This window comes from Muntiacus reevesi, chromosome 5, assembly GCF_963930625.1.
Source record: "Muntiacus reevesi chromosome 5, mMunRee1.1, whole genome shotgun sequence".
Taxonomy (NCBI): domain Eukaryota; kingdom Metazoa; phylum Chordata; class Mammalia; order Artiodactyla; family Cervidae; genus Muntiacus; species Muntiacus reevesi.
Genome location: NC_089253.1, coordinates 120,523,716 through 120,667,894, shown reverse-complemented (window position 1 = coordinate 120,667,894; position 144,179 = coordinate 120,523,716). Strand labels below are relative to the sequence as shown.

At 38.9% G+C, this 144,179-nt stretch overlaps 6 protein-coding genes across 6 annotated transcripts in view; 3 read left to right on the top strand and 3 right to left on the bottom strand.

Moving 5' to 3' along the window:
- F13B (coagulation factor XIII B chain) overlaps nt 1-3,481 on the bottom strand; it is a 19,786-nt gene extending 16,305 nt beyond the window's left edge. The window contains exons 1-2 of the mRNA XM_065937285.1: nt 3,418-3,481; nt 567-767 (exon numbers count right to left, since the gene is read on the bottom strand). Of these exons, the coding sequence (XP_065793357.1) occupies nt 567-767; nt 3,418-3,481 (265 nt within the window). The remainder of the gene's footprint in view (nt 1-566; nt 768-3,417) is intronic.
- Nucleotides 3,482-18,155: 14,674 nt separating this feature from the next.
- On the bottom strand, nt 18,156-26,739 carry LOC136169423 (complement factor H-related protein 2-like). The gene is made up of 7 exons (XM_065937180.1): nt 26,666-26,739; nt 24,049-24,176; nt 23,435-23,629; nt 22,914-23,081; nt 22,345-22,353; nt 18,785-18,967; nt 18,156-18,352 (listed from the first exon to the last, which is right to left on the bottom strand). Exons 1-7 carry the CDS (start codon nt 26,737-26,739, stop codon nt 18,156-18,158), a joined length of 954 nt encoding a protein of 317 aa, XP_065793252.1.
- A 7,037-nt stretch (nt 26,740-33,776) lies between these two features.
- LOC136169422 (complement factor H-related protein 1-like) lies at nt 33,777-55,805 on the bottom strand. Its single transcript, XM_065937179.1, has 8 exons — nt 55,736-55,805; nt 45,620-45,808; nt 45,030-45,206; nt 41,348-41,440; nt 40,382-40,558; nt 38,248-38,421; nt 34,432-34,614; nt 33,777-33,985 (listed from the first exon to the last, which is right to left on the bottom strand). The coding sequence occupies exons 1-8, from the start codon at nt 55,803-55,805 to the stop codon at nt 33,777-33,779; spliced, it is 1,272 nt and encodes a 423-aa protein (XP_065793251.1).
- A 776-nt stretch (nt 55,806-56,581) lies between these two features.
- Nucleotides 56,582-86,834, top strand: LOC136169421 (membrane cofactor protein-like). Its single transcript, XM_065937178.1, has 7 exons — nt 56,582-56,624; nt 65,037-65,222; nt 65,560-65,659; nt 75,727-75,812; nt 77,112-77,309; nt 79,653-79,835; nt 86,755-86,834. Exons 1-7 carry the CDS (start codon nt 56,582-56,584, stop codon nt 86,832-86,834), a joined length of 876 nt encoding a protein of 291 aa, XP_065793250.1.
- Nucleotides 86,835-93,089: 6,255 nt separating this feature from the next.
- On the top strand, nt 93,090-109,739 carry LOC136169845 (uncharacterized). The gene is made up of 2 exons (XM_065938005.1): nt 93,090-93,402; nt 109,073-109,739. The coding sequence occupies exons 1-2, from the start codon at nt 93,134-93,136 to the stop codon at nt 109,143-109,145; spliced, it is 342 nt and encodes a 113-aa protein (XP_065794077.1). The 5' UTR covers nt 93,090-93,133; the 3' UTR covers nt 109,146-109,739.
- Nucleotides 109,740-127,621: 17,882 nt separating this feature from the next.
- LOC136169482 (membrane cofactor protein-like) overlaps nt 127,622-144,179 on the top strand; it is a 39,270-nt gene continuing 22,712 nt past the window's right edge. The window contains exons 1-3 of the mRNA XM_065937251.1: nt 127,622-127,784; nt 132,738-132,926; nt 133,268-133,370. Coding sequence (XP_065793323.1) covers nt 127,742-127,784; nt 132,738-132,926; nt 133,268-133,370 — 335 coding nt within the window. The 5' untranslated portion in view covers nt 127,622-127,741. The remainder of the gene's footprint in view (nt 127,785-132,737; nt 132,927-133,267; nt 133,371-144,179) is intronic.

Sequence of the window (144,179 nt, the reverse complement as noted above, 5' to 3'; positions counted from 1 at the left end):
TTAAGAACAGATAAGGAGGCTTCCCTGGTGGCCCAGCTGTAAAGAATTCACCTGCCAGTGCAAGAAACATGGCTTTGATCCCTGATTCAGGAAGATCCCACACACTGAGGAGCAGCTGAGCCCATGAGCCACCACTTGGGCTTGTGGCCTGGAGCCCGGGAGCCTCAACAGCGGAGCCCACGTGCCAAGAGTAGGGAAGCCCGTGAGCCCAGAGCCTGGGCTCTGAGACAAGAGAGGCCACCTCGAGGAGAACCCCACGCTCCGCAACTAGAGCGTGGCTCCTGCTCACAGCAGCTAGAGAAAGTCCACACAGCAACGAAGACCCAGCACAGCCAAGAATAAAAACATAGATAAAACTGCTTTTAGAAAGATAAGGAAGATGACATTTTCATGAAAAACACGACTTATAGAATTTCAGAATATGCTTTCATTTTGTAAAAAAGACCGAGGGCCGATAGTTTTGTCCCTGCCTACCGAAAGGTTCAGACACCTGCCCTCTGGGGCCCCTAGTTTTACCAGCTAGTCTGTTTGTGAGTTATCCCATGAGACTGGCCCCACCGACTTACTGAAGCACTGTGGCTCGGGAGACCAGCCTGCCGCCGTACACGTGGTCCGCGCCTCGCGTTTGCCCGTTGCAGTCGTGTAACCAACCAAGCAGGAAAATGACAGGGTTTGGTTTATGCTCATTGGAAAGTAATAACTTTCAAAAGTATAGTAATACTGGGCAATCCTTCCATTCTCCACACTAGGAAAACCACAGGGCTTCTCTGAAATGAGTAAACAATAAGCTGCAAACTGAAAAATACATTTAAAACCATACAATTTGTGATCAAGTGACAATACATTTTACTTTTTTTATTTTATTTATTTTATTTTATTTATTTATTTTTATTTATTTATTTATTTTTTTCAGTGGGTTTTGTCATACATTGATGTGAATCAGCCATAGAGTTACACGAATTCCCCATCCCGGTCTCCCATCCCACCTCCCTCTCCACCTGATTCCCCCGGATCCTCCCAGCCCAACAGGCCCGAGCACCTGACTCATGCCTCCCACCTGGGCTGGTGGTCTGTTTCACCATAGATAATATACATGCTGTTCTTTCGAAACATCCCACCCTCCCCTTCTCCCACAGAGTTCAAAAGTCTGTTCTGTACTTCTGCGTCTCTTCTTCTGCCCTGCATATAGGGCCATCGTTACCATCTTTCTAAATTCCGTATATATGTGTTAGTATACTGTAATGTTCTTTATCTTTCTGGCTCACCTCACTCTGTATAATGGGCTCCAGTTTCATCCATCTCATTAGAACTGATTCAAATGAATTCTTTTTAACGGCTGAGTAATATTCCATGGTGTATATGTACCACAGCTTCCTTATCCATTCGTCTGCTGATGGGCATCTAGGTTGCTTCCATGTCCTGGCTATTATAAACAGTGCTGCGATGAACATTGGGGTGCATGTGTCTCTTTCAGATCTGGATTCCTCCGTGTGTATGCCCAGAAGTGGTATTGCTGGGTCATATGGCAGTTCTATTTCCAGTTTTTTAAGAAATCTCCACACTGTTTTCCATAGTGGCTGTACTAGTTTGCATTCCCACCAACAGTGTAAGAGGGTTGCCTTTTCTCCACACCCTCTCCAGCATTTATTGCTTGTAGACTTTTGGATAGCAGCCATCCTGACTGGCGTGTAATGGTACCTCATTGTGGTTTTGATTTGCATTTCTCTGATAATGAGTGATGTTGAGCATCTTTTCATGTGTTTGTTAGCCATCTGTATGTCTTCTTTGGAGAAATGTCTGTTTAGTTCTTTGGCCCATGAAGCTCAATTCCAGAAAAATAAATGACCCAATCAAAAAATTGGCCAAAGAACTAGACAATACATTTTAAAATTGAAAGTGTTTGCAGGCACTTTAGCCAGTACTTACTTTCTATTACTTAACGTTTTAAGGTACTTTTGTGACAATACTTTTCAATCAGAATTAATATGCTAGCAACCCCAACTCCCAATCGTCAGAATTAGTGTGGGTAGGCCACTTCCTCAGAGAAGCTTCCCCTAACTTTGTCAAGCAGCATGCTCTAATAGAAATAGAACACAGCTGACATTTCTTTGTGTGAAAGAAGATTATAACCACACAATAATTAGAAAATTACCTAGAATATTGCAATGTCTCATGGTATAGCTAATAGACAATTATATCAGCTGTTTTTTCCCCTATTTAGACAGAAAAATAAAAGGAAACTATTCATATAAAAATTATCTTATTGTAGAATTAAATGCATCAAATCAGATGAATTCTATTTCATAATTTTAATTGCAAAACCTCTTTTGGCAGAAAATTTGTAGTAAGCTATTCAAGTAAAAGCAGTTATAGATAATCTGTAGGCTATTTTAGTCAGCAAATTCCCTCCGGTGTTTGAAAAGAGCATTGTGGCTGTGGTTTCCTACTCTGCATATTCCTCTTGCTGACACTAGGTGACCTGCCTGGTCTCCCATCCCTGCAGCCCGAGAACACCGTGAACTACTCCTAAGGGGCCCACCCTTGTGCACTGCCCGCCTCACTCACACTCACTCACGACGTGAGTCAGACGGGGCAGGATGATTTGTAATAGGCAGTCCACAGGCAGCCCTCTCTGGACAGTCCTGAGTAAGCCCTGCCGTCCTGAGTGTTACCAAACCCCGCTTTCATTCTCAGACATGTCCTTGTTTACATATTCAATTGTATGGTCCTACTAATTATTTATACTACCTAATGTATTCAATCAAGGGCTTCCCAGGTGGTGCAGTGATTAAAAAAAAATCCACTTGCCAGTGCAGGAGATGCAAGCGATGTGGGTTCAATCCCTGTGTCGGGAAGATCCCCTCAAGGAGGAAATGACAATCCCCTCCTGTATCTTTCAACCAAAGAACAAATTAGGATAAAAATCAAGGCATCAAGAATCAAAAATCTTGCTTATGATTTGTGGTTTGTTCTTTTTCAAATTTCCCACATTAAGCTCTCACTGTAAGGACAGAGAACTAAAATTATACAAGCTTAGCAGTATTAGGAGTGGATTCTAGTCTAAAACTAGAATTAAGGTTAACTTAACTTCAAATGATGATACTTTTAGCCTAAAATATCCTTTAAGATATTTATATCCTGATCTCTTATGCCCTCAAAACTAGACGTGCTAAAGGTTTTCTTTTTTCTTTTTTTTTGGTCTTGTTTTGGATTTCTAAGTTATGTTACTTTAGGAATAGTTTAGTAGTTTTTCCCAAAGCAAAAAGTTTGTCTAAATATTATAACAAATTATAAGAATCTTTTTTATAAAACTGGTACATAAAAATGAAAGACTATATTCAAAATTTCAAAAGAAATAATGTTAGAATTTCCCTTTATAATTTTTAGAGAATAAAGAATATTAAAAATTAGTTTTACCTTCTGCATGGAGTTCTCCTGAGATGATTAATATGATAATCAAAGCCAAGCCTTTTGACCTCATCTTCTGTGGTGTGTTTTATAAAGGTTTTAACCATTCAAAAGTACTTAGGGACTCCTCATTAAGTACATAAAACTTCTCATGGAAAAAAAGTTAATTATTTACAACATCTAAGTCCCTTTGTAACAACCTTTATAATTGATTTAAAATAGATTAGGATAATACTAAAAATACCGAACTATGTTAATGGACAGTAGTTTTCATGCCACAGACCAATTGGAACATGATCACCAATAAGGGCAACAGTAAGAAAAGAAAAATAATTAACCCAGGCTGCATAGAAAGCAGGCTAAGTTTTCTACTTTAATTTCCGATTGTAAGTCCATGGACTAAAGTTCACCGGTCGCCATTGATTTCTTCACCACCATTGATCAATTGACGGATTGAACTTAGGTCTGTGAGTTACTGGATCCCTGACATGAAAATAGTGTTGCCTAGACTGAGCTGCTAAAGGGAAAAGTGGCCTTGTTTTGAGCAGTGATAGAATTTTACTATTGCTTGTAAAGGCTCATGTTGAGAGAGTTTGTATGCTGTGGCAGGTGATGAGACAAGCAGTGTGCTGAATTGTCATTTACGAGAAATGCTTTGAGAGTCCGGTGTATACCAGGACATGCTTTAGTCTTGCGTTTGTAGTGTCAGCTACAAGCTGGCACTTGCCATGGCCATTTGCCCTCTGCCTCCACAGGGATTCAATCCTGTGCTGCTGCAGCGGCTGACTTGCAACACCCCTGGGAGGGAACTCAGGGTGGAGAGCAGAAATGAGGCACTCTGTGCTCTGGAAAAACTGGCAGAACACGTCTTCAGATAGTTAGATATTTTCAGGAGCTGATTTTATGAGCCCAGTTCTTATATCTCCTCATATCTAGAAGTACACTGAAATCCTTCATGGTGACATCTGCTCCTCGTGACTAACAGAAATCTTCTGCAAAAAATACAGGCTTGATTACATGTACTCTCCCTTCACCAAAAATCACATATATACTCACCTTCCTCGCTACCTGTTCGAAGCAGCTTCTCGGAACTGTCTGAGATGCTGTCTCCTGGGCTGTAGTCCTCATTTTGCCCAAATAAAACTTAACTTGCAACCCCCACATTGTGCATTTTTTAAAGTCAGCAGTAACAGTAAAAAAAAACAGATTCTTATGACTGCCCTCATGGAGTTTACATTCTAAAGGGCTTTAGTTTAAACTACAAAATAATACTGTGAGGTGGGAAGTCCTATTATTTCAATTTTGGAAATTTTAAGTAAAATACGGTAGGAAAGTGCATGAACCGTTAGTACACAGATCAACGGATTCTCCCTAACTGAACATACATGTGAACCTGCACCCAGAACAAGAGACAGGATACACCATCCCTCTGATTCCCTCCCACCCCAGGTCACTGGCAAGGTCCATTCCCAGGATAAACACAATTTTGACTTCTAACAGCATAGGTCAGTTTTGCCTGGTTTTATTTTGTGATGGCTGTTGTGCATGTGTGCTCAGTCATGTCTGACTCTTTGCAACTCCATGGACTGTAGCCCGCCAGGCCCATCTGTCCATGGGATTTTCCAGGCAAGAATACTGGAAATGGGTTGCCATTTCTTACTCCAGGGAATCTTCTCAACCCAAGGATAGAAACCTCATCTCTTGTGTCTCCTGTGTTGAGCAGGCAGATTCTTAATTAATTGCACCACCTGAGAAGCCCTCAGTTTTATTCTACGTATATGAAATCCTAGAGTATTTTTTTAAATATGTGGCTTCTTTCACTTAACATTCTGCTTGTGAGATTCACCCTGGTATGGGGCTATAGTGAATAACTCCTTCCCTGAGTAGTTTTCCACTTTGCTAATGTGGCACAGATTACCTACCCATCCTACTCTTCCTGTACATTTGAGTGACTTCCAATTAAGGTATAAAGATGGCCTCTGCTTATTTTGATTATTTTTTTAATTTGAAAAGTTTCAAACATAACCTCTCCCACTAGATTCTACCATCAAAATTTTACTAAACTTATAAAATCATCTATCCACCTGTCCGTTTTTGACACATTGAAAAGTAAATGGTATTTGTGTGTGCTCCTCTAAAAAATAAAGCAAATATATCATTAATTCTACTCAGCATTATTGCAGATTATTTTTTGACATGAAATTTACAAAGAAATGTAGAAATTTTAGGTGTACATTCTGAGTCTTGGGCAAGGCAAATACTGTGTGCCTCAAACCCTGAAATAAAGAGCATCTCAAAATGTGGAGGATGGAGGTTGTTGAAGAGTGAACATCTGCACGCTGACAGCAAGGCTATGAATCAGGGTGGAGTTTGACTTGAAAGCCTCCTGCGTGTGAGGAAAGCAGATGGCTTCTGCATGTCCAGTAGGTCATCACCTATTTTAGAGCAGAGAGGACACGCGTGGAATTGAGAGGGCTTGTAGGAAAGTGGCCATGGAACAGAGGTAGCCTCAGGGAAAGTAACAGTAGAAGGAAGACACAGAGCAACCTATATCTTTAATAACATCGCTAACATAAATGTAAAAGTCATGGGACTATTCTCTGAATGTACCTCGATAAAGATCAATCACGACTACTGACAACAGGAAGAGCCTGTTTCTAATACTCCTACAATGCTCGACAGGTTGAAGCTTAATGATGCTTTGGCAAAGGAAAGGCAAAGTTTAGATCAAATTTTGTTTTGTTCTCATTTAGGTGCGTGTGTGTGGGTGCTGAGTGGCTTCAGTCATGTCTGACTCTTTGTGACCCCAAAGACTATAGAATCTGTCCATGGGATTCTCCAGGCAAGAATACTGGAGTGGGTTGCATGCTCTCCTCCAGAGGATCTTTCCCACCCAGGGCTCAAACCCATGTCTCTTATGCCTCTTCATTTAGGTGAAGTGAAATGAAGTCGCTCAGTCGTGTCCGACTCTTTGGACCCCATGGACTGTAGCCTACTAGGCTCCTCGGTCCATGGGATTTTCCAGGCAAGAGTACTGGATTGGGTTGCCATTTCCTTCTCGAATCTTCATTTAGATAATTGGAACTAAACCACAACTATCCTAAATATAAAAGTTATCTGTAGCAATGATAGAATATTATTCACAGAATAAAACTCTGCCCTCTAAGACTTGTTTCTGAAGTAGGCTTTTGCAAAATTGGAGGAAAAAAAAAAGGGTCCATAATTTATGTGAGATGCAGAAGCACTATTTTGGTTAGGCCCCCATAAGTATTTCTAGAAATAAGCAGGTTTTTGGACTATTTTCTTCTTCCTTTACATAGGCTGAAATATTTTACACATAGCAACAAATATATATACCATCAAATAAAAATTATAAATAAATAAATATTTATCTGCACTATTTTTACCTCTGAAAAAGAAGTCATAAGTAAAGTATTTTCATAGGAGTTTTCCTTCTTGGTTGAAAGCAGAACTACAGTAGATTATCATTCTTTCTTGACTGAGTGAACAATATAAAAATTAAAATAAAGCCTGTTAGCAAGTCTAGCTACTAGCAACAAACAACCCAAAAGGCAGTATTTTCTTAATAAGTAAAGATTTTTAAATGTCTTAGTCTTTCATTGCTATAAACAAAAATTAGATGCTATATAGACAATAAAACTTCAAAAAAAAATCACTTGCTTACTGAGAAAAATTCAGCAATTTTCAGTACAGGATACACAATGTCAATTTCTTCCTCTCAAGCATAAAGTCAAAAAATGGTATGGACAATAAATTATATTCAGTTCAGTTCAGTTGCTCAGTCATGTTGGACTCTATGCAACCCCATGGACTGCAGCATGCCAGGCTTCCCTGTCCATTACCAAACCCCAGAGCTTGCTCAAACTCATGTCCATCGAGTTGGTGATGCCATCCAACCATCTCATCCTCTGTTTTCCCCTTCTCCTGCCTTCAATCTTTCCCAGCATCAGCATCTTTTCCAATGAGTCAATTCTTCCTATCAGGTGGCCAAAGTACTGGAGTTTCAGCTTCAGCATTAGTCCTTCCAATGAGTATTCAGGACTGATTTCCTTCAGGATGAACTGGTTGAATCTCCTTTCAGTCCAAGGGACTCTCAAGAGTCTTCTCCAAAACCACAGTTCAAAAGTCTCAATTGTTCAGTGCTCAGCTTTCTTTATGGTCCAATTCTCACATCCAAACATGACTACCGGAAAAACCATAGCTTTGACTAGATGGGCCTTTGTTGGCAAAGTAATGTCTCTGCTTTTTAATATGCTATCTAGGTTGGTCATAACTTTCCTTCCAAGGAGCAAGTGTCTTTTAATTCCATGGCTGCAGTCACTATCTGCAGTGATTTTGGAGCCCCCCAAAATAAAGTCTATCACTGTTTTCATTGTTTCCCCATCTATTTGCCATGAAGTGATGGGACCAGATGCCATGATCTTTGTTTTCTGAATGTTGAGCTTTAAGCCAGCTTTTTCACTCTCCTCTTTGACTCTCATCGAGAGGCTCTTTAGTTTCTATTCACCTTCTGCAGTAAGGGTGGTGTCATCTGCATATCTGAGATTATTGATATTCCTCCCAGAGGTCTTGATTCCAGCTTGTGCTTCATTTAGTCCAGAATTTCACATGATGTACTCTACATATAAGTTAAATAAGTAGGGTGACAATATACAGCCTTGACGTACTCCTTTCCCAATTTTGAACCAGTCTGTTGTTCCACATTCAGTTCTAACTGCTGCTTCTTGAGCTGCATACAGATTTCTCAAGAGCCAGATAAGGTGGTCTGGTATTCCCATCTCTTGAAGAATTTTCCACAGTGTGATCCACACAGCCAAAAGCTTTTGTGTAGTCAATAAAGCAGAAGTAGATGTTTTTCTGGAACTCTCTTGCTTTTTCAGCGATCCAGTGGATGTTGGCAATTTGATCTCTGGTTCCTCTGCCTTTCCTAAATCCAGCTTAAACATCTGCAATTACATGGTTCATATACTGTTGAAGCCTGGCTTGGGGACTTTTGAGCATTACTTTGCTAGTGTGTGAGATGAGTGCAACTGTGCAGTAGTTTGAGCATTCTTTGGCATTGCCTTTCTTTGGGCTTGGGATGAAAACTGATCTTTTCCAGTCCTGTGGCCTCTGCTGTTTTCCAAATTTGCTGGCGTATTGAGGGCAGCACTTAAACAACATCATGTTTAGGATTTGAAATAAGTCAGCTGGAATTCCATCACCTCCACTAGCTTTGTTCATAGTGATGCTTCCTAAGGCCCACTTGACCTCGATTCAGGATGCATAGATAGAAATTTCCAAGAATGTAAGAGTATGGGTTTTATTTGCAAAAATCATAGGTTGTAACATTATGTATGTATATATTTAAAACTAAATTAAGAATGTCACTCTATTGTTATCATGGCATCTGATAACTGAAATTTTGGGTTAATTACAAGTAACAAGAGAGTGAATTTGAAATTTACCTAACTTCACCAGTAATAAACTCACCCAACATAGAAGTAGATTGGAAATAATACATTATAGTCTTTCATTAATATAGTGTAATCTTTCTTCTGGGCTTCCCTGGTGGCTCAGTGGTAAAGAATCCACCTGCCAATGCAGGAGACCTGGGTTCAATTCCAGGATCGGGAAGTCCCATGGAGAAGGGAAAGGCTACCCACTCCAGTATTCTTTCCTGAAGAATTTCATGGACAGAGGAGCCTGGCAGGCTACAGTCCAAGGGGCCACAAAGAGTCTGTCACAACTGAGTGACTAACACACTCGAGATACACCTGCAAACTGCATCTCAAGTCTAACCACTCCTCATAGCCTCCACTGCTGTGGTCAAACATGGTCAAACCTGGTCATCTCTAACCCAGACTAGGGTTTCCCAGGCATCACACTGGTAAAGAATTTGACTGCCAGTGCAGGAGACTCAAGAAACCCAGGTTTGATCCCTGGGCCGGGAAGATCCCCTAGAGGAGGAAATGGCAACCCACTCCAGTACGCTTGCCTGGAAAATTCCACAGACAGAGGAGTCTGGTGGGCTACAGTCCATGGTGTGGCAAAGAGTCAGACAAGACTGAGCACATAACACACACACACACACACACACACACACACACACACACACAACTCAAACTAATGAGACAGCCTCCCATCTGGTCTCTCTGCTTCCCTCGCTTCATAAATTAAAAAGGTAAGCCCTTAAATAATATGATTTGTTAAAATTAAGTTTTGAAATGCAATTTGAATTTTTATAAAACACTTATTTTCTTCTCTCAGGACGTTCTGGGTCTAGTACAGAGGAGTAGAAAGAATCTAGTACAGAGGCGTAGAAAGAATCACAGCACGCCACATCAGGAGGAATATACGAGCTGCCCAGGAGAAGGGGAGGGAAAATTGAATCATCTGGAAGGCAGACAGCCTCCTGGCGGGAGCGCCCCTAGACTGACCCTGCACCCACCAGCCAGGACACACCAGGAACCCGCCTCTGACTGAACTGCAAAGTGGTATCTGGAACCAAGAACACAGACAAGAAAATAAGACAAAAAAGAGGTTGGAGGAGGAAGAAAGGAATCCAACAATATTAAAAATGACAGTGATGGCTAATAGCTGAATATTTTGTGTCAGGCACTGTCAGAGTCTTGTATCTTAGGTCACCTCATGCAGTCAGCACTTAAGTTGTTTATTATGGCTGTGATTGGAGGTATCCTGAACTGCAGAAACTTTAGTTCCGGTTCTGTTTATTTAAAAGTGTAACAATTTTACTTCATTTCTAAAGCTTTGGGTTTTTCAAAAATAGCTTTTGGAGATTTTGGACCCTGACATTCAGGAATCAAGGTAAAACTTCATTTTTTGTCTCATCTTGAGAAGGTTGTGATGAGAAGTTTGATGATGGTGACAATTTACATATTTGCTGAGATATACATATATACATGCCATGTTATCTTTTACACATTGACTTGGGGATAGAACTGGATTAATTTACCCTGATTCTAGATCCTAATTTAGTCTGTAATTATCATTTATGAAAGAATCTGGACTTAAAATTGTCCAGTGAATCTCATGCACACGTTTTGATTCCAAATGTAGTCTTTGAATAATTTTTTACAAATATATCTGGTGAAAGACACTCCAGTAATTCTGATTCATTATTAGCTGCACAGCTATTATTCATTAAAAAAAAATCTGGACTTAGAAAATATCCTTGACTTTGTATAATGTTCAAAGTTGAAGAATAGTTTGGGGTAAGAATAAGTTTACTGTTCACTTCATTAACATTATCTATGAAGTCAAAGGAAGTTTCAGTTATGACTTTCTCATTACAATGAAAATCTTTCAAAAGATTGAGTGAGTAAGTGAGTGAGTGAAGTAGCTCAGTCGCGTCTGACTCTTTGTGACCCGGTGGACTGTAGCCTACCAGGCTCCTCTGTCCATGGGATTCTCCAGGCAAGAATACTGGAGTGGGTTGCCATTTCCTTCTCCAGGGGATCTTCCCGACCCAGGAATAGAACCCAGGTCTCCCACATTGCAGGCAGATGCTTTAACCTCTAAGCCACTAGGGAAGCCTAATTCAAAAGATTGGGGACATGTAATTTAGCAGATTTGAATTATAAACTTTACTTAGGTGTATGTTTGGGGGCTGCAAAGGTGTTTAATTTTTAGTTTGTCTATTTTCTTTTCTAAGGCATGACAAAATGTAGTACTATTCTTTTCTTCCTTAAGTAAAAGTGCTAGTCACTCAGTCATGTCCCAACTCTGTGACCTCATGGACTGTAGCCAGCCAGGCTCTTCTGTCCGTGGGATTCTTCAGGTAAGAGCTGGAGCCTGCTGCCATTCACTTCCCCAGCAGATCTTTCCCACCTTCAGCGATTGCTCCCTCCCACCTCCCCGCCAAGGATGGAACTTCTGTCTCTAGCAATGCAGGCAGATTCTTTACTGTCTGGAGCTTCCCTGATAGCTCAGTTGTTAAAGAATCGTCCTGCAATGCAGGAGACCCCCTGGAGAAGGGATAGGCTACCCACTCCAGCATTCTTGGGCTTCCCTGGTGGCTCAGCTGGTAAAGAATCTGCCTGCAGTGTGGGAAACCTGGGTTTGATCCCTGGGTTGGGAAGATCCCCTGCAGTAGGGGAAGGCCACCTACTCCAGTATCCTGCCCTGGAGAATTCCATAGACTGTAGAGTCCATGGGGTCGCAGAGAGTTGGTCACGACTGAGCGACTTTCACTTCATTTCTTTACTGTCGAAGCCACCGGGAAAGTTTTAATTGACTAACCCAGAAGAAGAGCACATCTGCAAAAAAGATGCTCAAAGTGCTCCTAGAAGTGGCTGAGGGACAGGACGGGCGGGGACGCCGCCTTCTTCTCCGCCCTAGGACGTCTCGGCCCCGCCCGCGGCCTCGGCCCTGGCGGGCTTCGCTCCCAGCAGCAGCGCCCCGGGTGCCAGGTCGCCACCGAGGCCTCCGGGTTCGCCCGGATGCTCCAAGCGGCCTCCGAAGGAACGCGCACCGCGTCCCCTCGAGCAACTGTGGGGATCGAGAGAGAATCCGCCCCTTCTCTCGGATCGCCGCGTCCCAGGAAGAGAGCCTGGCCAAGAGACTCTCAAACTGCTAGGAGGAGCTAATGGCGCAGGGGCCTCGCCCAGTTAAAAATTCCCGCCGCCACCAGTGGGCGCGCCCGGTACCGCCCACCTTCGCGCGGAGCCAATCAACGAGCAGCAGCGCCAGCCAATGAGGGGGCGGCACGTTACTTAAACTTGGCGCGTTGCTCTCCCTGAGGCGGCAGCGAGGGCCTGGGGTCTCGGCGGCCTCTGAGGGCTGGGGCTCAGGCTCGGACTTCGCCTTTCGGTTTTGAGAACAGGTTGGTTGAAGGGAAGAGAGCCACAGCACTTCCACCGTGAATGCAGCTGTCTTGGCTGTTGCCAATACGGCCATTCCCCTCCCTTAACATACTCGCCCGAGATCCCTCCGCCACTTCCTGGGCCCAAAAGGGAGAAAACGAGGAAAATTAAATGTACAGTTAGTGTGAACGTGCTGGTGTCAGTGCAGCGGCTCAGTAATTTACCTGCTGGGTCTTACCTTGGGATTCTGGGAGCAAAACCAGTTAAACAAGCGAAACCCGAGATTCCCAGTAACTCGTAAGTGGTGGTCTTGACGGGCATGGCCCTCGACAGATAACTTCTCGGTTTTCAGTTTAATTGTAGGTATCTGATAGTAATGATTGTAGCTTACATGTTACTCTCTGCCAGGGGTTGTGTTAAGCCCTGCGCATGTTTATCTCCAGCTTCCCTTCCACCCTGGGGGAAGGGACCGTTATTCGTGATTCACAGAAGAGCGAGGCCGGCGTCCAGCCAGCTGGGAGTGGCGAGGCCAGGAGGGGCACCGGCGGTTCGGCTCCTCTTGCAGTCCCCGCTGCCCCGCGCTGCCTCTAAAGACAAAAAATAACCTGTGGATGTGCCTACAGTTACACAGAATACATGAAAAGAAAACTCCCTGGATGGAAAACCAAAATGAGGAAAGTGAGACAGGAAATTGTATTCAGTGACACCCAATTTGACCTGATGTTGAAACCTGTTAGCTTAACAACGCTTACCCCAAAATTTTTATATAGATGCTTTTGAATCCTTTAGAACTGATTCACAATGAGAAGACTCCATGCTAAGTCGTTTCAGTCTTGTCCGACTCTTTGTGACCCCATGGACCACAGCCTGCCAGGCTCCTCTGTCCATGGGATTCTCTAGGTGAGAACACTGGAGTGGGTTGCCACTTCCTTCTCCAGGGAATCTTCCCAACCCAGGGATCTAACCTGTGTCACCTGCTTTGGCAGGTGGATTCTTTACCACTAGTGCCACCTGGACAATACTTACTCAAAAATGTCTATAAAGGTATTTTTGAATCCCTTAAGATTGATTCTTGATGAGAACACTACTCTATAATTTATAAGCAAAATGTTAATGTGAACAATGATAACTTTCTAATACACTAAATTTATGTTTATTATTTAATAATGCAATGTTATTCATCAAATTAACATTGCAAATATAATCCCTCTTAAACTCAAGTCACTGAAATGTTTGTTTCAACTCTTTTTAACATGATAGAAACCAACCAGCTACTTGTGGCCTGTGGTTTACTTTAAACCCTTTCTATGATGGACGAGGTGGTATTGTCCTCTCTGGAGTAGATGTATTTGCTGAGTCTGGAGGCTGTACCTCCCCATGAACAATAGAATGCTTCCTCTAGAACCAAAGAATCGTGGTGGTTTTCAAAATGTGTCTAAAAAGTCTTAGCCATTCCTCTTTTCATTCAAGAGGGAAGACAATTTGTGTCTTTGGGTGGTGTGGACTTAGGGATTCACAATGGCAGAAGTGACATGGTATCACTTCCTAGATTAGGTTATAAAAGCCTGCAGCTTAAATCCTGCCTGTGTTCTCACTCTTTCTTCTTATTTTTTCCTTGGGAGTAACCAGCTACCCATCACCAGATAGCCCTGTGGAGAGAGGCCATGTGGGGAGAATTTGGGCCCAGAAGTGAGCTTGGAGGTGAAGTCTGCTCCAGGACAGTCCCTGGACTCCTCACTGCCATAAACTTTGACCTCAGCTCCAGGGGAGATCTTGAGCCAGAGCCAGCAACTCAGCCCCTAGACTCCTGACCTAGGGACCTGTCAGGTAGTAAATGTCTGTTATTCTAAGTGGCTACAATTGGTCTAATTTGTTACACAGCAGTGGAGAATTATGTGTCCCACACAGCACTGCAAATAGTGATAGTTTTACTCCATCTTTTCCAATTTGGATGCCCTTATTATGTTGATAAATGTTCCCTCTATAACCACGTTGTTGAGTTGTTTTTTTTAATCATAAATAGTTCCCTACAGACTAAAGAAATTTTTAATGAATTTTATTTGTGCCTGGCATTCTGAACTATTAGGACAATTATAAAACAGTCTTGCTTTTTCTACTTTTGCTTCTGCAAACTTGCTATATGTAAAATAAATTAGGCCCCACAGCTTTCCTACTTCTTAATGTGCTCAGTCACTCAGCTGTGTCCAGCTCTTTTGCAACCCCATGAACTGTGGCCCACCGGGCTTCTCTTTCCATGGGATTTTCCAGGCAAGAGTACTGGAGTGGGTTGCCATTTACTTCTTAATAACCTTAGTCTGTGCAGTTGTACCTGTAGGTTAGGAGATAAGGCTGAGTGTTCTGATACTTTGGTCTTAAGGTTGGCTCTGCCAGCCAAAACTGGCTGCCAGCCCCAGTTTTAGGGGCTTTCCCAAAGTCACCTTGTTAACATAGCAATATACACAGTTATCACTCTCAGCACTTAGTAAAAATCATATGATCATTGCAGTAGTTGCAGAAAAAGCATTTAACAAAATTCCACATCCATTTATGTTATGCTCATTTTTGGAACTGTGAAGCACGAACCTTGTAGGGAGACTAAATGTATGAGAAATATAGTTTGGTCATCTGAATGTCAAATTATACATACATTTTTATAAATCACAATTTCACAGAAGGAAACTCTTCCAAATTCATTTTAAGAGTCCAACATTACTCTGATACTAAAGCCAGATAATGACACCACAAGAAAAGAAAATTGCAGGCCAATATCCCTGGTGAATAAAAATACAACAATATTCAGTAATATATTAGCAAACAATTCATTAACACATTAAAGGATCATAGGCTGTGATCAGGCAGCTTTTATTCCAGGGATGTAAAAATGGTTCAACATTCACTAACCACTGTGATATAACACATTAACACAATGAAGGATAAAAATCATAAGATCATTGCAATAGTTGCAGAAAAAGCATTTAACAAAATTCCACATCCATTTATGTTAATGCTATCAATTAAGTGGGTATACAGGGAATGGCCATACATGGCATAACTAATATAGCATTTAATGATGAAAAGCTGAAAGTTTTTTTGTCTGTCATCAGGAAGGACAAGGATACCCACTAAAAGAGTTCCTGGACCCCATTCCACTGTGATTGTGTGCCTGTGTGAAGCCTTTCTAACACCAGTAAGCAGTTCCCAAATGCCAGCAGGGTGTCCAAGAAATCAATTTAATTGTGACACTCTCCGGAGATAAAATCAGATTCCACAGGTAAAGGGCTCAGTCCCATAAGATCACCCTATACTTCAGACACTAGTTATAACCCAGTTTGTTACCGGTGCTTCTAACCAACTGCTACAAACTGGAGGTTCCACAGCCTCTTCCAACTCAGGATGCCAGTCAGGGTCCAGGTTGTCACATGTACTTCTGACTGACTGGCTATAAATCAGAGGTTCCCATTTTCCGCTTCTTGGGTTTGATTAATTTACTAAAATGGCTCACTCACTGGATTATCAGCTTGTTACAAAGGACATTTAAAGACTACAAATCACAAACCAGGTGAAGAGATCAAAACCACAGTGAGATGTCACCTTACACCTGCCAAAAAGGCTGTTGTTAAAAAGACAAAGTTAACAAGTGCCAGCAGGGGTATGATGGAGAAGGAAATGGCAACTGACTCTGGTATTCTTGCCTGGAGAATCCCATAGACAGAGGAGCCTGGCGGGCTGCTGTCCATGGGGTCGCACAGAGTTGGACACGACTGAAGCAACTTAGCATGCATGTATGCATTGGGGAAGGAAATGGTAACCCATTCCAGTATTCTTGCCAGGAGACTCCCAGGGACAGGGAAGCTTGGTGGGCTGCCGTCTATGTGGTTGCACAGAGTTGGACACAACTGAAGTGACTCAGCAGCAGGGGTATGAAAAGAGAAACCTCAAGCCCTTTTGGTAGAATGTAAACTGGTTCACTGGTTGGACTTTAGCATTTGGCATTATGCTAAATGAAATGTCAGAGAAAGACAAAGAACATATGATCTTACTTACATGTAGAACCAAAAACAAAACCATAAAAATAAATAAATAAACCAACCAAAAACTGACCTTAAGGATACCAAAGACTGATTAGTGGTTGTCAGAGTCTGGAGGTGGAATATGGAGTTGGGCAAAATGGGTGAAGAAAAAGTAAAAACTTTCAGTTGTGGGGAAAAAAAGTCATTGGGATGTAACATACAGCAGGTAACCACAGCTAATAATGTGTTAAAAATAGCATATTTTAAAGTTGCTTAGATAGTAGATCTTAAAATTTCTTATCACAAGAAAAAATTTTTTATAACAATGTATAGTGATAGATATTTAAACAAAAGAGTAACAAAGTATTACCTTAAAATATTTTTACTTTATTTATATCTTTATTTTAATCTTTCAGTGTTCATGTTTTTGTAGAAATTTGAAATGTTTCTAAGCAACTGATTTTTTAATTGGAATACAATTGCTTTACAGTGTTGTGTTGATTTCTGCTGTACAACAAGGTAAAACTGCCATATGTTTACATATGTCCCCTCCCTCCCCCCAGCCCGCTTCATCCCACCCATCTCGACTGGCGCAGAGCGCCAGCTGGAGCTTCCCGTGCTATTCAGCAGGTTCCCACTAGCTCCCTGTTTTACCCATGGTAGTGTATATATGTCAATCCTCACCTCCCGATTTAGTCTACCTTCCCCTTCCCCCACTGTGTACACATGTTTGTTCACAACTGTGTCTCTATTCCTGCCCTGCAAGGAGGTTCATCTGTACCATTTTTCCTAGATTCCACCTATATGCATTAGTATATGATGTTTTTTCTCTTTCTGACTTACTTCACTGTGCATGACAGACTCAAGCAACTGACAAAGGATTCATCTCCAAAATATACAAATAGTTCATGCAACTCAATATAAAAATAACAAACAACCCAATCAAAAAATGGGCAGAAGACCTAAACAGACCTTTCTTCAAAGAAGACATACATGAAAGAGGCACATGAAAAGATGCTAAACATCACTAATTATTAGAGAAATGCAAATCAAAACTGCCATGATGTATCACTTCACACCAGTCAGAGTGGCCATCATGAAAAAAACTACAGACAATAAATGCTGGAGAGGGTGTGGAGAAAAGGGAACCCTCTTGCTCTATTGTTAGGATGTAAATTGATGTAAATTTACAAGGATGTAAATTGATATATCCTTGTGGAGAACACTATGGAGGGTTATTTAAAAGGTAAAAATAGAACTACCATATGACCCAGCAATTCCACTGCTGGGATATCCCTGAGAAAACCAGGGATTTAAACATTTATAACTTAAAATGACACATGTACTCCAATGTTCTTTGCAGCACTATTTACAATAAGCCAGACATGAAAGCAACCTAGATGTGTATCAATGGATAAATGGATAAAGAAGATGTGGTACAAAAACAGTGGAATATTACACAGTCATAAAAAGAAATGAAATCTAATTACCAATTTAATAAACTAGATCTAATGACTAATATGGGTATGACACACAGGTTTTTACATGTTTGTGAAGTGATATTTTGAGGATGGAGATAAGCATTTTTTATGAAATAAAGTCTCAGAAAACTTCAGAAGTTATGGAGAATATTTTAGAAAGTTAGAGTGGTGGATGGAAGGAGGCACTGAAGTTGTTACATCTAATTTCTTCCCAAATTTCTTCTTTCTTCTTTATGTTCTATAAATAGGACATGTAGCATTTTGATTTTCCAAGTGTTAATGAAGTGCTTTTAAGAAGTGATTAGCTGATCACCTGGATTATAATTGCACCATCCACATAATATTTAACACAAATTCTGATTTACTTGATGAAATGAGAATTGGATTAATAATGAAAAGTTCAGTTTTGTGACTGCATTTTCACCAGTGTTTCATTCACAATGAGGATACGCCAATTTTCCTTTCTGACAGGTTGTTCGAAATGTATGATTTGGTGTCCTTGGGCTATATCCACGTTTACACGTAAATTCAATAGTGTCATCTGTTCTAGTATAAATTTTTTTATCATTTTTCCATTTTAACTGTATGTTGTGTTGTTTCATCATTTCTTCTGAAATTACACATGGATCTGAAGTTAAAAAGAAACATAGAACATTAAGTAGTATACAAATATTTCCTTCAGGATTTTAGACTTCCAAGTTGAATCTTCTACACTGGTCCAGGATTTCATTCTCAAAATCTTTTCCAAGCCAGTTCACTGAAAATCCATCATGTAGATTCCAATTAATGATATAAAAGTGAGGTACTACATTTAATTTATTAAGGGTTATAATGAAGGATTCATGAAGTCAATATCACATTGAGTTTATATCAATAATCTTTCATTGCTATGATTCCTTGAACAATAATTTTTCAGACTTTATTTTCTCATATATTATTATCTTTTAGTCACACATTCAATAGAATTGTTGTTTATCCATAAAATTTCTATTCTAAACAGCAAAATATTATACCAATTACACTGATTTTCCCAGGACCCATGAGAAGATGGAAATATTACCTAAGCACTTTGGTGGTTCTGACCACTCTCCATTCCGACACACTATGTATCTGTCTCCCTGAAGTACATAGTAGGCCTGGCACTGGTACTCAACAGCCGATCCCGGAGGATACTGTGGTAATGGGAATGAGGTAGTGTCTCCGTTGTCTATTGGAGGAGGAGGCCCACATCTTCCTTGAGAGTCTAAAAACATAATTCGACTTATTGAGAGATCAAAGAAAAACAGAGGTTAAAAAAAACAAATAAAAATATACCACGATATGTGACATCAAGATTTATGATTTCTGATGACAGAAATGATTCGTTTAAGGAATTTTAATCACTTAAACTGAGAGTCAAATTTTAAGGCCTTCCTTTCACCCCATGTGAAAGCATACATTAGACATTAACAAACATGTCTGCTTTGTGATATTCTGGTACTTAAAAATGTTTTCCTTAATGAATGTATGCTAGAAAGATGGATTGCTACCATAAACAAAGGAAGTTTCTTGATCTTATATATTAAGCATACTGCAGTGGGTTTTGAATCTTTAGTAACTTTTAAAATTGATTTTCATTTTTTTCCCAAGAGAAACATCAACTTCTTAAATAAAATTCAAGGAATTACAAATGTGTATAATGTGAAGGGAATTTCAGGCTTTCTGTCTGGACAAAATGAGAAGGGAACATTTCTACTTATTTCTTCTGCTACATATTCCCTCTGTTAACTAAAAATACTGAACAGAATTATAAAAACCAACATAAGAGGTTGTGAAGAGTGTAGAAAATAAGTAATTGGCCTCCAACTAATAAAAATAAATGAAAAAAAAAAAGAAGTAGATTGTTTTGAGACCTTGGGATTGAAAGAGTTAGGCTGCACTGGTTGGTGGAGCTTTCACTTTGCTTTGTATGTATCAGGACCGGGCACTGAGATTGCAACCCAGAAATGATCTCACATTCAGGCAAAATTAACAAACAAAAAGGTCACAGGAAGGTTCTGCTTTCTTTAGGCACAGGCCCAGGAAAGGATCAACCTAGCAAGACAGAAACATTTTTTTTTCACAGTACTTAGTCTAGAAAAACACCACAGAGTAAACCTAAGACCAACCTCTTCACTTTGATCAACAGGGGCCAGTTGGTGAGGCTAGACTTTTCACCCACACTGGAAGGGAACAAGATGGTCGTCCTTGTGTTTGGACTGTACCCTGGGGGTTTCATGGTCTCCTGGAACCTGGATCTTGCATCTGCCGTAAAGGTACTTTTGTGGATAGATGCTAAATTTTTATTATTGAAAGTGGAATACCAGGAGGAGCATCTTATCCTTTATCTTGCTGACATCATTCTCACCTCTGTGCTATTTTTGTTTGTATTTCATAATTGTTCTCTTCTTTCTGTTTGGAATTTCTTGTTTCTAATAATTTTGTATATTCTCTATTTTATTAATCTCTGCTTAGCAGATTGCTTCTGCTTCCTTTCTTCAATTCATAATTCAATCACATTACAATTTTTTGGACACCTATATGTTTGGTTTGCAAATGCTCATTTTTAAAAAAATTTATTCTATATCGGAGCATAGTTGAGTAAAAATGCTGTTCCAGTTTCAGGTGTTCAGTAATACATATCCGTGTATCACTTCCTGGAAATTTTCTTTTTAGTGCAGTATAGTTGATTTGCAATGTTGTGTTAATTTCAGGTGGAAAGCAAAGTGAATCTCTTATACATATATCTACTCTTTTTTAGATTCATTTCCACAATCACCCAATAAAGGTGATCTTTTAAAATTGTTAAAATCACCTCTATTCAGATTTGAGTTACATACAATAAAATGCACGTGTCAGCCAACGATGTGACAATGTGTAATGTGACAGAGCCAACTAGAGGCAGTTTGCTTCTCCGCTTACTATTCCGCCGTTCCATTTCTACCCACCCTTGCCCCGCAACTCTCCCCCGCTTGGAAGCCCATGTTTTCCGTCCCTGTGGAGCAGTGCTGCCTCCCTACAACTTTGCTTATGGATTCATACAGCATGCGTTCTCTTACATCTGGCTGCTTGTTGTCACCAAATTTCAGGCCCCATCTGCTCTGTGGTGTCTTGCATCATTAGCTCACTCCTTTTCACTGTGGAGCAGGGTAGCTTTATATAAACATAAGTATGTTTATCCATTTTATCCTCTGTTGACTGTCTTTTGAAGTGTTTCCAGTTTGTGGCAGTTATAATTGAGCTATTTATGAACATCTGAACTCAAATCTTTGAGTAAACATGTATTCACTATTTCCTGATGTATATTTAAAAGTGAAATTGCTGGACTGTCTGATATATGCATGATTAAATCTATAGGAAACTGCCATACTGATATTCAGGGTGATTGTACCATCTTACATTCCCACCAGCAATATATAAGAGTTCCAGTCGAATCCTTATGAACAAACAGGATAATTGGATTTTTTTTAAACTGAGGTACAATTGGTTTTCAATACTGTGTTAGTCTCAGGTGTATAGCATAGTGATGCAGTACTTTTATAGATTATACTCCCTTATAGTTTAAGACAGAGACTGTAATTCCCTCTGCTATACCATATACGCTTGTGGCATATCTGTTCTCTATAATACATGGTAGTTTGTACCCTTAATCCCATACCTCTAACTTGCCCCTCCCTATTTCCTTCCGTCTTTTGGTAACTATGAATTTTTTTTTCTATATCTGTGAGTCTGTTTCTGTTTTGCATATACAATCAGTTGTATTATTTTTTAGATTCCATGTATAAATGGTGTCATAGAATATTCGTCTTTCTGTGTTGAGTGCATTTCACTGAGGATAATATTCTCTGGGTCTATCCATGTTGTTACAGATGGTGCTACTTCATTCCTTTTTGTGGCTGTGTAGTATTCCATTGTATATACACAATGGAAAACACCTGAGTTGGTTGCCAGGGGAGCCAACATGTGATGAGAAGGTTGAAAGTTTCAATCCCACAACCCTGGCCTCCAGGGAGGGAAGAGAGGCTGCAGATCGCATCAACTGCTGATGGGTTAATCAGTTTGCCCCATCATAGAACCTCCATAAGAAAAAAAGGATGGGATTCTGAGAGATTCCTGGTTGGTGAGCATGTGGGTGCTGGAAGAGGGGCTATTATGAGGGCCTGGAATTTCCACGCCTTCCACACACCTCACCCTGTGCATCTCTTCCATCTGAGTGTTCCTCAGTTATGTTCTTTATATTCTTTAAGCTGGGAATCTGGGAAATCAAATGCTTCTTTCAGTTCTGTGAACCACTCTAGCAAATTAATTGAACCTGAAGAAGAGGTCCTGGGAACCTCTAATACATAGCTAGTAGACAAAAGCACAGATGATAAGCTAGACTTATGACTGACTTGTGAGGTGGGGGGGTGGGAAGAAGAAGTCTTGGGGGCCTGAGCTCTTACCTGTGGGAACTGACAGTATTTCCAACTAGACAGTTTCAGGGAATTGCTTGGTGGTATGGAAAACATGCATCATCATAATAGGAAAGATCATTAAACAACTGGAATGACCTATTTCAACAGAATTATAAATAAGCTTATCCTAAGTTGAATTAAAAGCCACGTGTGGTAACTGAAATATTCAATTTGGCAAATTTGGTTTTGACATTGAAAAAGGCTAGTTTTCTTTTCCTTTGTTTCCTCCGTATGTATCATTCACTTACTTGCCAAAGGACCTTGTCAGAGTCAACTGGCTGTCTTTTAAAGTTCCATAAGAGAACCATATTTTGACTTGCTTCTTTTGATGCCTTGTTATATTATGTGAAGCTATTAGGATTTACATTAAAATGCTGTATATTCAAAAGCAGCACAATATGTATTACCAAGATTTGTTGATTCTGATAAAAATCATTCACTGAAGAAACTATATAATGTGAGAATTACAGTTTTTCACCGTGTTCTTGGCTAGTGTTTGCTATTATTACCTACATTTAATGTAGGTAAGTAGATAAAATGATTTTCTAGTGATGACCCAGGTATTTGCAGCTCTACTTAGGCAGAGTTTTAACCTTGAACTGAAAAGGTGACGATAGTAGAAACAGAAATATCACCTGTACTTAATATTGTTATTTCTTTATAAAATATAAATGAATACCAGACCCGAGAGCACAGTGTGTTACTCACAGACACGACGGCATTCAGGAGGGGAGGACCAGCCTCTTTCTCCACATGTAATATTGCTCTGACCATTTGGGAGACTGTAGCCACTATCACAGACAATGTGAACGATGTCACCTTCCCGGTGTGTTTGTCCTGAAGACGTAGATTGACCATTTTCCACCCAAGGAAAAAAGCACTGTCCTAAAAGGCAAAAGATGACTGGTACTCATCTTGCAATGAAAGAATATGACATTTTGCAAAGTTCCAAAGAGAAATCGAGTACAAAAAATTTGCTTCTTAAAAATTAGGCCATGCATGTAAAAAATTAGTATGTCATGTCATTAATTCCAACTTGTATAATGAAAACATTTTTCATTTGTGAAGTTACTTTCCACAGACATCTTTTCACAATGACTGTCATAGGTCATCTTTGCTGGCTCCCCTGGTCTCCACTGCTACGACTGTGCAGACCCTGCGATTCTTTCAGGCACAGCGTCTCCACCCACTGGACACACTGATAATTCATCCTGGTGATGAGGCGGGTGCTTACTCACTGAGGCACTTTGGTGCTGGGGACCATCCTCCCTCTGTACAGTTTATTCGAGTCCAGAGTGATTGTGAAGGAGTCACAAAGCTGTGATCACAGGTGTAGTAGAAATATTTCCCTACATCAGCTGGGAAGATTTTTTTATATTTATTTTCATTATATATGCTTCCATGTTTTATTTCTGGAAAATCACACATTCTTCCTTAAAAAAAAAAAGTTATCCTACATTAGTGAATAGTTCTATGTATATTAATAATCCCATTGATGAATTTATTATTATTCTTAGCTTAATTATCCCACTTGTAGTAGTGATAGAGATCTGGGACAGTCTATAACTAATAGGGTGTAAAGGTCCTGGAGAAATACAGAATGTTTATGTTCTTTGGAAGTGTTTCTAATATTGACATTATATAGGGGAAAAGAGGAGAGAGACAATATAAGTTATTTTCTTTTTCCTTAGAGTATGAGGTAATTTCCCTATAAGTTGACTCTCCATCATGATGACACAATACAGGCAATTTCTACAAGTCACCTATTAAAATATAAAGACACATGAAAGTAGATAAAACATGAAGCTACACTTAAGAGGGAAGCTGAGTGTTCAGATCTGTTTCAACTTACCTTGCCCATGAGCACAGCAAACCCACAGGGTGAGGATGACATTGAGTAGTAACAGCTTGTTAGACATTCTCAAAGGCACATATTCCAGTTGTGTTGTTTGATCGTTTAGCAGCTCATCAAGTGTGACTCTGAATTTAAGGAGATATCTATCAATGTGATGCTAGTTAAGTGAGGTCACTTAGTATCAAAGTTCAAAGAGCTTTGCCAAATCCCTGAATTCCCGGTAGTGGTTTCAAAACACTTGAATTCATTCCCTGATATATACTTGTCTGTTGGGAAAAACAGAAGGGAACACCAGAGGACAAGATGGTTGGATGGTATCACCAACTCAATGGATATGAGTTTGAGTAAGCTCCGGGAATTGGTGAAGAACAGGGAAGTCTGGTGTGCTGCAGTCCATGGAGTCACAAAGAGTCGGACACAACTGAGTGACTGAACAACAACAAATGTACTTGTATGAGCTTGTTTCTTTTTAAGGAGAGTACTAGACTGGCCTCCAAAGTGATATAAAACACTAATTTTTAAATTAAACACGTCTCAAAAGCACCAGTTCTTTCTCAGCCAGATGAGTAACCGAGTCCATGTCACTAGCACTTTCTCATGGCCCTTACTTACCTTCTCCAGCTTTGCGTGGGGTAGGGATTTATAAAACTTGATGTGTATTTGAACCTCACTCCACCCTCTATATTTTCTTGTGCTTAGGGAAGCACCAGTTTTTTTGGAACTCACTTGGAATCACACTAATAAGTACAGGAGTTTCAGTGTATTCTTGGCATTAAGTATTTAATGTGCTTTGCATGTGTGCTCCCTTGAGTCTGACTCTTTGTGACCCCACAGACTGTAGCTTACCAGGCTTCTCTGTCCGTGGGATTTCCCAGGCAAAGATACTGGAGTGGGTTGCGAAACATTTCCTTTTCCATAATGTACTTTGAGGCACCTTTTAATTTTAAAACATATTTAGATGCACACAGTGATAATCCTCTTTTTATAAGAATATAACTCAAGAATCTTCATCTGTTCTTTCACTAACTTATTAATTGCTTTTATTCTTTATTTTGTTTATATGTGTGTATTTATATAACGAATTATATTTGTCATCATTTAAAGTGCAATTCTTTAATAGAAGAGAATTTCTATTATCAAGAAATTCTATTATCTAATTACCAAGCAGATAATTAACATGGAAAATATAATACTAGTATAAAGGAGAAGAAAATAGATCAGTCACCAATGTGAGAGAGTTAATGCACTAAAATTATTTATTATTTCCTTACATAATATTACTATAGTAGTTTCAAAATACTGAATTATTTATTAATGTAATTAAGACTTCCAGAATAGAAAAATAGCTTATAGCAACTAACCCTTCTATAAAGAAATATTATAAACTAATACAAACTACAGCAATGAGTACTTGACAGACTGAAAGAAAGCAGAAAATGGTAAGTGTCCAACCCTTGAAAAAAATGGAACCAAACTGAGACCTATATTTATCCACTTTTGGGGAAGTTCCCCAAATCTTCATATTTCTCCTTAAGTTATCTACAAAATCCACATGAGGATTTATGGGGTGAAACTCCAAAATCAGATAAAACAAAATAAAAAGAGAATTCCCATATAATAATGAAGAGTGTTTTATAATAATAAATAGTCCAGATGATGTTGAATTCACTAAGGCAAAAGAAAAAAGCCATTACGATGGTAAGTGGTAAGGGCAGAGTAAAACATAATTATAGCATGATGTAATGTTTACAAATTAAGGATTCCACAAAAAAAAAAAAGGCTATTAGACCTATTATATTAAAAAATTCATATAAAAACAAAAATTGAAAAATATTAAAAGCCACACTGACTTTTATAAATACTTTGAAAACTTTATGAAGAAATGCATTTGAGAAAATGTTTGAAGAGTGCTACGCCGCAAATTGTAAAACAAAACTGAGAAAAATGTTAAAATGCAAATGAAGGAAGAAGTAGATGATAAACCTGGAATAGAACATTTAGTATCACCAAGATGTCAATTTTCCTCAATTAATTTATGTTTTGAACATGACCCTAGTAAGATTCTTCAATTTGTCCTCCGAAAGTTAATGATATGATTTAAAAATGCATGTGCCAATGGCCAGATCAATCTTGAAAATAAAAGAAGATTCATAATACCAGATATGTAGATTTATAATTAAGATATTGTGTTTATCACAGTGTGCTAGTTGGCTAATGATAGTGAAATTGATCAGTAGAAAAAAGAGAGTTCAGAAATACACACCCACCCAGAGATTACATTTTGTGCACCAATGTAATTCAGCAGGGAAGAGAAGTTTTCCCCAGAAAGGGTGAGGTGACAGTTGTCTTTTGGTTAGTAAACAAAATAGAACCCTTTAAAAAATATTTCTTATTGAAGTATAGTTGATTTACAGTGTTGTGTTTATTTCTGTTGTATAGTAGAATAGTTCAGTTATGCATATATTCTTTTTCACATTCATTTCCGTTGTGGTTTATCTCACAACACTGAATGCAGTTCCCTGCGCCATACAGTACAGTTTTGTTGTTTATCTTTCATACATGTAATAGCTCGTGTCTGCTAATCCCACTCTCCCCATTCTTCCTTCCCCCACACCGTTGGCGACCACGAGTCTGTTCTCCGTGTCTGTGAGTTCGTTTCTGTTCCATAAGTAGGTTCCTTTGTGTCATAGCTTAGACTCCACATGTAAGTGATGTCATATGGTATTTGTCTTTCTCTATTTGCATAATTTGTATTGAGAGTCCTTTTGATGTGAAACTCAAAAAACCAGAAAACTTAATTAATTTATTTATTTTCTTTTTCCTTAGGAGAGTATAAGGTAATTTTCCTGTAAATTTACTCTCCATCATGATGATATGATATAGACAATTTCTACAGAGGAACATGAAAGTAGATAAACATTAAGTTACACTTAGGAGGGGAACTGAATGTTCAGATCTGTTTCAACTTTTTCCATGAGCACAGGAAAATCTCACAGGGGGAGGAAGACATTGAGTAGTAACAGTGTGTTAGATATTCCCAATGGCATGTTCATATAAATGTTCAAGTTGCGTTGTTTGGTTGTTTAGCGGCTCATCAAGTGTGACTGAATTTAAGGGGATTTCTGTCAATATGATGCTAGTTAAGTGAGGCCACTTAGTAAATACCAAAGTTCAGAGAGCTTTAAAAACCCCTGATTTCCTAGTAGTGGTTTCACAACAGTTTCTTGAATTCATTCCCTGATATGTACTTTTACAAGTTTGTGGTTTTTTTTTTTTTAAGACAGTAACAGACTGGCTCCAAAAGTGATATAAAAATCTAATCTCTAACTTTAACACTTCTCAAAAATCATTGACGTTCTCTCTCAGCCAGGCGAAGCATATATGAATAGCTGATTCCATGTCACTATCACTTTCTCCTGTCCTTTCAGCCAACTTGGCTTGTGGGGGTCTATGGAAACCAACATGTCTTTGGACCTTACTCCGCCACGTATCCTTTCCTGTGCTTGGAAAGTGAAAGTCACTCAGTCGTGTCTGACTCTTTGAGACCCCATGGACCGTAGCCCACCAGCCTCTGTCCATGGGATTCTCCAGGCAAGAATGCTGGAGTGGATTGCCATTTCTTCCCCAAGGAGATCTTCCTGACCCGGGATTCAAGCTCAGGTCTCTCACATTGCAGGCAGATTCTTTGCTGTCTGAGCCACCAGGGAAGCCGGTGCTTAGGAAAGCACCAACTTTTTAAAAAACTCACTTGAGACAACAGTAGTGAGTACAAGAGTTTCAGCATATTATTGACATTAAATATTCTTTAATGTGCTTTGAGGCACCTTTTAATTAATTAATTAATTAATTAATTAATTTTCATTTATTTTTATTAGTTGGAGGCTAATTACTTTACAATATTGTAGTGGTTTTTGCCATATATTGACATGAATCAGCCATGGATTTACATGTGTTCCCCATCCCGATCCCCCCTCCCACCTCCCTCCCCACCCCATCCCTCTGGGTCTTCCCAGTGCACCAGGCCCGACCACTTGTCTCATGCATCCAGCCTGGGCTGGTGATCTGTTTCACACTTGATAATATACATGTTTCAATGCTATTCTCTCAGAACATCCCACCCTCACCTTCTCCCACAGAGTCCAAAAGTCTGTTCTGTACATCTGTGTCTCTTTTTCTGTTTTGCATGTTGGGTTATTGTTACCATCTTTTAAAATTCCATATATATGTGTTATTATACTGTATTGGTGTTTATCTTTCTGGCTTACTTCACTCTGTATAATGGGCTCCAGTTTCATCCATCTCGTTAGAACTGATTCAAATGAATTCTTTTTAATGGCTGAGTAATATTCCATGGTGTATATGTACCACAGCTTCCTTATCCATTTGTCTGCTGATGGGCATCTAGGTTGCTTCCATGTCCTGGCAATTATAAACAGTGCTGCGATGAACATTGGGGTATACGTGTCTCTTTCAGATCTGGTTTCCTCGGCGTGTATGTCCAGGAGTGGGATTGCTGGGTCATATGGCAGTTCTATTTCCAGCTTTTTAAAGAATCTCCACATTGTTCTCCATAGCGGATGTACTAGTTTTCATTCCCACCAACAGTGTAAGAGGGTTCCCTTTGCTCCACACCCTCTCCAGCATTTATTGCTTGTAGACTTTTGGATAGCAGCCATCCTGACTGGCGTGTAATGGTACCTCATTGTGTTTTTGATTTGCATTTCTCTGATAATGAGTGATGTTGAGCATCTTTTCATGTGTTTGTTAGTCATCTGTATGTCTTCTTTGGAGAAATGTCTGTTTAGTTCTTTGGCCCATTTTTTGATTGGGTCGTTTATTTTTCTGGATTTGAGCTGCAGCAGTTGCTTGTATATTTTTGAGATTAATCCTTTGTCTGTTTCTTCGTTTGCTATTATTTTCTCCCATTCTGAAGGCTGTCTTTTCACCTTGCGTATAGTTTCCTTTGTTGTGCAAAAGCTTTTAAGTTTAATTAGGTCCCATTTGTTTACTTTTGCTTTTATTGCCAATATTCTGGGAGGTGGGTCATAGAGGGTCCTCCTGTGATTATATTCAGATGCACACAAAGATACCCTGGAGATGGGCATGGCAACCCACTCCAGTATTCTTGCCTGGAGAATCCCCATGGACAGCGGTGCCTGGTGGGCTACAGTCCATGGGGTCGCACAGAGTCGGACACGACTGGGCGACTATGCACAGCACAGCAGAAGAGTGTGTCACTCCCATTTCCGCTGGATTCCTGGTACTGTTAATCTTGCCCAAGGAGGCACAGCAGCATATATCAGATGCTGGCTTAGAGCAGAGGGAACATGGCCACAACCTGCCTAAGGACTGACACCTTGGAAACTCACTGAAACTGAGTTTTCCAACGGCTCAGCCACTATTCTATCAATCGAACTGCTTCAGGTTGCTGGGCCTATATATTCATTGCTGCTGCTGCTAAGTCACTTCAGTCGTGTCTGACTCTGTGCGATCCCATAGACGGCAGCCCACCAGGCTCCCCCGTCCCTGGGATTCTCCAGGCAAGAACACTGGAGGGGGTTACCATTTCCTTCTCCAATGTGTGAAAGTGAAAAGTGAAAGTGAAGTTGCTCAGTTGTGTCCAACTCCCAGCAACCCCTTGGACTGCAGCCCACCAGGCTCCTCCATTCATGGGATTTTCCAGGCAAGAGTACTGGAGTGGGCTGCCATTGCCTTCTCCAATATTCACTCCAAATTCGAAAATTCACTAGGCTACTGCTGCATTTCTTTTGCTGTGACATGAGTTCCTCGATCAGAAGCATTGCCCTGTGGATCACCGCCGTGTGGAGGGAAAGCTGCATTGTGCAGGGAAAGCATATCCATGACTGAAGTGTCAGAGGAATCACCTGCCGCTGGGGGCGGGGCCTCACCCTGGGATTGTGCCACACCAGAGACTTAGCTGGTCTCTGCTGCCAGCAGATAGGACACTCAGCAGTGGCCCAGGGGATAGGCTTTGTGGAGTGGAAGTCATATATCTGAGCCCATAAATAACTTCCGTTCTGATCACCGTGGCCCGTTTGTACGTGAACCCACCAGGACGTGACAGCAGTGGCTGGGGACAATCTGACTGCATCCACCAAACATCATCTTACCCACTTGACTTTTAAATGTGCCTCTGCTGAAATCAGTCTTTGGTGAGGATCACCTTTTTTGCTCATCAGAGAGATCTATCCACATACATCTTTCCATCTCCTTGTGGCCAATTTTCCAACCATTTTCATTCCAATTCTTGGACCCCATTCTTTCCAACTTTAACTGCAGACATCCTAGTGTGTTTGAAAACATAATTTTCACTGTAATCCAGCTACTGGTAGAATGAAACTCTGGGTTTCCTTTTCAGTGATCTCAGCTCAGTGGGTACAGGAGACAAGGATTTTATTCAAGGGTCAGCAGGGAAATTTTAAGGGCATTTGTGCAGCATCTGAACTGTTTGAATTCCCGAGCTCATCTCATTTTTTCTTCACTTTGTCTCTTGCAATGAGGATCAACCAGTTCACCCAATCCTACTCATTAGTTTCACAAAAATGCTCTAAGATATCAAATACTTGTCTCCTATAAATACAATTGGAGGTATCAACTGTTGATATTTTATGTATCTTTATCGTCACAGCACGCCGTGGACTATTACTGTCATCTTCCTCTGGGCAGTGGATGCATTACTGCTGTTAGAAATGTCATATTTGAGGAGACTTCCCTGGTAGTTCACTGGTTAAGATTTTGCCTTCCAACCCCGGGGGTGTGAGTTTGAGCCTCAGTTGAGGAGCTAAGATCCCACATACCTTGTGACCAAAAAACCAAAACGTAAAACAGAAGAAATTTGTAGAAAACTCCATAAAGACTTTAAAAATGGTCCACATCAAGAAAATATACATTAAAAAAAATCAGATTTGAGAATTAATTCTAGAAATTCCAGAGCCAATTTTGAAAAGTTATCCTAAAGGTTTTCTTCCTTTAGGATCTCTCATTACCAAAGTCTATATAAAGAATTAAGAGTTCTTTTTAGAGGAATAGAAGCATATTCTAAATTAGTATAATACACACACACACACACACACACACACAGAGGGACAAGCATACATGGAGAGGTTAAGATTTGTTTTAAGGAATTGACTCATGTGATTGTGAGACTGGCAAGTCTGAAACCTGCAGGGCAGGTAGCGGCCTGGAAACCTAGAAAGGGTGTGTGTGTCGCAGTTTTGAATTTGAAGGCTGTCTGAAGGTAGAGTTCCTTCTTTCTGGAAGGAGCTCAGTGTTTTCTCTTAAAACCTTCAACAGATTGGATGGACACCCACCTTATGGAAGGTACTTTGCTTTGTTCAAAGTCTGTGATTAAATTGTAATCATATCTTTAAGATGCCTTCAGAGCAACATCTAGGTTGATAATTTGACCAAGCACTTGAGTACTGTAGTCTAGCCAAGCTGACACAAAATTAACCACCACACAAAATATTTAAGATGAACTTGGATATTAGGTTCAGGAGATTCGCAAACCAGCTATAGAAGGTCCACCTGATTTCCTCTTGCTGCTGTAGTAAAATACACGTGATAAGATGTAAACTGAAGGATGAACTGTCAAGCCAAAAGAAACCAGCATGAGGTGATTTGACATTTCCCAGCCTATCCACAGAGTGTACTCACCAATGAAGCCCAGAGTGAAGCTGGCCAGTCCTTGGCTTAAAAGCTTAGGCACATGACTTGAGATCCAAAAAACTGTCTCAGCCTAAGCCAGAAATAGAGATGCTATTATCCAGGAAGGATCTGTGATGTGCCTGCATAGCTGAGAACTTGCACCTGTTACTGCACAAGAGACTGACAAAGTTTTGACAATGTTATCCTACTAGAAATGCTTCCAGCCTGAACTGAAAGTAACAGGCATCGTACAAATAAAGGAAGAACGTCTTCCAAGATAGAGCCCTGCACCCAGAGGTCTGGGCCAACCGGGCCTCTTCCAATTGAGAAAGTAGGCGCACCTGTCTGGTGGTCCAAAAAGCTAGGGCTGCCCCCCAGTGGCCCAAAGGCAGAACATCAACTTCACTGCTGAGTGTTCTCTGTTCTTGGAACCTAATGACAATTCTCCTAATGGGTTTTGAGTCTGTGATGTGTTACCCTTTAGTCAAAATTTTTCTGTTTGTCCATTCTTGAATGGTAATATCTATCCCATGTCTGTTTTAATTTTGGAAACACATTACTTATTTTCTGGGTTCACAGAGTCACACATGAATAGAAATTTTGCCCAAGGGCGGACCTGTAACTGAGTCTCACTCATAACTTGCTTAGAAGATATTTAAGTAAAATCTGGGCCTTAGCGTTGATGCTGGAATGGATTAAAACTTTGAGGGCTGTTGGAAATGGGTGAATATATCTTACATATGGGAAGGGTAGGGATTTGTGTGCCACAATGTGAACTGTTATGTCATGATTTTTAGAAATGAAAATGTTTATATCAACTGATTGAAGCTAACTATGCTGTTTGTAATATATGAACATGAAAACCACATTTTAGACTTTTGTGGTTTAATGTTTCAAAAACTCTATACCAGCAAAATCATGAAAATGTTATTAGCTCTGAAGATCATTACAAGAGCGGGCTCTAGAATTCCCAACACTTGTTATCTTACTTTGTGTGTGTGCTCAGTTGCTCAGTCATGTCTGACTCTTTGGGACCCCATGGGCTGTAGCCCGCCAGGCTCTCTGTCCATTAAATTTCCCAGGCAAGAATACTGGAGTGGGTTGTCCTTTCCTACTCCAGACCATCTTCCCGACCCAGAGATTGAACCCTTATCTCCTGCATCTCTGCATTGCAGGTAGATTCTTAACCACTGAGTTACCAAGGAATATATACCCTTACTTTGTATTTGTCTTTATGATAAAATAACATATTCTATGTTTCAAAGGTGATACACATTAAAGACAGAAAAATTCAAGAATGCATGTATGCAAAAAGGAGTTAAACACCACATTTTACCCCATTATCTCTAAATTCAACTATAGTTATTCTAAATATTCTATTACACTTCTTGCCAATATTTTTTTATAAAAACACATTCAGTGTTTAAAGCATAGTGTGTTTATGTGCATGTGTGTTTATACTAGATGTCAAATGTTTTTAATCACTTGTCATGTTATAATCATTATGTACCCAATTGGATTCTAATTCCTCTTTCTTTGAATTATTGTGTGTTAGATATGCATATTGTAAATGGTCATGTATTTCATCACTTTTTGGTATATTTATCTTTTGGTAGATAAGCAAAAGTAAGAAATATCTACTTACATCTTGTTACTATCATATGTATGACATAGGTTGCTGTTTACATGTTTGGAAATGATATTATTTTGAAGATACCAACAAGGATTCTTCTCCTTTTTCTTCTGAAAGAATCTCAGAAAACCTCAGAAGTTATGGAGAAATCTTTGAGAAAGTTAGGAAACTGATCAATAGAAGAGGCACTAAAGTGATTGCATTAATTTACTCAGGTATTTTATCAACAGGACACAAAGCACTTGGTTTGCCAAGTTTAATGAGGTGCTTTAAAGAAGTGATTCATTAGTCTTCCTGATTATAATTTCATCATCCCCATAACATCTGATTTATGAATCAAAATGATTTAAACAATACTTGATAAAATAAACTGAGAATTGGATTAATAATGAAAAACTCTCAATACATGTACATACAACCGCATTTAACCAGTGTTTTGTTCACAATGAGGATACACCACTTTTCCTTCCTGACAAGCTGTTCGAAATGTATGATCTGGTGTCACTGGATGATATCCACTTTTACATATAAATTCAATACGATCCTGTGTTTTAGAGTAAAGTTTTTTTGAAGTTGTCCATTTTAACTGTATGTTATATTTTTCCATCATTTCTTCTGAAATTTCACAGGCCTCTGAAGATAAAAATATAAACATAAAACATTATATAGTGAGCAAATATTTTCCACAGAATTTCAAGCTTTCAAGTAGAATCTTCTACTCTAGTCCAAAAATTCCTTCTCAAAACCTTTTCCAGACCAACTTATTGAAAATCTATTATGCAGGTTTCATCATTTTAAATGTAAGAATGAGGTACTATATTTAATGGAATAATTAAAAATGTTATAATCATAGACTTACAATGTCAATTACCTTATGAAAGATTTCATTAAGGAACCTCTTGTTGCTATTGTTCCTGACCAGAAAATTTTCATACTTTATTTCCACACACAGTAATATTTGGTAATCAAGCATGCAACAGAATGGTTTGTTAATCCATGAAAGCTCTGTTATAAACAGCTAAGCCTCATGCTCAGTACAAGGATTTTCCCAGGATCCACGAGAAGACTGAAGCATTTGCCTAAGCACTTTGGTGGTTCAGACCACTCTCCATTCTGACACACACTGTTTCTGTTTCCCTGAAGTTCATAGTAGGCCTGGCACTGATACTCCACAATTGACCTCAGAGGATATAGAGGTGTGAGGAGTGAGGTAATGTCCCCATTGTCTGTTGGTAGAGGAGGCCCACACTTTCCTTGAGAGTCTAAAAAATATGTTATTTGATTTATTGAAAAACTACCACGCCCCACAGTTTAAAATAAAGGGAAAAAAATGTAGCCTACTATGTAATATCAAGCCTTGTGACTTCTGATGACAGAAATCATTTATTGAAGAAAATCCAATCACTTAACAGGAAAGGCACATTTTTATGCTTTACTTTTGCCCCACTTGAAAGCACACATAATACATTCACAAATATGTCTTCTGTGCAGGGTTCTGGTATTAAAATATGTTTTCTTAGTGAATATAGGCAGATGGATACTGAAGAGAAATAAAACATTTCTTTCATCCTTATGTGCAACATACTGCAGTGTCTTGAATCTCTAGTCATTTTAATTGATTTTCAAATTTGTTACAAAAGAAACATTAGCTCTGTCGACTCCTTAAATAAAATTCAAATAATTACAGATTTGAATAGTGGACTTCCTTTCTTGGACAAGCTGAGATGCTTATTACATCTGTGAAGTATTCCTTCTGCTAATTAAAAATCTTGACATATTGTAAAAACCAACACAGGAGATTGTGAAAGATGTAGAGAAGATGTCAATCTGATTAGACCTTGGGATTCAAGAAATTGCACTGCAGACAGTGTCTTGGGTTTTAATTTGCTTTCTGTGTATCTAGGTCAAGTCACTGACACGACAACCTAGAAATGATAATAAGTTCAAGCAAAAAAAAAAAAAAAAAATCTCAAGAAATACTTGATCTTTTTCATCAGAGACCCAGGAAAGTGGTGTGTGTATGCCTGCTAAGTCACTTCAGTCGTATCCAGCTCTGTGATCCCGTGGACTGTAGCCCGCCAGGCTCCTCTGTCCTCGGGATTCTCCAGGGAAGAGTACTGGAGTGGGTTGCCACTCCTTCCTCCAGGGGATCTTCCTCCAGGGATCAATCCTACATCTATCTCCTGCAGCTCCTACACTGTAGGCGGATTCTTTACTGCTGAGACATTGGGGAAGCCCAGAAAGGGAGCAGGCTAGCAAGACAAAGGATTTTTATAATACTTACTTACTCTAGAAATACACCATAATGGAAACCTAAGACTAACTCTTTCCCTGCCTTGATCAGTAGGGGCCAAGTGAGGAGCCCAGACTTCCACTCACATGGTTGGGAAGCAAGATCCCTCTGCCCTTTCTCCATGAGTCAGTGGAGGCCAGGTGGGAACCTTGGGCTTGCACCCTGCACGGCAGTAATGGAGGCCTGATAAAGATTCCAATAAAATCTAGGGTCTCAAAAAACATAACATCCCAAAAGCCTAGAATGCAAATCATTCATAATACCAAGGGCCTCAAAGAAAGCCTCAAAAGAAAAAAAAAATCCACAGAAGACAACACTGAGATGACATAGATACTGAAATAATTGGTAAATGCTTTTTCTTAATGGAATTGAATTTATAGAACTAAAAAAATAGACTAATATAATTTTAAAAATACATCAGATAGGCTCAATAATACACTGCAGATGACAGAAGTATAAATAAGCTTAACTACAGACTAACTTTGAATAGAGACTGAAAAAAAAAAATGGACAGAGCTTCAGGCACCCATAGGAAGATAGTAAAAGACTGGAGGCCCCAAAGGTAAAAAGAAAGGGGATTGAGATGAAAAAATAACTAAAATGACAGAATATTTCCCAAATAGGGCACAAGGCACAAATCTATATATTAAAACATCTGAAGAATTCCAAACAGTATAAACCCATAGAAATTAATGTCAAGATACATCAAAACTAAATTGCTGGAAACCAAAGGAAAAAACCTCAAAAGCAGCTAGATAGATATTATGCAATACTTATATGGAAAAAGGATCCAAACATCAGTAGGGTTCTCATCCATGACAATAGAGCCAGGAAAAATTGACATCATTTTTCCAATCCTGGAAGAAAAATATTATCAACCCCAAATTCTATATCCAGTGATACCATCCTATAGGATTAAAGGGAGGAAGAAAGACATTCCCAGACAAAGGGAAACAGAATTTGTCCCAGCAGACCTACTTAAAGGATTGCTAAGGGAATTCTTAAGATAGAAAGAAAAATAGAAAAGGGATTGAGACTTTAGGAAGGAAGGAAAAATAATAGAATTGATTTTTTTAAATTCAGGGGTAAATATAATAAGACTGTCTTTCCCCTAATGATTTTATTAGATCATGGTCATGCAAAATTATGTCATTTGATATGGTGCTCAGTGTATGTTGAGGGAATACTTAGAATTTATGTTAAGAATGTGGGGAGGATAAATAAATCTAAAGGGAAGTAAGGTTTCCCCTTTTCACCTGAGGTGATAGAATGTCAGCAACAGTAGGGAGTGATAAACTACCTATGTGTACCTTAATACCTAGAGCAACTACTAAGAAAGCCCTGCAGACAAAGCATATACTTGAAAGCAATGCAGATGTATCACAGCTAAATTATTTTATAGTGCTCAAAACCCCACAGTGAAGAAAAGCAAATGGAGATGAGAAACAGAGAAAACACACACAAAATGAATAATAAAATGGCAGACACTGCCCCTAAGAGGAGTTACTTTAAATGTAAATGGTCTGAATACTTCAGTCTAAAGACTGAGATGGGAGGTGAACACAAAACCTGTATGTGCTGAGCTGTGTGCTGTTTTATTTATTTATTTTTTAAATTTATTTTTATTTATTTATGTATTTATTTTTTGTATGCTGTTTTAAACATGAAAACATATGCAAGTAGAATTTGCTAAAAACTCACACCAGGCAAAAATTAACTTGATAAACTAGAAGAAGACTCTTGAGAGTCCCTTGGACAGCAAGGAGATTAAACCAGTCAATCTTAAGGAAAATCAACCCTGAATATTCATTGGAAGGACTGATGCTGAAGCTAAAGCTCCCATACTTTGGCCACCTGATGGGAAGAGCTGACTCACTGGAAAGGACTGTAAGGCTGGGAAAGATTGAGGACAGGAGGAGAAGGGAGGCGACAGAAGATAAGATGGTTGGATGACATCACCGACTCAACAGAGATGAGTTTGAGCAAACTCTGGGAGATAGTGAAGGACGGAATCCTGGTGTACTGCAGTCCATGGGGTCGCAAAGAGTCGGACATGACTTAGGGACTGAACAACAACAATTTCTTGTTTAGATTCCCTTCCTTTCTGAACTCTAAACACTGAAGCATCCCAAGACCAAGTTTCAGACACTTATTTTTTTTTTTTTATGTGTACAGTAATTCCCTGAATGAGTTCAACTCATTCATACCTTTAAATATCACCCATATGTGAAGATGCCCAAAAGACACCACATTCTGTTACTAGGACCCAGTTGCCTATTCCATGTCTCAAAGTGAAATTCCTTGGGCTGTCAAATGTACTGATGGTATCTTTAATACATTTATTCTTCAAGAAATAACTGTCTTAATATTTAAGACAGGAAATGTTCCATGATTCCAACCATTCAAATCTGGTCAACAATTTCATAAAATATATATGTGAGATATTTATTAATTCCACAAAAGAACTGGATGTTAAGCACCATCATTTTCTTTTCATCAAAAACTTATTCCCTAAGAACTTCTTCAATATCTATTTATATCAGCATGTTTTATTCCTAATACTTTCTCTTAAATCGAGGAGCGGGTAGACAAGATACTCTACCTTTGCACTGAGGTGGTTTTGTCCAAGTTCCATTTAAACATGTCACATCTACGTCCCCTAAAATGTGATAAGTCCCGATGCATTCATAACGTACTCTCTCACCATTTAGATACCTAGGTCTGTCATTTCGTATAACTGCATTTTCCACTCTGGGTGGATTCACACAGGAAACATCTGAAAAAAAGAAAAAAAGTATTTCTAATATAATGATCCTAATGAACAATAAGCCAATGAGTGAATGTCAAATATATTCCATGGTTGCTTAAATTCAATAGGTAATCTGTCATGAAAAACTGCTAAATTCAATAAGTTTACATATAAGATTAAGGAAAAGGAGATAAAGCAATATTTTTCAGTGCAAATTAAGCTTTTTTACCTTAAATCTCTGCCCCAGCCTTCACTAGCAGGTTAATAGATGATTTCAGGCCAGTGAAAATGAGAGCTTTTCTGGACAACTCTTTCTGAGTTTAGTAAAATCAGTATTATAAATTATAAAAATTCACAATGAATTTATAAACCATAAGAAAGTCATAATAATAAGATCATATTGATTTGATTTAAATCATCAGGATTTGGTTTACAGTCATTCTGTTTATTAACTGTAACTTAAGACACCTAGAAAAATAAACACAGTAGATACTTCTTTAGAAACTTGATCAAGAATTAGCACGCTTTGAAGAATACCATTGTTGAAGAAGATGATTAATTAAAAGATCCAAACATATCTGGGAAACAAAACTGTTCTTTGATGATATTTTTTGGAAAATGCTTAAGAACACCATAGTGAGTGATGGGTCATCCCTCAGTGAGATTCAGGGGATGTAAGATATGAAAGGCTGTAGCCTTTACTCCTAAACTGAAATGTGCACAGAATCCCTTGGGATTCCTTAAAACCGTGCCAGAGTTGCCGCCCCAGAGGTTTTGATTCAACAGGTCTGAGTGAGCCTGTGACTCTGCTTGCATATCTAAGAGTTTTCCAGAACATGCTGAGATTGCTGTGCCAGGGATGTGCTTTTAGAATTATTGGGTTACAACGCTAAACGCTGAGAACACAATCCCATCTCTTTTTATGTTGAGACAAACTTTTTTGACCTGTATGCGGGTCAAGGAGCAACAGTTGAAACTTGACATGGAACAATTGTCTGGTTCAAAATTGGGAAGGGTGTACGACAAGGCTGTATATCATCACCCTGCTTGTTTAACTTTTATGCAGAGTACATCATGTGAAATGCTAGGCTGGCTGAATCACAAGCTGGAATCAAGATTTATGGGAATAATATCAACAACCTCAGATATGCAGATGATACCACTCTAATGGCTGAGAGTAAAGAGGAAATAAAGAGTCGAGAGTGAAACAGAAGAGTGAAAAAGCTGGCTTGAAACTCAGTGTTCAAAAAACTAAGATTGTGGCATCCAGTGCCATCCCTTCATGGCAAATAGAAGGGGAAAAAGTGGAAGAAGTGACTGATTTTATTTCCTTGGGCTCCAAAATCAATGTGGATGGTGAGTGCAGCCATGAAATTAACAGACGCTTGCTCCTTGGGAGGAAAGCTGTATCAAACCTAGACAGCGTATTAAAAAGTAGAGACATCACTTGGCCTACAGAGGGCAGTATAGTCAAAGCTATGTTTTTTCCAGTAGTCATGTATGGATGGGTGAGCTACATCATAAAGAAGGCCAAGTGCTGAAGAATTGATGGTTTCAAGCTGTGGTGCTGTTGAGAGTCCCTTGGACTGCAAGGAGATCAAACCAGTCAGCTGTAAAGGAAATCAGCCCTGAATATTCATTGGAAGGACTGATGCTGAAGCTGAACCTCTAATACTTTGGCCACCTGATGCCAAGGGCCAACTCACTGGAAAAGACCCTGATGCTGGGAAAGAGTATTGAAGGCAGGAGAAGGAGGTGACAGAGAATGAGATGGACTCAATGGACGTGAGTCTGAGCAAACTCTGGGAGATAGTGAGGGACAGGGAAGCCTGGTGTGCTGTAGTCCATGGAGTTGCAAAGAGTCAGACACGACTTATCGACTGAACAACAATAAGAACAACAAATAATCTATGATCATTTAATGATGGTGAATATTATATTACTTAAGATACTTTAATAATAAAATTTAAGAATTTTACCAAAGTACCTTTGCACACTGGCCTTCCTATCCATTTGCTCTTAACACACTGTATAGTGTTGGATCCATTCAGCTGATAATATGGTCGACATTTAAAAGCCACTTGTTCTCCTGATCTATATGATTTCTTCATCTGGCCTATGAATACAGCATCATCAAAGCTGGGCAAGTTAAAACAATCTGTGCCTGAAAAAAAGGAATATATATTAGTTTAGTCCATCTTTAAAAATACATAGTGGCCAATGATTATATTCCAGAAAAATAGATAGGTACATGTCAAACCAGTGAATATTGTACAAATTTCTCTTATAACTTAAAACAAACATCAGACATCTTGACCTTGTCACATGGAGTGTCTCTATATTCATCAGAAGTACAACATGGGAATGGTGATATTCAAAGAGATAGGGCTGCATGTGATGCTTGAGAGCATACTTTTCACATTTAAATTCTTTTTCTCCATTGCAGGCCACCTACGTTATAAATGTGTTTCTGTTTCTTCTATTGAAACCTGTTACCTTGAATTATGTCACACGTCTTAGAAATTATATATTATAAAGAAATGATTGATAAATTAACAGTAAATTGTGTAGTGATAAGACTGATGAGCAGAGGTCAACTGTGATACAGTCGTGTGGAACAAAGACCAGAAATCTGAGAATGTTTATCAGAGGATGTTCAAACTGCACCCAAGTTGATGTGAAAATGAGATAATTTAGCTCCTGTTTTCAAACTTTTGTTATTACTAGGATTGTTAATTCTCTACTAGAATTTAGAACTTTGACAAGATGCCTTGTAAAGTTCTAGAATTACTGCTTAATTTCATATTTGTACCATTTATGCTCTTAATTAAAGATATTTGTCAGCATTAGAATAAAATGAAATGCACTATACTTATGCATTTTGGTGTACGGGACCATTTTCCTCCTAAACATCTTATAGATGCAAATCCATAAATCCTAAATCCTTTGTTACAGGTGTATGTGACTTTTTCTCCGTATTGATAACTGTCTTTCTTGTGACGTACAACACCATTCTGAATTGAAGGTGGAAGTCCACAGGGAAGTCCTAGGAATAAATGAAAGAAAGATTTTATGTTTCACTAACTCTGAAATTTAACTTATGTACTGCCTGTCATATTTGATATTTTAACTGAAAGTAATAAATGATTTTACAGGAGCTTTCATGATATCACAGAGAAGTGCACACATGTGTCCTAATATCACCATTCTGATGTGTGTCCAGCTGCCCACATAAGCGAGAACTTGAAGCCAAAAGTACCAATATATGAAAGAGACTGTCTGTGCTCTCTAACCAATCATGAGTAATTAAAGGAAAGCACACTGAGATTTCATCATCTTAGAAGAAGTGCTATATATTGTAAGATATTAGAAGCGACATTGTAGGAAGGACAAAGGACATTTTTTGGGAAAAACTCGGTGACAATGGAAACACTGCAACTTCTATGAATAGTCGGACTCTGAATACGTTTACTGATATGAATAGGAAGGTTTAATTTTGTTGTACATCCAGCGTCAACACACAAAAAAATTGCCAAAATTAAAAGTGATTCCATATGGAACCAATGCAATTAAGAAAAAGAATGATTTGAACATGCAAAAGTTAATTAAATGCATTAATATAAAAATTATATATAAGTGCCATAATGTATACAAAATGTGATATACTGAGTAAAGGAGTCGGTCTCATGACTTTGTTGCCAATTCATTAGTTTAAAAAAGTGAAATTAACACACATTGAAGAATAACACAGTTGAAGGAAGAAGATGACCAAAAGATCCAAAGAGAAAATCTGACAAAATAACAGAAAAATAAATGTATAATTTACAAAACTACTCTTTAATGATATTTTGGGCAAATGCTTAAGGACACCGCAGTGAGTGATATGTATAATTCCTCAGTGAGATTGAGGGGATGTAAGGTACAGAGGCAGTAGCCATGGCTCCTAGGCTGAAATGTGCACAAAATCCCTTGGGAATCATTAGGACAGTGTCAGGATTGCAGCCCCAGAGTTTTCCTTTGAACAGTTTTTTACATTTTCAACATTTTCAGTGCTCTCTGAAAACAATTTTAAATGAACTGGCATTTACATGTACTGGCATTACAGTGGAAATTAAGAATATATTCTACATTTTGTGAAAAGAGATATGCCTAGAGCTAATTTTGTTAAAACATTAGCATGAAAGCGTTGTTAATGACTTTGAAAAATACTCAACTGAACATATTTAAAATATAGGAGTTGATGAGGTTTGAATTCGCAAAATCATCCATCACCCTATGCAAGATTATGAAAATAACCGTTGTTTCCCAAAGTTCCTTCAAATTACAAACAAGACTCCCCCAAACATGTTCAAGTCAAACTCTAGCTTTTCTGTGACATATTTTCTATTCACATTTTCATGAGCATATTCACATGACCTCATAAGCAATATTCAGGGCCTTTCACACTGTGGTACTCAGAACATAGAAAACAATTCATTTTATTTCCCCCTTAGGTGAACATGTTAATTTTTTCATTAAGATATTATTTATAGGTATCTCACCTTACAGGCTATTTCTTTCTACCAGGAGAGTCAATCAAAAATGAAAGTAGATAAAATTACATTTAGGAGGAAGGCTGAGTGCTTGAATCAATTTCATCTTACCCTGCCCTTAAGCAGTGGAAAACCACAAGGTGAGAAGGACATTGATTAGTAACAGCATGCTAGATTTTCTTGATGGTACAGTCACACAAATATTCCAGTTGCACCGTTTGAGGTTTAAAATCTGCCTCATTTGCAGTTCCCAAATGTGACTCCGAAATTAAGTGTATTACAGTGAAGCTGGTTAATGTGTCATTTAGTAAATATCAAAGTTCAATGTTTTACACTATCCCTAAATGTTTTCTGTTGGTAGTTTCATGGTAAGTTATTTTTTTCATCACCTGACAAGTATATCCATAGCTTTATGTTGGATCAGGTATGAACTGTCTCCAGAAGTAATATAAAATACTAATTTTCAATAAAACATCTCAAGATAGTAGGTGAAGTTCTTTCTGCCTGTTGAATCATCTGTATTTTCATGGGCTATGGAAACTGATAAATTTTTAAAAATTACAGTAGATCCTAATATGTACTACACAGGTTATGGGGTATTAAACGTGGCGATAGTGTTAAAGAATCCACCTGCCAGTGCCAGAGACGTGGGTTTGATCCCTGGATTGGGAAGATCCCTTGAAGAAAGGCATGGCAGCCCACCCCAGTATTCCTGCCTCAAGAATCCCATGGACTGAGGGCTACAGTCCACGGAGTCGCAAAGAGTCAGACACAACTGAAGTGACCGATCACGCACAGTGTAATGATTTGACTTATATATATAGAGAGAGAGATAGATGATATGTTTACAACAGTAAGTTTAGTGAATATCCATCATTTCATTATTTGACATCCATTACTGTATAATTATTATGTTCTTCTGTTTGTGTTATAGTCCTTGATTTTTGTGTTCCTTATAGTCTCATGTTTGTGTTGCGTTTATAGCAGCAATCTCTTCCTCTAGTCCTTACAGATTTGTCTTGGGATGAGAAGTTCAGTCTGTCACCGATAGGATTTTGAGGCTTTCCCAGACCTCTTTAAGGATACACCTGGCCACAGATCTCAGTTCCTCTTGGGAGAGATTTTTGAAGCTTGTATGCTTCTTTCAACCCAGCAAAGCCAGTCTCTGTGCGGACAGCTTCCTGGCTGCTTCCCTGGGGCAGCGCTGAATACTGCTTCTCTGCTTTCTCACAGTCCCACGGGGGCAGACTGGCTTCTGGATGTCTCTCAGATCAAAGGCTTGGATCGCCACCGTGAGGACCTACGCGGGGAGCGGGCCCTGGGGCAGGGGCGTGTGGACATGATGCTGCGCCCATGGTGAGCAGGACCCACCAGCAAGGTGTCTGCAACGCCTAGAGGGCGGGCTTCCTGCTAGTGTCCCCAGCATGGTCAGGAGGATCCACGTCCCTCAGGGAGTTCTAGCTCTGGACGCTGTACAGCGGGCCTCTCCCCACCCCTCAGCCATGCAGGTGACCCCAGTGTCCTGGACAAGGGGAGAGAGAAGGGCGCCTTCTCATCAGTGCTGGACGCTGAGGAAGCCACCCTTGGCCAGATGCTCTTACTCCCCCCAGGTAACCTCCTGTGCTGAGGGGTCTCTCCTGGCACTAAGCTGTCCCACTTTAGGGGACGGTGACGCACATGAAGTGAGGCTGTTCCTCTCACCCTCTGTGATGCGCCAGGTCCTGAATATTTGCTGTAATTTCTCTGCTAGACTCCTTGCCTCCCACAAAGATACTGTCATTCATGGGTGACGGTCAAAAGTCTGTGTCTGTATCGGGAGAGACAGTAAAACTCCTATTCTGCCATCTTTCTAACTTCACTCTGTCATTACAGATTTCTTCTTTGTGGTTGTTTACATTTTCTTGACTAATGTCCATCAATAGGCACATTTATTTTGTTATACACTTATCTAGGAATCTGTACACTCACACACGGTTGTTAAAGAATAAAATTAAATAGGTCCTTTGACAAAATAAGGGGCTGATCTAAACATTTTGCAGTGGATGATACAGCTGAGTCTTAGAAACTTATGAACACACTGGGGCCTCAGCCCAATTTACTCACCGACGCGGACGCATATTGGGGGAGGGTACCAGCCCTTCTCCGTGCAAGTCATTGTGTTCTGATTATTGTGAAGACTATAGCCATCATGGCAGCGGACTCTTACAGTTTTACCTTGTAAATACTTTTCTTGGGAATTTGTGTAATATCCATTTTCCAAATAATTGAAAGAACATTGTCCTAAGGATCATAAAAACAATAGAATAGAAAAATAACATTTGGTAAAAGAGCACAGTAAAAATTAACTTTATAGTATTTACCTGACAATGCATTAGTATTCTAAAATAACATGTAACTTAATAAAAATGAAAGTTACTACCACATTTGTTTAAAAGGAAAAAAAAATGAATACTCCATGTCATTTATTTTTAGTTTTTATAATTAAAATATGTATAGATGATGTAGATATTCTTGTAAGGTCTCTGTTCTCCTGTGATTTCCATGAAAGGAAGACCTATTTGGATCTTTTTACTCAGAGAACTTGTCCCTCAGCCTTCCTGTTGTATATAAGACCTAATTGTACTCACTTACTAGTGGGTACTAGTGTCTCTTCACACTTTGAAAGATTTATATACATAAAGAGGTTTACTTACTGAGACAGGGCACTTCTGGAGACCATCCTTTCAAGGTGCAAGTCATGTAGTCCCAGGAACTTTGTGAAGGAGTCACAAAATACCGTTTACAGCGGTAGGAAAACTGTTGGCCCACACTTGCTGGAAAGTATCCTTTAAATGCATAATATAACCTTCCATGTTTTATTACTGGAAAATCACAAGATTTCACTTGAAATGGAAAAAAAGTACAAATATTATTTTATCTTAATAATCAAATTAAAATGGTTTCATCTATTAATTAAATTCTCTTACTAGCATAATTACACTCATTGCACTAGGGTTTCTAGGACAAGAAAATTTATAAAAACTTCAGATGACTAATATACGTAAGGAGATCCACGCTAATGTAGCTGCTATTCCATGGTCTGGGTTCTCCTTGCCTGCCTCTGGGAGGTCCAGCATTTCCAGTTTCCTGGGATTACAAAGAACGAAGTAGCAGTTATGAATGGCTGTGCCAGCACTTCTCACAGGTCACTTCCCAGCTACATGTGGAGTGAGCAACTCCCAGTTTCTTCATGGAAGAGTCACACCACACATCTAGACCCTCATCTTCTTCAGCTGCTGCCCGAGGAATTGGCTTCTAGCGAACTCGTCCCTGAGAGCTGATGAAGCCGAGCTTGCTCGGTGCCTGGGGACTCCAGAGAGCTGCATCATGGGTTTGGAGAGCACAAGGTTTGAAGGAGCGCGCATGCATTTGCACAGCTCCTCTTCCTGGCTCAGTGCAGAGTGGATGAAATGATAACCTCCAGTTCCCAGGTTTACCAACTATTCTGGCTTCTGGCTCACCTCTCTTAGGACACTAATGGGAGTTGGCATACTCCAGACCCCTGAAAGGTGCTAAAAACAAAGACAGTGGTTTGGATGAGCATAGAGGTTAGAGAGACACCCAGAATCTCTGGCTAGGCTGATTCATGAAAGGGTTCTACTTCTGAGGCAGGTCTGTGAAGACTAGGAAAAGTGGACGTTTAATATAATGCACAGATATCAACACAGAAAGTCAAGAAAAATGATAAAATGAGAAATATGTTCAAATCAGAAGAATAAGACATCCATTATTTTTGCTTCTAACCCAACAACAGAAATTAGACATCCATCCACAGAGAAACCTGCCTTGGATGGAGGTGTCTGACTCAACACCCTATGCCAAGGGACCCAGAAGGGGTCTCGCCCACACATGCATGACGTAAAGGCAGACAGACCTCTGTCCCGACTGTGGTGTCTGCAGTGGCTCATGAACCAGCTTTTACCCTCTCAGCCACAGTCCAAGAGCCCCTGTAAACACTATCTTAGAAAATCAAGCATGGAGCTAAGTCCTTATGTGAAAGTCCAGTTTTTCACAGGAGAAGCTCTGTCTACCTCACTCACACACCTTCCCACCTTATAGCCAGCTCCCTGTGGGTTCAGCTGCCATTGGAGGTAAGAGCAAGCTTTGACAGATCACCAGTGAGTATGCACAGAAATCTGGCTCAAATCTGTCGGACAGGAGGAGAACACAAGTTTAAGGTGAAGTGCTACTTTTGGGGAAACAAAAGATAGGCTGTCAGACCTTTTCTTGTGTATTGTAGGATATAGACAAGGTGTAGAAACACAGAAATTTTGGGAAAAGAGGGATAATAAGTGTCAGAAGGTGCCCCATAGAAGATCTGAGATAGTTTGAGAGTCATTAGAAAGGCTGACTATGCTTTATTGACTATGCCAAAGCCTTTGACTGTGTGGATCACAACAAACTGTGGCAAATTCTTAAAGAGGTGGGAATACCAGACCACCTGACCTACCTCCTGAGAAATCTGTATGCAGGTCAGGAAGCAATAGTTAGAACTGGACATGAAACAATGGACTGGTTCCAAATAGGGAAAGGAGTACGTCAAGGCTGTATATTGTCACCCTGCTTATTTAACTATATGCAGAGTACATCATGAGAAACACTGGGCTGGATGAAGCACAAGCTGGAATCAAGATTGCCGGGAGAAATATCAATAACCTCAGATATGCAGATGACACCACCCTTATGGCAGAAAATGAAGAAGAACTAAAGAGCCTCTCAATGAAAGTGAAAGAGGAGAGTGAAAAAGTTGGCTTAAAGCTCAACATTCAGAAAACTGAGATCATGGTGTCTGGTTCCATCACTTCATGGCCAATAGATGAGGAACCAATGGAAACAGTGATAGATTTTATTTTGGGGGGCTCCAACATCACTGCAGATAGTGACTGCAGTCATGAAATTAAAAGACACTTGTTCCTTGGAAGAAAAGTTATGACCAACCTAGACAGCATATTAAAAAACAGAGACATTACTTTGCCAACAAAGGTCCATCTAGTCAAAGCTATGATTTTTCCAGTAGTCATGTATGGATGTGAGAGTTTGACTCTAAAGAAAGCTGAGCGCTGAAGAATTGATGCTTTTGAACTGTGGTGTTGGAGAAGACTCTTGAGAGTCCCTTGGACTGCAAAGATATCCAACCAGTCCATCCTAAAGGAGATCAGTCCTGGGTGTTTGTTGGAAGGATTGATGCTGAAGCTGAAACTCCAATACTTTGGCCACCTGATGCGAAGAGCTGGCTCATTTGAAAAGACCCTGATACTGGGAAAGATTGAGGGCAGGAGGAGAAGGGGACGACAGAGGATGAGATGGTTGGATGGCATCACTGACTCGATGGACATAAGTTGGAGTAAACTCCGGGAGTTGGTGTTGGACAGGGAGGCCTGGCATGCTGCAGCTCATGGGGTTGCAAAGAGTCGGACATGACTGAGTGACTAAACTGAACTGAACTAAACTGAAGTGACTTAGCATGCATGCACGCACATATCCACCCAAAGACTGGAGATCTGTGATTTACCCAATGAATATTTCAAAACAGCTATTTTAAAAAAAACTCCATGTGCTACAAGAAAATAGAGTAAGACAGTCAAACAAAAGCAGGAAAACAATAAATGAACAAAATGAGCAGTTTAATAAAAATAAATAAATCATATAAAAACCCCAGAAATTGTGGTACTGAAGGATCCAAGGATGAAATGAAAAAGCTTTAGAGAGCATCAACTACAGAATGAAGCAAGCAGAAGAAGAATCTGAGAGATAGATGACATATTGAAGTTATCCAGTCAGAGGAGAATAAAAAGAAAATAAAACAACAACAATAAAAAAAAAAAAGAATGAAAAAAGTCTATATGATCTAGGGAGCAGCAGCAACAGAACTAACTTGTGAACTATTGAGTTTTCAGAAAGAGAAAAGGGGAGATGAAGGTGAAAGCTAATTTAAAGAAGTAATGACTGAGAACTTCCCAAATCAGGGGTGTGATTTGGATATCGAAGTTCATGAAGTTTATATGTGACTAAACAAAATCAACATTAAAATGCATCTACAATACATACTATAATGAAGCTTCAAAAATTAAAGAAAAACAGAGAAGTCTTAAAGGCAGCATGAAGAAAAAAACAAAAACATCAAAACAAAACAAAAAAGCTTGAAACTTACAAAGAAACACTCCTGTCTCTAAGCATATTTCCAAGCAGAATCATAACAAGCCAGGAGAAAGTGGGATGATATATTCCAAGTGCTGAAAGAGAAAACTGCCAACCAAGAATACTGTCATTCAGAAATGAATGGAAGATAAAGACTTCTCCAGACCAACAAATACTGAGGGAACTGAATACCTCTAGACCTGCCTTACTAGAAACCCTTAAAAGAGTTATTCAAGGTAAAATGAAAGCATGCCAATTAATATCATGAAAACACACAGTACACTGTGTAAATATAAGTGTACAGTTGCATGCAGGATACTCTAACACTGTAACATGTTGTAATGTTAGAATTTTTTTCCCCTTCACTGTGGTTTCTATATTGGGAATAAACTACTAATTTAATCTCATTCCTTTTGGTTACCATTCTAGTGTATGTTTCCAACACTGTTGGAGATTTGGAATAATTATTCTTTACCCTTAGATTTTGCAGTTTTCAGCATATGTCACTAACAGGTGTGATTTCATGATGAGAATGCATCATGAACAACAAGATGATTAATCTATTTCTGTAATTTTGAGTTTCAATTAAGAAAAAGATATGACTTTCTATTTCTGTTGGATGAGGAAGTAGTTCTTATAAGAAGTCTACAATTGTGAAGCACTTATTTATTATGAAAAATAACTAATCACAAATATTCAGAACATTTATCTCTAAGGCTACTTTTAGAAAGAGTTCACTTGTTAATGAGAAGACTAGTTTTCAACTGGAATATCAGGCAAGGATTTGTCAAAGTTCCAAATTTCTCTTTCATGCTTGCCTATTCCTTCTCCTCCGCTATCTCTCTTACTTAGAAATATGCCTTTAATGTTTTCTCTGACTGATTAATAGACCGTCTCCCATATCCCTGAGAACCAGAGATAAACTGAGTAACACATCTGTCTGCCCTTCAGCAAGCAGTCTGGTAATGCAGCCATTCTTATAGGTGACCTGGGACCTACGGTGCTTTTAACTGTTACCCTTAGGACTGGACAGGAAGCTTTGTTGTGTTGTAAACATTGTGTATGAAGGAAATTGACAAATTGATTTAAATAATATGCAAAACCCAACATGCAACATATTCTGAAATCAATAATGCACATTAATGCATATTATAGTCACACCTAGTGTTTAATGAGATACCATAAAACTCATTAGAAGATATATTCACAAGAAAGAAAGAGGAGGACTGTATTAGTTAAAAAAAAAAAAAAGAAGAAAAGCATCATAATGAAGAACTTATAAATTTCAAGATAGAAGTGATTTAAATTTTTTTTTAAAAATTTAACAATTTCCAATGCTCTCTGAAAACAATTTTAAAGTTTTGGCATTGCAGCAGGAAAGAATATACTATGGATTTTGTTAAAAGAGATATGCCTGTTACCTGTAGCTAATTTTGTTAAAACATTGATTTGGCAGTGATGTTAATGACTTTTAGTAGCTTTACTAACATATAATTGAAATACAGTCAACTGAACATACTCAAAATTTAGTATTTGATGAAGTGTGAATCTGCAAAACTAACACCACATGTAAGATTGTGAAGATATACATTGTTCTCCAAATTTCTTGTATTACAAATAAGAATCCCCTACACATTTTTGAGTTATACTCTAAAGCTTTTCTGTGACATATTTTCTGTTCACATTTTCATGAGCATATTCACATGGAATATGAAGTGTGAATCTGCAAAACTAACACCACATGTAAGATTGTGAAGATATACATTGTTCTCCAAATTTCTTGTATTACAAATAAGAATCCCCTACACATTTTTGAGTTATACTCTAAAGCTTTTCTGTGACATATTTTCTGTTCACATTTTCATGAGCATATTCACATGGCCTCACAAATCAAGATTCAGTGGCTCTGCATACGGTGGTACTCAGAGGGTGTAGAAGATAATTTATCTTATTTCCCCCTCAGGTGAATATGTGATCATTTTTTCATTAAGGTATTCTTTATGGTTATCACATCCTGCAGACTACTTCTACCAGTTGATTCTATCAAAAATCACACATGAAAGTAGGAACGAAGTAGGAGGAAGGGTGAGTGTTCATACCTGTTTCAACTTACCTTGCCCATGAGCACAGGAGAACCACAAGGAGAGAGCGACATTGATTAGCAAAAACATGTTAGATTTTCTGATGATACATTCACACGAGTGCCCCAGTGGTAGTCTTGAAGGTTTGAAATCTATTTCCTTTACAGTTAGCAAACATGACTTCGAATTTAAGTGCCTTACAATGAAGCTAGTTAATTAGTGCCATTTAATAAATATCAAAGTTCAGTGTTTTACGATATCCATAAATGATTCCTGTTGGTAGTGTCACAATAAGCTATTGTGTTCAACACCTGTTATGTCTGTGTACAACTTTTTGTGGGACTAGGTGTGTACTGGCTTCAAAGTAACATAAAATATTAATTTTTATTAAAACACTTCTAGAGAATAGGTGAAGTTTCTCCCAGTCTTTGAATTATCTGTATTTTCACATGCCTGGGGAAGTGAGAAGATTTTTTTAAAGTTATATTAGGTCTTAATATGAAGTACACAAGTTATAGTGAATTATTTGTATTTATATGCTACTTATGTATAGGTATTTTGTGGTTATTATTTTTTCCAGCTCTTTTGACATACAGTTGACATGCAGCACTGCATAAGTTTCAAGTGTGCAAAGCATAATTAGTTTCTGTTTTGTTTTACATTTTTACTTATTTTAATTGAAGGATAATTACCTTACAATATTGTGATGGTGTTTGCCATGTATCAGTGTGAGTCGGCCGTAGGTAGACACGTGTCCCCTCCATCCTGAGCTCCCCTCCCACCTGCCTCCCCACGCTACCCCCCAGGTTGTCACAGAGCACTGGCTTTGGGTGCCCGGCTCTGTGCATCAAACTCGCACTGGTTACCTGTTTTACATACAGTAATGCATATATTTCAGTGCTCTTCTCTCAAGTCGTCCCACCCTCGCCTTCCCCCACTGAGTCCAGACATCTGTTCTTTACATCTGTGTCTCCTTTGCTGTCCTGTATGTAGGATCGTTGCTGCCATCTTTCTAGATTCCATAAACAGAGCATAACGATTTAATTTTTTTATATGTATCTAGAAATGATGACAAGTTTCGTGAATATCTGTCATCTCATAGGGGCTTCCCAGATAACTCAGGTGGTAAAGAATCCGCCTGCAATGCAGGAGACCCTGGTTCAATTCCTGGGGTGGGAAGATCCACTGGAGAAGGGATAGGTTACTCACACCAGTATTCTTGGGCTTCCCTTGTGGCTCAGCTGGTAAAGAATCCACCTGCAATGCGGGAGACCTGGGTTCAATCCCTGGGTTGGGAAGATTTCCTGGAGAAGGGAAAGGCTCCCCACTCCAGTGTTCTGGCCTGGAGAATTCCTGGACTATCTAGTCCATGGGGTCACAAAGAGTCGGACACGACTGAGTGACTGTCACTTTCAGACCATCTCATATAACTACAAAATTAAAGATAGAAAAGTATTTTTTTGTGTGAAGAGAACTCTTAGGTCTTACTATTCTACTAAATTTCATACATAAGATACAGCAATATTAACCATATTTACCACATCCTTGGTTCTAATTTATCTCACACCTGGAAGTTGTTACCTTTTGACTGCCTTCATCCAATTCCCCCATCCCCAGCCCTAACCTTGATAACCACATATCAGATCTCTTTTTCAATGTGCTTGTTGTTGTATGTACAATTGGCCAAGAACACTGTTACTTCCTGTTACCCAGTGTAGTGATTCCATGTTTATGTTCATTTCAAAATAATCACCACAATAAGTCTAATTATCATCTATTGACATTTTAAAAATTACATAATTGTTGATTATATTCTTTACATTGACTATTTCATGCTCCTGACTCATTTATTGTGTACTGGCAGTTTTTCCTCCTTAACTTCCCTCACCAGAGGACCGGGAGTGCATGTCCATAGAAAGACACATACAGAATGGTTCACGGCAGCTTTATTCATAAATGGCAAAAATACAGATTGTTCCCATGAACATTCGGAGACTGGACAAAGCATTTGTAGCATTTTCATACAATGGAGTAATATTCATTAATTTAGAAACCAAAATGAAGTACAGCTATTGACAGCAATTTCACAAAATCTCACAGCTCTCGTGCTAAACCAAAATATCGAACACACTCACTAGGTTAATCAATTTATTATTGATATAAATTTTAAAATGTGGAAAACCTGACCATAGGGTAGTTACCTGTGGAGATAAGGCATAGTACAGAATGGGAAGAGACAAAAGGAAATCTTATGTTGTGCTGGAAATTTGCTCTCTTTAGATCTAGGTAGTAGTTATATGGGTATATATATATGTGTGTGATTAAAAGACATCAATCAGAATACTTAAGGTTACTTTCAGTTTAAGTATTTAACTATTAATATGTTTGCTTTAGCTTTAAAAATACCATTTTTCTGAAGAATAAAGTTAAAAGTTACTGTTTTACTTCAAATGTTCATTTTTCATTGAACTCAAACTTTCACCCTAAAAAAATAATAATGTAATTATGGAATAGGGAGTGACTTCAAAAGGCATGAAGGAACATTTGGGATGATGAAAATATTCTACATCTTGATAATATGGTGGTTATATAACTATATGTATCTTATCTTTAAGATGCCTTCGCACAAACATCTGATAATTTCACCAAGCATCTGAGTACTACTGTCTAGCCAAGTTGACACAAAATTAACTACCACACAAAATATCCAAGTTCATCTTGGATATTTAGTTCAGAAGAGTCCCAACCCAACTATGAAAGATCCACCTGATTTCTTCTTGCTTCTTGTACTAAAATACATTCAATGCAATGAAAATTGAAGAATGAACTGTCAAAGAAAAAGGAACCAATGTGAGATGAATTGAAATGAATCAGCATATCCGCATACTATACTCACCAATCAAGCCCATGGTGAGGCTGAACAGTCCTTTGTTTACAAGGTTAGGCATGTGAATCAAGATCCAATCAGTTGTCTCAGCCTAAGCCAGAAGTAGAGATGCTGTTATCCAGGGAAGACGTGTAATGTACACACACGACTAAGAGCTGGCATGTATTAGTGCACAAGAGACTGACAAAGGTTTTGAGAAGGTTATTCTAGCAGAAATGCTTCCAGCTAGGACTGAAAGGAGCAGGCATCATACAGGTAAAGGAGGAATGTCTCCAAAGAGCGCCCTGCATGCGTAGGCAGGGCCAACAGGGCCTCCTTCCCCTGAGAAAATAGTCTCACCTCCCCTGGTGGTTCATAAAGCTGAGTCTGCCGGCATAGGGGCTGACATGGAGCATGACTTTCACAGAGGAGTGTTCTCTGTTCCCAGAATCTAATGAGATTTCTCTTGGTGGGTTTTGAATTTGTTTAAGACTTGTGACCCCTTTCTTATCTCTTCTGCATTTATGAATGGTAATTTCTATCCTATGTCTGTATTAACATTGTACTTTGGAAGCACATTACTTGTTTTCTGGTTCACAGGGTCACATGTGACTACAGATTTTGCCTAGGGATGGTCCAGAAACTAAGTCTCACTCATAACTTATTTAGAAGACATTTAAGTAAAATTGGGGCCTTCCAGTTGATGCCGTAAAAGTGAAAACTTTGGAGGACGTTGGGATTGGGTGAATCTATTTGACACATGGGAAAATAGGAATCTGAGGGATTGCAATGTGAACTCTTATGTGTCAAATAGGGTCCCTTTCGGCCAGGACCTAAAAGTGTTACCTTATTTGGAATTAGGGTGTCCACCAGATGTAATCAAGTTAAGATGATGTCATTATGGTGACCTCCAATCAAATGTGACTGACATCTTTGTAAGAAGAAGAAAATACAAATAAAGACAAAGACAATCGGGGAGATATTTTTGTGACCAGAGAGGCAGAGATTAGAATGATGCAGCTGCAAGCCAAAAAAACCAAAGATAGATGCCCACTCCTAGAAGCTACAGAGCAGGAAAGAAAATTCTACCAATTCTTAGGGAGAGCATGAAATAAAAAGAACGAATGGAAGCAAAAGGAAGCACATGCTATTGTTAGTCTTCGGGTGACCCCAATCCTGTTCATAAGTGCTCCATCCAAAATTCCTCATCTAATCCTTGTTGTTCAGTTACTCAGTCACGTCTGACTCTTTGCAAGCCCATGGACTGCAGTATGCCAGCTTTCCCTGTCCTTCATGATCTCCCAGAGTTTTCTTAAATTCCTGCCATTGAGTCGGTGATGTCATCCAACCATCTCATCTTCTGTCATCCCCTTCTTCTCCTGCCCTCAATATTTCCTAGCATCAGGGCCTTTTCCTTGAGTAGGCTATCCCATTAGGTGGCCACCGTATTGAAGCTTCAGCTTCAGCATCAGTCCTTGTAATGAATATTCAGGATGGATTTCGTTTGGGATTGAATGGTTTGATCTCCTTGCAGTCCAAGGAACTCTCAAGAGTCTTCTCCAGAATCTTTGTCCTTACCTTTTTCATGCATGTAAATTGCACCTTCAATAAAACTTAGTTGCTCAAGGACAGAGGCTCCATAGAGTTGAGGTCTCTTATGCTAATGATCCATGTAAATAATTTACCTTCCCAGGAGTCCTTTTCTGGGAGCAGAGGGGAAACTAATCGACTAGCATTTGGGAGAGCAATGGCCATACCTTTCCTAATTCTGAAATCTATCGGGCCACTAGAGGCTTCAGCAGCCACGGAAACAGTCAACCACGTAAACCTCAGCTATTGTCCTGAATTATGCCTAGATAATGCCAAAGACTGAGCAAGGGCCTAGGTGTCGGGACAGTCTGGAGGGCCCCATGTCCAAAGTAGAGTCCTGAGAGGTGTCTGCCCCACAGGGATCCACTGACTGTTTTCAGGTGGAGGCGCTTGATTCTTTTTATTTAGTCCAGCGTTCTGGAAAAGGGTCAACGATGACCGCGCCTGCTCTTGATTCCTTCCCATCCTTCCTAAGTAGGGCAGTGACAGTGTGTTCACGAAGAGGCGCTGGACATTTCCCGCGAGCCGCTGAGGTTCTCCTTTAGGTCTGCAGACGAAGAAGTGCTGTCCTGCCTGGGTCTGAGCAGGAGGTGCAAAGCAGCCCGCGCGCTCACGGGTTAGAGCTGGGCTGGGGCCACACCCCACCCCTCCCGGCCTAAGGACCGCCCCCGGCCCGAGGCCCCGCCTTGCAGCCCGCCCATTGGCCGGCCGGGCCGCGTCCAGGCCACGCCCACCTCCGTGACCGCACTGGACTCGGGGATCCGCGGATTGTTGCGCGCGGTAACTCAATTCGGAACGGTCTGACCCGCGTTGGTCTGCGGTGTCCCGCGTTGGTCTGCGGTGTCCCGCTGAACGTCCCGAAAATGACAGCGTCTTGGGCGCCTCGCCAGGCACCTCCCGCTCGCCCCGAGAGTCCCCGCTTCCCTTGGTGCTGCGTCGGGATGCTTTTGGCGGCCCTAGTGCTCCCGTTACCCATATTCTCCGGTAGGAGCCTGGAGACAGCATGCGCCCAGGCGGCGAACTGGAATGGGTCGGGGCGGGCAGGCCAGAACCCGGGGCGGGGGGCAGTGACACGGAGCTGGGTTCAACGGGGGTCGGGCGAAGTTGGGGTAAAGGGCGGAGCTGGGGTAGAGGGCGGGGTGGGTGTTTCCCGGGTCTAGCTGTGTGGGGTCCTAAGGAGAAGGCTTGCTTGTTGCGGGGCACTGAGAGCTGCGCGCTGGTGGGCTCGGCTTGGGTTGACCGGGGCCAGGCTGGTTCCCTGGCAAGAGCTTGTAGGGTGTTTACAGGACAGAGCCTGGTGAGGACAGGTGCAGGGCCCGGTGTTGGTGGGGAGGGCTTGCTCAAGTGTCTGGGGACGTTGCGAGGGGAAGGGTTTGCCCTGTGTTCCCTGCGCGGTTGGGGGAATGGGGTTACGTCCCGCTGGGGGAGCCGGGAGAAATATACCCCGGCATATGCTTTCTGGAAGTCCCCAACACAATGGTGCCCGGTGTGGGACTAGAAAGCTTATTGTTTGCTTTGCGTGGGGCTTACCAATGCAACCGAAAACACACTGGTAGCCAAACCTAGTGAAAAATGAGTATCCTGGAAATAAACTATAAATGGTGTTCACCTGGTTTTCCCTTAACGCTCATAAATTAGAGCTGAGACCCCGTCCACTAAGTTTGTGTGTTTCATTGGATCAAACAAATACTTTAAATATGTACAAAAATGCATGCTTATTGTATAAAACATAAACAAGGACAACCATTTTTTAATACATTGGTATATTTCCTTGTCTTTGTCCACAGATTTGTTTCTATGCCCAGGATATTTTTAGGATCTATTCCATGTAGTTTGTTTGCTGCAGTTTTTCTTAGCAGGATTCATTCAACAAATACTTGTCTTCTGTATGCCAGGTCCTGGCCAGGTCCTGAGGATGCACTGGTGAACAATAAACACAGCATTCCTATTTTCACTCTCCTGATTTCACTGTCTGTCTCTTTCCCCCCCCCCCTTCCGCACACACATGTGAGTATATGCAGGGACTGAGTTTTGCTCACTGTTAGACCCCCAGTGCCAGGCACACATTAGGAAATCGAATATTAATATTTGCTAGAATTTATTGGGAGTGGCAGACGGTAGCCAACACGTAAGACTAATGAATATGCTATAACCCAAGAGAAGTGCCCAAGAGGAAAGAAGCGTGATTCTCTGATGGCATTTAACAGAGGACTGGTGGGAGGGAAGACTTTTCTGCTCAGCAAACAGGCTAGACTCTGCCACTTTGTCTTCTGCACTTGTTGTTTCCTCAGGGGGTTTAGAAGATTCTTCTGCCTTATGCATAATTAACTCTTTCTTATTCTTCAAGCTCTGTGATGTCACCTTTTCAGAGAGACCTTCTCTGACCTACCATTTCCAGTGGACGCACACACACTTCAGTTTAATTCCCCTGCTAACTGGTAGTCACCCACCCAAACTGTGTTTTCCATTCTCTCCTCACTAGAACGCAGAGATCTTGGCTGTCTTGGCACACTTGTGGTTCGAAATGCCTTTTTTTTTGCCTCAGTGTCAACACTCTCGTATAACTAGAAAATTAGAGATAACTTTCAGCTGGGGCTTAGAGTCCAGAAACAATTTCTTTTGCTTCCAGGAGGAAGGTTCTCTAAAGAGCCACACTTAGGATGGCCTTTCTGTGGTGCCTAAAAGCTAAGGCAGAGGCAGCTGAGGATCAGAAAGGATTTATATGCCCCTGATAGTAGACTCCTCAGGGCTCACTATAGTCTTGCTTGTTACAGATCATTTTAAAAGTTTACCTCTCTGCAGGAGAGGTGTGAGTGATGGAACAGCAGTGCTAACAAGAAATTAAAAGGAATTCTTTAATGATGTTTAAAATATGCTTAAGGCTAGAAGTTGAATGAGATGAGAATTGTTCAAATTAGAGAAAAAAAGGATAAAATGAATAGGATATATCAGGGAAGATACCAACTGGAAATGAAGAGGATGAATAGGTTATGTTTAAGGTTGAAAGGTAAAATCAGGATAGGTAGGAAAGTTAAATAAGGTATAAATGGTAACGCACTATACTGGACATGGGGAGTATGTGGATACTACAAACAGTCACAGAAGTGGCTCTTGAGGAGCAGGTTTAATAAGTAGCAGTCATTGTGCCTGGAAGCCTTGCCAGCTCAGAGGTAGTTGCCCAATGGCAGGAGCCCACAGAAGGGACCAGTCTCATGCCCAAAAAGCAGGGTCTGCTTTTTGGGACAAAACCTATAATTTCCTTTTGTAAGTGATCTCTTCTGCCTATATTAAGTCTTTTCTTTCTTCCTAATGAAAGAAGTCAAGATCAGTAAATGCTTATATGATAGTGTCTTAGTTTTCTTGCTTTTTGTATTACAGTGCAAGAAGAACAGTGCTTATCAGTCAGTTGCAAGGTTACAATACTACTGGGAGATAGACAACAAAAGAAATTATGTGATCAAATATTTCTCCAGTGCATAAAGTTTTCAGATGATTATTTTCAACGGTTGGATTTTTTGTACTGTATTCTTTACCACTGATTTCTGTTTAACAGTAGTGATACTTTGAAAACCAAAGTGTTTTAAAGAGTGACTGTGACGGGCCGTGTGAGATGTTGTTGGCCACAAGGGTGAAGGGAGTCCGCTATATTATGTGTTCAGCATAAAAGCATGTGACGGTAAGCATGCCGAGGAAAGGCCAAGTGCTGCTGAACTCAGGCTGGACTTCTTACCACTCAGAAAGTCAACACTTCAGAGACAAGTGCCGGTAGGAATGGAAAGGTTGCTTTAAGCAGAAGGCTGGCATCTGGGGAGAAGGCAGACTTCTGTCCCAGAACCTACGCTGAAGATTCTGCTTGGCCCTGGAAGTTTTTAAAGGGAAAAAGGGAAAGTAATCTCCAAAGTTAATCATCTTGATGTGCATGCATGCTCAGTCGTGTCTGACTCTTTGCAACCCCATGAACTGTAGCCCGCCAGGCTCCTCTGTCCGTGGGATTCTTGAGGCAAGAATAGTGGAGTGGGTTGCCATTTTCTACTCCAGGGGAATCTTCCTGACTCCAGGGATTGAACCCATGTCTTTTACGTCTGCAGGCAGATTCTTTACCACTGCACCACCAGGGAAGCCCAGTCATTGTGATAGGGAGTCATATTTGTTGACATCTCCAATTGCCTGCAGACTTCTTGATTCCTTGTGATCTTTCTTTAGATGCTCTCTCACTGAGTTTGCTCTCAAGATTACTGAAGGGAAAACTGGGGGAAAGAGCTGGCCATCTCTTAATTATTCTTCATTTCCATTTCTTAAACTTAGAAAAGAGACAACAGGTTAGGCAGAGTACTGTGTGATCAAAAGATGTGAAAGGTATGCTTGGGCCAGAGGTTAGCTAAAATATAGCTTTGATAAAGTGCCAAGACAAAGGGGACCTCATGCAGATAGCTCTTTCCTACAAAAAGCTGCTTACGCGAGAGAAGGGACCGATCACTGCCTCCCCAGGGAAACAGAAACTACTTGCCAGAGATCAAGGAAGACAAGAGCTGAAGGAGTTGTTCCAGAGCAGGAAGAAAGGTGTTCAGAGCAGAGGAAGGAGTGTGAGCAAAGGCTCACAGAGGTGACGTGGCTCAGGGCAGTGGTGACCTGTCTGGTCACCCCGCGTGGTGGCAGTGGGGTGAAGGAGGCAAGAGGAAGGCAGCAGTGTAGACCACAGAGTGAATGATTGTGGAGAAACAGGATAGTTAGGAATGAACAATTAAAATCAGAAAAATCAGACTATAGTTTTATTACCTGTTCTTTCTGGGCACCTTGAGACTTTTTGTTGGCTCTAGCAAATGCACATCTAAACTCTGTGTGTGTCTGTATACTCAGTTGTGTCTGACTTTTTGCGACCTCTGGACTGCAGCCTGCCAGGCTCCTTTGTCCATGGAATTTTCTAGGCAAGAATACTGAAGTGGGTTGCCAGTTCCTACTCCAGGGGATCTTCTGATCCAGGGATGTAACCGGTGTCTCTTGCATTTGTAGGCGGATTCTTTACCACTGCACCACCTGGGAAACCACATCTAAACTAGGTTGCTTTAATTTCCCCAGGCTCAGTATAAGACCATTTCTTAAGGACTAAATACAAACGTTGCTGTCATTACAATATGAGGACTCCAGATGACCGACAGCAATGGAAAGCAGTGTTGGTAGTGGAACCAAGATTCCTGGCTTGACCCTGGGTGTGCTACCTACTAGGAATGTATTCATGGGAAAGTTCCTTCACCTTACCACAGTTCAGGTTGTTTATCTTAAAGAAAGGAAAATAGTACCCAATTCATAGGAAGACTGTGAAGGATACGTCAGTTTAAAAAACACGAAAACAATGATTGACACAGGTAATGCCTGATTTGCTGTTTCTAAAATGATTGATATCACCAATGTTTTTATAAGAAACATGTTCTAGAATTGTTCATTGCTAATCTTTAAGAAAAATGTAACCTACAGTCTTTGGAGTTCACTTTTAATGTTAAAATACAATTTCTAGTCATAGAAGTGATATAAAATAGGTTTATAATAAAATATTAAAACAAATATTTTGACTTGAAAGAAGTGAAAAATTCTGATAAGGTGAAATTTTTGTAAAGAAACCCCCAGAAAATGCAATCTGACAAAAACAGCAGTAAAAAAAAGTGATGGTTTGAAGATATTTCTGGAGCAGTTTGGCTGAAGAGTAAAGGATTTTAATTTTATCAAAAGTATGTAAAACTGATAACAGTGCTCCTTCAACTGTGGCGCCAGGAGCTAGAAATGCAGTGATGAATGAGACATGGGCCCCATGTCCTAGGGAATATAAGCAGTGAACAATTACAGTGTGAAAAGTGCAATGAAAGAAGTCAGTTGTGGCACCACGAGGACGCGTGACCCAGTTTTTGAGTGAGAGATGCTAAGGGCCTCAGGGAGGAAGTGGCGGCCAGGATGAAACTGAAGGAGGGGTGGCAAGGTCTGTGGTCAAAGCTGAAGTCACGTGACGCATGGAGGTCCAGATGCTACAGGAAGCTGAGTGATTCAATGGGCAGTACTGGTGGAATTGAATGTTGCCTGGGAAGTCCCATGGATGGAGGATCATGGGAGGCTGCAGTCCACGGGGTTGCAAAGAGTCAGACACGACTGAGCAACTTCACTAGACGAGTGTGCAAGAGTGAGTGGATACTAAAGCTCTCTCAGCCGTATCAGGGAACCTTAGACATTATCATGAGGGAATTAGAGAGCCATTGAAATATATCTGACTTGGAAGGGCCCTGGTCATGGTATTATATCAGTATTATATGGTGGCGGTGTGTAAATGAACTGAATGAAAGGTGGCAAGGCCAGTTTGGAGACCTGTTCAGAAACTCTTGCAGCAGTTCAGATAAGAAATGATGGTGGCTTGAAGTTTTAGTAGAAGTAGAGGTGGAAATAGAGAGAGAACAGGCATTTCAGTTGTAGAAACTTGGTTTGAAGAGTCAAAAGAGGCCACACTCTGGCTTCATTATGTTACTTGAGAAAGTGCAACAGCTTCCAAGTGGAGCTGTGTTGGGAGGGAATTGAATACATAGACTTGGCACCCCAGCTAGAGATCTAGGATGGATAGAGCGGTTTGGGAGGCAGCTCTAATCAGTGTTAATGATGTCATGAGAGTATGTATTCTCACCCAGGGGGATTTGCAGAATGAAAATTAGGAATGTTCCTAGAATAACCCATGAGTAACGTCACATAATGTAATCAGACATAGAAGGAAGAGTAGCCAGAGGACAGGCTGAACATCAAGGTCATTTGTTTCCTGAAAAACAAAGGAAAGAGCTTTTCAGGCATGAAGGAGCAAAGGGAAAATGATCAATCACTCCAGATATTATAGGCAGGAAACCTAAAATTACTGAGGGAAAGGGTTAGGGTGAATTTACCAAGAAGGAGGCTACTTAATGACTTTGAAAGTACGTTATAAATGAGTGGAAATTTATAAGTAAAATCGATTGAAATTTATAAGGAAATTTGTAAGTAAGTAAATTTCTAAGGAAATTTATAACTAAAATTGAATCTAACACAGATTATGTGTTAGAATTTGCACTTTGAAGAAGCAAAGAAATTTTAAAAATAGATAAGATTTGGGGAAATTATGTCTTGGGTCAGAGACCATGATTTTCTGAGAGGACTACATGAGAAGGGGTACGGGTGAGTGCTTGTGTCAGAGATTTATTTTTAATTTTTGCAAGTGGGTAGAGAGTGAGTGCATAATTTTTGCAAGTGCAGAGAAAGTGAACAGTTCTCTTGATTCATAGCAGGGTGCCATTTCACTTTTCTGTCACTTACCTGGAGCACTGGGGAATTTTCTGAATGCAGCCTATTGTATTATGTAATAATACCTATTTTTAAAGTATAATATGGCATTTCTTGCCGTGTTTTTTGCTAATGACTTCTTACTTGATATTTAGTTTGTATTTATTTGAGATTATAGAAGTGATGTTAGACAAATTTGAGTGAATTTTTATTTGAGTTCAAAATGGGTCGTAAAGCAGTGGAGACAACTTACAACATTAATGCGTTTGGCTCTGGAACTGCTAACAAACGTACAGTGGATCGGTGGTTCAAAAAGTTTTGTGAAGGAGACAAGAGCCTTGATGATGAGGAGCATGGTGGCCGGCCATGGGAAGTTGATAATGACCAGTTGAGAGGATTATCAAAGCTGATCCTCTTACAATTACACAAGAAGTTGTGGAAGAACTCAGTTTCGACCATTCTCCAGTCATTCAGCATTTGAAGCAAATTGGAAAGGTGAATAAACTTGATAAGTGGGTGTCTGATGAGCTGACTGAAAATTAAATAAATCATCATTTTGAAGTGTTGTTTTCTCTTATTCCACACAGCAACAAGGAACCATTTCTTGATTAGATTGTGACATGTGGCCTCAGTGGTTGGACCGACAATCTCCAAAGCACTTCCCAAAATCAAACTTGCACCCTCCAAAAAAGGTCATGGTCACTGTTTGGTGGTCTGCTGCCCACTTAATCCATTATAGCTTTCTGAGTCCGGACAAAACCATTACATCTGAGAAGTATGCTTAGCAAATCAATGAGATGCACCAGCACCTGCAATGCCTGCAGCCAACATTGGTGAACACAAAGGGCCCAATTCTTCTCCACGACAACACCCAGCCACACATCACACAACCAACACTTCAAAAATTGAACAAATTGGGGTAAGATATTTTGCCCCATCTGCACATTCACCTGACCTCTCGCCAGCCAACAACCACTTCTCCAAGCGTCTTAACAACTTTTCGTAGGAAAATGCTTCTACAAAAAGCAAGAGGTAGAAAATGGTTTCCAAGAGTTCTTCGAATCCTGAAGCATGGATGTTTATGCTACCAGAATCAACAGACTTATTTCTCATTGGCAAAAATGTGTTGATTGTAATGAATTCTATTTTTATTAATAAAGATGTGTTTGAGCCTAGTTATGATGATTTAAAATTCAGTCTGAAGCTCCAATTACTTTTGTATCAACCTAATATATAAAGTGAAGTCATATTTTGAAATACATAGTCCACATCTATTTTTAGCTTTTGAAATCCACAATGCTTATTTAATGATCTCTTCTTACTACAGCAAGTCTTGAGCACCCAGTGTGTACAGAGTGTAGTAGAAAAGTATATGATCCCTTCCCTCTAGAACCTTGCCTTCTGAGAGGAAACTGAGCATGAATTAACAAGTGATCATATGCTTGTGTTTCGAACTATGGAAGAGTAATCTGAGCAGAGTGTTATAGACTATAAAAGAACTTTTAAGATGAGAGGTGAGTTTTGAAATAAATTTAGGGAAAAAATGTGTAAGGAAACACGTACTGTGCTGTGCTAAGTCACTTTAGTCATGTCTGACTTTTTTGTGACCCCCCCCCGGACTGTAGCCAGCCAGGCTCCTCTGTCCATGGGGTTCTCCAGGCAAGAATGCTTTAGTGTGTTGGCATGCCCTCCTCCAGGGGATCTTCCCAACCCAGGGATTGAACCCATGTCTCTTATGTCTCCTGCATTGTCAAGTGAGTTCTTTACCACTAGCACCACCTGGGAAGCCCATGAGGATACATATATATATATATATATATATATATATATATATATATATATTTAATACTCAAAAGATAGATATTGTGTCCTTGAATTTACTGTTGAATGAAAATTTAGCTTATTCCTCATCAAATTAAAAGTTAATAGGATTTTTTCAGTAAGCAAGACATTCTCCATTACTACCATCGCTTGGATAAAACCATGGATAAAATCATTTAAAATCTTGCTAAGAAACTTTCTACTTATTCTGTACTACCTGCTTGCTGCTAAGCCACAATGGCTGATGGGAAAGATTAAATCCCTAATTTTCTGTTTTTATTCTCTTATTCCTAGTACGCTGCATTGATCCACCAGTGTTGGACAGTATGAAGCTTAAGGGTGTCATTAAACGCCATTATTACCCCGGGGACAGAATAGACTATGAGTGTTACCGAGGATACTTCTATGTGTGGCCTTATCTCCTCTCAGCTACTTGTGAGCCTAATGGCTCATGGAGCCGTATTGAAGAAGCATGTTTAAGTAAGGAAACGAAACCATTTTTATTTCTTGGGTTTTTTTTTTTCCATTCTCTAGAGATTTTTACACATTTTAAGAGTTAATTTTCCACTACAACAGTAATGATTTTCTCATAAGAAACTAGGTTGTAGATAGCAATCCATTTTTTCTGGCTTTGAGAAATCTCCAGGGAATCTTTCTTGGGGATTGATCCCTCAATAAATGTGAATTTCAAGTTTGCCCTTATAATAATTAAAGAAAATAATATTTCATCAATAGAAAAGAGCAGTGTAGAATTTTGATCTTGATTTAAATGTTTTGAAATTGGTATGAAAAAACAAATTTGAAAATTTTCTTTTAGGAAAATCATGTCCAGATCCAACAGTAAAGCATGGTAAAGTAGTTGCCCCAAATGAAACATTTGAGTGGGAATCAGAAGCTCACATTTCTTGTGATGAGGGGTAAGTAAGTTACGCTTTAGAAAAAAATAAGGCAAGCATTGTGAATTTCATTTTTCTTTGCTTCTCAAGTTGATCATTTCCTTAAAGTTGATTTCATGTTTCTTTCTAGGTGGTAAGTTGCGCTTGAAATTACGTTATACTGAAATGATAAGTTACACTGAAAAAATGTGTAATTAATAGAAAGTAAAATTGAAGAAAAGCAAGATTATATACTTATTATATGTGAGAATAAGCCTATTGGATGTGTCAAAAATGTAATAATCGTGATAGCTTTATCCTTAACTACAAAGGACACCTGTTTAAAATGGCCGTTCTCAGAGTTGAAGGCGGGCTCATAGAATGACTGCCATCAGCTGTGTGGGAGGGCTCCTTTCCCTCCACACCGTTTCCAGCATTTATTATTGGTAGACTTTTAAATCATGGCCATTCTGACAGGTATAAGGTAATATCTCATTGTAGTTTTGATTTGCATTTCTCTAATAATTAGCAATATTTAGTATTTTTTGTTCATGTGCCTGAAAAAGACACTTATATGCTTCTTTGGAAAAATGTCTGTCTAGTCCTTCTGCTCATTTTTTTATTATGTTGTTTTTGGTATTAAGCTGTGTAAACTCCGTATATTGGAAATTAATCCCTTCTTGGTAGAATCATTTTAGTTAGAATATTTTCTAGATATTTAGTTAGAATATTTTCTCCCAGTCCATAGGTTTCCTTTATTTATGATTTCCTTTGCCATGCAAAATGGCTTCCCATTTAGTTAGATCCCAGTTTTTTATTTTTGTTTTTATTTTCATTACTCTAGGAGATGTATCCAAAAAAATATTGCCACAATTTATGTTAAAGAGTGTTCTGCCTATGTTTTCCTCAAAGAGTTTTATAATATCAGGTCTTACATTTAGGTCTTTAATCCACCTTGAATTTAGTTTTGTATTTATTTGTATGTGGTGTAAAAGAATGTTCTATGTTCTGTATGGTGTAAAATGTTCTATATGTAGAATGTTCTCTATGGCATGAAAGAATGTTTCATTCTTTTCACATGTAGCTGTCTAGTTTTTCCAGCACCGCTAATTGAAGAGACTGCCTCATCTCCATTGTCTATTCTTGCCTCCTTTGTTCTAGATTAGTTATCAGTGTATCAGTTTATCGATGGGCTTTCTAGCCTGTTCTGTGGTTCTATACGTCTCCTTTTCAGCCAGTACCATACTGTTTTGAAGACTGTAGCGTTATAGTATAGTTTGAAGTCAGGGACCATGGTTCCTCGAGTTCCATTCTTCCTTCTCAAGATTGTTTTGGCTCTTAGGGGTCTTTTGTGTTTCTGTACAACTTAAAACATTTTTTACTCTAGTTCTGTGAAAAATGCCATTGGTAATTTGGTAGGGATTGCATTGAATCTGTAGATTGTCTTGGGTAGTATAGTCATTTTGACAATGCTGATTCTCTAAATCCAAGAACACAGAATATCTTTCCATCTGTTGGAGTCATCTTCAGTTCCTTTCATCAGTATCTTATAGTTTTCAGAGTATAGATATTTTGCCTCCTTAGACAGGTTTGTTTCTATATATTTTATTCTTTTTGATGCAGTAGTAAGTGGGATTGTTTCCTTAATTTCTTTTTCTGATATTTCATTGTTAGAGTATAGAAGTGCAACAATTTCTGCATATTAATCTAGTATTTGTCAAATTTTCAAAATTCATTGATGAGCTCTAGTAGTTTTCTGGTAGTATCTTTAGGATTTTCTATGCATAGCATCACTTTATCTGCAAACAGTGATGGTTTTACTTCTTTTCCAATTTGGATTCCTTTTATTTATTTTTCTTCTCCATTTCCTGTGGCTAGAACTTCCAAAACTATGTTGAATTAAAGTGATAAGAGTGGGCATCCTGGTATTTTTCCTGATATTAGAGAAAATGTTTTCCATTTTCACCATTGAGTATGATATTAGCTGTGGATTTCTCATATATGGCCTTTATTATGTTGAGCCATATTTTCTCTAAGCTCACTTTCTAAAGAGGATTTTTAGCATCATAAATGGATATTGAATTTTATCATATATTTTTTTCTGCATCTATTGATAGGATCACATGGTTTTTGGTCTTCAGTTTGTTAATGTGGTGTAATGCATTGGTTGATTAATGAATATTTTAAAATCTTATATCCCTTGGATAAATCTCACTGGATCATGATGTATGATCCTTTTAATGTATTGTTGGAATTGGTCTGCTAGTATTTTGTTGAGAATTTTCCTTTATATTTTCATCAGTAATTGACCTAAAATGTTCTTTTTTGTGTGATATCTTTGTCTGATTTTGGTATTAGGGTGATGCTGGTCTCATAGAATAAGTTTGGAACTGTTCTTTCTTCTGCAAGTTTTTGGAATAGTCTCAGAAAGATGGACGGATGTTTGGTAGAATTCACCTGTGAAGCCATCTGGTTCTGGAATATTTTGCTTGTTGGGAGTTTTTAAATTACTGATTCAATTTCTGTACTGGTGATTTCATCTTGGTTCAATCTTGGGAAATTATCTCTTTCTAAGAATATTTCCATTTCTTCTACAGTAGATTGTCCTTTTTATTGGCAAATAGTTGCTTGTAGTAGTCTTTTGTGATCCTTCATATTTCTGATGTGTTGGTTGTAACTTCCTTTTCCTTTCTGGTTTTATTGATTTGGGCCCTCTCCCCCTTTTTCTTGATGAGTCTGGCTAAAAGTCTATCAATTTCTTTATCTTTTCAAAGAACCAGCTTTTAGTTTCATTGGTCTTTTCTTTTTTTTTAATTCATTTATTTTAATTGGAGGCTAATTACTGTACAATGTTGTGGTGGTTTTTGCCATACATTGACATGAATCAGTCATGGATGTACATGCATCCCTCTGGCCCAAACCGCCGTTCCACCTCCCCTCCCCCATCCCATCCCTCTAGGTTGTCCCAGTGCACTGGCTTTGAATGCCCTGGTTCATGCATCAAACTTGGACTGGTCATCTGTTCCACATATGGTAATATACATGTTTCAGTGCTGTTCTCTCAAATCATCCCACCCTTGCCTTCTCCACAGAGTTCAAAAGTCTGTTCTTTGTATCTGTGCCTCTTTTGCTCTTTTGCATATAGGGTCATTATTACCATCTTTCTAAATTCCATATATATGAGTTAATATACTGTATTGGTGTTTTGCTTTCTGACTTCTGTCTGTATAATAGGCTCCAGTTTCATGCATCTTATTTGAACTGTTTTCAAACTTCTAGTTCAAAGTTTCATTTGTTGCTGCTCTGATCTTTATGATTTCCTTCTTTTTACTGACTTTGACTTTTATTTGTTCTTCTTTCTCTAGTTGCTTTAAGTGTAATGTTAGGTTGTTTATTTGAGATATTTCTTGTTTCCTGAGGTAAGTTTGTATCACTATAAAATTCCCTCTTACTACCGCTTTTGCTGCAGCCCATAGGTTTTAGATCATGTTTTCATTTTCATTTGTGTCTAGGTATTTTTTAAAAATGTCCTGTTTGGTTTCTTCAGTGATTCATTGGTTGTTCTATAGCATACCATGTAGCCTCCACATGCTTGTGTTTTTTGCAGGTTTTTTTTTTTTCTTTTAGTTGATTTCTGACCTCACAGGGTCATGGTTGAAAAAGATGGTTGGTATGATTTCAGTTTTCTTAAATTAGCAGGAATTGCTTTGTGGCCCAGCATGTGATCTACCCTAGAGAATGTTCCATGTGTACTTGAAAAGAATGTGTATTCTGCTGCTCTTGGATGAAATGCTCTATAAATGTTAATTAAGTCCATCTAGTTCAATATGTCATTTAAGGCTCTTGTTTCCTTATTAATTTTCTGTCTGGATGATCTATCCATTGATGTAGGTGGGGTGTTAAAGTGCCCTACTATTATTGTATTACTGTCAATTTTCCCTTTTTGGCTGTTAGCACTTGGCCATATGTACCAAGGTGCTCCTATACTGGGTGCATATATATTTAAATTGTTATATTTTCTTCTTGGATTGATTCTTTGCTCATTATATAGTGTCCTTCTTTGTCTCTTGTAGTAGTCTTTATTAAAGAGTATTGTGTCTGCTAGAAGTGTTGCAACTCTGACTTTCTTTTGATTTCCATTTGCATGGGATAGCTCTTTCCATTTTTTCACTTTCAGTGTGTGTGTATCTCCAGATCTGAGGTGACTTTCTTGTAGACAGAGTATATAGGTCTTGTTTTTGTAATCATTTAGCCAGTCTGAGTCTTTTGGTTGGAGCATTTAGTCCACTTACATTTAAAGTAATTATTGATATGTACATTCCTATTGTCATTTTGTTGATTTTTTTTTTTTGGTTTTTTTTCTCCTTTCTTTCTCATCTCTTTTGATGACTATCTTCAGTGTTATATTTGGATTCCTTTATCTTTTTTATGTGTACATCTATTACAGTTTTTTTGTGGTTTATGAAATTCTTGTATAGGAGTCTATATTTATACATGTTTTAAGTTGCAGATTTCTTAATTTCAAATGTGTTTTAGATATCCTGCCTTTTATTCTCCTCCCCTCACAATTACTGTTTTTGATTTTATATTTCACATCTAATTTTTTTGTGTATCCCTTAACTGCTTATTGTAGATACAAATTATTTCATTGCTTTTTTCTTTTAACTTCCCTACTAGCTTTGTGTGTGGATGATTTTCTAACTGTAAGTTTGCCTTTACCCATAAGCTTTTCCATTTTATAATTTTCTTCTTTTTATTTGTGATCTTTTTATTTCCACAGAGAATTTCCTTTATTATTTGATGTAAAGATGTTTTGGTAATAGTGAATTGTTTTAGCTTTTGCTTGTCTCTAAAACTTTTGATTTCTCCATCAAATCTGAATGAGAGAGCTTTGCTAAATAGAATATTCTTGATTGCAACTTTTTGACTTTCATCACTTTAACACCTCTTCTTTATGGCCTACAGAGTTTCTGCTGGAAAATTAGTTGACAGCCTTATTGGAGTAATCTCGTAGGTTATTTGTTGATTTTCACTTGTTGCTTTTAATATTTTCTCTTTATCTTTAGTTTTTGTCATTTTGATTATTCTATGTCATGGTATATTTCTCTGTGGGTTAATCCTGTATGACACTCTCTGCACTTCCTAGACCTGGGTGACTGTCCCTTTCCAGGTTAGGGAAGTTTTTCAGCTATTATCTTTTCAAATATTTTCTCAGGCCCCTTCTCTCTCTTCCTTCTGGGACCCCAATAATGCAAAAAATGCTAGCATGCTTAATGTTATTCCAGAAGTCCCTTAAATTGTCCTCATTCTTTTTCATTCTTTTTTCTATTCCATGGCACTGATTACCACCACTCTGTCTTCCACCTCACTGATCTGTTCTTCTGCCTCATTTACTCTACTATTGATTCCTTCTAGTGTAGGTTTCATTTCAGTTATTGTATTCTTTAATTGTATTTGGTTTTTCTTTATAATTTCTAATTCTTTGTTTTAAAAAAGCTTTTGATTTTTCACTTTGTGCATCCATTGTCCTGAGTTCTTTGGTCATCTTTACTATCATTACCCTGAACTCTTTCTTGGGTGGATTCTGTTTCTCCATGTCAGTTAGTTCTCCTGGGGTTTTATCTTGTTCCTTCATCTGAAATGTATTTTTCTGTGTCTTCATTTTCTTTAAATTGCTATTTATATTTTTCGTATGTGGTAAGTTGGCTACTCTTTTTTGATTTTGGAGAAGTGACCCTCTGTAGGAAATGTTCAAAGCATCCCAGCAGTGCGCTACCCTCTCATCACTCAAGGGCCCAGGATTAGCTGGCCTGCATTTGTAGACTCAGTCTGCAGGCTGCAGGGCTGTAATTTTCTTGCTTCTAGTGTCAACCCCATGGCCACTGGAGGGATCTTGGTCCTCTGTTGGGCAGGGTCATGTCGAGTGAAGTGAAAGTTGCTCAGTCATGTCTAACTCTTTGCATTCCCATGATCTATACAGTACATGGAATTCTCCAGGCCAGAATACTGGAGTGGCTAGCCTTTTCCTCCTCCAGGGGATCTTCCCAATCCAGGGATTGAACCCAGGTCTCCTGCGTTGTGGTCAGATTCTTTACCAGCTGAGGCACAAGGGAAGCCCAAATGTGGCTGTGGGCTCAGGAAGTCTTTAGGCAGCCTGTCTGCACATGCTCATTTGTTGTTTGGCCTGAGGTGTCTCCAGCACTGGATCCTACAGACTGTTGGGTGGGGCCAGGTCTTGGTGCCAAACTATCAGCCTCTGGGAGGGCTCACACAGATGAATGCTCCCTGATATATCTGCCATGCACATGTGCTCAGTCGTGTCCAACTTTGCAACCCCATGGGCTGTAGCCCTCCAGGCTCCTCTGTCCATGGACTTTCCCAGGCAAGACTACTGGAGTGTGTTACCATTTTCTTCTTCAGGGGATCTTCCCAACCCAGGGATCAACCTGCATCTCCTACATTGACAGGTAGATTCTTTACTGGGCCATCTGAGAAGTCCTATATATCTGCCACCAATGTCTATATCCCCAAAGTGAATCACAGCTACCCCCTGCTTCCTCAGGACATCTTTCAAGATCAGTAGGTAGTTCTGATCCAGGATCCTATGAAGTTATTGCTTTTGCCTTTGTTCCTGGTGTTTGTGAGATGTTTGTGTACCCCGTCAGAGTGAAATCTCTATTTCTCCCAGTCCTGTGAGCTCCTGTAATCAAGCTCTGGTGGCTTTCAAAGCCAGATGCTCTGGGATCTCTTCCCAGTGCTGGAGTCTTGGGTTAGGGGCTTCACTGGGACTCAGAACTTGCTCTAGTGGTAAAACCTCTATAATATAATTATTCTATAATTTGTGGGGCACCCACCTAAGGGAATGGGATTTGATTATATTCCCAATTGCCCTCCTACCAGTCTCTTTGTGGTTCCATCTTTTTGTTTCTAGCTCTAGGGCACCTTTTTCGGTAGGCTTCAGTCTTTTTCAGTGATGATTGTCCTGTAGATTGTGATTTTGGTATTCTTGTTAGAGGAGGTGAGTTTAGGGTCCTTCTACTCTGCCATCTTAGCTGCTCTGTCTTTGTCTTTTGAGAGTTTGATTATTATGTGTCTTAGTGTGGACTTCTTTAAGTTCTTTTTACCTGGAAGTTGTTGAGCTTCTTGATTTTATTTGTGTTTCTCATCAAATTTTGGAAGTTCTCTGCCATTATTTTTTAAAATGTTTTCTCTGTCCCTCTCTGTCTCTCCTCTGAGATTCCCACAATGTGTATGATCCTCTTGATGATGTCACACAAGTCCTTTAGGGACTGCTTATTTTTCTTCACTCTGTTTTCTTTCTGTTGTTCAGATTCAACAACTTCCCCCATTCTATATTTAGGTTCACTGATATCTTCTTTCTGCGTGCTCAGATTTTCTTTAAATCCCTCTACTGAGTTTTTTTGTACCAGATACTGTACGTTAAGCCCAGAGTTCCTTCTTGATTTCTTCTTAGGTTATCTGTCTCCTCATGATGGGCTTCCTAGGTGGTGCACTGGTAAAGAATCTGCCTTTCAATGCAGGAGACACAGGAGACGAGGGTTGGATCCCTGGGTTGGGAAGATACCCTGGAGTAGGAGATGACAACCGACTCCAGTGTTCTTGCCTGGAAAATTTCATGGGCAGAGGAGTCTGGCAGGCTGCAGTCCATGGGGTCCCAAAGAGTCAGACACGACTGAGCAGGCACACATGAACATTCTCCTTAGGATTGTTCTGCTCTGCTCTTGCATCATTTTCTTGATTTTCTGCACATCTTTCTTTAGTTGTTCGAGCATATTTAAGATAGTCCTTATCTAATCTGTCATCAGATGTTTTTGAGGAGCAGTTTCTGTTCATTTAATTTTATTTTTATTTTGAATGGACCATACTTTCCTGTTTCTTTGTATGCCTGGTGACTTTTTGTGGAATACTGGACATTGGAATTTAATAATATGGTAACTTTGGAAATCAGACCCTCCCCTTTCCCTCGAAATTGCAGTTTTTGTTACTGTTTTTTGATTGCTGTAGGATATTTCTCTGCCAGCCATCAGCCTGAGTTGTAAACTGAAAGTCTTGTCAGGCTGTTTCTGAGTTTTTCCCTGAATATGCACACTTACTTTCTAAATTTCCCCTCATATGCAGCTGTTTTTGAATGTCTAATCTTTACTTATTGGCTTCTAAAGCATTAAAATGAAGTTGAAAGCAAAAATCAAATTGGAAGCAAATGGTGCTTGATCATTAAATCCCATGTAATTCACTTCAGCCAATAAAAAAGGGACTTGCAAGTGTCCACAAGACATGAGAGCAATGGTTACCCACCGTTTTCTGTGGTCAGAAACCAAAGTCGGCAATCAGAGTACTTACCCTTGGTTCTTGGAGGACGGTCCTCTCTGGGTCCTCTGCCTCCTGCAGCCGCTCAGGAGCACATGCCCAGCTGCCTGCGACACTGCTGAGAGTGGGAATGGGTAGCTGCTATTTTCCTAAGAGCTGAAATTGACTGAAATGAATGTGATTTGCCTGTCCGAGCTTTCCTCTGGAACTTGCACTTCTTCAGCAGACTCCAAAGTTCAAAAATAGTGAAATCAGGCAGACTCTACCATTGCAGTTTTTGTATAGTTATGGAGACAGATTCCTAGTGCCTCCAACTCTGCCACCTTCCCCAAGTCTTCTCCTAAAACACTACAATATACAAAAAAATGAGGGCAACTTGATGGGGAAGTCGACTAGAATCTTGTGCAAGCAGTTTCACTGATTATTTTTAAATTCATTAAGTAAAAATATTAGAACATTCTGTCATAGATATAGAGAGCCTATTAGGCACTTTGAAAGGTTCCAAAAACTTAAAGCATAGACTCTTCTTAAAAAAAATAAAAAAAATTGAAACAATGTATACTAGTATAATATATTAAAGCAAAATAGTAAATAAGAAGTGCTGAATACATACAATTATTTATGATCATTACAATGAGAGTTTAGAGGAAGGAGAGAGCACTGTGAATTTAAATTATCAGAAAAGATTAAGAGAAGATTGCATTAAGTAGCAGTCCTAAGCTGTTCCTAGGAAGATATTCTGGCCAACCCAGATAGCATATTAAAAAGCAGAAACATTACTTTGTCAACAAAGGTCCATCTAGTCAAGGCTATGGTTTTTCCAATAGTCATGTATGGATGTGAGAGTTGGACTATAAAGAAAGCAGAGCGCTGAAGAACTGATGTTTTTGAACTGTGTTGTTGGAGAAGATTCTTCAGAGTCCCTTGGACTACAAGGAGATCCAACCAGTCCATCCTAAAGGAGATCAGTCCTGGGTGTTCATTGGAAGGACTGATCCTGAAGCTGAAACTCCAATACTTTGGCCACCTGATGCAAAGAGCTGACTCATTGAAAAAGACCCTGATGCTGGGAAAGATTGAGGGCAGGAGGAGAAGGGGATGACAGAGGATGAGATGGTTGGATGGCATCACCGACTCAATGGATGAGTTTGAGTAAACTCCGGGAGTTGGTGATGGACAGGGAGGTCTGGCGTGCTGCAGTCCATGGGGTCACAAAGAGTCGGACTCAGCTGAGGACTGAACTGAACTGAACCGAAAGAATATTAAAAAGAGGTAAAAGTTACCTAGCAGTATGTGTCAGATGCTAACTTATCCTCAAAACAATCCCATGAGGTATGTCCTATTGTGCCATTTACATAGATGAGGAAATTGAGCAAGAAAAACAGTAACAGACTTTCCCAAGCTCAAATAGCAAGTCCTTCATGCAACTAGAACGTGAATCCAGGCAGGCAGGCTCTAGAGCCTGGTCTCTCTTTCCCAGTTCTAACTGAACAGTGGTGGGAGCTAAAGCTTGCAAGTGAAAGTGATGCATTTTCCAGAGAGAGCCAAGATGCCAGCATGACAGAGTCATGGAGACTTTTTGCTGTGGACCAATGTGTGTTCACAGTCAATAACTCTTTATTTGACTAAAATTGCAGATTTGGTTAGCACTTTCATTTTTATCATGTCACTTAAGAAATGCCTCCCTCAAAGTACTATAGTATAGAAACACAACCATATAAAAGTTTTCACTATTATGTGTGCTGTTAAAGAAAGGGTAACCTTTTCTTTTTTCTATTTAGTTATTTCTTAAGAGGAAAACCTATTATAGTTTGTAACCTTATTGGAGAGAATGTGTCTTGGAGTGATACGATTCCACACTGTGAAAGTAAGTAAATTCTCACTTTAGAATTTGGATCAAGAACATTCAAACTTTTTGGCTCCGGGATCTGTTTTTGCTTTTAAATCAGCAATGATCCCAAAGAGCTTTTCTTTGTGTGCCTTGCAGTGCTAAGTTGCTTGAGTCGTGTCCCAATTCTGTGATCCTATGGACTGTAGCCCACCCTGGGATTCTCCAGGCAAGAATACTAGAGTGGGTTACCATGCCACCCTCCTTGGGGTCTTCCCCACCCAGAGAAGGAACCCGCATCTCTTATGTCTCCTGTATTGGCAGATGGGTTCTTACTACTAGTACCACCTGGGAAACTTTCTTTGTGTGGTTTATGTCTACTGGTATTCATTTTATTGAAATTAGAATGAAAGTTTTTAAAATAGTTTTTTATTAAATCACTTTTAAGACTGGTATAAAGTCAATGCATGTTAATACATACACCATATTTTTATGAAAAAAATAAAAAATTTCCAGAATAGTGGCATTTGTTTTACATTTTTTACAAATATCTGGCTTAAAGGAAGACATCTGGATTCAGTCGGTTTCAAATTCACACAATTTGTAGATTCTGGGAAATTTCACTATACAGCTACAAGGATGACAGTGAAGTAAGACAGTATTTTGGTATTATTGTGAACCCCTGATGCGTAGTGAATGGATATGTTTATAAATTATAAAGCATTTCTTAGCTAATGGTGGGTTTTACTATTATTTTAAAATTAATTTATTTTTTTATTGAAGGATATTTGCTTTACATAATTTTGTTGTTTTCTGTCAAACCTCAACATGAATCAGCCATAGGTATGCATACACCCCCTCCCTTTTGGAACTCCCTCCCATCTCCCTCCCCAACCCACCCCTCTAGGTTGATACAGAGCCGCTGTTTGAGTTTCCTGGGCCATACAGCAAATTCCTGTTGGCTATCTATTTTACATATGGTAATGTAAGTTTCCATGTAGTCACAAGCATATTTTCTCACTAAATTTCCATCTCTTATGATGTCTAGAACAAAACTTTGCATGTCCTTATAAATAATATAGGAATTTCATATTAGATACTTTAATAGGTATTTAAGGAAGTGAGTTTGGTTCTTAAAAGTTAATTTCTATGTGAGTTGAATTTGGGAAAATACATTTTCTCATGGAAACTTTTCTCTAAATGGATAATGGATTCACAGTTAACTTCTAGAAATCATAAGTTAAAGAGCTTACTGAAGGTAGTGCCCAGGACTTTACTAACAGTCTTACTCTTTCACCTTTCTTTTGCCTTCGTTTTCTCTTTTTTTCCTCTTTTAAGAGATTTATTGTGGACAACCTCCAAAAATAAAACATGGAAAACACACCAATAGCTACAGAAATATATTTGAATATAATGAATTGATAACTTATAGTTGTGATCTTTCAAATGGACCAGATGAATATTCACTTGTTGGACAAAGCAAACTTGTTTGTATTGAACCTAACAAATGGAGCAGTGACCCTCCTCTGTGTAAAGGTGATCATATTTCCATTTATCTCCTTTATTTGTAAATACTGTGGAATACTTTGTAAATATTTTGTTGTTGTTCAGGCACTTAGCCATGTCCGACTCTTTGCAGCCCCGTGGACTGCAGGACGCCAGGCTTCTCTGTCCTTCACCATTTCCTGGAGCTTGCTCAAACTCCTGTCCATTGAGTTTTACCAATAAGTAAATAATTTTGCCAGTAAATAAAACAATCATGCAAGTTTCCTCCTCTGTTTACATTGACTTCTAATTTAATTTAGGCCAAATTGAATAGAAAATAGTTCTAGTTGTGGGGTTTCCCACTCCTCACCCCAGATGTTATTGACATTCCAGTTTACACATTGTGAACTAATAAGTGTGTGTGTATAAAAATCAAGACTTTTTGCTTCAAAAACTAAAAAAATCAACACACGCTGCCTTAAAAATAAAGTTTTTCCTTACATTGCAAGATGTCTGAGCGTTCTGGCTACAAATAACGGTAGTGCAGATTTTTAAAGGCTAGCTCTCTCATTGATAATAATGATAAACTCTGGACAAAATATATTTTTAAAACAATGTTTAAGGCACTCGAGTGACATGAAGCAAGGAGATGCTAGAGGGGCTTTGACTCTTGGAAGGAAACAGTCACTGAGTACAGGGTAATATTTACTCTTTTCAACTCGACATGGAACATTTTCTAAGGGAGGTCATTTTCTAGCACATTCTGAAGAATTAAAATCATTCTGAATACATTATCTGATCAAAATGGAATAAACGTAGGAATTAAAAGAGCTAATCTAGAAAATTCTCAAATATTTGAAAATTATGAAAGATACTCATAAAAAGACCATAGTTAAAGTAACAAGGAAAGTTAGAACATATTCTGAATTGAATAAAAATGAAAAACATGGTATATCAAAATAGCAAAATTTGTGTGATACAGCAAAAGTATTGCTTAGAGGGAAATTTATATCATGAATCTGTTTTACAAAAAAAAAGTCTCAAGTCAATAACTGAAGCTTCCACCTTACAAAACTAAAAGTGAAAGAGCAAGCAAACTCAAAATCAGGAGACATAAGATAATCATAAATAGAGAAAGATCAATAAAATTGTAAAGAGAAAATACAGAAAACCAATGAAACCCCATGGTTCTTGGAGAAGATTGATAAAATAAATAAAGTTATAACTAGGCTGACAAAGAAAAAAGATATTTAATAAATTGACAAAGAAAAATATCATACGATATCATTTATATTAAATAATACAACAAACTAGTATATGTAACAAAAAGAAACAGACTCACAGATACAGAGAACAAGCTACTGGTTATTAGCAGGGAGAGGAAAGATAGGCAATATAGAGGTAGGGAGCATGACTATAAGATAGGCTACAAGAATGTATTGTATAACATGAAGAACATAGTCACTATTTTGTAATAACTGTAAATGGAATGTACTCTTTAAAAGCTGTTTAAAAATGAAAAATAAATTTTTACAAAGAGTAAAAAAGAGGACATTGCTAATATACAGACAGATATTTAAAGGGATGATTAAAGAATATTATGATGATGATAGTTGTAATATCACAAATTTATGCTTATAAATTTGACAATAAGTGAAATTAACAAATTCCTTTGAAGAAAAATATACCAAAATATCTCCACACAAAGATATAGGTAGCCTGAATAGTCTTATATCTATTAAGGAAATATAATTTGTACTTAAAACCTTCCCACAATGAGAACATAGACCTCCTTGATCTGAGAGAGAGCCTTCTTGGGGAATTCTACCTTACACTGCAGGAATAAATAACAGCAGCTCTACACAAACTCTTCAATAAATATGAGAAACAAGTGCTTGTCAACTCATTTCATGGGGACTTTACCCTGATACCAAAGGCAGACAAAAAATTTGAAAGAAAATTATAAACAAGATCCTTACTGAATATAGAAGGGAAGTCTGGCATGCCACAGTCCATGGGGTCACAAAGAGTCAGACACAACTGAATGACTGAACAATGTTGGGAAGAGAGAAATAAAATAGTCCGTATTCACTTACAACATGATTGTCTTAAAGACTGATGTTTTAGCATGGTCACAAAATATAGGATCAACATACAAAAAATGTAGAAAGCCAATAAGCTATAATGATAGTTTCTTCTAAATGGAAAAATGTTGTTTTTCTAAATCTGTTTTCCTGGAATTCAAATGCACAAATGAAGTCTTTTTTTTTTTTTTTTTTTCCAATTAGCATCTTGCTTTTTATTGCTGACCTCTTTCTTCCCACTTTGCACTAGTTTTTCTGGTCCTGTGTGGAAGCAGCTTTTTATTAATTCTGGAATTTCTCCACTTTCCAGTTGTCAAATGTGAACGACCATTTCTTGAACATGGAATAATGGTGTCAGGAAGTAGAGAAAAATTTTCGTACCAATCAGTGGTGGTGTTTGAATGCCTCCAGGGTTTTTACCTTAATGGCAGCAACCTAGTGTTCTGTGGTGGTAATGATACTTGGGAACCTGAGATACCAACATGTATTAAAGGTACAAGTGTTGTCTTTTTGCTTTTTCTAATTTTATCTTTTAGTTTTTAAGACTAATTTAAAAAATTGATAATAATTGATAAGAATAATTGAAAAAAATCTTAGTATTTAACTTTGTCTTGTACCTTTTTCCATCGCAGATGTTATGTCAGAATTTACATAGAATTCTATTGTGATTTGGTATGTTTTTATGGAGTCTTAGCACGTTACGTTAGCAAATAATGCAGGAGTATTTATTTCTCTTGCTCAGTATTTTTATGTATAAAAATAAATGGGGAACCATCTTTCAAAGTAAACTGGAGCATTAGAATTTTTACCTATTTAAGTCAAGAAAAGAATGAGAAGCATAATTCATATAAATGAAATGAAAGCTGTAATCTCAACTGGTTGGCCCTAGATTATTTCTTTTTCAATGGTGATTTCTCTCAATACAAAGCTCACAATTTTGAGCCATTCAGATTTAGTATCTTCTTGCTTATATTTTACAAAAAACTCTTTAAATTCATACGGTTTACACTCATTCATCATTTTCAGTAATAAAAAGAAGAACAACATATTTACAGCCATTTAGTTATAGTTATTCTAAAAGTATTTGTTGTCGTCTGCAGATATCAACAGGTGCGTGAGCTTGGGCAGGTTATGCAAACTTTACATATGTTTATTTCCATGTAAAGGTGAAAGCAAAGTTAAAACAGGTCCATTTAAAGCCCTGTAGCACAGTGCCTGGCATTTAGAAAGCTCTTAAAAAGGTAGCTTGTATGACTTCCAGCATCACATTTACAGAATATTTTCCAGATCCAAGACTATGTTTCATTTTCCAGACTGCAGCCATCTTGGTTCTTTTCATAAAACTGGGTAATTTCTGCTGTCATCAGAATAATACCAGTATTTCTACCACCCCCATCATTCCCATCTCATACAATTATTATTTTTCTGTTTCCTGGACATTTTTATTTGGCAACAGAAAGTAAATTTCTTAACAACTGAAAAACAGGAAAAGTCCTTACTTACTGAAATGACGTGGAGGATTTCTGGCAGGGACTATATGTCAGCTGCTCTTCCTAAGACTTAAGAGACTATTTGATACGGTGGAAGAAATCGTCTTCCTAATTTCAGGGCTGCTTTCTCTGGCTGCTTCTATTCAGTTGCATCAGAAGCGAGAGACGAGAGGAACACTCGGAAGAGGGTTAGCCTGGGCGGAATGCTCTGAGGGTCCTAGCCGGGCTCTGCTCAGTCAAATAACATCATTTCTGTGGGTTCTAGTTTCCTGTTGTCTGTTGACGCAAACAAATGTCACTTACTGGCTTGTAATTTGTTTCTTGTTGTCCAAGTATTTTAAAGTACTGAGGGGCATTTTTCATGTTAACATGGAAAGTAGAACTCCTTTTTGTAATTCCTATAAACCTGGTACCCAGTAGCCTCTTTGAGTACTTTGGTGAGTACTTCGAGTACTTTGCTATGAAGCTTTGTGGGGAGAAATATGTTTTTCTGATGGATGAGATATATATATATATATATATATATATATATGTATATCTCATATATTTATATATAAATATATTTATATGCTATGTAAATTATAAAATTATATACATATATAATATATAAATATATATTTTATGTAAATATTTTATTGAAATCTATACTCATTGGCCCATCCATGTTTGCTCATATGGTTAGTGAGACTATGCACTGTGGCGTATACAGTGTTTGTTGAGATATCTTTTTAAAAGTTGACCATAAACATTTCATAAGAAGAAAAACAACACAAGATGGCAAAGTGATTGTCTGAGGAGGCTTTACAAATAGCCAAGAAAAGAAGAGAAGCTAAAGGCAAGGGAGAAAAGGAAAGATCTATCCAACTGAATGCAGAGTTCCAGAGAATAGCAAGGAGAGATAAGAAGGCCTTCTTAAGAGAACAATGCAAAGAGGGAAACAATAGAACGGGAAAGACTAGCGATCTCTTCAAGAATATTGGAGATATCAACGGAACATATCATGCAAGGATGCACACAATAAAGGACACAAATGACGAGGACCTAACAGAAGCAGAAGAGATAAAGAAGAGGTAGCAAGATTACAGAGAAGAACTGTACAAACAAAGGTCTTAATGACCTGAATAACCACAATCCTGCCGTGACTCACCTAGAGCCAGACATCCTGGGGTGTGAAGTCAAGTGGGCGTCAAGAAGCATTATATGAACAAATCTAATGGAGGTGATGGAATTCCAACTGAGCTATTTAAAGTTCTAAAAGATGTGACTGTTAAAGTGCTGCCCTCAACATGTCAGCAAATTTGGAAAACTCATCGGTGGCCACTGGCAAAGGTCAGTTTTCATTTCAATCCTAAAGAAAGACGATGCCACGAATGTTCAAACCATCCTACAAGTGTGCTCATTTCACATGCTAGCAAGGTAATGCTCAAAATCCTTCAAGCTAAGCTTCAGCATATGTGAAATGAAAACTTCCAGATGTACAAGCTGGGTTTAGAAAAGGCAGACAAACCAGAGATCAAATTGCCAGCATCCGTTGCATCATACAGAGCAAGGGGATTCTAGGAAAGCATCTACTGGTTCACTGACTATGCTAAAGACTTTGATGTGTGAATCACAACAAACTGTGCGAAATGCTTAAAAAGATAGGAACACCAGACCACCTTACCTGCCTCCTGAGAAACCTGTATGTAGGGCAAGAAGCAACAGTTAGAACTGGACATGGAACAATAGAATGGTTCAAAATTGGGAAAGGAGTACAACAAGGCTATGTATTGATGCCCTGCTTATTTAAATTCTACAAAGATCACATCATGCAAAATGCTAGGCTGGATGAATCACAAGCTGGGATCGAGATTGCTGAGAAAAGTATCAACAACTTAAGATATGCAGATGATACCACTCTAATGGTAGAAAGTGAAGAGGAACTAAAGAGCCTCTTGGTAAAATTGAAAGAGGAGAGTAAAAAAGCTGGCTTAAAATTCAACATTCAAAAAACTAATATCTTGGCATCCGGTCTCACCACTTCGTGGCAAATAGAAGGGGTAAAAGTAGAAGCAGTGACAGATTTTATTTTCTTCAGTTCCAAAATCACTGTGGACAGTGACTGCAGCCATGAAATTAAGATGCTTGCTCCTTGAAAGAAAAGCTATGACAAGCCTAGACAGTGTATTAAAAATCAGAGACATCCCTTTGGCCACAAAGATCCATATAGTCAAAGTTATGGTTTTTCCAGTAGCTGTGTACAGATGTAAGAGTTGGACCATAAAGAAAGTTGAATGCTGAAGAATTGATGCTTTTGAATTGTGGTGCTGGGAGGACTCTTGGAGTCTCGGACAGCAAGGAGATCAAACTAGTCCATCCTAAAGGAAATCAACCCTAAGTATTCATTGGAAGGAATGATGCTGTTGATGCTGAAGCTGATACTCCAATACTTTGGCCACCTGATGCAAAGAGCTGACTCATTGGGAAAGATCCTGATGCTGGGAAAGATTGAAGGCAGGAGGAGAAGGGGAAGACAGAGGATGAGATGCTTGGATGGCATCACCAACTCAATGAATATGAATCTGAGCAAACTCCAGGAGGCAGTGAAGGACAGGGGGGCCTGGCATGCTGCTGTCTACAAACTGGCAAAGAGTCAAATGTGATCAAAGTAACTGAACAATAATCAAGGATTTTTAAAACACTCATACAGTTTACTGTGTGAAGAAGAGGTGAATAATTTGTGAGAAAAAGCATGTGAAAAGACTACAGGGATCTTTCCTCTTTTAATAAAAAATAAACTCTCCTTATAGGATTGTCAGTCATTTTTTATCCTCAATTAGAGAAAGACTTGAACAAAAGGATCACTAGCATTATATAATGGTTTTAGTCAGTTCAGTCACTCAGTCATGTCTGACTCTTTGTGACCCTATAAAACCAGACGCCTGGCCTCCCTGTCCATCACCAACTCCTGGAGTCTACCCAAACCCATGTCCATTGAGTCGGTGATGCCATCCAATCATCTCATCCTCTGCCGTCCCCTTCTCCTCCTGCCCTCAATCTTTCCCAGAATCAGGGTCTTTTCCAATGAGTCAGCTCTTTGCATCAAGTGGGCAAAGTATTGGAGTTTCAGCTTCAACATCAGTCATTCCAATGAATATTCAGGACTGATTTCCTTTAGGAGGGACTTTAGGTTGGATCTCCTTGCAGTCCAAGGGACTCTCAAGAGTCTTCTCCAACACCACACTTCAAAAGCATCAATTCTTCTGCACTCAGCTTTCTTTATAGTCCAACTCTCACATCCATACATGACTACTAGAAAAACCATAGCCTTGACTAGATGGACCTTTGTGGACAAAGTAATATCTCTGTTTTTTAATATGCTGTCTAGGTTGGTCATAACTTTCCTCCCAAGGAGTGAGCATCTTTTAATTTCATGACTGCAATCACCATCTGCAGTGATTTTGGAGCCCCAAAAATATAAAGTCAGCCACTGTTTCTCCATCTATTTGCCATGAAGTAATGGGACCAGATGCCCATGATCTTAGTTTTCTGAATGTTGAGCTTTAAGCCAACTTTTTCACTCTCCTCTTTCACTTTCATCAAGAGGCTCTTTAGTTCTTCTTCACTTCTGCCATAAGGGTGGTGTCATCTGCATATCTGAGGTTATTGATATTTCTCCTGGCAATCTTGATTCCAGCTTGTGCTTCCTCCAGCCTAGTGTTTCTCATGATGTACTCTGCATATAAGTTAAATAAGCAGGGTGACAATATACAGCCTTGACGGACTCTTTTTCCTATTTGGAACCAGTCTGTTGTTCCATGTCCAGTTCTAACTGTTGCTTCCTGACCTGCATACATGTTTCTCGAGAGGCAGCTCAAGTGGTCTGGTATTCCCATCTCTTTCAGAATTTTCCACAGTCTATTGTGATCCACAGTCAAAGGCTTTGGCATAGTCAATAAAGCAGAAGTAGATTTTTTTTTTTTAACTCTCTTGCTTTTTTGATGATACAGCAAAGGTTGGCAATTTGATCTGGTTCCTCTGCCTTTTGTATAACCAGCTTGAACATCTGGACGTTCACAGTTCATGTATTATTGAAGCCTGGCTTGGAGAATTTTGAGCATTACTTTACTAGCATGTGAGATGAGTGCAATTGTGCAGTGGTTTGAGCATTTTTTGGCATTGCCTTTCTTTGGGATTGGAATGAAACCTGACCTTTTCCAGTCCTGTGGCCACTGCTGAGTTTTCCAAATTTGCTGGCATATTGAGTGTGGCACTTCCACAGCATCATCTTTTAGAATTTGAAATAGCTCAACTGGAATTCCATCACCTCCGCTAGCTTTGTTTGTAGCGATGCTTCCTAAGGCCCACTTGACTTCACATTCCAGGATGGCTGGCTCTAGGTGAGTGTGAATGATCATACCATCGTGATTATCTGGGTCATGAAGATCTTTTTTGTACAGTTCTTCTGTGTATTCTTGCCACCTCTTCTGAGTATCTTCTGCTTCTGTTAGGTCCATACCATTTCTGTCCTTTATTGAGCCCATCTTTGCATGAAATGTTCCCTTGGTATCTCTAATTTTCTTGAAGAGATTTCTAGTCTTTCCCATTCTATTGTTTTCCTCTATTTCTTTGCATTGATCGCTGAGGAAGGCTTTCTTATCTCTCCTTGCTATTCTTTGTAACTCTGCATTCAAATGGGTATATCTTTCCTTTTCTCCTTTGCTTTTTGCTTCTCTTCTTTTCACAACTATTTGTAAGGCCTCCTCAGACAGCCATTTTGCTCTTTTGCATTTCTTTTTCTTGGGGATGGTCTTGATTCCTGTTTCCTGTACAATGTCCCGAACCTCTGTCCATAGTTCATCAGGCTCTCTATCAGATTTAGTCCCTTAAATCTTTTTCTCACTTCCACTGTTTAATCATAAGGGATATGATTTAGGTCATACCTGAATGGTCTAGTGGTTTTCCCCACTTTCTTCAATTTCAGTCTGAATTTAGCAATAAAGAGTTCATGATCTGAGCCACAGTCAGCTCCCTGTCTTATTTTTGCTGACTGTATAGAGCTTCTCCATTTTTGGCTGCAAAGAATATAATCAGTCTGATTTCAGTGTTGAGCATCTGGTGATGTCTATGTGTAGAGTCTTCTCTTTTTTGTAGGAAGAGGGTGTTTGCTATGACCAGTGCGTTTTCTTGGCAGAACTCTGTTAGCCTTTGCCCTGCTTCATTCTGTACTCCCAAGGCCAAATTTGCCTGTTACTCCAGGTGTTTCTTGACTTCCTACTTTTGCATTCCAATCCCCTATAGTGAAAAGGACATCTTTTTGGGATGTTAGTTCTAGAAAGTCTTGTAGGTTTTCACAGAACCATTCAACTTCAGCTTCTTCAACACTATTGGTTGGGGCGTAGACTTGGATCACCGTGGTGTTGAATGTTTTGCCTTGGAAACAAACGGAGATCATTCTGTCATTTTTGAGACTGCATTCAAGTACTGCGTTTCAGACTCTTGTTGACTATGATGGCTACTCCATTTCTTCTAAGGGATTCCTGCCCACAGTAGTAGATATAATGGTCATCTGAGTTAATGGTGTCAAGTCAGATCTAAATGTGCAATTGTGAACAAATGTCCAAGAAATCCTTAGTGAAAAAGAAGTATAGAATATGGTACTACCTGGATTTTTTTAGATAACACATAAATTTTATGGTTTATTATTAGTTAATTATCTACTAGGATGTTCATTATAAAATACTCAGTTGTAGTGAACTTTCTATACATACACGCTTATGTACTTGTGCAAATATTTATTTAGGTTAAACCCAGAAAGAGAAGTGCAAAGTTCTGAGTCTATGTTTTTATTTAAGATATAATTTTTAAAGAATAAAAATGAAAATTAAATTCATAATTTTGTATTGATATGTCTGGTGAATGGAGTCAAATTTATTTTTCCAGGTTACAGGCCAACTCATCCAACAAAGACTCCACTTTCACAATATCCAGGTTCAGTAATTCTTTATCCTATTTCTAGTTAAGAGCTTTATAAGGTGCAAAAGTTGCTGTATGTGGGTGCAAAATCATATGTTTTATTTTACTTTGCATTACTTTAATTATCAGTGAGACTGAACTTTTTATTGTCTGCATTTATTCATGATTTTTGTTCATTTTTCTATTAAGTTTCTAAAATATTTTTTATTGTTCATTTGAACTTATAAAATCCTTTAATATGAAGTTTTTTCCGAGGGTTGTTAGTTTATTTTTTATTTATTTTGCTTTGCTTTCACTAGTCACTAGTTTTATATATGAATATATGTTTTTAAATATTACCAATGTATACAGAGTAAAAGGTGAGTTCTTCTTATCTTTCTATAGCCTATTACTATTATCACTCTTAATAGTTTAGGGTGTCTTCCTCATATAAAAGTAAACATTTCCAGATTAATTGGCTTTTTAAAGTATCTTTGAAATTAATTTCTCATTTTGATATCAGTTTCTCATTTAAATACTTTCTTCTCTGCAATTGCCTTCTTGTTTTTTGTCTTAATTTCACTGAGGCTTTCAAATGGCTAAGTCAAAAAATTCTCTTGGTAAATGTCACATTGCGCTTGAAACTATGCAGGTTATTTTCAAATATCTTTTGATAATGATTTCTAGCATAATTCCACAATAATAATAGAATAGACTCTGTATGATTTCAATACTTTTAAACCATGAAATTTTTCACCTTGTTTTATGTCATTGAATATGTTCCAGTGTCTCCTGGTTTATAGTCTATGGGAACTTGAATAGAATTTGTATCCTGCCTTTGTGTGAATATTATATAAATTTAATTACATTGAACTGGTTCATAGTGCTTTTCAGGTCTACTATATCCTTCTACTTTTCTGTCTAATCATCCTATTAACTTTTGAGATTTTGATATTGAAACTCCAACTAAAAATCTTAATTTATCTACTTAAAAAGTTATAATATATAGTAGAATTATATGTAACTTTGTTCTGTATTTGCCAAGTCTCCTGAAAATGTGTTTTTATGCTTTCATAATTTTAAGAAAATTTTAAAAATTAAAGCTAAAAACAAAAATAGTTTAAGGTGTCTTTGTATCTATTTCTATATATCAAAATCCTTACATGTGTAGCTACACATTTAATTTGATGTCTGTTTCTTTTTTTCTTAAGCAAAAATGACACCATACTGTTCACATTTTTCTGAAACTTGCATTTTTCTACTTAATGTCTTGTATTGGGATTATAGTTTGAGTTATTCTTATCCTTTTAAATGATGATTTTAATATGCACTGTTATATTTTATTTAACTATTCTCCTATCAGAGGCCACTTACGTGTGCAAAAGTTGTGTATTAATAGGTAACTGGATGTATGGATCTTTTGTCTGATAGGCTATTACTGTTGTGTCTTTCTTATAAAAGCTTCAGGATTTCCCCATGCCAAAATTATATAAACATATCAGTCATGCATACTGATTGCATTCTTTGGTACATCTGAAATTTATTATGATATGAAATGAGATTGGATCCCTCTTCACTCCACCCAACCCCCATCCAATGGCAAAGTGACACCATTTGTTGAATAACTTGTCTTTTCTCCCAAGTGTTTTGAGATCAACATTTATTTAATTTTTCATACCTCTTCAGCCAATTTAGTAGCATTAAATGTATTCACATTGGTGAACAACCATCACTACTATCTCTAAAGCTTTTCACCCCTTCGGAGTAAACTTTATACCCATTGTGAGCAATAATGCTTCTTTCTCCACCATCATCCCACCTTCAGTAGCCTCTATTCTGCTTTCTGTATCTATGAATTTAACTCACTAATTAAATGAGATACCTCATTTAATTAGAATTTTGCATGTGTCTTTTTGTGTCTGGGTTAATTCTCTTAGCATAATGTCTTCAAAGCTCATCCACCTTATATCCGAACTTTATTCCTTTTATGGCTGAAAATATTCCAGTGTTTGTATATACCACATTTTATTTGTAATTTCATCTGTCAATAGATACTGGGTTGTTTTTACCTTTTTACAATTCTAAATGATGCCTCTCAGAATATTGGCATCTAAGTATCTGTTTGGAGTCCCTGTTTTGAATTTTTGGGGGTGGGTATATACCATGGAGTGGAATTATTGGGTTATATGTTAATTCTTGTTTAATTTTCAGAGGAACTGAAAATACGGTCCTCCGTTTAAAAAAAAAAAAAAAGTTTTAAATTGGTTGCACCATTTTCATTCCCACCAGTGAAAAGTTTCTAATTTCTTGCCCTCTTTTCCAATACATGTTAATTTCTGGTTTTTATAATAACCGGAATTATCTATGTTAGTTAACAGGTGTGAAGTAGTATCTCATGACTTTTATTTGCATTTCCCTAATGATTAGCAATATGAGCAGGTTTTCATGTGCTACTTGGCCATTTATGTATCTTCTTTGGATAAATATCTATTCATGTCTCTTGCCTATTTGTAAAATGGTTTTTTGTTGGTGGTGTTGTTGAGTTTTAGAAGTGTATGGTGTATTTTGGATATTAATCCCTTATCATGTTTATTATTTGCAGATGTTTCTGCTTATTCTATGAGTTTCTTTTCACTTTATTAATAGTGTCCTTTGATACACAAAAGTTTTTAGTTTTGATATAGTCTGATATATCTATTTTTCTTTGTTACATGTGCTTTTGATGTCACATCTAAGAAATCGTTTCCAGTTCAATATTATGAAATTGTCCTCTTTATTTTCTTCTAAGACTTTTATAGTTCTATGTCCTTTGTTTTTTGATTCATTTTTAATTACTTTTTGTATATAGTATAACATAGATGTCAAATTTCATTCTTTGCATATGGATATCCAGTTTTCTGAAAATCATTTGTCGGAAAAAGCTACCCTTTCCCCTTTGAATGCTCTTAGCACCCTTGTGAACAATCACTTGAACCATATAAGCAAGGGTTTATTTCTGGGCCCTATATTCTATACCATTGGTCTGTATGTCTGTCTGTATACTAGTATTGTCTTGATTATTGTAGCTTTTTAGTAAGTTTTGAAATCTTCTTCATTTATTTAAATCTTCTTCACTTTCTTTCAGCATTTTTTATTTTATTTTTTATTTATTTATTTATTTATTTATTTATTAGTTGGAGGCTAATTACTTCATAACATTTCAGTGGGTTTTGTCATACATTGATATGAATCAGCCATAGAGTTACACATATTCCCCATCCCGATCCCCCCTCCCACCTCCCTCTCCACCCGATTCCTCTGGGTCCTCCCAGTGCACCAGGCCCGAGCACTTGTCTCATGCATCCAACCTGGGCTGGTGATCTGTTTCACCATAGATAATATACATGCTGTTGTTTCGAAACATCCCACCCTCACCTTCTCCCACAGAGTCCAAAAGTCTGTTCTGTACATCTGTGTCTCTTTTTCTGTTTTGCATATAGGGTTATCATTACCATCTTTCTAAATTCCATGTATATGTGTTAGTATGCTGTAATGCTCTTTATCTTTCTGGCTTACTTCACTCTGTATAATGGGCTCCAATTTCATCCATCTCATTAGTACTGATTCAAATGAATTCTTTTTAACAGCTGAGTAATATTCCATGGTGTATATGTACTACAGCTTCCTTATCCATTCATCTGCTGATGGGCATCTAGGTTGCTTCCATGTCCTGGCTATTATAAACAGTGCTGCGATGAACATTGGGGTGCACGTGTCTCTTTCAGATCTGGTTTCCTTGGTGTGTATACGTGTCTCTTTCAGATCTGGATTCCTCAGTGTGTATGCCCAGAAGTGGTATTGCTGGGTCATATGGCAGTTCTATTTCCAGTTTTTTAAGAAATCTCCACTCTGTTTTCCATAGTGGCTGTACTAGTTTTAATTCCCACCAACAATGTAAGAGGGTTCCCTTTTCTCCACACCCTCTCCAGCATTTATTGCTTGTAGACTTTGGGATAGCAGCCATCCTGACTGGCGTGTAATGGTACCTCATTGTGGTTTTGATTTGCATTTCTCTGATAATGAGTGATGTTGAGCATCTTTTCATGTGTTTGTTAGCCATCTCTTTCAGCATTTTTAAAATAGTTTTCAATGTACAAGTCTTTTATCTTCTTGGTTAAACTTATTTGAGTATTTTATTATTTTTTATGCCATTGTGAATTGAATTGTTTGTTTCCTTTCCTTTTTGGATTGTTCATTGTTAGTGTATAGAAATACTACTGTGTTTTGTGTGTTGATTTTGTGTCCTTCAGTTTTGCAGAATTAATGTACTAGTTCTAGCACTGTGTGCATTTGTGTGAATGTATGTGTGATCTTTAGAGAACTTTCTATGTGAAAGATCATGTCATCTATAAACAGATCATTTTATTTTTTCCTTCCAATCTGGATATTTTTAATTTCTTTTCTGCATAATAACTGTGACCCAAACTTCCAATATTATGTTGACTTGAAGTGGCACATGCAGGAATTCTGTCTTGTTCTTGACCTGAAAATAAAGTTTTAGTTGTTCAATATTGAGTATGATGTTAGCTATGAGTATTGTATAAATGGTCAGTATTATGTTGAGGAGTCTACTCCAGAGCAATTTCTAAATCACTTTTAAGCCCTCCTTTATCTAGAATCACGTTGAATTCAAGGCTGATTTTAAGAGTATGCTGATGATAAATTTGCTTGCTGTACATAGAGTTAGTCACAGGGCTATCAACAGACCAGAAGAATGCTAATGGCATTGAATATAATAATATAATATAAGATAAAATAAAAGTTATAATATTTAATGATGCAACTTTGAATGATAAACATTAATATAATTTATAAGGAAAATTAAATTATAATTATGAATTATGAAAAGGCACAAAACCAACAGCAATGAATTTATAGATCTTTATGATTTATTTAGTCTTCCTTTTAACTTACTTCCAATTTTTTTCCCCTAGGATATCCCAATCCTGTTGAAGAAATACCATCACTTGAAGACTTTGAGGATTTAGGTATTATTTTGATTATTAATAACCTGCATTATGAAACCTTAGATTTCTATATGGAAACATCATGGTTCAATCATTTGTAGGTAGGGAAGAAGCAATGTGTCACAAATAGTAATAATTGACATTTACAATTATTTTATTAATGCAGATACCATGACAAATGTTAAGTGGTGGTATATATAGACACATGTAGGTAATTTTCTCTAATCTGGTGAATTTCAATAGTGTTGATGTGCTTGTGTGCTAAATCACTAAGTCATGTCCAATTCATTGTGACCCCATGGGCTGTAATCCTGCCAGAATGCTGGAGTGGGTTGCCATTTCCTCCTCCAGGTGATCTTCCCAGTCCAGGGATTGAACCCTATCTCTTGCATGTCCTGCATTGGCAGACAGATTCTTTACCACTGAGCCACTTAGGAAGCCCCTAATAAGCTGTACCCAGTAACCTGGTCTGGTAGCTATAACACATCACAATGAAAAGGGAGGTTCCTGTTAGAGAGTTTAACAAGATGGATCCTGTACCTGGAATCTATTTAAAAGGGTTCTGTGGTCAAAATGACTTGGATGCACTCAGCAGTCATGCTCAAACTAGATTGATAAACATTTTTGCTGTAGTTCTTAGATGATCTGATCAAAATTAAAGTATAGCTGCTATCTGGGATCCATATGTGTTCCATATCTTCAAAACTTTTAAAATTTTTTCTCAGATGCAGGAATCATTGCTCTGGCTATTCTTACTGCAAGTAAGTATCTCAAATTTTAATACCACTTAAACAATGATGTAATATGAAGATGAGATGTGCATTATTTTTTCAATGATTTTCAGTTACTATAGCTTTTCAGTACAACAGTCTACTAATACCTGACCTTTTCTATGATATACTGCCTTATGTTGGTGATTGTATGTTTTATATTCTACAGTCCTCTTAGTAACAAACCCTAAATAATACATGTTTTTCCAGCTGGTCATGGAAATGACTGTGACTTTTGGTCCTGTGAGTCTACTTCCCAAATATGCTTTGTATAATTTTCTAAATTAAGTAAGGGCTCTAACTTACTGTGGACTGTTCAAGTGATTCCAGGGGGCTGGATTTAGATACTGAACAATCAAGATGGAATGTAAATGTACACGAGCTTAAATAAAATAATATTTTCTGATCTTAGAAAATGGTCAGAAATAAACATAACTAACATTGATTTCTTCTGCTTGGTTTGGAATCTTTGTAGTTAGTTTTCAGTATCATATGTCATTTGTTTCCTGTTTTCTTGTAGTTGTTGCTGTTATAGTGGTTTGTACGTGCCTGTACAGATGTCTTTTCAGTGGGAAGAAGGAAGAGAAGGATATGAAAGAGAAGGCGAAGGAAATAAAAGAGAAGGAAGAGAGGGAAATGAGAGAGAAGGAGGAGAGGAAGGAGAAGGAGAGGAAGGAGAAGGAGCGGAAGGAGAAGGAGGAGAAGGAGAAGGAGGAGAAGAAAGAGAAGGAGAGGAAGGAGAAAGAAAAGGAGATGAAGGAGAAGAAGGAAATGGAGATGAAGGATAAAGAGAAGAAGGAGAAGGAAAAGGAGAAGAAGGAGAAAGAGAAGAAGCAGAAAGAGGAGAAGGAGATGAAAGGGTAAATCAAAACACATTTCCTCTAACTTATTCTAGCCTTTTTACTTTTGGCATATTTTTGTGCAGTTTTGTTTGTCTTCTGTATTGCATGCTATATTTTTTTTTGAATGTGCCTGCATGAGTACACTGTCTGAATTTCATTTCATTATTAGAAATGTTTTTAGCTGCTTTTAATATCACTGCAACAGGAGGAATTTGTGCAGAATTTTTGCAGCTACTATGACTGTAAGAAAAATTTCTGTGGAGTTTGAGGTATAAGTTCTACAGCAAATCATGGATGGTTATGGGGTTTTCCCCACCCAAGGTATATCCTCCTCCCTAGATTGGACTAGTGGCCCAGATGAACTTTTAAATGGTTCACTGTGAAGACTTTGGCATTTATAGTCACTAGAATTTTTATGATGAAGATCTCCATTTGTCTGTATAATGTAGGTCAGTGTAAGAAGCTGTGTAGCTAAAAACTGATTTCATTTAGAGTTATTTATATGTTATGCTGAAGAATTAAAAGCAGCATTATTTGATTTCCCCTTTGTGTTTTCTTAATTTGCTAAGTGGCAGTGAAACTGATGGGGTTAAAATTACTGAAAGCAGTAGGATTTACAAGGCATCTCATTAGCTTTGTTTTGATCTATAAAAATGAAAAAAGTCTGCTAGAGGTACTGAGAATTTTAAAAGTGCACAAATTCATATTGTTTAAGGAAAATAGAGGTTTTAAACATAAAACTTAAATTTTAAGGAAATAATTCACAGTTTAATGAAATATTAGGAATAAGTCATGGCTAATAAACCTGATTAACACAGGCATAAAAAATCCTTAACAGAATTCAACAAACATTAAATGGATCACACACTGTGATCAAGTAGAATTTGTAGTAGTGATGCAAGGATGGTTCACATCTGCAAAATAATCAATGTGCTACACCACATTAACAAAATACAGAATAAAAGTTATACAATCTCATCAATCAGTTCAGTTCAGTCGATTAGTCATGTCCAACTCTTTGTGACCCCATGAACCACAGCAGCCAGGCTTCCTTGTCTATCACCAACTCCCGGAGTCCACCCAAACTCATGTCCATTGAGTCGGTGATGCCATCCAACCATCTCATCCTCTGTCATCCCCTTCTCCTCCTGCCCTCAATCTTTCCCAGCATCAGGGTCTTTTCCAGTGAGTCAGCTCTTCGCATCAGGTGGCCAAAGTATTGGAGTTTCAGCTTCAGCATCAGTCCTTCCAATAAACACCCAGGACTGATCTCCTTTAGGATGGACTGGTTGGATCTCCTTGTAGTCCAAGGGACTCTCAAGAATCTTCTCCAACACCACACTTCAAAAGCATCAATTCTTCTGTGCTCAACTTTCTTTATAGTCCAACTCTCACATCCATTCATGACCACTGGAAAAACCATAGCCTTGACTAGACGGACCTTTGTTGACAGAGTAATGTCTCTGCTTTTTAACATGCTGTCTAGGTTGGTCATAACTTTCCTTCCAAGGACCAAGTGTCTTTTCATTTCATGGCTGCAATCACCATCTGCAGTGATTTTGGAGCCCCCGAAACTAAAATCTACCACTGTTTCCCCATCTATTTGCCATGAAGTGATAGGACCAGATGCCCATGACCTTAGTTCTCTGAATGTTGAGCTTTAAACCAACTTTTTTACTCTCCTCTTTCACTTTCATCAAGAGGCTCTTTAGTTCTTCTTCACTTTCTGCCATAAGGGTGGTGTCATCTGCATATCTGAGGTTATTGATATTTCTCCTGGCAATTTTGATTCCAGTTTGTGCTTCCTCCAGCCTAGTGTTTCTCATGATGTACTGTGCATATAAGTTAAATAAGCAGGGTGACAATGCACAGCCTTGATGTACTCCTTTTCCTATTTGGAACCAGTCTGTTGTTCCATGTCGAGTTCTAACTGTTGCTTCCTAACCTGCATACAGGTTACTCAAGAGGCAGATCAGGTGGTCTGGTATTCCCATCTCTTTCAGAATTTTCCACAGTTTATTGTGATCCACACAGTCAAAGGCTTTGGCATAGTCAATAAAGCAGAAGTAGATGTTTTTTTGGAACTCTCTTGCTTGTTTGATGATAGAGCGAAGGTTGGCAATTTGATCTGGTTCCTCTGCCTTTTCTAAAACCACCTTGAACGTCTGGAAGTTCACAGTTCACATATTGCTGAAGCCTGGGTTGGAGAATTTTGAGCATTACTTTACTAGCATGTGAGATGAGTGCAATTGTGGGGTAGTTTGAGCATTTTTTGGCATTGCCTTTCTTTGGGATTGGAATGAAACCTGACCTTTTCCAGTCCTGTGGCCACTGCTGATTTTTCCAAATTTGCTGGTGTATTGAGTGTGGCACTTTCACAGCATCATCTTTTAGGATTTGAAATAGCTCAACTGGAATTCCATCACCTCCACTAGCTTTGTTCGTAGTGGTGCTTCCTAAGGCCCACTTGATTTCACATTCCAGGATGTCTGACTCTAGGTGAGTGATCACACCATCATGATTATCTGGGTCATGAAGATCTTTTTTGTACAGTTCTTCTGTGTATTCTTGCCACCTCTTCTGAATATCTTCTCCTTCTGTTAGGTCCATACCATTTCTGTCATTTATTGAGCCCATCTTTGCATGAAATGTTCCCTTGGTGTATCTAATTTTCTTGAAGAGATCTCTAGTTTTTCCCATTCTATTGTTTTCCTCTATTTCTTTGCATTGATCGCTGAGGAAGGCTTTCTTATCTCTCCTTGCTATTCTTTGTAACTCCGCATTCAAATGTGTATATCTTTCCTTTTCTCCTTTGCTTTTTGCTTCTCTTCTTTTCACAGCTATTTGTAAGGCCTCCTCAGACAGCCATTTTGCTTTTTTGCATCTTTTTCTTGGGGATGGTCTTGATGTACAATGTCAGGAACCTCTGTCCATAATTCTTCAGGCACTCTGTCTATCAGATTTAGTCCGTTAAATCTATTTCTCACTTCCACTGTTTAATCATAAGGGATTTGATCTAGGTCATACCTGAATGGTCTAGTGGTTTCTTCAATTTCAGTCTGAATTTGGTAATAAGGAGTTCATGATCTGAGCCACAGCCACTCCTGGTCTTGTTTTTGCTGACCTATAGAGCTTCTCCATCTTTTGCTGCAAAGAATATAATCAATCGGATTTCAGTGTTGGCCATCTGGTGATGTCCATGTGTAGAGTCTTCTCTTGTGTTGTTTGTTATGACCAGTGCGTTTTCTTGGTGGAACTCTCTTAGCCTTTGCCCTGCTTCATTCTGTACTCCCAAGGTCAAATTTGCCTGTTACTCCAGGTGTTTCTTGACTTCCTACTTTTGCATTCCAATCCCCTATAATGAAAAGGACATCTTTTTGGGGTGTTAGTTCTAGAAGGGCTTGTAGTTCTTCATAGACCCATTGAACTTCAGCTTCTTCAGTGTTACTGGTAGGGGCATAGACTTGGATTACTGTGATATTGAATGGTTTGCCTTGGAAACGAACAGAGATCATTCTGTCGTTTTTGAGACTGCATCCAAGTACTGCATTTTGGACTCTTTTGTTGACTGTGAAGGCTACTCCATTTTTCTAAGGAATTTCTGCCCACAGTAGTAGATATAATGGTCATCTGAGTTAAATTCACCCATTCCAGTCCATTTTAGTTCACTGATTCCTAGAATGTTGATGTTCACTCTTGCCATCTCCTGTTTGACCACTTCCAATTTGCCTTGATTCATGGACCTAACATTCCAGATTCCTATGCAATATTTCTCTTTATAGCATCAGACGTTGCTTCTATCACCAGTCACATCCACAACTGGATGTTGTTTTTGCTTTGGCTCTATCCCTTCATTCTTTCTGGCATTATTTCTCCACTGATCTCCAGTAGCATATTGGGCACCTACTGACCTGGGGAGTTCATCTTTCAGCGTCTTGTCTTTTTGCCTTTTCACACTGTTCATGAGGTTCTCAAGGCAAGAATACTGAAGTGGTTTGCCACTGCCTTCTCCAGTGGGCCACATTCTGTCAGACCTCTCCACCATGACCTGTCCATCTTGGGTGGCCCCACACGGCATGGCTTAGTTTCAGTGAGTTATACAAGGCTGTGGTCCATGTGTCAGATTGGCTAGTTTTCTGTGATTGTGGTTTCAATCTGTCTACCCTCTGACGCCCTCTCTCAGCACCTACCGTCTTCCTTGAGTTTCTCTTACCTTGGACATGTGATATCTCTTCATGGCTGCTCCAGCAAAGGGCAGCGCTGCTCCCTACAACAGATGCATAAAAAGCATTTGACAAAATTTAGCATCCATTTATGATAAAAACTCTGAGTTAAGTGGGTACAAAAGGTACATACCTGAATGTAATAAAGGGCATAATGACAGGTTCACAGCTAATATCATAATCAGTAGTTAAAAGCTTAAAACTTTTACTCTAATATCAGGAACAAGACAAACCATTTTATTCAACATCAACATTGCCATTTTATTCAACATAGAATTGGAACACCAAGCCACAGAAATCAGAGAAGAAAAAAATGTCATACAAATTCAAAAGGAAAAAGGGAAACTGTCACTATTTGCAGGAGACATGATATTATATATAGAAAACCTTAAAAGCCAGGGATCTTTTAGAGCTAATAAACAAATTCAGTAAAGTTATAAAATACAAAATTAACACACAAATATCTGTTGCATCTCTTACTTTAACATCAAACTATCAGAAAGAGAAATTAATCAGTCTCATTTACAATAACATCAAAAAAAAAAAAAAGTACCTGTATTTAACCAAGGAGCTGGAAGACCTGTATACAGAAAATTATGTCATTAATTAAAGAAATTGAAGAAGACAAATAAATGGAAAGATATTTCATGTTCTTGGATCAGAAGAATTAACACTGTTAACATGTTCAGACTAACCAAAGCAATCTATAGATTTAGTGTAATCCTTATCAAAACTCCAATGGCATTTTTCACAGAAATATAACAAACAATCCTAAAAATTTCATATAAGCCAAAGGACCACAAATGGTCAAAGCAATCTTAAGGAAAAAAAAAAAAAAAAAAAAACAGCTGAAGACCATGCTCCATGGTTTCAAACTGTATTATAATGCTCTAGAAATCTAATTTTTTTTAGCTCATTATATTCAATTTAATTACCTCTGAAATACATAGAAACATTTTACATATTTCCTTTGGTTCACATTTCTAAGAAACAAAGTGATGGAAGAGATGTTTAAAAGCTACAGGTGCTGGAGGCCAAGGACTAAGTGAAGCCCTGACAAGTAGACAGAGTTTCCCTAGACTAATTCAGAAGTTCAGAGAGAACAGCATTCTCTGCACATGCGTATGCAGTGTTAGCCTAAAAGCAGTCACATAGATCAATGGGACAGAATAGAGAGCCCTGAAATAACCCCCCACTCATATGGTCCATTATGGTGTCAGGAAAACTGAACAGCTATATGCAAAAGAATAAACCTGGACTATCATCTTACACCATCCAGGAAAATTAACTCAAAGTAGATTTAAGACTTGAACATAAGACCTAAACTCATAAAACTCCTAGAAGATAATGTAAGCAGAAGCTCATTGATATCCATCTCAGCAATGATATTTTTTAAATTTGACACCAATAGCAAAGGCAATAAAATAAAAATAAACAAGGGGACTACATCAAACTAGGGCTTCCCTGGTGACTCAGACAGTGAAGTATCTGCCTGCAATGCGGGAGACCCGGGTTTGATCCCTGGGTTGGGAAGGTCCCCTGGAGAAGGAAGTGGCAACCCACTCCAGTACAAAATCCCATGGATGGAGGAGCCTGGTAGGCTACAGGCCACGTGGTTGCAAGAAGCTGGACATGACTGAGCGACTTCACTTCACATCAAACTAAAAAAGCTTCTGTATAGCAAAGGAAATCATCAACAAAATGAAAGGGCAATCTACTGACTGAAAGAAAATAACTGCAAAAAATATATATTTCCAAAATACATGAAGAACTCACACCACTCAGTAGTAAAACATCAAACAATGTGATTTAAAATGGGAATAGGATCTGAATGGACATTTTCCAAAGAAGAGACATAGATCACCAAAAGTTACATGAAAAGATGCTCAACATTACTAATCATCAGGGAAATGCCAATCAAAACCCCAAATGTTATATCATCTCATAATCAAGGTTCCTCAAAATATAAAAAATACAGCTACCATACAATGCAGCAGTTCCACTCTGGGTATTTATCCAAAGGAAATGAAAACACTAACTTGAAAAGATATCTGTACCCCAATATTCATTGCAGCATTATTCATTAGCCTAGATACAGAAACAATGTAAGCGTCTATTGATGGATGAATGGATAAAGAAAATGTGAGAGATAGGTAGATAGGTAGATAATAGAATATTATTAAGCCATAAAAAAGAATGAAATCTTGCCATTTGCAGCAATATGGATGGACATGGACCTTGAGGGCATTTTTCTAAGTGAAATAAATCAGATAAAGAAAGACAAATATTGTATGATCTCACTTATATGTGGAATTTTTCAAAAAAGAAAGAAAGAAAGAAAGAAAGAAAAAAAAAACTCATACATGGAGAAAACAGTTAGGGCCAGAGGCAGGAGCTGGAGGTTTGGCAAATTAGGTGAAAGAAGTCAAAAGTTACAAACTTCCAGTTATAAGTCATGGGGATGTAATGTACTGCACGGTGACTCTAGTAATACTGTATTGCATATTGAAAGTTCTCAAGAGAGTATAAAAGGTTCTTATCACAAGAAAAAAATAGTCTGTACATATATATGGTGTTGGATATCTACAAGACACTGTAATGTTCATTTTGTGGTATTTTATATATATGTATATATATATATATATATTATAAGTACACCTAAAGCTTAGAGAGTGCTATCTCTCAATTTTAAGAAAAAGCCCATATTTTACAACATAATATCTAAATTATCTTTGTAAAGAAAACACAAAAATGCCACACTAAAATTGTAAAATATATTGGAAAGATATTTTATCTGTAACCATTGAAACATAATTAATCATATATGCAGTAGCATAATTTAAGAAAAAATATTTTCAAAAAGCAGTGTGGGAAGGGTAATTAATAATTGCTTTTGCTAAAATATAAGGTATGGCTCACTCTTCATTACAAGGTGATTAGAGGTGCAGTCGAAAATCCACACAGTTTTACCTTTATTCTCCCGCGTCCACTGCCAGTCTGTGGCTCTGCATTTACAATTCGACCAGCTGCAGATGCCGCCGTCCTATAGTCCGTTTCTACTGAAAACAGTCCAGCTGCAAGTGGACCTGCACAGTTCAAGCTCCTGTTTTTCAAAGGTCAACTGTACATGCAAATACTTTTGGATATATGTTATCCATTCATGACAGGGACATGGGCAACTAGAAATTCATTGTTATGGAACAGCTTAATTTTACATCCATTTTAAGACTGGAAGCCCTGTCTGACCCGTTTAAGTTCTGTATCATTTAATAGTTGAAGTGACTCTAATGTGGGGGAGGTATGCCTTTCTCTTTTAGAGTTTAGGATGTAAACTAGTGCTTCTCTTCCTTTAGTATCTATGTCAGTCACAGAGCATCTTGTTAAAATGCAGGCTCATTAGGTCTGGTGTACAGCCTGATGTCTTGCATCTCTAATGAGCTCCCAAGTAATGATGCTGCTGGGCCTGGACTTTGCTTTGAGAAACTAGGGTGTAGATCATTACTGATGTGCCCATATTCTTGAAATCTGAAGAGGCATCATCAATATTATTGGCAATTTTTTCTCCTCCTTAAGATAATCAGAGTTTTAAAAGACCCTTCATCTCTACATATGCTTTAAAAAAGGTCGTGGATAGTACTAAAGTTTAAAAAAAGTTAAGATTTCTATTATGTTCTTTACACTGTTGAATGTCCATAATCTTTCTTCATTCCCTAAATTGGTTGTTTTTGCCTTAGAGACTTCTTTATAAGACTGTATTCTATTTCTAGGAATAACTGTGGAAGTAGGATACTGAGCACAGGTAACCCCAAATTGCTGTTAACCGTTGATAGAAAATGGGTTTGATGTAATTTTGTATTTAGGATGATTTGGGAACACAGTTGCCTGCTGCAGCTTCCATCACAAAGTACAAAAGCACTGTAGGAGTCACTTTTAAAGTCACTAAACATCATTTTAAATACCTGATGAAAAATGGTCCTCAGGTTAAAGGATTCTGCTACAGTTTTCTGTTTCTTAACTCTCAAATTTTAGAGTAGGATCCCATTTGTTCTCGTGGGCTCTATCTCCAACCTCCTTCCTTTTCCCTTACAGTCTCCTTCCCCAGCCAGTTCTTCCACCATACATCCCAGACTTGGAGTCCATGGCCTCTGTCCTCTCCTTTGCTATTGCTCAGTCCTGTTCTGAATGACTGGACTGTGTGGTTTCAAAAAAAACAAATGTTTTCACTAGTTTGTAGTAATTTTCTCTTCATAAATGCATGGTTTTCTTTGCTCCAGTCATTCTTCAAATTCAAGAGCATGGCATATCTTTCCATTTCTTTTTAAAATCATCTTCAGTTTCCCTTGTCAATCTTTTATAGTTCTCAGCATGTAAGTCTTTTACTTACTAGGTTAGGTTCATTTCTAAGTATTTTATTCTTTCTGATATAATTTTAAAAGGAATTTTTTTACTCTTCCTTTCTAATATTTTATTGTTAATGTAAAGAAATGTAACCAATTTCTGTACCCTGCTAACTTGCTAAATTTGTTTATCAGTTCTAGTAGCTTTTGTGTGGTTTCTTTATGGTTTTCTATATATAGTACCCTACCCTGTTATCTGCATAGAATGACAATTTTATAGCTTCCAATTAGGATACATTTTTTTTCTTGTATGATTGCTATGACGAGGACTTCCAATACTATATTGATAGAAATGGTCAGGGTAGGCATTGTTCCAGATATTAGTGGTCCTTGTTCCAGATACTAGTGGGAAGGCTTTTGATTTTTCACCATTGAGTATTATGTTGGCTGTAGGTTTGTCATAAGTACCTTTTATTATGTTGAGATGTGTTCCTTCTAGTCCCACTTCGGTAAGAGTTTTTATAATGATGTTGTATTTTATTGAATGCTTTTTGTACATCTATTGAGATATGATTTTTTTTTTTCCCTTCACTTCTGTTGTCGATGTGGTATATCATACTAATTTAACATGTTGGACCATTCTTGTGCTCCTGGGGTGAATCTAACTTGGTCATGGTATATGATCCTTTCTATGTATTGCTGGATTTGGTTGCTAATATTTTGTTGAGAAGTTTTGCATCTATATTCAAAGAGATACTGGCCTACAATTTTCATTTTTGGTAGTGCCTTTCTCTGGTTTTGCTATCAGGGTGATGGAATGACTTTGGGAGTGCTTCTTCCTCTTCAGTCTTTTGGAAGAATTTGAGAAGGACCTGTGTAAGCTCTTTGTACGTTTGGTAGAATTCCCCAGTGAAGCCACAGCGTCCTGGACTTTAGTTTGAAGATAGTTTTTAAGTTGCAAATTATATTTTACTTCTAGTGATAGGACTATTCAAATTATCTATTTCTTCTTGATTCAGCTTTCATGGGTTCTATGTTTCTAGAAATTTGTTCTAGAAATTTGTTCATTTCTTCTGGGTTGTCCAATTTATTGACATATGACTGTTCATAGTGTTCTCTCTTGGTCCTTCCTGGTGACTCAGATGGTAAGGAATCTGCCTGCAGTGCAGCAGACCCGGGCTTGCTGGTATTCTCTTATGAATCTTTTGTGGAAGTTCTTCTTTTGTGCTAGAATATTGTGTCTGCAAAGCTGTAACAAGAAGATACACCTCCCTCCACTGGTAATGCGAGGCACTACCCTAGATTATAATCACAAGTTTGGGAACAGATTCTACAAAGGGTAATAAGAAGGGCAACTTCATAGTAAAAGCACAGAGGTGCCTTTGATCACAGGGGCAGAGGGAAAGGCGAAACATACCGGCTAAAATGACCATGTGGGCCTGCCCAGCACTATGTATCTGCCGGCTTCTCTAAGGATGCCTTTGGGACTGAAGTCAACCAGGAAAACAGTTTTCAGACAGGCCCTGAGCTTCAAGTGTCTGTAAATACTTGAAGTTAACAAATGCCAAAGGTAATATAACAAAGCTGTAATTAGTAATTCACTTTTGCATTTTAATCATCTTCAAATATCTACATTGTTATATCAAATAAATATTTAAGTTTATATTAGTGCTATTTATCTGTCTCATATATTAGATTTCTATTTATAACTCTATTTTAAAAAAGGATTCCATTAGAAAAATATAGTGATCAGGCCTGACTTGAATCTCTCTCCACAGTAACCCTAAGGAAATAGCTATGGAACAGGTACTGTGCTATGACAGTGATGGTTCATAGTGATACCTCTCCCACCAAGGGAAATATTAAAGTCTCCAGCATTAACACAGTTAACTCTTACATGAGGCAGGCACCCTAAGGGTTTGCTGGGGCAGGCACACTGAAAATAACCAACGGGTCCACATTTGGTTCCCTTTTCGGTTCCCTGGTGGCTCAGTTGGTAAAGAATCTGCCTGCACAGAAGATAGGATCAGTGAGGTAGAAGATAGAACGGTGGAAATAAATGAAGCAGAGGGGAAAAAAGAAAAAAGAATCAAAATAAATGAGGACACCCTCAGAGACCTCTGGGACAATGTTAAATGCCCCAACATTCGAATCATAGGAGTCCCAGAAGAAGAAGACAAAAAGAAAGGCCATGAGAAAATACTTGAGGAGGTAATAGTTGAAAACTTCCCTAAAATGGGGAAGGAAATAGCCACCCAAGTCCAAGAAGCCCATAGAGTCCCAAACAGGATATACCCAAGGTGAAACACCCCAAGACACATATTAATCAAATTAACAAAGATCAAACACAAAGAGAAAATGTTAAAAGTAGCAAGGGAAAAGTAACAAATAACACACAAGGGGATTCCCATAAGGATAACAGCTGATCTTTCAATAGAAACTCTTCATGCCAGAAGGGAATAGCAGGACATACTTAAAGTGATGAAAGAGGAAAACCTATAACCCAGATTACTATACTAGCAAGGATCTCATTCAAATATGAAGGAGAAGTCAAAAGCTTTACAGACATGCAAAAGCTGGGAGAATTCAGCACCACCAAACCAGCTCTCCAGCAAATGCTAAAGGATCTTCTCTAGACAGGAAACATAGAAAGGGTGTATAAACTTGAGCCCCAAACAACAAAGCAAATGGCAGTGGGATCATACTTATCAATGATTACCTTAAATATAAATGGGTTGAATGCCCCAACCAAAAGACAAAGACTGGCTGAATGGATACAAAAACAAGACCCCTATATATGCTGTCTACAAGATACCCACCTCAAACCAAGGGACACATACAGACTGAAAGTGAAGAGCTGGAAAAAAGATATTCCATGCAAATAGAAACCAAAACAAAGCAAGAGTAGCAATACTCATATCAGATAAAATAGACTTTGAAATAAAGGTCGTGAAAAGAGACAGAGAAGGACACTACATAATGATCAAAGAATCAATCCAAGAAGGAGATATAACAACTAAAATATATATGCACCCAACATAGGAGCACCGCAATATGTAAGGCAAATGCTAACAAATATGAAAGGGGAAATTAACTAACACAATAATAATGGGAGACTTTTATACCCCACTCACACATATGGAAAGATCAACTAAACAGAAAATTAGCAAAGAAACACAAACTTTAAATGATACAATGGACCAGTTAGACCTAATTGATATCTATAGGACATTTCACCCCAAAGCAATGAATTTCACCTTTTTCTCAAGTGCACATGGAACTTTCTCCAGGATAGATCACATCTGGGGCCATAAATCTAGCCTTAGTAAATTCAAAAAAATTGAAATCATTTCAAGCATCTTTTCTGATCACAATGCAGTAAGATTAGATGTAAACTACAGGAAAAAAAACTATTAAAAACACAAACTCATGGAGGCTAAACAACGCACTTCTGAATAACCAACAAATCACAGAAGAAATCAAAAAAGAAATCAAAATATACACAGAAACAAATGAAAATGAAAACAACAACCCAAAACCTATGGGATTCAGTAAAAGCAGTGCTAAGGGGAAGGTTCATAGCAATACAAGCTTACCTCAAGAAACAAGAGAAAAATCAAACTAATAACCGAACTCTACACCTAAAGCAACTAGAAAAAGAAGAAATGAAGAACCCCAGGGTTAGTAGAAGGAAAGAAATCATAAAAATTAAGGCAGAAATAAATTAAAAAGAAACAAAGGCGACTATAGCAAAAATCAACAAAACTAAAAGCTGGTTCTTTGAGAAGATAAATAAAATAGACAAACTATTAGCCAGACTCAGCAAGAAAAAAAGGGAGAACCAAATAAAATCAGAAATGAAAATGGAGAAATCACAACAGACAACACAGAAATACACAGGATCATAAGAGACTACTATCAGCAATTATATGCCAATAAAATGGACAACTTTGAGGAAATGGACAAATTATTAGAAAAGTATAACTTTCCAAAATTGAACCAGGAAGAAATAGAAAATCTTAACAGACCCATCACAAGCATGGAAATTGAAACTGTAATCAGAAATCTTCCAACAAACAAAAGCCCAGGACCAGATGGCTTCACAGGTGAATTCTACCAAATATTTAGAAAAGAGCTAACACCTATCCTACTCAAACTCTTCCAGAAACTTGCAGAAGAAGGCAAACTTTCAAACTTATTCTATGAGGCCACCACCACCCTAATACCAAAACCAGACAAAGATGCCACAAAAAAAGAAAACTATAGGCCAATATCACTGATGAACATAGATGCAAAAATCCTTAACAAAATTCTAGCAAACAGGATCTAACAACATATTAAAAAGATCATACATCATGACCTTTATCTCAGGGATACAAGGGATACAAGGGCTTTATCTCAGGGATACAAGGATTCTTCAATATTCACAAATCAATCAATGTGATACACCACATTAACAAATTGAAAGATAAAAACATATGATTATCTCAATAGATGCAGATGACAAAAGTCAACATCCATTTATGATAAAAACCCTCCAGAAAGCAGGCATAGAAGGAACATACCTCAACATAATAAAAGCCATATATGATAAACCCACAGCAAACATTATCCTCAATGGTGAAAAATTGAAAGCATTTTCCCTAAACTCAGGAGCAAGACAAGGGTGCCCACTCTCACCACTACTATTCAACACAGTTTTGGAAATTTTAACCACAAGAATCATAGAAGAAAAAGAAATAAAAGGAATCCAGATTGGAAAAGAAGAAATATAACTCTCACTGTTTGCAGATGACATGATCCTCTACATAGAAAATCCTAAAGACATCACCAGAAAATTACTAGAGCTAATCAATGAATACAGTACAGTTGCAGGATATAAAATTAACATACAGAAATCCCTTGCATTCCTATATACTGACAATGAGAAAACAGAAAGAGTAATTAAGGAAACAATTTCATTCACCATTGCAATGAAAAGAATAAAATACTTAGGAATAAATCTACCTAAAGAAACAAGAGACCTATATAAAGACAGCCCTCAGATTGGGAGAAAATAATAGCAAATGAAGAAACAAACAAAGGATTAATCTCAAAAATATACAAGCAACTCCTGAAGCTCAATTCCAGAAAAATAAATGACCCAATCAAAAAATGGGCCAAAGAACTAAACAGACATTTTTCCAAAGAAGATATACAGATGGCTAACAAACACATGAAAAGATGCTCAACATCACTCATTATCAGAGAAATGCAAATCAAAACCACAATGAGGTACCATTACATGCCAGCCAGGATGGCTGCTATCCAAAAGTCTACAAGCAATAAATGCTGGAGAGGGTGTGGAGAAAAGGGAACCCTCTTACACTGTTGGTGGGAATGCAAACTAGTACAGCCGCTATGGAGAACAGTGTGGAGATTTCTTAAAAAACTGGAAATAGAACTGCCATACGACCCAGCAATCCCACTGCTGGGCAAACACACCGAGGAAACCAGATCTGAAAGAGACACGTGCACCCCAATGTTCATCGCAGCACTGTTTATAATAGCCAGGACATGGAAGCAACCTAGATGCCCATCAGCAGATGAATGGATAAGGAAGCTGTGGTACATATACACCATGGAATATCACTCAGCCGTTAAAAAGAATGCATTTGAATCAGTGCTAATGAGGTGGATGAAACTGGAACCTATTTTATAGAGTGAAGTAAGTCAGAAAGAAAAACACCAATACAGTATATTAACGCATACATATGGAATTTAGAAAGATGGTAATGATTACCCTATATGTGAGACAGCCAAAGAGACACAAATGTAAAGAACAGACTTTTGGACTCTGTGGGAGAAGGTGAGGGTGGGATGATTTGAAAGAATAACACTGAAACATGTATATTACTGTATGTGAAATAAATCATCAGTCCAGGTTCGATGCACAAGACAGGGTGCTCAGGGCTGGTGCACTGGGATGACCCTGAGGGATGGGATGGGGAGGGAGGTGGGGGGGGCTCAGGATGGGGGACACATGTACACCCATGGCTGATTCATGTCAATATATGGCAAAAACCACTACAATATTGTAATTAGCCTCCAATTAAATAAATTTAAAAAAAATCATCCTGCAATGCAGGAGACCTGAGTTCAATCCCTGGGTTGGGAAGATCCCCTGTAGCAGGGAACAGATACCCCCTGCAGTATTCTGGCCTGGAGAATTCCATGGACTGTACAAGTCCATGGGGTCCCAAAGAGTCGGACATGACTGAGCGACTTTCACTGTTCACTTTGTCTGTTGTAGGCAGTTTCCTAAGCAGGGAGTGAAATTGCATTTTCCAACTCCAGAGCCAGTGGCTCCCAAGGACACCAAAAGTGTTTCATCCTTTGTGACATGAGCTTGAGTGCACAGTACACATCAGATTCAAAGACTTCATACAAAAAATGTACACTCCATGAATACCAGATTAGGCAAGATATAATTAAAACTAACTTTCCCGCTTCTTTTTGTTTTTTTAAATGTAGCTTCTAGAAAATTCACAATTACCTATGTGATTTACACTATATTTCTTTGGACAATGATGGACTTGGATAGTAGATATTATTAAGCTGTCTATTGTTACCCAAAACAGTGTGATGTGAGTTTTAGTTACTTAGGAGCCTCTCTAACCAGAACACATGATTTCTTTACAGTGAGGGATAAATGAGGCATTACTGAACTTTAACATGCTCAATATCATTATCTTTGTAAAGGTTTCATCTCAGAGCCAGAATTAAAATTGCATTTTAGGGAAAATGCATGTTTCTCTGTAGCCTTTCCCACTGGTCCTAAACTAAAATAAGGAAATATTTACTGAGTATATGCAACTGCTCTATTTCTTATTTTAGAGGGAATCAAAAGTATAATGCAGATATAGAAAGGGGATTTCTGGAGTGAGACTAATTGAACATTTGAAATTTCTTTAAAAGAACCATTTTAAAGAAACAAAATCATTTTTAAGAAAGAAATCATTTCCCAGTTCAATGACTTTTCATGTTGAAAATACATTTTTTTCATTGGTTCCAAATGGGCTGCTAGAATTTAATTTATGTGCTTAACTATGTTTACCTCTGATGCTGTCTTTTTGTCTTTCCTTGTAGGAAAAAGGGAGTTGGTGCTGGACCTATCACTCAGCAGAAAAAACCTCCCAGTCCAGCAGTACAGAAGCGCTAATTATTTTCCACAAACCCATGTATCAGTTTATATTTTGATTATACTATCATGTTAAGATCTACAGTAAATTCATACATCAACTATGGAAAACAGTATACAGGCTCCTCAAAAAATTAAAAATAGCACCACCATATGATTCCATAATTCCACCACAGGTATATACCCAAAGGAAACAAAATCACCATATGGAAAAGATAACTGCACCTCCCTTGTGTATTGCAGAATTATTTATAATAACCGTGACATGAAAGAAATCGCAGTGTTCACTGCCAGATGGATGGGTAAATAAAACGTGGGATATATAGATTATATATATATATATATGTATACACACATACATGCAAGTGTATATACATACACATATATACACATACAGTGGAATACCATTTAACACAAAAAATAAGGAAAACCTGTCATTTGCAACAGTATTTATAGAACTCTAGGGCATTACACTAAGTGAATCAGTCATACAGAAAGAGACAAATACTGAATGACCTCAATGATACATGGAATCTAGAAGTCTACACTCACAGGAAAAGAAGCCAGATTTCTAGTTGTCAGAGGCAGGGGCTAAGGATGATGGAGGAACTGGGCGAAGGGTGTCAAAAGGTACAACATCCGTCATAAGATAAACAAGCACCGAGCACAGTGTACAGCCTAGTGGCCGTAATCAGCGACAGCTCCTCATTCCCAGATAAAGAGAGCTGCTGGCGCTGTGCCGTGTTAAAGGACTTGCGCGTTCAGATCTTTATTTGCTGGGGAAAGAATGGGGGATCCGGAACCAATCGGCCTCAGATCCAAGGAATGACGGCACTGGCAAATTGCTAAGAGAGTAGATCTTAACATTTCTAATCATAAGGATGATTGGGTGTTAAGAAATGTATTGTAACTATTTCACAATGTATACATTTTCAAATACGCTATACACCATGAACTTATACAGTGTTATATAGGCAAACCTCATTTTCCTGTTCTTTACTTTGTTGCACTTTGCAGACACAGCATTTTTTTTTTTGTTTTTTTTTTTTTACAAATTGAAGGTTTATGGCAGCCCTTTATGAACAAACTTATTGATGCCATTTTTTTCCAATAGCATTTGCTCATTTCATGTATCTGTTTCACATTTTGGTAATTCTTGCAATAATTCAAATTTTTAGAATTTTTCTGTTTGTGATGGTGATCTGTGTTCAGTTATTGTTCCTGTTACTGCTATGACTCACCGAAGACTCAGGTGGTGATTAGCACTCTTAGCGATAACTTAGTTTTAGTTAAGACTTGTACTTTTTTGTTAGACACAAAAAAAGTGCCCACTTAATAGACTGAAGGACAGCTTAATCATGAAACTGGGAAATGCAGCATTTATACTACTTGCTTTATTGAGATGCTCACTTTAACACAGTAGTCTAGAGCCAAGCCCTCCATATCTCCAAATCATGCCTGTATGTCAGTTATGTCTCAATGAAACAGAAGGAGAATAATAATCCACAAAATTTATTCTCCAGTTTCTTTTTAGTCTCATCAACGCAACTGTTAAGTCACAATGCTAGTATTTTACTGTGGCTTGAACATACTCACCATCCTTTACGCTTTTCTGAAACATGTAGGAATTTGGAATTGAACATTGTGTGTGTTTTCCCTCAAATAACAGTTGAATTTATAGGGCAAGTCAACACAGCATCCCTGGTAGTATTAGGTGAAGAAATTTTTTAAAAATAAAATCTCCAAACTAAGAGAAATATAATTCAAAATGAAACTGTATTTTGTTTCTTAAAGAAAGTGAATTTGAAAGGATTTTTGTTCAAAGATGAATGCTGACTATTGAGTAATTATTTAACACCATCAAAATGTATTATATATGTTTATCATTAAAAAGCCTTTAGAAAAATATGTACACTACTTCAGCCCTTAGACAGGAAAAAGGACAACACTGCAGATTTGGAATCTGAACAAGTTTGACTTCCTTAACTAAGCATATTGCTAGAAAATATGCTTAGAGTAGTAGGGTAAAATTCTGTGTATAAAAATTATTTGTAACTTCCTGATGACTTAGAAAAGCAATAAAATTTATGTCTGGCATTTGTTCTTCACTCTTTTAATAACAATAAACCAGTTTAAGAAATCAAAAAGAATTCAGCATCAGTTTCAGGCTTCTGTGAACAGAGGGCTCTGACTCTAGTAGGAATGCCAGCTCAGGCCAAAGTGAACACAGCAGGGTTGACGTTTTCTTAACAAGGAATTTCACTCTTTAAGAGAATTAGAAGCCAGTCTAAATTCTGGCTACAGGTGGTTTTCTCTCCCCGCTTTAATAAAGGAGACGTCTGTCTTTAAACATGTTACCCGAACGTCAGCATTCTGTAGGGCCGCATCAGATAACCTCAAGTTGCATGAGTCTTTGTGGGCTCCTCACCTCATCTGTGAAGGGCAGAGTGAAAATGAAGCCCCGTATTTCAGAAAAGCAGACTTTGCGGATGTGCTGTACATCATACAATGGAATGTGGAGAAGGAAACGGCAATCCACTGCAGTATTCTTGCCTGGAGAATTCCAGGGACAGGGGAGCCTGGCGGGCTACAGTCCATGGCATTGCAAAAGAGTCGGACAGGACTGAGCGTGCATGCATGCAGTGGAATGGAAAGAGAAAACAGAGCAGGTGGCTCTGGACACTCGGGTGGGACAGATCCCGGCCTCTCCTCTGTCCTCACACCAGCGGCCAAAGAAGAGGGACTCTGCTCTAACTCAGATTGTGTTTTTATAGGTGTTGTTTCAGACCTTTATAGGTAGTAGCATAAACTGGGCCAAAGAAATTTTGCCTTGAGAAGGATATAAATGAGAAACTAAGAGTGGACCAGAGTAAATATTGTTTTACTCAAGGACATATTTGAGGTCCTACCCTTTGTCATCTCTGGTGAGGAACTTTAGGTAGATAAGTTTGAGCAGAAATAAACAGGATTTCTGAAATAAATACAGAGTTGAAGTTTCACTATAACCATTTTCACATCCTTTTCAAGAATGGAGCACTTGCTTAGAAGCAAGGGGTGACTGTATGATTTATCTTTTTAACCCTGACTGAAAAACTCCTCAAACAAAAGTTTTATGCTAATCAAAATAAATTGACTTTTATAGTTGTTTATTTTATAAGTGAGATTGATATATGTATATAAATTATGTTCTATTTGTCAAATAATTTGTCAATTACCTAAATATATGGTGGAACTTTTATCTAGGAAAGTTTGCTTAAATGAGAGGGGTAACATGTATTTGAGTTCAAAGGTGTATTAAAACTGCAAGAAAGTATCCCCAGTGGTCTAATGTCTGTGTATTGTTCATTGTTTTTGAGAACTGAATCTTCAAGTCTATTTAAAACATAAAGTGTCATTTTGGAGAAGTTACATTTGGAATGGTGCATTGATTTCCAATGTGTTTTAACTCAAATAAGAGTATGCTTCTAGTGGGACCCACCTTCTCTAAACATCCCCCCCCAGTCGCCACTCCTGCCCCTCCCATCTCAGAGTCTGCAGTATGTTCAGGCTTCCCTTCTCCCAGCAGGTCCTGTGCCTCCCCTGCCCAGAGGTGTTCAGTCCCACCACATTACCTACAGCATGAAGTTCAAGTTTCTTTCGTGATACCCGAAGACTTTGAACCACTAAATCCCAGCTTTTCGCTCCCAAGCCTCCTCTTTCTGCTACTCTTCAGATAACCTGCTCCCAGTCCAGCTAGACCATCTGCTCCCCGCTCTCTGCGGTAATCCTTGCTCACTGTTGTCCGAAGCGCCTCGTCTCCTGCCTGCTCCTGAGCATCTTTGAAGGCACAGCTCACGGAGTGCGCTCCATGCAGCGCTTCCACAATTCTACCCAGCTCTCATAGTCTTTGTGATCACCCCGCCTTGAGAGAACCACATTCAAGTATCTAAGTACATGTGTTTGGTAGAAGACCTATCTTCTACATCATGTTATTGCATGTGTATAGCTGAGTCAAGTTCCAACCATGAAAGCATAACATGTTTCTGTATGGAACTAATAATGGAATTTGTTTCAAATTATGCAAAAAAAAAAAAAAATGCTTTCTTGGCAGATCTGAATCTCATTGCTATACTATGAGATCCATCCCCAGTCTTTCTGAACCACAGCTGTGCACTGGAATATCCTAGGAATTTTTACTAATGCCTGGATCCCACCCCTCAGAGATTTGTCATGTCCTAGACCTGGAGTGTGACCTAAGCATCATTATAAGCTTCCCAAGTGATTATAATATATAGCTAAGTGTGAGAAAGCCCTCATTAGTGGTTTTCAAGTCCCAGAATCCACTTCTGCATATAAACTTATAAAGACATATGGTAAATGATTATAATTACAAAATATAACCATGGTTTTGCAATTCAACTTATTAAAGAAATAAAAAAAATCTGAAACTTGAATAAAATCTTGTTTCCTGCCTAACCAAAGGAGACTATCTGTGGTTTAAAAAGCAAAACAACATAAAACAGAAGCAATCTTTCTAATATCCACACTGGATGAACATTAGTTTGGCTATAATTTTAAAATGTGCTTTATCAATTTTTTTCTTTAACTTGAGACTATAGTATATTTTTTAAGTTGGTATTAAATACACAGGGAGTTCTTTTAAAGTGAATAATAAAAGTCCTGTACAAGAATTCTGAAGACAGCTGGGGTAGGCAGGAATTTAAATTTAAACTGTTGAAGAACATTCTAGGTCTAAGGAAAATAGGCAAATCTGGCATTCTAAAACTTTAATTCTTGGCAATATTGTAACCAAGAATAAATAATTTTGTATACTAAAAATGTATATATTTGTACTCGAGAAGAATTTAACATAGTCTATTAACTTCCAGAAATATTTCAAAATTGAGTGAGGGTACACACATTTTTTTTTTCATAACCTGCATGACTTTCATCATTTTCCAGGCTCATCCATTCAGAAAAGCTTACCCTAGAATGGTCAGGCTTTATAATCTTAGCACTGCTGCCCTCCTGTGGACTATTAGGGCATCTGACAGCCCCTTTCTTAAATTGGTCAGATTTCCATCATTGCGGATTCCCAGAAACCATTTTTTTATTTTGTTTTAATTAACTAGCTATTTTCTTCTTGCCTTCTAGGAAATTAACTTTTGAAAAGAGGCTAACATCTGTGTGGTCAATCAACTGTTTTTCCTTCACTCTGGCTTAAAAATCTAAAGAAAGTGACCAAATTGCCTTAAGTATGAATCACACTGAGAAAGGAACTGCCCTGACTCCTGACTTGCTAGCCACCCCCAACCGCCCAAAAAAACAAACTTGTTTGGGGTAGTAAACTCATATTAGCTGTGCATCAAACTTAGGCACTCAGCCTTTTTTATTGTCCAGCTCTCACATCCATACATGACTACTGGAAAAACCGTAGCTTTGACTAGACGGAACTTTGGTTGGCAAAGTAATGTCTCTGCTTTTTAATATGCTGTCTAGGTTGGTCATAACTTTCCTCTCAAGGAGCAAGCGTCTTTTAATTTTATGGCTGCTGTCACCATCTGCAGTGAATTTGGAGCCCCAAAAATAAAGTCTGCCACTGTTTCCACTGTTTCTCCACCTATTTGCCATGAAGTGATGGGACCGGATGCCATGATCTTTGTTTTCTGAATGTTGAGCTTTAAGCCAACTTTTTCACTCTCCTCTTTCACTTTTATCAAGAGGCTTTTTAGTTCCTCTTCACTTTCTGCCATAAGGGTGGTGTCATCTGCATATCTGAGGTTATCGATATTTCTCCCGGCAATCTTGATTCCAGCTTGTGCTTCCTCCAGCCCAGCATTTCTCATGATGTACTCTGCATATAAGTTAAATAAGCAGGGTGACAATATAAAGCCTTGACGTACTCCTTTTCCTATTTGGAATCAGTCTGTTGTTCCATGTCTAGTTCTAACTGTTGCTTCCTAACCTGCATACAGGTTTCTCAGGAGGCAGGTCAGGTGGTCTGGTATTCCCATCTCCTTCAGAATTTTCCAGTTTATTGTGATCCACAGTCAAAGGCTTTGGCATAGTCAATAAAGCAGAAATAGATCCTTTTCTGGAACTCTCTTGCTTTTTTGATGATCCAGCAAATGTTGGCAATTTGATCTCTGATTCCTCGGCCTTTTCTTAAACCAGCTTGAGCATCTGGACGTTCACAGTTCACATATTATTGAAGCCTGACTTGGAGAATTTTGAGCATTACTTTACTAGCATGTGAGATAAGTGCAATTGTGCAGTAGTTTGAGCATTCTTTGGCATTGCCTTTCTTTGGGATTGGAATGAAACCTGACCTTTTTCAGTCCTGTGGCCACTCCTGAGTTTTCCAAATTTGCTGACATATTGAGTGTGGCACTTTCACAGCATCATCTTTCAGGATTTGAAATAGCTCAACTGGAATTCCATCACCTCCACTAGCTTGGTTCTTAGTGATGCTTCCTAAGGCCCACTTGACTTCACATTCCAGGATGTCTGGCTCTAGGTGAGTGATCACACCATTGTGAAGATCTTTTTTGTACAGTTCTTCTGTGTATTCTTGCCACCTCTTCTGAATATCTTCTCCTGTTAGGTCCATACCATTTCTGTCCTTTATTGAGCCCATCCTTGCATGAAATGTTCCCTTGGTATCTCTAATTTTTCTGAAGAGGTCTCTAGTCTTTCCCATTCTACTGTTTTCCTCTATTTCTTTGCACTGATCATGAGGAAGGCTTTCTTTTTCTTTTTTTTTTCCCCCCCAGTGGGTTTTGTCATACATTGATATGAATCAGCCATAGAGTTACACGTATTCCCCATCCCGATCCGCCCCCCCCACCTCCCTCTCCACCCGACTCCTCTGGGTCTTCCCAGTGCACCAGGCCCGAGCACTTGACTCATGCATCCCACCTGGGCTGGTGATCTGTTTCACCATAGATAATATATATGCTGTTCTTTCGAAACATCCCACCCTCACCGAGGAAGGCTTTCTTATCTCTCCTTGCTATTCTTTGTAACTCCGCATTCAAATGTGTATATCTTTCCTTTTCTCCTTTGCTTTTTGCTTCTCTTCTTTTCACAGCTATTTGTAAGGCCTCCTCAGACAGCCATTTTCTTTTTCTTGGGACGGTCTTGCTCCCTGTCTCCTGTATAATGTCACGAACCTCCGTCTGTAGTTCATCAGGCACTCTGTCTATCTGATCTAGTCCCTTAAATCTATTTCTCACTTCCACTGTATAATCCTTAGCGATTTGATTTAGGTCATACCTGAATGGCCTAGTGGTTTTCCCTACTTTCTTCAATTTAAGTCTGAATTTGGCAATAAGGTGGAGAAGGTAATGGCCCCCCACTCCAGTACTCTTGCCTGGAAAATCCCATGGACAGAGGAGCCTGGTAGGCTGCAGTCCTTGGGGTTGCTAAGAGTTGGACACGGCTGAGCGACTTCACTTTCACTTTTCACTTTCATGCATTGGAGAAGGAAATGGCAGCCCACTCCAGTGATCTCGCCTGGAGAATCCCAGGGACGGGGGAGCCTAGTGGGCTGCCATCTATGGGGTCGCACATTATTGGACACGACTGAAGCGACTTAGCAGCAGCAGCAGTTGGCAATAAGGAGTTCATGATCTGAGCCACAGTCAGCTCCCGGTCTTGCTTTTGCTGAGTGTACAGAGCTTCCCCATCTTTGGCTGCAAAGAATATAATCAATCTGATTTTGGTGTTGACCATCTGGTGATGTCCATGTGTAGAGTCTTCTCTTGTGCTGTTGGAAGAGGGTGTTTGTTATGACCAGTGCCTTCTCTTGGCAGTATTCTTTTAGCCTTTCCCCTGCTTCATTCTGTACTCCAAGGCCAAATTTGCCTGTTACTCCAGGTGTTTCTTGACTTCCTACTTTTGCATTCCAGCCCCCTATATTTAAAAGGACATCATTTTGGGGGTGTTAATTCTAGAAGGTCTTGTAGGTCTTCATAAAACTGCTCAACTTCAGCTTCTTCAGCATTACTGATTGGGGCATAGACTTGGATTACTGTGATATTGAATGCTTTGCCTTGGAAACAGAGATCATTCTGTCATTTTTGAGATTGCTGGGGTTCTGTATTTCCTTGTGTTCCATACACTATTTGTGAAGGATGTCTAACAGTCTCTAGAGGTATCTGAGTCCTAATGCCTGCAAACTGGGAATGTTTTCTTATAACTAAAAAGGTCTTTGAAGAAAAGATCTTGGATGTGGAGATTATCCCCCCAAGGTGGTGCCCTAAATGTAACCATGTTTAATCCTCACAATAAGAATGCAGAGGGAGACCTGAGTACAGCAGAAAGACAGTGAGACCACACAGACAGCATGCCAGGGTGCTGGCTTGGAGGACGCAGGAGGAGGCCGCAAGCCAAAGCACGCAGCTCTGCAAGCTGAAAAAGGCGAGGAAACAGATTTCCTACCAGTACATCCTGGGGGGACTGTGGCTCTGCCTGTAACCTGATCTCACACTCCGACCTCCAGAACTCAAAGAACACAGATGCGTTGTTTTAAACAGCAGTCGTGTGAATGTTTGCATCACATCGAAATTACTGTTAAAATACTACTCCAGAGGTGTCAGGATTAGCCAGTGAGGGCCACTGGGAAGTGATTAGGTCATGAGGATGGAGGACTCTTGACTCGGGGTTAGTGTCCTTATGAAAAAAGACCCAGTAAAATTTGCTCACCCCGCTGCCCCAGGAAGTTACCGCTAGGGGGCACTGTCTGCAAACCAGGAAGCTGGCTCTCCCCAGACACCAGCTCCGCCAGGGCCTCGATCCTGGTCTTCCCAGATTCCAAACTGTGAGAAAGAAATCTGCTCTTTACAGGCTGCCTTGCCTGGAGTGTTTGTTAGAGCCGCCCGGAGCCCCTGCGGCAAACACCAGGTTTGCTGCACTTTGTGAAAGCAGCCACAGAAAAGCTAAGACAGAGGGGCTCCCGCCCCTGACTGCACAGCGGCGTAACCTGCGCAACTTGCAAGCCGGAATTCTAGGGGTGGGAGCTGAAAACCACTACCCTAGCGGTGATTGTGGTGGGAAGGTGGGTGGAAGCACGTTAGGACAGACCCAAAGCAGAGCGTTCCTTGCGTTCAAGGAAAACTCTCAAACTGCCCCCGAATGTAGACACACCAGTCTGCTAGGCACTCCCATAAAACTCTACACCAGCTTCTCAAAACGCGGCGTTGCCAACATCTTACATGAAGACTTACCAGGTCTGAGATTTAACACAGTCCTTTTACTCTAGGTTGGTCAAACATTCGACTTCTCTCGTGTTTATTGAGGTTGACCGGCCCTTAGTTCCGCAGCTGGAAATTCTTTGCCAGTGCAACCGGCGTGAGGCAGGGGGGTGCCTTCAGCCCAACGCACTGTCCACTGATACGCTTCCAGGAAATGTGTGGCAAAACTCAGGTAATGCCTGACAAAGAATTTTCTAGCCAGGTAGAAATCATCGCTTGGAAAACCGGACTCAAGATATCTCCAAAAGAAACATTTTGCTTAGCAATTTATTAGGAAAAATCACTTGTAATGCTGACTTTAGGTAAAGAGGTGCCAGCCTGCAGATGAAATCAGTTCAGTTCAGTTCAGTCGCTCAGTCATGTCCAACTCTTTACGACTCCATGAATCGCAGCATGCCAGGCCTCCCTGTCCATCACCAACTCCCGGAGTTTACTCAAATTCATGCCCATCGAGTCGGTGATGCCACCCAGCCATCTCATCCTCTGTCGTCCCCTTCTCCTCCTGCCCCCAATCCCTCCCAGCATCAGGGTCTTTTCCAATGAGTCAGCTCTTCGCATCAGGTGGCCAAAGTATTGGAGTTTCAGCTTCAGCATCAGTCCTTCCAGTGAACATCCAGGACTGATCTCCTTTAGGATGGACTGGTTGGATCTCCTTGCAGTCCAAGGGACTCCCAAGAGTCTTCTCCAACACCACACTTCAAAAGCATCAATTTTTCGGTGCTCAGCTTCCTTCACAGTCCAACTCTCACATCCATACATGACCACTGGAAAAACCATAGCCTTGACCAGACGGACCTTTGTTGGCAAATGAATAAAGCAAGATAAACCTAAATGAGGGTCATGTTAGTTACTTGGGGCATGCATTTTGCTTTTCATGACTCAGTCTTAAGCACTGTTAAAAATGAAGCATTCATGAGAACTCCAGAAACTACTTTTACGGAAAAGATGTCCCAAGTCACTGTTTTTTATGCTTTTATGTTCAACTCTGTCTTCTGGCACTTTCTCATTTGGGGACTGGAATCACAGCAACCTGCTAGCAGAATTCATGAGTTACTTGTTTTATTGGCAATATCTAGCTTGGAGCCAGGACACAGTAGGTGAATCAGAAGTTGTTCGGTTTGTTACAGCTGAACCAAAGCTGTTGTGCCTATAGGTCTGTGGTAGCTACCTCAGCAGAGAGGTGAATAAAGCAATCCAGGGTCTTAACTGTTCCCACATCCTGGGAACCAGAACCTGAATTCTCCAGTCAACAGCCCCAAACAGCCCTGCGGCTACTGTGGGAGGTGCCCCCCCATTCCCAGGGAAGTTTTCCCATCAGAGGCTTCACCCGCCTCACCCCACCCCACCGGGCAGGGCAGCCAGCTGGGGGGAGACTGGCAGGAACTGGACCTCGAAAGGCTTCCCAGGTGGTTGAGATGCCACCGCTTAAGGAGAACCACTGGTGTGAAATCAAAGTCCTGCAGGTAGGTCAGGAAATGGCAACCCACTCCAGTATTCTTGCCTGGAGAATCCCATGGACAGAGGAGCCTGGCGGGCCACAGTCCATGGGGTCGCAAAGGGTCAGGCATGACTGAGCATAGCACAGAAAACAGAGTTTGAAACACCACAATTTTTAGTAAATTTCCTATCTTCCTGAACTACTTCTTCAGATATCAGTGTGAACTAGTCTAAACCTGGCATTTCATAGTTACACCATGTCAGAAATCTTATTTTCAACAGAAGCTTGTATTAATATTAATAGAAGTAGATACAGGAGAAGGTAAAGATATGAGAAAGGCATTTAGGGCTAATATATAGGCAATTCAACTTTTTCTTAACAGCAAAAATAATACAGATTATATCCTATTTTCTCCTAAACAGAAATAAATTTGCAAAGCCCTGTCTGTATTATCTGGGAAAGCCTCAACTTGCTTCTGTGTCCCCATGCCCCTGGAGGAACATGTTTTCTACTAATATCTACAAAATCTACATTACTTTTTAAGAAGTTAGAATTAGTAATTCATTTTTTGAAGCATTAAAGATCATCCTGTGATCTTTCTCAGTGGGTCTGTGCATGTTTTGAGGATGCTCAGCTGATATAGCAATAGGATATAAAGGCTTAAGATAAAAATGACAAGGCTTCCTATGAGAATCCTTTTTCTAGTGTTATTCCAATAGTTTGAAGGGGAAATAGAGTTATTTCTGTATTTCACAAGTACATATGTAAGGGAGCAGAAGGCAAATGAGGCAGGATAGTTTATAATGAATATAACAGAGAATATTGTGATTTCAGGAATGCTTTAAGTGTTGCCTCCAAATCTCTTGGGCAATGCATTCCTTTCCTTTACTATTAGGGTACCAGGGTAGAAAAGTTGTACAAAATGATTCATAGCCGTCTGTGCTACCTCCAAATACAAACAGACTAATTCCAGACTATGAAAACATAAGTTGTCTTTACAAGTTATTTTTAAAAATATATTCCATAAGAATGCTCAAAATATCATTTGACTTGGCCTTATTCCTGCCAGGTTACCTGCCTAAAACACATTTCACCTTTCTATCTAGGTTGCATTAATATAGCTCAGAATTCACTCACCCATGAAGCTCTCCCAAACAATTCCAAAGTGATATCTTTCTTTGGAACTCATAGCATTTCCTCTCCATACCAGTTTGTACTTATTTTTAAACAATTTTTAGAAAAATAAACCATTTTCCTTGAGTAATATGTGCTTATTATTGAACACACAGAAAATACAGAAAAATATAAAAATTATCTGTAATGGCCTCCTTCCAGGGGTAGCATTCTTCAGCTTCTTTGCATATTATTTTACATTTCCAAGTTTGTATCTTGAGATTAGACTGACCATATAATACTGAAATCTTTTAAAAAATTTTTACCAAATGACAACCATTTCACCTTTTACTCAAAATTGTATATGAACACACCCCATAATATTTGACAATCACGTCTTTTAATTGCATTCTTTCAATTTCTCTTTCATTCTTCTAATGTTGAGTAGTCATTTTAATTTACCATAGATTGTGCTTATATGTTTTCTCTCCCATGCTAAATTAACATTTGTGTAAGGCTCACTTTTTTAATTTACATAATCAAATGAGAAGTGTAAATATTTGAGAATGAATTTATCAAAATTACAATTATTCCCCAATCTTTGGAAAACATACTTTACAACATTTCAAATTGTGCACGTTGACTACTGAGCACCTTTCAAATAAAACAGTAGGAGGTCCTCAATGAATTTGTCTCAACCTTTTCTTTTAAAATAGTTTCTTTGTTCGCAATGTTCCAAAGTAGCAAAGTTAATCATTTGCAGCAACATGCGGTGGATAAGGATTGGGTCAGAGTCGTACAGAGTCTAACATCTGTGCACCTGGACAGGTGCAGGGGCAGGGAGCGCAACACAGGTGAAGAAGCAGACTCCAGACGCAGCCTCACGCTGGAGCCATCAGAACGTGTTCTGGAATCAGGCTGTTTATTTAGTTGCTTAACTCTGAAACCTCTTTCCTTTGACAAAAGAAACAATAAGAAAAGGTCAAGTCACTCAATACTCCCTCTCTTATCTACCCGGTGCCTAGATTTAAGCCATACTTTTTCTTGCACTCAACATAGGAACCTCCGCAGGGAGGAAGTAGACACTTCTTCTGAACTTATATTGATAATGTATGTGTCGTCCTTGCATCGTGATTTATCAGCATAAAAATTTTGAGTAATTCATAGGACGATCACACTCTCATCTAAATAAAAATCTGTTATTTCAAGGTCCTTCCTTGACAAAGTAATATAAAGCTGGAGAATACCTTATATTAAAATGTTGATTGAAAAGGAGCCAATTCATGCCACCAGAGTAAGATCTGAGAGTTATAAAATGTAAGAAGTGACTTCACAGAGATGCTAACATGTACCCTTGAAGATGCTGGAGCCCTCCCAGCATGCAACGAAGCTCCCTCCTCTTAGTCTGGATTCTGGTCACCCCTTCACCCTCTTCTATTGTGCCGAAAGCAAACATTATCTGGTCAGGAGGAACTACACTTGGGATTTATAAGCAATCTCAATTACTTAAAAGAAAGATTTCACCTAGGATTTCTATTTACATGTTTGTCATCTTTCTTATTTTCAAATGTTTATAATAAAGAAGGGAGTCATCAAGGAGAACTTAGAAAATGCAGGAAGACAATATGTAACACGTATCAGTCACATGTACTTATATTACTCAATGATAGCCATTATCAATACTTTAATTTTCTTGTAATCTTTCTTTATATGTTTCTTTATACACAAACACCTTTCTTAAATAGCTATTATTTTTATAGAGTTATTATTCTTAAAGTTATTATTATTTTATAGATTTATACTATATTCCCTATAGACGGACTAAAGTAATATATATAGTGTATCAGTTTTCCACTTTCTTAAGGGAAAAAAATGTAATTGCAAGAGATCCATGATTCTTTTTAAACTTCAGTTACCTATGAAAATACTGTATGTATTAACTATGGATAAAATACTATATCGCCTAACTTTACCTGTAGTGTTGAGCAACTCTGTTCACCTCTGGCCTCACATTTTTCATCTGAAAAGCAGGACTGCAACAATTGGTCTGGAAGCTATTCCTAGTGACAGCGTTCTAATTTTGTTTCATTTGCTTTTTGTATGGCGAAGCCTGAGATGTAAGTCAGTTTAAGTCTACCATGTTTAAATGTACTGTCTCCACCATTATAAAGAGAGAGGAATAGGAGATACTATCTTTGCAAACCTACTTCTGGAATATGGTTTGTAACATTTACTGTGTGAAGCTTCCAAAAGCCAAGAGGAAACAAAGTGAGATGGTGGTCCTTCTGAGAAATGCCCTCCTCTCTGTGCCTGGCTGGGTTCCGGATCCCTGTGTTGGGTGTGGCTCCGCAGTAATTCTCCTGAGGTCTGGCAGGCGCCTGCCAGGTGCAAGAGGAGGTGGCGGGGCTCCCAGGACCAACATCAGAAAGGCAGCTTAACTATCCTCCATTAAGTCATTCTCTTTCAGGTTTTCACAAATACCTAACCTGTAGAGAGGGGCAAGCCCCTTCTGAGAGCATTCACAGGCCCCTTCATGCTGCTGTGCCCACTTCTGAAAAGCAGAATGTAAATATGCCCATTGAGGAGGCAAAGGATCATCTAACTTTGTTTCATTTAACCAAGTCCCCCAGTTCATTTATTTTTATTCTTTGGTTGCACTTTGTGGCATAACAAGAGCCTACTTAGTTCCCTGGCCAGGGATCGAACCCATGCCCCCTGAAGTGGAAGCACAGAGTCTTAACCACGGGACCTCCAGGGAAGTCGCTGCAACTCTTCATTTAGTGACATCCCCAGACACCTCTCTCTACCCTACTATCATTCCTAAAGTTTGCAGGAGAGCTGCTACAGAGCTCAAAGCCTACACTCTCCGTTCTCTCCTCATTTTCTCATTGGCACTTTCACAAAATATTTAGGCGAAGTTGGAGGAACCACTAGTGTTTAAGCCCCTACTTCACTCAAAGCCTGACTCTCAAGTTTTATTCCTCTCGGGACCTTAGAAAGTTCATAGTCAATACCCCTCCCCCACCTTGGAACTCTGTCACTAAAATGATCTCAAGGCTAAGGGTTAGACAGTGAACAGATCCACTTCACAGCTCAGCTTGTCTGCCTGATTTAGGAAAGTTTTCTGTGCAGACACTTGTAGGTCATTCTTTTCAGAGGCAAATCCTGCTTTGTTCCCAGGACCTAACATTGTTAAAATCTCTCATAACTTTCCCAAGATTTGGTAAATTCACACGGGAGAGGAATAGCAGAGACATGTTAAATGCATCTGACAGCAACACTCATTTACTTTATTCAGTATTTAATGGGTATTTGTTATGCACCTAATATAGGTCTGGAACTGTCTCAGTTTTGGAGATACAGCAAGAAAACTATCTCTGCTCCATGGAACTTGTACCGAAAAATAGAGAATAAGGTTCAAAACCTTGCAAATGGAACCTCCTTTTTGTCAAATCAAAATAAGCTAAAGAAATCCATGTGAAAGTCTTTAATTTAGAATAATTTCATGAATCCCAGGTGTAGAAATTTTAGAGATCATAAGAACATTTCAGTAAAGCCCAACCTTTAAATCTGATATACCAGCTGAAACTAGGAAACCAAAAAGTAGCTTTATCTCTTTCCTACCTTTTAAAAATCTGATGAGGAAACACACACAACTTACTCACAGACCTAAAAGTACACAGGAAACTTTTTCTCAGTTTTATTGAAATATAATTAAATGTATTCTCTTTTCACAAATAATTGCCAACAAATAAACCACAGATTATTTCTGTTACATCACTCTTTCACAAATGCAAGAATTAAAAGAAATTTCAGTTCTCTCTCACTGTGTTTCCTTTCATTGTCTTAATTATAACTCCTTTAATTGTATTATCATGGATGGCATATTTGGATTTTATGACCCAAGACACTAAAGTATTTCTTTTATACATCACACCCACACTTTGGATTTTATATGCTCTTCCAAGAATTCAAAAAATCATGTTGGTCTGAGAGGAAGAAGAAGTTCCATGGTTTGTGTATCCCAGAATATCTTTAGCATATTTCAGATATAAAATTGCTTAAATGTTTATAAAGTATTGTAATTCCAGCTGATACATTTGACTTTTACAAGGAGAATTTTCATTTCCTCGCCATCCTCTTATGCCTTTACTCTGTGTGATACAGGCTCTGTCGCAGCCATCCTATGAACAAAGTAACATTTGAAATGCAGGTTGCATGTAATTTTTTTTCTTTGCCTGGTAACATAGGGTCAATATAGAAAGCCGAAAAGCACAAGGAAAATGAAATATCTATAATCCTATCAACTATTACTTAATTTTGGAATATTTCCAGCTAATCTGTTTATGTGTATCAAGTACTACTTTTGTTTTAATAGAAGGAATGACAAAAAGTTATGAAGTGGTTTGGAGTCTGTTTTGTCCACTTAAAACATATCATAGTTTCCCACATTTATATTTTTTAAGTTGCTGCACAGAATTCCACCCTTTAAATTACCTATCATAGAATCCTTAAGACTTCTGCTAAGTACAAAGGGCTTATATGTTCCCCCCAAAACTATGAAGCTTTGCTCACAGATGATTCTTTGGGGTATACTCTAAATGGGACTGCTAAATTGTTAAGAAGTCATGTCCATTTAAAAACTTGTGGCATATAAAATGTTATGTTAAATATAAAAATTTGAGAGTACTGGTCTCCTAATATGCTTACTCACACTGGTTACCCTTTTTAGTTTTTCTCAACTAAGAAGAAGAAAATGTCAACTCCTTTTGTTTGCTCTTAGCTGCCAGTCATGTTACTTTTGTCTTTCGTCTACTAAGCATACAGGTTTACTTATAACTTTACAAATAAATTGTGCTCACTCTTGATTTTGCAGCATTGTTTGCAAGATTGTTTCAACAGAAAAGTCCTCCCTCTTGCCACTTCACCTAACCAATTTCTACCCCTCCCAACTCTAATGACATTCATTGCTTCCAAGAATTTTGCACTTAATGCATCCTTGTCCTCACCTTTTCAATAAAAGTGTATTTCATCTTTAATAAAACATTTAGTCGTTCAATGACAAGGGTTCCTGAGAGTTGAAACCCATTATGCTAGCGGCCCATGTTATTTAATAATTTACCTTCCCGGGGCACTCTCTCGGAAATATGTGAGAGACTGACTGATCCTAGCAATTGGGAGAGCAATGGGCAAATCTTTTCTGATTCTGAAATCTATCAGGCCACGAGAGGTTTCAGTAGTAGATGCTCAACCACAACTATAATAGTTTCCTGAAATATCCCTCAGTTCAGTTCAGTTGCTCAGTCCTGCCCGACTCTTTGCAACCCCATGAATCGCAGCACGCCAGGCCTCCCTGTCCATCACCAACTCCCAGGGTTTACCCAAACTCATGCCCATCGAGTCGGTGATGCCATTCAGCCATCTCATCCTCTGTCGCCCCCTTCTCCTCCTGCCCCTAATCCCTCCCAGCATCAGGGTCTTTTCCAATGAGTCAGCTCTTCGCATTGGAGTTTCAGCTTCAGCATCAGTCCTTCCAGTGAACACTCAGGACTGATTTCCTTTAGGATGGACTGGTTGGATCTCCTTGCAGTCCAAGGGACTCTCAAGAATCTTCTCAAACACCACAGTTCAAAAAGCATCAATTCTTTGGCGCTCAGCTTTCTTCACAGTCCAACTCTCACATCCATACATGACCACTCGAAAAACCATAGCCTTGACTAGACGGACCTTTGTTGGCAAAGCAATGTCTCTGCTTTTTTTTTTTTTTTTTTTTTGTCTCTGCCTTTTAATATGCTATCTAGGTTGGTCATAACTTTCCTTCCAAGGAGTAAGCGTCTTTTAATCCCTAACTAATGCCAAAGACTGAACAAAGGACCCAGGTGTCCGGACCGTCTGGAATGCCCCAGGTCCAGACTGCAGTCCTGAGGGGTGTCTGGCCGACCATGACCCACTGCCTGGGCTTAGGTTTTTATCCTCGGGTCGATGCACTTGATTCTTTAATCCAGACTTCCAGAAAAGGGACAATGATGACCGTGCCAGCCCTTGATTCCTTTCCACCCTCCCTGTGTAGGATGATAACAGTCTATTCACCAAGAGGCGGTGAGCCAGGTATTCCGCTGAGTCGCCGCGGCTCTCCTTCAGGTCTGCAGGCAGAGGAACCAGAGACACCCCATGTGTCGGCTGAGGCGCACCGATGTCTGCGAGCCCCCGGGGAACCCTCTGCAGCGCCGCGCCCCCCACTCCAGGCTCACGGACCGCCCCTCCGGGCACACGGACCTCCCCTCCAGCGCCACGCCCCCCACTCCAGGCTCACGGACCGCCCCTCCAGGCACACGGACCGTCCCTCCAGTGTAGGGACCGCCCCTCCGGGCACACGGACCGCCCCTTCAGCGCAGAGGCCGCCCCTCCAGGCTCGGGGACCGCCGCCCAGGCGCAGGGACCGCCCCTCCGGGTGCAGAGACCGACCCCCAAGGCGCAGCGACCGCCCCAGGCGCAGGGACCGCCCCTCCAGTGTAGGGACCGCCCCTCCAGCGCAGGGGCCGCCCCTCCAGGCTCGGGGGCCGCCCCCAGCGCCGAGGCCCCGCCTTGCAGCCCGCCCATTGGCCCCGCTAGACCCTCACCCCGCCCCCGGCAGGCCCAGCCACGCCCTCCGCGTTACTGCCCCGGACACCTTGTGAGTCTGGGGATTGTTGCGTCTGGCAACCGAGCTCAGAGCTCCGCCCGGCTGGGCTCAGCTTTCCCACCGGTCTCCCCGAAAGTGACAGCGGCTTTCGCATCGCGCAAGCCCCCTCCTGGTCGTCCCGAGAGCCCCCTTTTTCTGGCGCCTCGTAGGGATGCTTTTGGTGGTCCTCGTGCTCCTGCTGCCCACAGTCTCCGGTAGGAGCCCGCAGAGTGTGCGCGCTGGTGGGGAACCGGAGCGGCTCGCGAGACCGGCCGACTGGAGCCGAGGGTGGGAGGAGATCTGCTTTTTGTCCCTCGGGAGAGTCGTGGGGCTGGGTCCACCCCGGGGTCATAAGGAGTTGGGGTAGAAAGCGTGACCAGAGGGGGCCACATAGCGCTGGAAGAGACTTCTTGCTTGTTGGTGCGCTCTCAGCGGCGCGGGGTGATGCGCGCAGCCGGACTTACCAAGGGGCAAACTGGGTCACTAGCAAAAGCTTGCAGGGTTTCTGGGACTGAGCCACTTGCGGACGGGTCTGCTGGCCTGTTGGTGGTGGTGATGGCTTGCTTTTGAGTTCTCAGGTGCCTGGGGAATATTGGTAGGCTGGTTCTGTGCCTATGTGTGTGCGGAGGGGTGGGAGAGGGTGGGCGGGGCGGTCTGCTCTCTGTACTCTGGGCAGGTTTATAACGGGAGTGGAGTATTGCTATCCCGCTGGGCTGGGGGAGGCCGTGCAGGGTGTTCTCTAGTGTGATTTTGTAGAAGTGGCCACCCGGCGGTGCCCAGTTGGGAAGCTCGTGTGGTGTACATAACGGTCAGGTGGGAGAAGTCGCTGTGTACTCCGCCTACACCCCCACGTTCCCAGCCCCGCCTGGTGGTGGAGGCTGTGGCTCAGAATCCAGGAGGCAGCATGAGAAGTCACCATCCTTGTGCCCCGGGTGCTCACACCATTGACACAAGGCACCAGTGAGCACAGAGGCATAAGAAGTGATAAGGTGGCCACTAGGCATATAACCCTGACAGAGGCAGTGGAGGGTGAAAAGTGCTCACTTGCCTTGGTTTCCAGAGGCAGCGCTGGACTCTCCAGGTGGCTCAGTGGTAAAGAACCTGCCTGCCATACAGGAGACGCCAGTCTGTCACTGAGTGGGGAAGCTCTCCTGGAGAACGGCATGGCAACCCACTCCAATACTCTTGCCTGGAGAATCCCACGGACAGAGGAGCCTGGCAGGCTACAGCTCATAGCGTCGCAAAGAGTTGGACATGACTGAAGCGGCCTAGCATGCATGCACGTATCATCAAACTGACTGTCATAGGTAACCCAGAGCCCCCAGCCACCCCAAGACCCAGTCTTGCCCACCAGAAGGCTGTAGACACAGCCGTTCCCAAGAGTGGGCCCACATTAACCCTTGGATCCCTGGCACCCCAAAACCAGGTGTAGAACAGGGTCTTGTCTGCCAGGAGGTCAGCATGGATCCCTGACCTGGCCTAATCCATGAAAAGATGGACACCAGCCCCAAGAGCCCTGAACCTCAGCCAATCTACTCTGTGTTAACACCAACTCCAGGACCCTGTCCCTGAAAGCAGGGTCCCTGGGACCTGGTCCTGCCCACCTTGAGCCTGGTGCTGCTTACCAGCACTAATGCCAAGACCCACAGGGCCCCAGCCCACCAGCAAGCTGACACAACCTCCAAGATGCCTTGCGCCCCTCAGCCAGCCATGTCGGGATCTGACCCTACCCATCAACTGGTCAGAACCAGCTATGAAACCCACCTATGCTGTGACCCCAGCCACCAGCACTTCTGGGGCCCCGGACCCTGCAGCTGCCACCCTGAGACCAGGTTCTATCCCCCCCCCAAAACACACACACACACACACACACACACACACACATGTGCGCACATGCATGTGTCTCCACATCCAGCCACTTTGTGACCTGGTCCTACCTATCAAAGGGCTGGCTCCAGGACTGGGCTTCCCCTGACCTTGCAGCCAGTCACACTAGGATCCAGACCTACACACAGTGACTAGCAGCCTCAGCACAGAGCAGAGCCTGGCAGTCATCCAGACCAGGAGCCCGCCATTCCTATAGTCATGCACACAGCAGGCAGACCATCACAGCAGAGGTGTTCAGACAGCCCAACTGATGATTTCTGAAGACAAGATATGGCTTGGCATTCAGTACCTTTCCTTTACAATTGATGGTGTGTCTGCAATCCAGCTTCATCTTCCCCACCAACTAGAATCTTCTTTATGTGGCACTTTTTTCAAGTTTGATTTTAAAAAAATGTGCAGTGTTGTGGGATTTAGATGTTCTTGCTTACAAGCATTATATCAGCCTTTTAGAATGTTAATTTATACAAACATGGACTTAAGTTTCAGTGAAACTTATTTTGATATTCCTTTTAAAAAGTAGTTTTTGTGGACAGTGAGGGGCAGGATGGTCAGGTTTCATTGAGGTCCCACTTTGATCAGAGACCATAATTACCCTGAAGTTACCATCTGGGCATGGATCTGGGTTTGTGCTTGAGTATGAGAGTTATTTTTAAGTTTTGTAAGCAGGTGGAGAGTGCTTGCCAAACTTTTGCAAGTATACAGAAGGTGAACAGTTCTCTTGATATGTATAGAGACTGTTTCATCTTCTTTAAACTCATCTGGAAAATTGAAAATTTGGGGATTTTCTGAATGCAATCTACCATATTCTATAATGGCATACTATATAATGCTTCTTGTAAAAGTATAGCATTGCAGGCCAATATAATTGTACTGTAAACCATCTGGAAAAAAAATATTAGTCAAGATATGTTTACTTTGAAAATCCTCACAGGAATAAAGAATCCAATATTCTGAATAAGAGAAGAAATTATTCAGATACATAAAGCAAAGCAAATACATAAAACAAATAACACTTATATAACTTAATTATGGGCATGCTATTAACTTGATTTCTTTCTTGGTTCCAGGAAACTCTGAATGACATTATACATTTTTATCTAGGATGGAATTGTACAACATTTCTAGTCCATTTTTTTCCCCTATTGTAAAATGAGAATATATAGCTCAAATTGAGTAAATTTAATGTTATTAGTAAAATCCAACTCTATACTGATCATTAAACAGTATTTTTAATAACTGCATCATTTTTTGTTTGTTTTTTGCTTTTGTTTTGGGCAGTTGATGGAGATACATTCATATATTAAGATCAAAATGCTGGAAATGTTGAAAACATTTTGCCAATAGGTAGATTTCAGCACACGGTGTAAATGAAATGTCGGACAGAGTATCAAGAGAGGAATCTGAAATTTAGAAAATGATGAAAAAGGAGAATAATATTTCACTTGTTTAGAGTTCTCTCTTGACTAGTCTGTCAATCTGAAGACCTAGATCCAAGAAGTAATTACAGCAAAGTTTCCTCAGGGATCAAAATAGATTTATCTCCCTTCTCCTTTAGGTCCTTAACCTTATAGGAGAGGCCTCTGCATTCTTTTAGCTCTTTGGGACTTTAAATATCAAAATATTTTACATCATTTCTAGCAGATTCATAAGATTTCCAAGAGCACAGATAATTAAAAGGAAGAGGACTTCTTGAAGCAGGAGTAACACTGTTCTAGGGAAGAACCCCTGACAAAAAAAGACCAGAGATTAAAATTCTAAAATAATAGCAATAGAGTTTACTGTCAGGATACATTGGATAAACAGCCCAAACAGTTACTGCAGGAAGCTTTTAAGGGCATGTACAATCCATTAATCAGTGAATGAAGATTAAATTATGTTTACAGTAACATCCAAGAAACCAAATTTTTACGTAAGGTTATTCAAAGTAATAAAATTTGATTATTTAAAGGGTATCCATTTATTTATAAAATGTTCAATTCACTAACCTAGACAGCGTATTAAAAAGCAGAGACATTGCTTTGCTGACAAAGGTCCATATAGTCAAAGCTACAGTTTTTCCAATAGTCATGTATGGATGTGAGAGTTGGACTATAAAGAAAACTGAGCACCAAAGAATTGATGCTTTTGAACTGTGGTGTTGGAGAAAACTCTTTAGAGTCCCTTGGACTGCCAGGAGATCAAACTAGTCAGTCCTAAAGGAGATCAGTCCTGAATATTCATTGGAAGGACTGATGCTGAAGTTGAAGCTCCAATATTTCGGCCACCTGATGCAAAGAATGACTCATTAGAAATGATCCTGGGAAAGATTGAAGGTAGGAAGTGAAGGGGACGACAGAGGATGAGATGGTTGGATGGCATTATCAGCTCAATGGACATCAGTTTGAGCAAGCTCTGGGATATGGTGGAGGACAGGGAAGCCTAGCATGCTTCAGTCCATGGGGTAGCAAACAGCTGGACGTGAGCGACTGAACAACAGCCACAACAATTCACTGATTCAAAGCAAATAGAAGGAAGTTATATTTTAAAATACTTTAGTCCATATTTATTTTGACCTATGAAATTCACAAAGTTTATTTGATATTACTCTTACCCAGTATGTACAGTGTAGTACAAAAAGAAGGCATATGATCTCTGCCCTCTCGGACATTGCCTTCTGAGAGGACACTGAGTCTAAACTATGGAAGTGTAATCTGATCAGAGTGCTGTATACTATACAAGACTTCTTAGGGAGAGGTGAATTTTGAAATGATGAATTTAGAAAGAAGAGGGAAGGACACATACGTATAAATACATTTTAAAACCCAAAACATAGATGCTATCTTTTCAATTGTGTTGAATGAAAGTTCACCTTACTCCTCAATAAACCAAAAAAGCTCATAGATGGTTATTTCAAGTAAGCAGGGCACATCCTTTGCTACTATACCACATGGGTAAAAGCATGGGCGTGTATGCGTGCCCAATTGTGTCCAGTTCTTTTCGACCCCATGGACTATAGCCTGCCAGGCTCCCCTGTCCGTGGGATTTTTTCAGGCAAGTATACTGGAGTGGATTGCCATTTCCTCTTCCAGGGGCTCTTCCGAACTGAGGGATTGGACCCAGATCTCCTGTGTCTCCTGCATCCTCAGGTAACTCTTTACCACTTAGCCACCTGGGAAAGCATGAGACCGTCATTGAATCTTTCTACTTATTCTGTAGTACCTACCTGAGGCCAGGCCACAGTCCCTGGCTGATGAAAGAGATAAAGTACTTCACTTGCATGTTCTTATTCTCTCTATTCCTAGAGGCTTGTGGTGATCCACCAAGATTTAACACTATGAGGCTCCAGGGTGCACCCAAACCCAATTATCGTCCTGGGGAATGTGTACAATATGAGTGTCGTCTAGGTTTCAAGCCCAAGGTTCCTGCTCTCCCGAGATCTGCTGTTTGTCAAGATAATAATACATGGTCATCTCTCCAGGATGCCTGTGTAGGTAAATAAACAAACAAAAGTGTTTTATAGCACTGGATATTTACACACATTTTAGTGTGGCTATTCCACTACTTCAGTGATGATTTTATCATGTGAATATAGGTTTTTAGATATCTGTGCATTTGTTCAGGTTTTGAAAAATCCCCAGGGAATCTTTTTCTTGGTAATTGTTTACCTGGGTAAATATGAATCTTGTTTAGCCATATAATATGGAAAGAAAATAATAGTTAAATGAATAATAAGATTCCCATGAATTCAAACAAGCAAAGTAGACTTTTGAATTTGATTTAAACCTATTTTTAAAATTAATATAAACCAACATATTTGAACATTTCCTTTTAGAAAAATCATGTCCTAATGTAGGAGAGCCTGCGAATGGCCAAGTCAACTTCGTGAATGGAAGTGCTCTGTTTGGTTCACAGGTTCACTTTGCTTGCAATCCGGGGTAAGTAAGATGCTCATTACAGAAAATAAGGTTCAGTATTACTAGTTGCATTTTTGTTTTGCTCCTCTTTTTAAACGTTTCTATAAACTAGATTTCATTTTGTTTTCTATGTGACAATTTGTACTTGTAGTCAAAGTTATTGCACTATCTACGAAGACCTGAAAAATGTGTAGTTAGAAAGAAGTTTAAATTGAAGTAAAGCAAAACTGTATAACTTACCATGTGTGTGTTCAGTCGCTCAGTCATGTCCAACTCTTTGAAACCCCATGGACTGCCAGGGTCCTGCCAGGCTCCTCTGTCCATGGAGTTTTCCAGGCAAGAATACCCAACACAGAGATCGAACCTGCATCTTTTGTGTCTCCTGCATTGACAGGGAGATTCTTTAACACTAGCATCACCTGGGAAGCCCATGTAACTTACTATATGCAATAATAAACCTATTGTATAAATTAAAGATGTAGTAATCATGGTAACTTTATTCTTGACAATAATTTAAAATTGTCAGTTCTTAGAGTTGAAATGGGGCTTATGGTAATAGGAAGAGAACTGTCAGCCAGACATACTCTTATTTTGAGATAATCTGTAGTCTTAAGGGGCTTCCCTGCTGGCTCAGAGGTTAAAGTGTCTGCCTGCAGTGCAAGAGACCCGGGTTTGATCCCTGAGTTGGGAAGATCCCCTGGAGAAGGAAATGACAACCCACTCCAGTATTCTTGCCTGGAGAATCCCATGGAGGGAGGAGCCTGGTAGGCTACAGTCCATGGGGTCATTTAAGGACCTAAATTGATATGCTTAGCCTGGATGATAATGTTGATCATAATCTCTTAATGGGAAAACCTTAATTTTGACTGCTGCAAAGGAGTGAAACATCTCAAAAAGAGATACTGAGCATTTAATAATAGCTTTTTTTTTCTACAGGGCTCCTTTAATATTACATATTGGAGATACTGGGCATTTATTTTAAAATATGATTTTAGAATTAAAATGTAATACACTGGAAATGCAACAGGTTTTCTTAATATTAACTTTAATCACATTTTTCTGTAATCATTTAATAGTTCTAATATTTTTGTGTATGTGTGGAATCTTTAGAGATTTATACATATAAAATCATGCTACATTCAAGAAGAGAAAAGCTTAGCTTTTTTCTTTCCAGTTTGGATGCCTTTTATTTCTTTTTGTTGCTTAATTGTTCTGCCTAGAACTTTCAGTACTATTTTGAGTTGATATGGTAAAAGTAAGCATCTTTGCCTTTGTTCATCTTAGAGGAAAATTTTTCAATTTCTCACCACTGAGCATGATATTGTGCTGGGTGTTTCTCATATATGGTATTTATTACCCTGAAGCAGTTTCCATCTGTTCCTAGATTGTTGAATATTTTTTATCATGAAAAATGTAGAATTTTGTCAAATACTTCTTCTTCATCACTTGAGATGATCATGTGGGTTTTTCCCCTTCCTTCTGCTGATGTGATATATTACATTGATTGATCTTCATGTTGAACCATCCTAGCATTCCAGGAATAATTTCTGCTTGGTCAAGCTTTCTAATCCTTTCTATATGCTGATTAATTGTTTGCTAGTATTACATTGAGGATTTTTACATCAGTATTTATAAGGAATACTGTTCTGTAGCTTGGTTACTTGTAATGTCTTATTCTAGCTTTGGTGTCATTATTACACTGGTATGATAGAATAAATTCAGAAGACTGCCTTCCTCTTCAATTTTTGTAACACTTTAAGAAAAATTGGTATTACTTCTCTTTTAAATGTTTGGCAGACTTAAACAGTGAAGACATCAGATCCAGGACTTTTTTCGTTATTGGGAAATTTTTGATTACTGTTTCAATCTCCTCACTAGTCGTAATCAATTCCGATTTTGTATTTTTTAATGAAGTCTTGGTAGAGTTTGTGTTTACATGAATTTGTCTTTTATATCTAGGCTATCCATTTGTTGTCATAAAATTATTCACAGAAGTCTCATAATATTTTTTAACTCTGTAGAACTAAAGGAAATATCACCATTTTCATTTCTGATTTAGGTAATTTGGATCTTCCTTTTTGTCTTAGTCCATCTAGCTAAGGGTATATCAGTTTTCTTCCTCTTTTGGAAAACCAACTTTTGGATTCATTTGGTATTCTCTACTAATTTCTCTTCTGCTCTAATCTTTACTGTTTACTTCTTTCTGCTAGTTTTGTGTATATATCTTTGTTCAATGGTTCTTTAAGTTGTAACATTAGGTTGATTATTTTAGAGCTCTCTTCTTACTTTTAATTTAAGACTAGTTTACCTACAAACTAAATTAGTCTAGATGCATCAGATAGAGATTTGCTATTTCTATACATTTCAAAGTGATTAACGTGATAAGTCTAGACACAATTTATCACCATACAAGGTTATTACACTTTATTGACTATTTTCCCATTATATCCTTGTAACATTTCTTTTGTAACTAGAAATTTGTACCTCTTAATATCACTCATGTAATTAATTTCTCCCTCCACCCCTTCCCAGGGCAAACACTTTTTTGTTTTTTGTAACTAGAGTCTTTTCATACTGTTCATGGGGGAGGCCTGGAGTGCTGCAGTCCATGGGGTTGCAAAGAGTCGGACATGACTGAGCAACTGAACGGAACTGAACTGAACTGGAGTCTGTTTCTGTTTTTTTGTTTGTTTGTTTCTTCATTTGCTTTGTATCTAAATTGCAAATATAAACGATATCATGCAATATTCTATTTTTCTGTCTGACTTGTCTCACTTAGCATAATATTCTATAGGCCAATCCACGTGTCACTAATGACAAGATTTCCCAGTTTTTATGGCTGACTTACAGTCCATTGTGTGTGTGTGTGTGTGTGTATATTCTTAAGCCAGTTAGTCTATTGAAGGGTCTTTAAATGAATATAATCATTTTATATTAGTTTGGTTCAGTTTAGTCACTCAGTCATGTCCAGCTCCTTTCAGCCCCATGGACTGCAGCACACCAGGTCTCCCTGTCCAACACCAACTCCCAGAGTTTACTCAAATTCATGTCCATTGAGTCAGTGATGCCAACCAACCATCTCATTCTCTGCTGTCCCCTTCTCCTCCTGCCTTCAATCTTTCCCAGCATCAGGGTCTTTCAAATGAATCAATTCTTTGCATCAGGTGGCCAAAGTATTGGAGTTTCAGCTTCAGCATCAGTCCTTCCAATGAATATTCAGGACTGATTTCCTTTAGGATGGACTGGTTGAATCTCCTTGCAGTCCAAGGAACTCTTACGAGGCTTCTCCAACACCACATTTCAAAAGCATCATTTCTTCGGTGCTCAGCTTTCTTTATGGTCCAATTCTAACTGGAAAAACCATAGCTTTGACTAGATGGACCTTTGTTGGCAAAGTAATATCTCTGCTTTTTAATATGCTGTCTAGGTTGGTTATAACTTTTCATCCAAGGAGCAAGTGTCTTTTAGTTTCATGGGTGCAGTCACCATCTACAGTGATTTTGGAGCCCCCCAAAATAAAGTCTGCCATGTTTCCATTGTTTCCCCATCTATTTGCCATGAAGTGATGGGACCAGATGCCATAATCTTTGTTTTCTGAATGCTGAGCTTTAAGCCAACTTTTTCACTCTCCTCTTTCAGTTTCATCAAGAGGCTCTTTAGTTCCTCTTCACTTTTTGCCATAAGGGTGGTGTCATCTGCATATCTGAGGTTATTGATATTTCTCCTGGCAGCTTGTGCTTCATATTAGTTAGTCTACTAAAATGAATATAATTATTTTAACAGTATTAACTCTTCTAGCCCATGAGCATGGTATATCTTTCCATATTTTTCTGTCATCTTCAATGTCTCTCATTGCACATTACAGTACTCCAAGTAAAGTACAGATCTTTTACTTCCTTTCTTCAGTTTATTGCTAGGTAGTTTATTCCTTTGATGCAATTATAAATGGGATTGTTGTATTAATTTATCTCACTGATAGCTTCTTTTCAGTGTATAGAAGCACAACAGATTTCTGAATACTTATTTTTTATCCGTCAACTTTTTATCCTTCAACTGAATTTATTCAGTTCTGTTCAGTCACTCAGTCATTTCCAACACTTTGTGACCCCATGGACTGCAGCACGCCAGAGTTCCCTGTCCATCACTGACTCCCGAGCTTGCTCAGACTCATGTCCATTGAGTCGGTGATGCCATCCAACCATCTCATCCCCTGTCATCCCCTTTGCCTGTCCTCAATCTTCCCCAGCATTGAATCTTTTCCAGTGAGTCAGTTTTTCGCATCAGGTGGCCGAAGTATTGGAGTGTCAGCTTCATCACCAGTCCTTCCAATGAATATTTAGGGTTGATTTCCTTTAGGATTGACTGGTTTGATCTCCTTGCTCTCCAAGGGACTTTCAAAAATCTTCTCCAGCATCACAGTTTGAAGGCATCAAATTTTCGGCACTCAGACTTTTTTATTGTCTGGCTCTCACATCCATACACGACTACTGGAAAAATTGTAGCTTTGACTAGATGAACCTTTGTTGGCAAAGTAATGTCTCTGCTTTTTAACATACTGTCTAAGTTCATCATTGCTTTTCTTCCAAGGGGCAAGCATCTTTTAATTTCATGGTTGCAGTTACTGTCCACAGTGATTTTGGAGCCCAAGAGAATAAAGTCTGTTATAATTTGCATTATTTCCCCATCTATTTGCCATGAAGTGATGGAACCAGATGCCATGAACTTCAGTTTTTGAATGTTGAGTTTTAGGCCAGGTTTTTCACTCTTCTCTTTCACCTTCATCAAGAGGATCTTTAATTCCTCTTCACTTTCTACCATAAGGGAGATGTCATCTGATTACCTGAGGTTATTAATGTTTCTCCCAGCAATCTTGATTCCAGCTTGTGCTTTATCCATCCTGAAATTTCACATGATGTACTCTGCATATAAGTTAAATAATATATTATCTTATATATTACCTATATTATACTGAGGTATGTTCCTTTTATGGGAAATGTCCCAAGTGGTTCAGTGGTAAAGAATCTGCCTCAATGCAGAAGCCATAGGAGATGCAGGCTCAGTCCCTTGGTTGGGGAGATACCCTGGAGAAGGAAATGACAACCCACCCCAGTATTTTTGCCTAGAGAAACCATGGACAGGTTAGCCTCGTTGGCTACAGTCCATACAGTCCCAAAGAGTGGGACACACCTGAGCACACATGCAATGCTTTCTTCCTCCCCTCTATATCCATATTGTTGAGAGTTTTTATCATAGATGGATCTGGAATTTGTTAAAAGCTTCCTGCATTTGTGAGATAATCTATGATATTTATTCTTCAGTGTATTAATGTAGTATATCACGTTGACTGATTTGTGACTTTGAACCATCCATGCAGCCCTGGTAGGGCTTCCCTGGTAGCTCAGCTGTTAAAGAATCCACCTGCAATGCAGGAGATCCCAGATGGATTTCTGGGTGGAGACGATCCTCTGGAGGAGGGCATGTTAATACACTGCAATATTCTTGCCTAGAGAATCCCCATGGACAGAGGAATCTATAGGGTGACAGTCCATGGGGTCACAAAGAGTTGGACATGACAAAGCGCTATACTAAGCACAGCACATGCACCCCTGAGATAAATCCCACTTAATCATGGTGTATGACACTTTTAAAGTATTTTTTTATTTATTTGCTAGTATTTTATTAAGCATTTTTGTATCTAAGTTCATCAAGGATATTAGTCTGTCATTTTCTTTTGCTGTGGTGTCTTTGTCTGCCTTAAGTATTAGAGTGATTTTAGCCTTTTACAATGCATTTGAAAGTGTTTCTTTCATTTAAATTTTTTGAAATAGTTTGAGAAGAATAGGTGTTCTCTTTCAATTCAGTAAGGCATAGTTAGTTTGCAGTATTCTATTAGTTTCAGGGGTACAATAAAGTAATTCAAAACAAAACATCCAAAGCTGCATGGATGGTTCAAAGTCACAAATCAGTCAACGTGGTATACTACATTAATACACTGAAGAATAAAAATCATAGATTATCTCACAAATGCAGGAAGCTTCTATAGATTAGACTTGATTTATCATTATTATAAAATATTGGCCATATTACCTGGGTTGCATAATATATTGTTAGTTTGAGAAGGATAAGTGTCAACTTCTCACAATGTTTGTTAGAAGTCACCTTATGTGACTTTTGTTTGTTGAGAGTTTTTTTGTTAGTGACTTGATTTCATTACTGATAATTAATTAGTTAATATTTTCTGTTTCTTCCTGGTAGAGTCTTAGGAGATTGTGCCTTTCTCGGAATTTGTGCGTTTCTTCCTAGTTGCTCATTTTATTGCCATAGAGTTGTTCATGGTGACCTTTTACAATCCTCTTTGTTTCTTAAGTGTTGGTTGTAAGTTCTCCATTTTGATTTCTGATGTTACTGATTTGGACCCTCTTTTTTAAAAAAATTGACTCAGTCTAAATGTTTTAACTTTTTTTTTTATGTTTTCAAAGTACCAGGTCTTTTTTTCTTTCTTCCTTTTTTTTTTTTCTATTTCATTTATTTCTGCCTTGATCTTTATGATATTTTTTTCCTTCTACTAACTTTTGATTTTGTTTGGTCTTCATTTCCTACTTCCTTGAGATGTAAGTAGGTGTTTAATTGAGATTTTTCTTGTTTCCTAAGGTAAACTTCTATTGCTATAAAGTTTCCTCCTGGAACTGCTTTTGCTGCATCTCATAGAAATTTAAGTCATTGTATTTTTGTTTTCATTTGTCTCCAGTTTAAAAAAAAAAAAATTGTTCTTTGGTTACATGAGTGGTCTGTTCATTGTTTAGCAGCATGTTGTTGAGCTTTGTTAGTGTTTATAGCTGATTTCTGGTCTCGTGTCTTTGTTGTCAGAAAAAATGCTTGATATGATTTCAATTTTCTTAAATTTACCAAAGCTTGTTTTGTGGCCTAGAATGTGATCTATCCTGGAGGATGTTCCATGTGTCCTTGAAAAGAATATATATTCTTTTGCTTTTGGATCTATGTTCCATACATATTTATTAAGTTCATCTGATATGATGTATCATTTAAAGCTAATGCTTCCTTATTGATTTTCTGTCTATATGTCCTTTGATGTATGTGTGTTGTTAAGGTCCTGCATGATTGTTGTGTTGCTGCCAACTTCTCCCTTTATATCTGTTATATTTTCCTTATGTATTTAGGTGATTGTCTATTTTATACATATGTATTTGCAATTGCTATATCTTCTTCTTGGACTGATCCCTTGATCATTATGTATGGTTCTACTTTGTCTCTTTACAGTCTTTTTTTAAACTCTATTTTGTCTGAGATAAGTATTTGTATTATGACTTTCTTTTGCTTTCCATTTACATGGAATACATTTTTTCTTTCCTCCATTTTCAGACTTTGTGTCTTTATATCTGAAGTGAGTCTCTTTCATGCAGCATATCATGAGATCTTGTTTTTTTTACCCTTTTAGCCACTCCATGTCTTTTGAGTATTATTTCTTTTACATTTAAAATAAAAATTGGTAGGTATCCATGTTTTGTCATTTTCTTAATCATTTACTGTTTGTTAGTGCAGTTGTCTTTCATTCTTCTTTTGCTATCTTTCTTTGTGATTTGATGAGTATCTTTAATGTTCAGTTTGGATGTCTTTCTTTTGTGTGTGTGTGTGTATGTATTATAGATTTTTGGTTTGTGATTGCCATGAGATTTTTGTATAAAACTTCATGATTGCTTAACATTGCTGAGTTCTTAAGTTCAAATACATTTTAACTACACTAATTTTTACTCCCCCCTCTCATGTTTAATGTTTTTGACATCATATTTTATAGTTCATTGTTTTGTGCATCCCTTAACTTCTTATTATATATATATGTGTGTGTGTGTGTGTATACATATATATATATGATTTGGCTACTTTTGTCTTTTAACCTTCCTACTAGTTTTATAAATGGTTTATCTACTACCTTTCCTGTATGTTTCCCCTTACAGATAAGAGAATTCCTTCACAATCTTCATATTTTTTAGTTGTGGCCTTTTCTTTTGTACTTAAAAAAAATCCTTTTAACATTTTTTTGTGAAGCCCATTTAGTGGTACTGAATTCTTTTAGTTTTGCTTGTCTGTAACACTGTTTCATGGAGAAGGCAATGACACCCCACTCCAGTACTCTTGCCTGGAAAATCCCATGGATGGAGGAGCCTGGAAGGCTGCAGTCCATGGGGTCGCGAAGAGTCGGACACGACTGAGCGACTTCACTTTCACTTTTCACTTTCATGCATTGGAGAAGGAAATGGCAACCCACGCCAGTGTTCTTGCCTGGAGAATCCCAGGGACGGGGCAGCCTGGTGGGCTGCCGTCTATGGGGTCGCACAGTCGGACACGACTGAGGGGACTTCGCAGCAGCAGCAGCAGCAGCATTCTTTCAAATCTAAATATCTTTGCCAGGTACAGTATTTATATATATAGATTTTTAGCTTTCATACCTTTAACCATATCATGCTACTGCCTTTTGATCTTTAAAATTTCTTCTTAAAATGCTTATAATCATATGGGAATTTGTTATATGCAGCCAGCTGCTTTTCTTGTGCTGCTTTTAAGAATCTCTGTCTTTAATTTCTGCAAGTTTGATTACAATGCATCTTGGTGTGGATCTCTTTGTGTTCACTGTGTTTGGGACTCTGCTTTCTGGACCTAGAAATCTATTTCCTTTCCCATGTCAGGGAAATTTTCAGCTATTTGTTCTTTAGTTAAATTCTCTGCTCCTTTCTCTCCCTCTTCTTCTTCTGGGGCCCCATGATGCAAATTATTTAGTATGTTTGATATTGTCTCAGAGAGTTCTTAAACCATCTGCATTTTTTTCAATTTTTTTTCTAATCAACTTTAGTGATTTCCTCTATTCTGTCTTCCTGTTGCTGATCCATTGTTCTGAATCGTGAATCATGTAATCTACTGTTGAATCCTTCTGGTGTAATTTTATTACAACTATTGTATTCTTCAGCTCTGTTAAGGTTTTTTAAACATTTCATAATTTATTAACTTTCTTACTATATTCATCCATTCTACTTCTGACTTTTTTTAACTTTCTTATAATCATTACCTTTTTGTAAGGTATATTTTTTTTTATAAGGAACTTTTTATAAAGTATATTGCTTTTCTCCACTCCAGGTAGTTCTTCTTCTGGGCTACTTCCTTCCCATGGGACATATCTTTTCTTGCCTTATTTTACCTAATTCTCTGTGTTTTCTTTGTTCTAGGAAGTTCAGATATGTTTCTGAGTTTTGGAAAAGTGGTCTTATGTAGAAAACATTCTATATGACCCAGCAATGTACTCCCATCTGTTTACTATATGTGTATCTTCTAATGTTCCTTATACGGGCTGCAAGGCTCTTTATTTATGGCAGAGTCAGCTACTGGGGAACACTGATAGCAGTGCTAGCCCTCAGATGGGTTGGCTGACAGGCCATGCCTCATGCAGAATCTGATGGCCCACTAGTGGGTGAGACTGGTCTTGGTGCAGCTGTCTGCATGGCCCAGGCAGTCATGGGACTGGTGTTGACTGGAAGGACCAGGCCCCAGGGTGTCTGGCTGCTCATCCCAGTGCATCCGGGACTGTTGCCAGTTCATTGGTGAATGGTAAGCCCCCAACACTAATAAGCAAGGAAGAGGTTCTCAAAATGGTATTTTTTGTGAGCATGACTGTCCTCCTGGTACAATGAATTCCCAAATGGCTACCACCAGTCTCTGTGTTACCAGAAGGAGGCCCAGAGTTGCTTCTTGGGGAGGCTCTGCAAGATCACACACAGTCTGATCCAGGCTCATTTGAAGTTACTGCCTCTGGCCTATGTTTCAAAATGTGCAAGCTTTTACATTTTTTAATGTAAACATTTATAAATTTAAATTTCCTTCTTGTCACATCTTTTGCTGTATTCCATCCATAAGTTTTGGTAGGTTATATTTTCATTTCCATTTTTTACCAAGTCCAAGTACATTCTCCTTGATGCATGACAGGGCAATAAATCTGAGAGGTGAAGTGTTGAGGTGAAGAATACAACTTTACTCAGAAAGCTGGCAGACTGAGAAGATGTCAGACTAATATCTCAAAATAATCATCTTATTGTGATCTGAATGCCAGGTTCTTTTATAGAACAGAAAAGGGGTGGGGGTGAGAAAGTAAAGTTAAAAAAAAAAGGCCATTAATCTTACAAAAGTCTTCTGGAATAGCCAGCCTCAGGGAGGGGATGTGATATTTTTTCCCTTGTTATGGGACAGGGTCCTAAACAAAGGCCTTAGATAGGCCACTATGTATGATTACAATAATAAAAGCAAAGAAAAGCAAAGGTTTAAAGTCAAAGATACAAGCCCAACTTGGAGTCAATATTGACTCTTCCCTGTAACACATTCATGTCAAAGTGTATTCTAAGTGCCCTTATGATTTCTTCTTTGTCATTGGTGCATAAAAGGACTTTTTAAATTTTAGCAATTTTGAGAAGTTTCCAATTTTCCCTTTGATTTTGATTTTTGAGTTTGTCCTGTTGTGATCAAAGAACATATTTGTGTGGTATCTACCTTTTTTCCCCTCCCCAACCTGATATTGACCTTAATTCCTATTAATTTTGGCCTAGCAAAATTAGGCCAAAAAAAAAATAGATACTATTAAGTATCTATTATCTATTATGTAAATATATTATGAAGAATATTAATTTTTTTCGTCTGTGACCTACCATGTGGTCTAACCTGGGAAATGTCCAGTATGCACTTGAGAAGACTATATTCTGTTGTTGTTAGATAGAGTGCTCTGTATATGTCAGTGAGACCTAGTTTGTCCTGTATTGTTGAAGTCCTCTACTT

Excerpts from the sequence above, each read along its gene's own strand:
- LOC136169421 (XM_065937178.1), top strand. The coding sequence starts at position 56,582 with ATGCTTTTGGCGGCCCTAGTGCTCCCGTTACCCATATTCTCCG. Across the intron at positions 56,625-65,036 it reads CCCGTTACCCATATTCTCCG|TACGCTGCATTGATCCACCA; the intron begins GTAGGAGCCTGG and ends TCTTATTCCTAG. Across the intron at positions 65,223-65,559 it reads TATTGAAGAAGCATGTTTAA|GAAAATCATGTCCAGATCCA; the intron begins GTAAGGAAACGA and ends ATTTTCTTTTAG.
- LOC136169422 (XM_065937179.1), bottom strand. The coding sequence starts at position 55,805 with ATGGCCATTGCTCTCCCAAATGCTAGTCGATTAGTTTCCCCTCTGCTC. Across the intron at positions 45,809-55,735 it reads AGAAAAGGACTCCTGGGAAG|TGAAATCTTGTGATTTTCCA; the intron begins GTAAATTATTTA and ends TTCCATTTCAAG. Across the intron at positions 40,559-41,347 it reads AGAAAAAGTCACATACACCT|GCACAGATTGTTTTAACTTG; the intron begins GTAACAAAGGAT and ends CCTTTTTTTCAG.
- LOC136169423 (XM_065937180.1), bottom strand. The coding sequence starts at position 26,739 with ATGACACAAAGGAACCTACTTATGGAACAGAAACGAACTCACAGACAC. Across the intron at positions 24,177-26,665 it reads CAGACTCGTGGTCGCCAACG|AGTCACACTTGATGAGCTGC; the intron begins GTGTGGGGGAAG and ends CCTTAAATTCAG. Across the intron at positions 23,630-24,048 it reads TTGCTGTGCTCATGGGCAAG|GAAGAATGTGTGATTTTCCA; the intron begins GTAAGTTGAAAC and ends TTTTTTTTTAAG.
- LOC136169845 (XM_065938005.1), top strand. The coding sequence starts at position 93,134 with ATGAAAGAGAAGGCGAAGGAAATAAAAGAGAAGGAAGAGAGGGAAATG. Across the intron at positions 93,403-109,072 it reads GAGGAGAAGGAGATGAAAGG|GAAAAAGGGAGTTGGTGCTG; the intron begins GTAAATCAAAAC and ends CTTTCCTTGTAG.